The 139,540-nt window shown below is 53.0% G+C and overlaps 4 protein-coding genes, 2 long non-coding RNA genes and 1 pseudogene across 14 annotated transcripts; 3 read left to right on the forward strand and 4 right to left on the reverse strand.

The window, feature by feature from the left end:
• Positions 1–27,746: 27,746 nt before the first annotated feature.
• Positions 27,747–44,907, reverse strand: HPN (hepsin). The gene is made up of 13 exons (XM_042969058.1): positions 44,880–44,907; positions 44,258–44,327; positions 38,448–38,549; positions 38,314–38,355; positions 33,078–33,207; positions 32,882–33,004; positions 32,729–32,769; positions 32,306–32,471; positions 32,026–32,216; positions 28,919–29,014; positions 28,583–28,725; positions 28,236–28,400; positions 27,747–28,017 (listed from the first exon to the last, which is right to left on the reverse strand). Exons 2-13 carry the CDS (start codon positions 44,271–44,273, stop codon positions 27,979–27,981), a joined length of 1,254 nt encoding a protein of 417 aa, XP_042824992.1. The 5' UTR covers positions 44,274–44,327; positions 44,880–44,907; the 3' UTR covers positions 27,747–27,978.
• Positions 44,908–46,422: 1,515 nt separating this feature from the next.
• On the reverse strand, positions 46,423–55,098 carry SCN1B (sodium voltage-gated channel beta subunit 1). Of its 2 annotated transcripts, none has more exons than XM_042969092.1 (6): positions 54,946–55,098; positions 53,047–53,213; positions 52,026–52,266; positions 47,515–47,656; positions 47,106–47,177; positions 46,423–47,018 (listed from the first exon to the last, which is right to left on the reverse strand). In XM_042969092.1, the coding sequence occupies exons 1-5, from the start codon at positions 54,983–54,985 to the stop codon at positions 47,111–47,113; spliced, it is 657 nt and encodes a 218-aa protein (XP_042825026.1). In that variant the 5' UTR covers positions 54,986–55,098; the 3' UTR covers positions 46,423–47,018; positions 47,106–47,110. The 2 variants fall into 2 exon arrangements, with proteins under 2 accessions (XP_042825026.1, XP_042825027.1); XM_042969093.1 differs by having other exon boundaries at positions 47,101–47,177.
• Positions 55,099–58,197: 3,099 nt separating this feature from the next.
• On the reverse strand, positions 58,198–83,122 carry GRAMD1A (GRAM domain containing 1A). Of its 7 annotated transcripts, none has more exons than XM_042968899.1 (19): positions 82,334–83,122; positions 72,284–72,494; positions 72,175–72,195; positions 71,617–71,701; positions 71,375–71,478; positions 71,202–71,297; positions 70,374–70,454; positions 67,069–67,181; positions 66,748–66,898; positions 66,015–66,213; positions 64,991–65,134; positions 63,277–63,395; positions 63,053–63,195; positions 62,243–62,346; positions 61,984–62,157; positions 61,799–61,886; positions 60,560–60,667; positions 60,356–60,476; positions 58,198–58,655 (listed from the first exon to the last, which is right to left on the reverse strand). In XM_042968899.1, the coding sequence occupies exons 1-19, from the start codon at positions 82,603–82,605 to the stop codon at positions 58,563–58,565; spliced, it is 2,427 nt and encodes an 808-aa protein (XP_042824833.1). In that variant the 5' UTR covers positions 82,606–83,122; the 3' UTR covers positions 58,198–58,562. The 7 variants fall into 7 exon arrangements, with proteins under 7 accessions (XP_042824833.1, XP_042824827.1, XP_042824830.1 ...); XM_042968893.1 differs by lacking the exon at positions 82,334–83,122 and adding an exon at positions 79,564–79,814; XM_042968896.1 differs by lacking the exon at positions 82,334–83,122 and adding an exon at positions 78,886–79,022.
• On the forward strand, positions 79,332–88,902 carry LOC107181050. Its single transcript, XR_006211796.1, has 3 exons — positions 79,332–79,635; positions 79,772–80,139; positions 88,503–88,902. It is a non-coding gene; the product is annotated as an uncharacterized LOC107181050 (long non-coding RNA).
• On the reverse strand, positions 80,583–81,924 carry LOC122234076. The gene is made up of 3 exons (XR_006211801.1): positions 81,819–81,924; positions 81,641–81,671; positions 80,583–80,668 (listed from the first exon to the last, which is right to left on the reverse strand). It is a non-coding gene; the product is annotated as an uncharacterized LOC122234076 (long non-coding RNA).
• Positions 88,903–106,875: 17,973 nt separating the features above from the next.
• Positions 106,876–107,823, forward strand: LOC102952033 (annotated as a pseudogene).
• Positions 107,824–127,206: 19,383 nt separating this feature from the next.
• On the forward strand, positions 127,207–135,433 carry ZNF792 (zinc finger protein 792). 2 transcript variants are annotated; one of them, XM_042968959.1, is made up of 4 exons: positions 127,207–127,453; positions 130,408–130,492; positions 130,956–131,078; positions 131,962–135,433. In XM_042968959.1, the coding sequence occupies exons 1-4, from the start codon at positions 127,418–127,420 to the stop codon at positions 133,581–133,583; spliced, it is 1,866 nt and encodes a 621-aa protein (XP_042824893.1). In that variant the 5' UTR covers positions 127,207–127,417; the 3' UTR covers positions 133,584–135,433. The 2 variants fall into 2 exon arrangements, with proteins under 2 accessions (XP_042824893.1, XP_007096813.3); XM_007096751.3 differs by having other exon boundaries at positions 127,208–127,453; positions 130,366–130,492.
• Positions 135,434–139,540: the final 4,107 nt, after the last annotated feature.

The raw sequence follows: 139,540 nt of genomic DNA on the forward strand, positions 1-139,540 counted from the left end.
GTCCATCATGCCCGAGAGAGCCTGGGAACTGGTTTCTGAGCACCAAGCAGACCTTCCTAGCTCAGACCTTCCCAAGGGCGCAGGGAGTCAGATGCCCAGGTCTACGCAGTGGGTGTTGGGGTGGAGGCTGCCTCCCACTCCGGATAAGGCCATTGCACTGTGCAAGGCTTCCTTCCGCTCCCTCCTCCCTCTCCTGCCCCTCCTCCTCGTGGCATTCCTTCTGGCTGGGGTCTGTGTGGGCCCCCACACGGTCCTCGTTGGGGTGCCCCCTCCCCCCAATTCTCTGCCTTTTTAGACAGAGGGACTTTTGTCCGGGGGCTGGATGGAGAACAAGGCGCCTTTGAGTGGCTGGCGGAGGATTGGGGTCACGGGGAGGGGCAGGGCCAGGAAAGGGTGGCCCTGCACTGGCCACCAGCTGGACTCCGGGCGACCCCCAACACCATCTCGGGGGTGGAGAGGAGGGCTGCGGGAGCCAGGCCAGGGAGAGTGTGGAGCACAGTACGGGGAAAGGGGGCTTCCGAGGTCAAGGCTCTGCTGGGGGTTGTCTGCCCAGGCCAGGGAGAAAGGACCCCCCACTTCCTAACAGGGAGGCACGCCCAGACACATGCTTTCTTTATGTGGCTCCCTCAGGCCATTTTTCAACCCCAGGCCCTAGACCAGGACACGGCCTCCCCCGACTCCCGTTAAGAAGGGACCAGTCCCTTCAGGGAGTGGAGGAGGCACTCAGGGTGGATCTCGTTCAAGTGGGAAGTTCAGGGGGAGACAGAAGCAGTGTTAAGGGGGGCCTGCCGGGGAGGATCCCGGTCCAGCTAAGGGGGTCTTTGTCTGGGGGAAGATAGCATCTCTTGCTCAGACATTTCAAATTACGGTGTCCCCGGGAAGACCCCTTTGATGGTCTTGGGAGTTGAGTGGTGTCTCCCTCTGCTGGGAAGTCCAAGAACTGCAGGCATCCGAAGGCGAGAAGGGGCGAGCGCTCCGTGGTAGCTGGGGTGTCCTTCACCTGCGCCAGAGTCTGGACTCAGTTGCCAAAGGGACCCTGCAAGAATCGTGAACGAGTGAAGCAGGACAGGCAGGAGACCGTAAGGCACTCTGGCCACCCGGCAAATGGGAGAACTACTGTCCTGTTTAAAAGGCAGCCACATGGAGAGAGACAGAAGTGTCTCCCAGACCCCTCGCTGAGGGAAAAACAGCAGGATGTATAGAATATGCTACCATTTGTGAAGGAGGGAAGAATGCATACCCTTGTTCATGAATGAGGTATCTTTGGAGGCTGACACCCTTGGTTGCTCCTGGGGAGGAGGGGTGAGAGGCTAGGGGGTGGGGCGGAGGGAGACTCCCTCTTGTACCTTTGGAATTTTATATTCGTAAAATACCCTACTTCAAAAAAAGTCTAATTAAAAGTATTAAAGGATAGTGTCTACACAGTCCCAGCCAATTGCTGCTATATGTTCCATCAGTGTCAGAAGCCTGAATCTTTATACAGAATTCCCAATATTAAAAGTTGGCTCGGGGGCACCTAGCTGGCTCAGTGGGTAGAACAAGTGATTCTTGATCTTAGGGTCGTGGGTTCGAGCCCGACGCTGGGTGTAGAGATTACTTGCTAAAAAAAGTTGGGTCAGATTTTTTAAAAATTATGCAGGTTTAAGGGGCGCCTGGGTGGCTCAGTCGGTTGAGCGGCCGACTTCAGCTCGGGTCATGATCTCACGGTCCGTGAGTTCGAGCCCCGCGTCGGGCTCTGTGCTGACGGCTCAGAGCCTGGAGCCTGTTTCAGATTCTGTGTCTCCCTCTCTCTCTGACCCTCCCCCGTTCATGCTCTGTCTCTCTCTGTCTCAAAAATAAATAAACGTTAAAAAAGTAAATTTAAATAAAATAAAGAAAAAATTATGCAGGTTTAAAAAATTACAGAAGTCCAACAAAACACATCACGTCTAAGGACTGGCTTCTGCCTGGAGAATCAACTTCTGCCAGCTTTATTTCCTGAATCTTTCATCATGGTGGCCTTGCATTCAGATATACAGACGTTTATGGGGTTTTACCCAACCCAGGCCGACCATAACTTCCCCCTAGGGTTGGACCAGAACGTGCCATATCCATGCATGTGTTGGCCTGAGGCTGGGGCTTCTGACTTGAGGCCCCCATGTGGATGCGTGAAGGTGCACACACTGACACTCGCGGGGGTGGGGGGGTCAGTAGTGGGTGCAGCTCCTTGCATCCTATTGGGGGTTGGATCTCTTTTGGGGTGTCTTCTAGGCCAACTTGACTTCAATCATATCTAAAGTCTCTCTCTCTCTCTCTCATGTATGTATGTAATACATACATATAAATGTATGTTTATATAATCTTTTATAAGTAAATATGTGTTATATTTATTTTTATAGAGAGAAAAAAGTCATCTGAAACATTTCCCCTTCGTTTTGCTTTTGACATCACTTGGCCCTACAGAGTCTGCCGAAGCTGTGATTGGCTGTGATTTCTCAGTACCCTAGGAATCCTTGCAACATGAGAAAAATCAAACCTATACATAGCTTCTGAACATCACAAGGTTTTCAGGAATGCCGAATGAAAGTAAAAAATCAAAGCCACGGGGTGGTAAGCAGCTTTATTAATTTTGGTTTTGCCATTTGCTTTTGATGTTCAGGAGGGCCCGAGCCCAACGGTTGTACATGTTTCCTTTGGTTCCCAAAGTGTTGCAAAAACTAACAGTTGCCGACATTTAAAGATCCGGATGTTTCCAACACAATAAGCTGCATTTCCAGCTTCTCGTGGGAGACGTGGCCTAACTGGGCCCACATTCCCACTTGGCAGCCGGGGCTGGAGGGGCCGGTCCATCTCTCCGGGGTGACCCAGGCCCCATATCCCCCTGGTTTGAGGCTTCACGGGAAAGTATGTAGGAGAGGGACACCCACCTCCCATCTCAGACCTGCTTCCGCCTTCGGGGCCACCATTACAGCACAGACCCTGGACAGAGGCAGCCCAGGATGGATCAGGCGTGGTTCATGCAGGAAGGACCCCTGAATTGTCATCCCGAATCTGCCCAGGGCGAGGAGAAAAGGCAAAAGCAAAGAAGAGCTTGGCCGTGCTTTGTGACTTCCTCCTGGAAAGGCGTTGAGGAGTCTTTCACAAGCCGGCCTGCTCCAGGGGGGGCGGGAGAACGGGAGAAGAGGTCTGAGATGCAGGAGACGCAGAAAACAAACAACTAGGGTACCGACATACGGAGTGAAAGCAGATGAGGCAAAATATTTATTAACACTTGGTGGATCTCCACGAAGGGTACCTGGGTTTGTCGTACTCTCTCCGTAACACTCCTGTCGTTACAAACATTCAAAATAAAAGTTGGGGAAAATGAATAAAAATTGTAAACTTAGACACGAAAATTTTCTTTAACGTTTATTCGCTTGTTTTTGAAAGAGAGAATGAGAGAACGAGGCGGGGAGGGACACAGAGAGAGAGGGAGACACAGAACCCGAAGCAGGCTCCAGGCTCCGAGCTGTCAGCACAGAGCCCGACAAGGGGCTTAAACTCCCAAACCGGGAGATCATGACCCGAGCTGAAGTCGGCTTAACCACCTGATCCGCCCAGGCGCCCCTAAAGGAACAGAACTGAATCGGACTGAGAGGCTGTGCCTTCGTGCATATAGCACATAGTATATAGTGAATGTTATGTATAAACATTTGTTTCTTTGTGGATAAAAGCATGTGTGCTATTTGTGTCCTCCTGCAATGTCTTCCCTTTCCATAGCTTGGATGGTTTGCCTCGTCCCCGTCCCCTGCGTGCCCGGCTCTGTTCCTCCCTAACTGTGGGTGCCTTACCCTGTCCCGGCTGCCCGGCCCCACCCGCTGGGGTCCCTGAGGGCCCGCCTGGCTGCAGAGGCAGGGAAATGAGTCTGCGGTTCCCGGAGCTCGGATGGCTGGCACCAGTGGCCACGGGAAGGCGCTGACCCGGCAGCTGGCCACAGGGACCCTTGACATCTCAGTATTCCCATCCCCTCCCCCCGCCCCCGCACCTCGGTGTCTACAGAGGTGCTGCCGCACCCGGCGAGGACCACCTCCGCACCCCTGCATGTCCCCGTGTCAATTACCAACTGTTGCTAACTCTCTCCCTCTGTTTTCAGAGAACGTTCCAGACTCTGTTGCGGGACTGCTAGGCAGGCATTACTCTCCCAGTGGGAGGCAAGTGTGGCAACGAGGGGCTGTCACTCAGCCTCAAGGGACACAGTTAATTAAGGGACAAAGTCGGGATTCCAGGCCAGGTTGTCTGGTTCCACACCCGTGTGTATGTGTGTGTTGTGGGATGGGGGGAGGGAGGGGGTGGCAAAAAGACAACAGGGCCCCATGTAAATGTGAAGTTCCTAAGAGCAGACAGCAGGTTAGAAAAGAGAATTAGACCACAAAGAATATTTCCGGAACCAACCATTTCTCCCCCACTGTCCCTGCCCAGGCCCGGCCTCCATCCTCCCCGTTCTGGACACCACAGCAGCCCCTCCCTGGGTCCCCTGCTCTCTTGCCTACCCTCAGTCTGTTCCTCGCCCACAGCCAGAGGGAGCCTGCGAACCCCTGAGTCAGGTCAGGGCCCTCCCGGCTCAGAGCCCTCCCCTGGCCGCACCTCTCTCCTGGCGAAAGCAAAGTCCTCATCATGACCCACGACCCATACGTCACTCCCCTGTCTGGTCCCCTGGCATCTCCGACCTCACCATCTCCTCCCCCTCAACCCCTCCCTCCCTTGCTCACTGGGCTCCGGCCACACTGGCCTCCCCGCTGGTCCTCCAGCACACCGGGCACCTTCCCAGCCTCCAGACATTTGCATCCTGGGTTCCCACCAGCAGATTCACTGTTCCTGCCGATGTGCGCTTGGGTCCCTCCTTCATCTCCTTTCTTCAGGGCTTTGCTCAAACATCACATTCTTGATGAGGCTTTCCTTGGTCGCCAGAGTTACAACTACGACTGCCACCTGGAAACCGCTCGCTCCACCCTATTCTCTTTTTCCCCCCCCGAAGCATGAACACCTATCACCTCCTGACACAGAGTATAATTACACACTTACTGGTTATATTTATTGACTCTTTCCCCTCTGGACTGTCAGACCAGGAAAGAGGGACCTTAACTGTTCCATTCCCTCTGTGTCCCCAGAAGCACAGGGCCTGGCACATAGTAGGTGCCTGAGAAATATTTGTTGAGTGACTGAATGAGAACCATTCTTGGGAGTCACTGTATCCCAGGCCTCATAGCAGATGAATCAAGTGGCCTGCCTTCCTTAAGTAGATCACACTGTGGAGGCACACAGTAGGCCCACAGGTGGAGAGGGAAGGAACTTTGGGCCAGAGAGCCTCAGTTCACATCCTAGCTCCACCCCTTTCTCACCATGTGACATCAGGCAAGCGAGTCTCCCTCTCTGGGCCTCAGTTTCCCTCTCTGTAAATTAGGATAAGAATAGCACTCACACTGCAGGACTGCCCTTTGGATTCAATGGGGTTGTTGTGTGGGATGCTGGCAGCGTGACTAATTCTGAAAGCCGGTTCCCTTCCTGGAAGGGGGTGGGGTGGAAGGGGCAGGGCTGTGTGTTTTCCAACAGCCAACAATGGAACTCTTGTCGGCAGGGGCCCTCAGGCGTGGAAAACACATCCACCCCTGTGGGTTCCAGATAAAATTTTCAGGTCTCTGAGGGGAGATCTTCCAGGGCATTTACATTTTTTGGAGACCCTTGCAACAAGAAATACCGGTTTGAGGACGTGAGCCCCCTGGGATTGGGCTCGCATTTAGCCCTTCTCCCAGCAATGAGCAGCTGTGAGGGCTGGGGGTGGGGGTGGGGGGTCTCTCCCACCTACAGCTCCTGAGATAGGACCAGACAGGCTAAGGCAGTCTTTGGGCCACAAGGATTGCTTCAGTGGGGTCCAATCAAAGTGAAGCACAGAATTTTGTTTAGTAATTGAGGGATAAAGAGATTTGGGTTTTGCTTTGGATGGTGAGAAATGCACACCGGAGGCCTGGAAATTGCGGTCATTTTGCCACCACAAGAAAAGCCAACCGGAGGACAATGCTAGCACCGTAGAGGACCCACAAACTAGGAGAAATGCTGAGAAAACAATCTGCGCCCTGATCAAATCACGCCCGATCTCCCTCTGGAATTTTCAGTCGTGAATCTAAAAACCTGACTTGTTTGAGTTCATTTTAGCGACGTTTCCTGCTATTTGTGATTAATGACAATCAGACTAGTACACAGGGAAACTCCGTGGGCCCAGAATCACTGTGCTTCCACTGGGACATGTCACATGATTTTTACTTAGTTGGAGCCAAGCATTTCTCTTAGCTTCAATCGGTCCAAGTGTCTCTAGAAGCCATTAAGTGCTTACCTTGGACAGGTCAAGTATTTCTCTTGTGGACAAATCTCAGCCCCTGCACCTGCATAGACATCTGGAGAAGGACCTGTTTTCCTTCGCAAGTTCCACCTTGAAAAAGGGCAATGAGCCAGAGGAGCCACAGGACTTGGCAAAGACAGAAGAACAAGTGCCTGGGAGCTCACCGGTCCTCATATCGAAGGTGGCAGTGTGAGAGTGCCCACATGCCTGGCAGGTGCCAGGGAAGAGTGGGTGGCGCCCGAAGGCACCTCTCGGGGTCCCACGCTTCTGCCCAGGCCTGCAGGAGGAAGGGGAGGAGCACCTGGTGTGGGTGGGCAGTGGCAGAATTGCTCACAACGCTCCCCGGCCCAGAAGTCCTCCCTGGCCGGGTGGTACCTGCCTCCCATGGAACGGCCGCCCTGGATGGGGGCACGCAGTCAGTGCTGCTTGAGCACGAAGCCCGTATCACACTAGCAGCCCTCCTGGCATGGCATCAGGTAGCTGTCGGGCAGGGCAGGCCGAGTGCAAGAGCTGGGACACGTGAGGAACCGCAGAGCTCATAATGGATGGTGGGATGGCAGGCCAGATCTGGAAGAACACAGATGGGGGCTAATAATTAGCCAAGCATTACTGTTCTGGAATGTTTCCAACCAGAAGATGACTAAGGGAGCAGAGGGCAGGTTGAGGAGGCCAAGGACGGATCATCAGGGCAGAGTGGGGAATGTGGAGGTATCATCAGGAGGTGATGCTGTTGATGGTGATGATAACGGCAATGACGGTGATGAGGATTGTCTTATGTAACATTTCCTGAGCACTCACTGTATGCCCGGCCCTGCTCTATGCTCCTTCTAGGTATTATCTCTTCTAATCCTTAGTATTTTCTTCCTGAATTCACTGAAGAAAACTGAGTTAGCAAGAAACTGTGCAAGGCTATTATCATTCATCAATAAAAAGAACTACCTATAACTGAGCAGTTACCAGGAGCTTGTTTTTCATATACCGCCTTTTTTATCCGTCACAACAATCTCATGAGATAGAGACTTTCATCACCCCGTTTGCAGACAAGGAAACTGAGGTCCAGAGACGTTAAGCGACTTGCCCAAAGTCACGCAACTGCTGAGTGATTTGGAATAAGCTGTTGGGCTCCACTGAGCCCACGATCCCACTTGGCAAGAATTATCTGGAAAGCAATGCCAACCCCCCCAGGCAGGACACATCCCAGCCTCCCCCAGCCCATGTCAGCCATTTGCATGCCTGGCCCCACTGGCGTGTGGGTTTCTGGGACTTGAAGGAGCGACAAGCAGCAGGAAGTTGGCTGGAGAGGGTGGGAATTACACACACTTCAGGATCCCAGAGTGTAGGTGAGGAGCAGCTGACAGGGATCAGGAGTGGGCGCCAGTCTCCATGAGCCCTCAAGTGCTCAGCCAAGGGCTTGTGCTTCATCCTAAAGAATCAATGCAACGCACATCCTACTGACCCTCCAAGTGACCCTACACGAGTCCCCTAACGTTCTGGTACCTCAGTTTTCTCACCCATCAAACAAGTCCTAATAGCACTTCCCTTGGCAGGTGGTTACGGGGATTGAATGAGCTAATGCATACGGTAGAGTCACTTATAGCCACCAAATGCCCACGTGCTTTCCCGTCCCAGCCCCCTTACAGGTAGGTGGGACCATGACTAGCTGTGGCCAAAGTGCTACGAGCTGTGAATGTGACTTCCGCGGTGAAGGACTGAAGACCGGGGTGGCATCACAGGGTGGAAGTGAACTTGAACGGTGCCCTGAACACTGTGGAATCTGTAGGAGAGAGAACAATCTTTGGCCGTTTGGGGCCGTGGAGATGTCAGGTCGGTTTGTTACTGCAGCGTGACCTAGACCATCCTGGCTGACCCGATAGTGTCAGTGTCAGCTGTCATTATGACTGGAGCATTTTAAGGGGGGAGGGTCCTAAGGGGCACAGTGACCCAGAGGGCATGCAGTGACTCCACTTGGGTGGCACTGACCTAGGAAGACATCTTGGAGGTGGTATTGGGCCAGCCAGTGAGATCAGGCTCAGAAAGATCCCCGTGACGATACCACTCACCGCGGGCCACCAGGGGTCTTCAGGGAGGCACAGGGAGGCATTCCGGGGCGCAGCTCCCTAGCACGGCACACAAAGTCTCTTGCAAGCCCCCTGTGGCACAGAGGTCACGGACGCAGTTCTCCATGTGGACCAGAGGCTCCGTGTCCTCATGGCAGGCCCCGTAGGGCCCTTTGTGGGTGCCCAGTGGTCCGCAGGAGGGCCGGTGTTGGGTTGCCTTGTCCGGCGGGCACGGGGGGCCAGGCCAATGGTTGAGCTGTGGTCATCAGAGAAGCATATGCCCTTGAAGTCGCCAAAATCATCCAAGATACCCATGTGACGGTCCCCACTGAAGCCACAGACGGTGCTAGTGAAGATCTCCGGCACTGTCCCCCTGAGGACACGGGATTTGTGAAAGGCCACGGAGAGGCCACGGGTCACGTGGACCGCGGCGGCCGAGGATGTGGAGAAGGCCCGGAGCATGACCCCAGACAGAGGCAGGGGCAGGCTGGCCTGGGACCTGCTCACCTGGAAGACAGAACAGACACCGACGTGTGTCAGGCGGCCTTGCCCAGACACCAGCCCCTCGGGGTCGGGGCTTCTGCCCCCTGTGACCCACCCTCCTCATGACCTCCAACGAATCTTCTAACATCACAGATCACATCCTGTCCCTCCCTTGCTCAAGCCCTTCCATGGCTCCTTGGTCTCCTCAGATAAAATCCAAAGTCCTCACTGTGGCCCGTGTCACCTCTCTGTCCTCATCTCGGCCCACTCAGCCCCTTACTCTGCTCCAGCCACACACCAGGCCCCATTCCAACCTTCACACTGACTGTTCCCTCTTCCTGGACACTCTTCCCTCCTGTGTCTACACGACTCTCCCTCTCACCTCCTTCAGGTCTCTGTCCCAGTGCTTCCCTACCTCCCTGCCTCCACGGGCCTCTTTGGCCTCCTTCCGGGCCTTATTTTTCTCCAGAACAAATTGCATGCATCGCCTCTGACATCCTCAGGGTGCTCTCAGGGGGTTTGTGTCTATTTTTTTCACCAAAATAAACAAAGTCCCTGCGCTTGGAGAACTCCTATGCTGTCCAGAGGAAGGCGGACAGGAAACATAGTGACCCCCTAGCAGGTTTGCGACTGGCATCTGAAGGGGCGGGGGGGCAGTCCTGCGGGTCAGCCCTTAACCTGTGGGGTCTCATGTCATCTCCAGGTAGATGTGTCAGAGCTGAACTGAATTAGAGGACACTCGGCTGCTGCCCACAGAGAATTGGAGGATTGCTTGGTGTGGGAAACGCACACATCTGGTCACAGAAGGGCTCTGGGTGAGCAGAGAATATGCCACACGGTACTCACATTTCATAGATGGGGAAACCAAGCCACTAGGCCAAGGTCAATAGTTAACAAAGGGCACAGTGGGGCTGGAACCCAGGCCTCCAAGCCCAGCACCCCACGCTTTATTGCTTCCCCACATTGCCTGTTAGAGCATCGGCTGACACTCTTTGTGTGGGCCCAGTGACCATTTGCCCCACTCGTGGGGTCTGGAACAAGAGTGTGAATGGAGGCCCACATCTCATGTCTCTCAGCTGCCAAACTGTTAAATGAACTATGTTCTACCCTCAACACAGAGACCTTCCTAATTCCCCGGAGGCCAGGTGTGGCTTTAGAATTCTTGATTCCGCAGAGTTTCTGGACAGGACGTGGTGCCCAGGAGAGGCTGCCCAGGCCCACTTCCCGTCTTCCCAGCCCCGGCTGTGGCCCACGCGGCAGGAGGGAGGTCTTGCATAATGATACAACCCTGTAGCCTCGGCCCACCTTGGCCGCCCCCCCCTCCTGCAGTGGGGCTTGTTGTGTGCACCTTGCCCGCACGGTCCACCCCCTGAAGATGGACGTGGGATGAGGTCACTGAGAGCCCTGGCGTTGTGGCTCCCAGAGCAGATTCTGGAAAGGGGTCAGGAGGGGGTGCAGGATCCAAGGGCACTTCCCAGAGGTCCTTGGGCTCTGCAGCCTGTAGGGAGTAGCACAGCCAGAGCTGGCGGGACCCTGGAGTGCAAGGCTGGGGCAGGGACCCTCTGCCCAGTTCAAAGGGCGGCAAAGCCCTAGTGTCTCCTTCTCCAAAGTGGATACCCCTGTGTTACCATTTCATCAGCCTGTTGTTATTTACGCTCATTAGTCATCAGGGCTCCCTGAGACCAGGACTAGAGTTAGGTCATGCCTACCTGGATCACCCCAAACTGCCCCACTGGCAGTGACAGCTGCCTTTCTTCCATGTCCACGTGAACCTGTGGGCCCACGTAGCACCCCAGGGCTCCTGCTGCCTGACCTCCATCCAGACGGCCAAGGGTGCGGCCAGCATGTTCTGGCCAACACCTCCCGGCCAGGCCCTTGGAAGTGGTGCCGGGTCCCATTGAAGGTGTGCAGGCGGGGGTCTCCAGAGAGCCACAGTGTCCCCTAGTGCGCTGCTCTGCCAGGCTGTGGCACGACTCTCAGGGCCCACAGGCATGAGGGTGGCACCCGAACAGGTGTCCAGGCCTGTGGCACCGACACTTCTGCTCACGGGTGGCCGTGGACGGCACCTGGGTGCCCGAGATGTAGCGCCCCTGCAGGTGGCGGCCACGGCCGGTGTGCGACACTCACATGCCCGCCACCAGGGAGAACCCTTGTAGCAGAAGCAGCCGGCTGTGCGCCAGGGGGTACAGGGCCCTGAGGAGTTAAGGCAGGCACAGGTGGCCGGGCAGGGTGGCCCACAGAAGTCGTAGTCACTGTTGGTCGGACGTGCCACACCCGGGAGAGGGGACACATGGATCGGAGGCCACCAGCCCAAACCAGAGGGAGAAAAACCTGGGATGGTTGCAGGTCAGGGAGGAAGGCAGGGATGGACCACAGGGTGCTTCCCAAACTGCCGCTGTTCCTGGTTAATGCTTTCTCTCCATATGGCTTGTTAACATCATGTCCGCAGGCAACTTAAAAATTCTGGCATGTCAGGGGCACCTGGGTGGCTCAGTCCCTTAAACGTCTGACTCCTGATTTTGGCTCAGGTCATGATCCCACGGTTCGTGGGTTCCAGCCCCGCGTCCAGCTCTGTGCTGACAGCTCAGGGCCTGGAGTCCCCTTGGATTCTGTCTCCCTCTGTCTCTGCCACTCCCTAACTCGCACTCTCTCAAAAATAAACATTGAATTTTTTTTTTTTTTTAATGGTAGCATGTGATGAACAATTAGACAACTCAGGATCAAGTGCAGGAAATGTTTACAAGAGGCCTGTGAGGGACCCGGATTCTGGTTTGAGGTTTGGGTCCCCATCCCCGGGAGCAGGGCTCAGGGTCTCCCTGGGGATGAGGGGTTCCAATCGGCTGAGGAAGGTGGCATCCTAGCTGCCCAAGGCGTGAGGCCCTTCGCAGAAGGGGAAGGGGCACTGACGGCCCCCCTCAGGCTGGCTCACCACTCAGACAGGCGGATGTCACGCAGGGCGCAGAGCTGGACAGGGGCCTCCAGCACGGCACCCGGCGTGCGGTTGCCCAGGCCACACCGGTGGAGGTCGAAGGTGCAGCCTGCATTTAGGCCATGGGCTCATCGTGCCTGTGATGTTTGCAGAAGGGCCCGGGGCAGTTCCCCAGAACCCCGCTGAGCTGCTCTCCGGGGCCTGTCCTGCAGGGCTCGGGGTCCCCAGTGTCCCGCCGGCAGCTGAGGAGACCGCGGGGACTCAGCCGGGCCCCCCCAACCCATGTGTCCTGCCTCCCCCTCCTGGCCGACCCCACCAGCCCCCTCCTCCGGCCTCCGCCAGCCTCTCCTTTCCAGACCCTGCCAGCTCCTCGTGCAGTTTTAGAAACTTGAAAAAACCCAACCCGCAGTAACAAGTAATTTTCATACCACTGCTCCACACAAAGAAGCTGTTAGGACACGGGTTCTGGAATCGGCCTTGTTGCCTCCAAATCCCAGCTCTTCCGCTGGGATGAATTTCCAAATCTGTGCCACCCGATAAAGGAGTCACCAGCCCCCTGGGCCTGCTGAGCGCTTGAAATACGGCTAGTGTGACTGAGGAGCAAGATATTTAAGTTAAGCTAATTTACGCTTGAATTTAAATAACCGTCCAGGCTAGTGGCTGCCTCGTCGAACATCTCAGGACTAAGGTTTTGGGTATTTCCTGCCTCCTTTTCGGGAGTTGGTAGAGTGGAGTATTTAAGATCCAGGACTCTGGAGCCAGGCTGCCTGGGTTCCAGTCCCCATTTCCTACCGTGGGAAGTTGGACAAACACTCAATCCTTCTGTGCCTCAGTTTCCCCCTCCGTAAATGGGTGTAATAGTGGTTCCTGGTACCAAGGAGCACCACGTGCTTACTACTAGTGGCCTTTCAGCCTCTCTGTCCTTGAGAGACTACCGGCTTGCCTGCTGTTTGGCCCCAGCCCAGCATTTCCCCCAACCCAGGCCTCCCTGGCCCAGCGTGGCCACTCACCTAGGCTGTCTGTCCTGGGTCTGCCAGGCGTTGCTGACATTGGTATTTCTGGGGACAGGTGCCCCACTAGAGAGCGACTTGTCATCACTGTGGCCTCTGTGGAAATTGCCCCAGAGGCCACGGAGGCCGCCGTGGTATTTGGGCCCCACCCACACAAACAGTATGTTGCGGCCTTTGAACCAAACCTGTAGCTGGGTGCCCACCCACAGTAGCATCTGGTCTGCCTCCCACCACATTCAGGCCTCAGAGCACTGGGTGTCCTACCCCCAGGTCCTCCACCAGCGCACGCGGTCCGTCTCCTCCTGCCACGCCCTCCCCTGCCCAGTGCCATGCACACATCCCTTTGTAACCCCCACAATAGTCACAGGGGGACACAGAAGGCACTAAGGGACATCTCCAAGTGCACATGTCCAAGTCTGAGCTCCTCAAGCCCTGTCCCCTCACTTCCTCCATCACAGGCAGGGGCAGCTCTACCCTTCGGCCTGCAGAGGCCAGCACTCAAGTCCTCCTGGAACCCACTCTCTGTCACCCCACATCTGATTCTTTCAAAATATTTCCAGAATCCTACCACTCCTCCCCACCTTCTACTACCCTCTCCCCGATTCCAACCACGGCCACTTCCCGCCTGGACTGTGCATCAGCTGCCTCTCTGTCTACCTGCTCCCACCTGCCTCCAACAGTCTGTTCCCCACATGAAGCCACAGGGAACCTCACCCTATTTAAAATTATAACGCCCACCCTATACACGCACTCCCAATGTTCCTTTCATGTTTTATTTTTCTAGGACTTATTACCAGCTGATATGTATTTGCTTTTTCATGTTTGCCTTCCACTTTATAATCTGAGGGGACCTGTCTGCTTTGTTCTCTGCTGTGTCCTCAGAGCTTAGAACAGGATCTGACACAAAGTCAATGTTCAGTAAAGTCTTGTTGAAAGATGGATGGATGGATGGATGGACGGATGGATGGGCAGGTGGATGGATGGATGGATAGATAGATACGTGGATGGATGGATGGATTGATGCATGGATGGGTGCATGGATAGACGGATGGATGCATGGATGCATGGATGCATGGATGGATGGATGTAGAGATGAATGAATGGATAGATAAATGGAGGAGTGAATGGAAGAACGGAAAGCTGGATGGATCAATGGCACGCTACATCATTGGAGATGGTTTGATGCAGGGGAATTTCAATGAAGGGATGGATTGATGAAGGGGTGGGTCAACTGAGGCATGGAGGGATGAAGAGGTAGAGAGATGGAAGGATCAGTGAATGGGTGGAAAGGTGGATGGATGGATGCAGCATGGGCTTGACTGGATGAGGGCAAGAGTAGGGAGCGGCCTGGACAGAGCTGAGTGGGCTTGCCTTCTGCCCTCTCAGCTGGACTTGCAGCCCTTCGGGGCCACGTGCATCTTCGGTCCCGGGCTGCTGAGCTCCGCCTCCACGGTGTAAAGAGGAAGGACACACACGGGCTGCAGTAGCTGCTGTTGGAAGCATCCGCACTGAAGGAGAGGCCCCGGGGAAGGGACGTGGCCCACCGGGGTGGACCAGGTGGTAGGTGCAGGTGCTTCGGAAGTGGACCGCAGCCCCACAGAAGGTGAAGTGATGAGGGTCTCCGGTGACCATACAGGTGCCTAGAGGGCTCTGGCAGCCCCACCGGTCACCCCACAGCCCGCAGACATCCCCAACAGGGCAGCAAGCTGGGCTGTCGTGAAAACACTCTGCTCTGTCCCTGCTGCAGCAGTGGGGGTACCATTCTAGCCAGCCAAGTTCTCCCACCTGGAGAGAGAGAGGCCACATGAGCATCTCCTGCCCAGGCGGCCGGACCTGACCGGGCACAGTGGAGCCCTGGAGCAGGCAGAAGTGTGGGCCTGGCAGCTGGACCCGAAAGAGCAGAGACTGAAGAGCTGGCTCAGCATGAGGATGGTCAGGAAGGGAAGGTGATGCTCAGAGGCAACCACAAGGCAGGCCTGGCACCCGTGATCGGCCCAGGCAGCAGCAAACCGTGATACCTGCTTCCCTCCGCACAAAGCACAGCCCATCGGGAGAGCTGTTGGGAGTAGGATCTTGGCATCTCTGGGCATCTCAGGTCAGGCTCTCCAAGGGGGGGAAAGGACAGCCAGTCCCCTTGACAGGGAGGCAGGGAAGAACACAAGGAGTCATAGAGTCCGCCCAGAGGTGGGATTAAAACGTATGCCAGTCAGTAGAATGCCAGCTCCAAACCCATCAGCATGCATCCAGCTGGAGGCTGGAAAGAGGATCTGGAAGCCCCTGTGACGCCAGGAGGTGGGGGCAGTCAGGAGTACAGAAGCGTTTCTGTCTGCTAACAACGGGCTCGCAGATGAGTGCACACCCCGCTCAACCATGACTCACCACAGAGGGAAGGATTCTTCCAGAGCCCAGTGGTGAGCCCGACATGCGTCTGCGGGGCCAAGCAGAGGGTGCGGCCACCGCCCTCTGCGACACACAGATCCCTGACACAGCTGGACACTCACGGGTCCGGGGTGCGGGAACCAGTACCTCCTCCCCGCTGACGCCGTCTGCCCCCGGTCCCCCCACGCTGGACAGGCAGCCCACAGCCATCCCCATAAGCCTTGCTTGGCAACGTGGGTCCCGGTGTCAGCACTGGGGTCACGGTTGAAGCTCCCGCAGAGCCCACAGGGGTGACCCGCATGGGGCTGTGGCAGGAGGAGGGGAAGGGGGAGGCTGTAGGTGACATCGGGGCTGAGCCACTGGCCACAGTAGGACTGCAGCACGGGGCAGAGGTCGTTCCCGTACACAAGGCTGCCTCCATTCAGGCCCACGGGGAGGCTCACCGTCTCGCTGTTAGCCTGAGGGGCGGACAGAGGAAAGGAAGGTTCAGGACAACAGGGCCAAGTTCATTTGGGCCCAGTACCGCTTGGCACATGGTAGGTGTTCAAATGTTCAAATACATGTGAAGTATTCCTCAGTGAGGGGGGCAAAGACAAAAGTGTAATGGTGACCATCTCTCGTCCGGTCCTGCTCAGCCTTCTTTGCCCTTTCTCTGGGTTTCCTTGGGGAACCACCCCACCAATCCAGGCAGTGGGGAAGTTCACCCCCACCCCCCTAGCTTCCAGCACCCGACCCAGCCCCAGCAGTCAGCTAGTCCACGTGACTGGGCCGGTGATGGTCACATGACTCGAGCCGGGCCAATGAGCGACAAGCCCTGGGGCTTCAGAAAGCGGTCCCCTGTCCACCAGCACTTGCTAAACTGGCCACCCTCTTCGTGGGGCCGCATGCGCTGAAAATGAAGCCACCGCAGAGGAGAGTAGGGCCCAGAAGTGGGCCCAGATTCTGGACACATTGTTTGAGCACTTGAATCCAGCTGTGCCTGAAGCCAGAGACTTTTTGTTTTCAGTTATATAAACCAATAAATTCCTTTTTCGTTCTTACGCTGATTTGAGGTGTGTTTCTATTATTTTATTTTACTTATTTTAATTCTTTTAATGTCTATTTCTGAGACAGAGAGAGACAGAGCATGAGCAGGGAGGGGCAGAGAGAGAAGGAGACAGAACCTGAAGCAGGCTCCGGGCTCCGAGCTGTCAGCACAGAGCCCGCCACGGGGCTCAAACTCACAAACCGTGAGATCATGACCTGCATCGAAGTCAGACACTTAACCGACTAAGCCACCCAAGTGCCCCTGTTTCTGTTATTTTAAACTGACTGTGTTCTGATGGATATAGACAGAAGAGTAAGTATCATCAGAATAGAGGTAAAAATGAGGAAACATTGGAGGGAAAATTTTTTCCCAAGGGCCTGGGATTCCTAGAACCCACATGTCCCCAGCCAGGCCTGGGCTGTCCCTCTGGAGGTGGACCCCGTTCTCGTTAACCTGGATAGACACCTTTCAGATGAGCATGATGGGGCTCTGGACCTGCTCCTGCCCGCGCCCCCTCCCCCAACCCCAGTTCTACTCTGAAAAAGGGCAATGAGCCAGAGGAGCCACAGGACTCAGCAGATGGATACATGGGTGCCTGGGAACTCAATAGTCCCACCGTCGAAGATGGTGATGTGTGAGTGCCCAGATGCCAGAGGGGAGCAGGTGGCCCGTGAAGATGCCCCTCAGGGTCCCACACTTCTGCCCAGACCCACAGGAGGAGGGGGAGCCCATGGTGTGGTTGGGCAGTGGCAGAATCGCTCCCAGTGCTCCCCAGCCCAGATGGCCTCCCTGGCTACATGGTGCCTGTCCCTGTCTCCCATGGAGCAGCCACACTGGACAGGGGACACACACTCGGTGACATTGAGCCTGAAGCTCGTGTCACGCTGGCGCAGAGTCAGGCAGCTGTCGGGCAGGGCAGGCTTGGCGTACGAGCTGGGACATGTGAGAAGCCACAGACCTCGTCGTGGCTGTTGGGAGGGCAGGCCAGCTCTGGAGGGACACAAGTCACAAGGACACCGATTCACTGCCCCAAGATCAAATTCTGTTGCCTGCTGTCTCTCCAGCACCCAGCACAAGACAAACCTCCGTCAATATTTGTTGAGTCAATGAACGTATTGAGGCCCCTCTCTGTAGTATTTATTTGTTCAACTTCGAGTACCTACTATACGCCAGGTGCCAGCCTCTGCCCGAGCTTACCTGTACCTTCCCGGACTCTGAGCCTCCATCGTCACCTTTACCCAACCTGATCTACGGCGTCCCAGTCATACCAGCCGTGGGGCTTAGGTGCTCACTGTCCTCCCGCCCCGTAAACACCGGTGCCCCACCCACTCAACAGGTGCGGCCCAGCACATAGCAGCAGGACCCCCCCGGGTTGTGAGGTTTGCGCCATCAAAGGTGCGGTGGTGGCGGTCCCCTGACACCTGCCTCTTGGGACTCCACGGTGCCAGGCCCCAGCGTGCAAGGGGCATGGAGCTCCATCTCTGCCAGCTCGGGGGCGACAGTGACGTGGTCCCCTTTCCTTGTACTCACACAGCTGGCAGCAGAGGGGGCTCAGCTCTTAAGCCCCCACGGGCAAGACGCGGCCTTGCTGGGGACAGCCACAGAGAGCCCGGTACCCGCACAGAACAGGTAGCTGGTGTCATACATGCAGCCTCCACGACACAGGCTGTGGCGGGCCAGAGGCACCTCAGTACAGGGGCAGCTTGCCTCACAGACACCGACATGTGTCTGCCAGAGGCCGTTTTCAGGGCAGGATTGTTCTGCAGTAAGGAGAGATAGAAATCAGCATCAAGCGTTGGATTCAAAGCATTCTCCTCACCCCTCACTCTGACTCAGGTCAGGGTCAAGACCCCTCAGAGTCCCAGTACTGTGTTTTCCTCAGAACCACCCCAACATATACACCCCCACACACACGCACACGCACACGGAGTAGGGTTGTGTCCTCTCAGACCCCAAAGCAAGAACAGATGTTTCTGTGCAGTGCACAGCCTGTGCAACTGTACACAGTAGTTCTAGACACAGCGCCCACCCTCCTCTTCACTATCTCCCTCCAGCTCACCACCAAAGCCAGGACAACACCAGGCACCCACAGGGATGTCAGTAGTTTGACAGGCCCAGGCAAAGGCAGCCAGAGCCTGACAGCGAGGCTCCCGTTGGCTGCACAGTGCTTCTCCACACAGCTGTCCACGAATGGGCCCACAGAGGTCGAGGCACGGGCTGCAAAGGGGCCCGTCAGCTCTGAGAGCTGCCACAGGCCCTGGGGCCTGCATACGTAGCCTTCCTTTGGGCTGGGCGTCTGGACCATTCAGAGCTGCAGAGTCCCACCTCCTGTCAGCTGGCCTGGAACAACCCAGGCTCCAGCTGGGGTGTTTCCAGGGGGGGTCAAGGCCTTGGGCCCACACGAACCCCCCCCACCCCCCGCGACAGCGACCTCAGCTTCGGGTACCACAAGTTCCAGGCACACATCCTGGATCCACAGTTCAAGGCCGGTGCCCGTGGCCAGGTGGGTGACTGAGTACCGTGTGTGGACAGCATGCCCAGCCTCAGGGACAGAGGGGGCAGAGGAAGCAGACACCCTTCCAGCTGTGGGACAGGACACAGCCCGGGGTCAGGGGACCTCAGCAGGTTCACTTCTGGGGGAGGTGTGGGCGTTAACAGCAGACCATGTGAAAGCCCCGCTCTGGGGAGTAGGTGCAGGTGGGCAAGGAGGAGGCTGGGCTGAGTCCCGGGCAGGCACTCAGTGGGTGTCCGGTGTCCGGGTGGTGACTGCCAGAAGGTGGGAGGAGAACCAGGAGCTTGGGGTCCTGGACGCAGGGAGAAAGTGCTTCAGGGAGGAGGGAAGGGTTGGGGTGTCTCAAGCCACGGATGGCCAAGCAGGATGTGGGCTGAGGATGGGCCACTGGGGGGACGGGGTGGGGGGGGCTCATCAGGACTGGTCTGGCTGGTGTGAGCTTGAAGGCAGACAGAAGCCCGAGCAGAGAAGCGTCACAGAAGGGAAGGGGAGGGGTCGGAGGCACTGAGCACAGGTAACCCTGTGGGGGGTTTTGCTGTAAAGGGTTTCGAAGGCAGGGGGTAATCGCTGGACGGGGTGAGGGATCAAGGCAGGTTTGTTTGGGTTTTTTTTAACAAACGTAAAGAAAATGTTTAATGTTTATTTATTTTGGAGTGGGGAGAGGTAGGGGCAAAGAGAAAGGGAGAGAGAATCCCAAGCAGGCTCCACACCGTCAGCACAGAGCCTGACGCGGGGCTCGAACCCACGAACTGTGAGATAACGACCTGAGCTGAGGTCGGAGGCTCAACCGGCTGAGTCACCTAGGTGCCCCTAGGCAGGTGGGACAAATCGCAGCCTGTTGGAACAAGGTGAGAAGGATCCAGCAGAAAGGGGCAAACTGCGGGTGGACCCAGACCAGTGTGCATCAGAGTCCCCAAAGTCTGGCTGAAACAGACTGCTGGGCCCCACGGAGTGGTGGCCCGGGGTGGGACCCATTCAACAAGTCCCCAGGTGTTGCTCATGCTGCGGTCTGGGGACCCCACTTCGAGAACCATCGACGCAGAGGCGAGAGAACAGAAGGATCTCTGGGTGAGACCCGGGAACGGTCGCAGGGATGGAGCTTAGTCAGGGACCAAGGCCACCGTCACCACAGCTGCTGGGACTCAGAGGGGGCCCCAGAGGGTTCCCACTGTGTTTCCCAGCGAAACAGGAGGCGAGACTGTGGCAGCGCAGCTGAGAGTGGGGTTCGGGAAAGGAGGTGTGAGTGCTCATCCAGGAGAGGCAAGTGAGGGTAGCGGGGAGCTGGGCAGGTGGCCCCTCAAGTTCACGATCACAGATGTGAAGCCGGCCCAGGGGCGAGTGCAAGAGGACAGGGGAGCCGTCTGAAGTGGGGTTTGCCTGATGAGCGGGAGGGAGGGGAGGGTGCCGGCCGGCCAGAGTCACAGAGCCCGGAACTGGAGAAGGAAGGGCGCGGGGAAGCAGCAGTAGGGTCAGTGGGTCCGTGGGCTGGATGGCCAGTGAGGTCGGCCAGTGGCTAGAATCAGGGGCAGCCAGAGACTGGCTTGTGCCACAAGGAAAGCGGCGGTGAGTAGGGGTGAAGCTGAGGCTTTGGAGGGCTGCCCTTCGGGAGGGGCCGCGAGAGGCCTGTGGTGAGGACCCAACCCTGGGAGGCTCCACGTCTCCCGTGACCCTCTGTCTGCCTCGGGAGAGTCCGCCGTGCGATTCGCCATCCGCCCACCGTTCGTCCACCTGTCCGTCTGTCTCCCCGACTTCGTCTCACCACTGCTTCCTTCAGGCTCTTTGACAGTCCGTCCCTGTGATGCCCATTTTCCCACTGTGCCCGTGGCTCCCTGGGTGCCCCTCCTTGCTCCACTCCTTGCCCAGCCCCCAGCCTCACTCATTCACCAGCCCGTGTCCTGTTGGGCCTCGGGGTCTCACCACCACGTCCTGGCCGTGGACCACCCGCCCCACGAGGGTCTCTGGACCACCCGCCCCACTTCCACACGGACGCGGACGCCAGGAAAGCAGGGCCAGGACAGCCTGACAGGGCGGGAGCTCGGCCGCTTCTCAGCAGTATATGCAGACGTCCCGGTCGGGGGGGGGGGGGGGGGCGGAGGGCACCCGGTGGCGGGAGGGGCCGGCAAGGGAAGGGCTGTGCACATGCGCTTTGCCGACCTGCCCGCTTCAGCCAACAGTGCACCCGGCCTTCCCGCCCACGGTGGCACCGGTGGCTACAGGCATTACTGTTCCAGAAAGAGGCACAGAGAGGCAGGAACTGGACTGTGGAGAGAGAGGGGCTGGGGCCCGGACTCCAGGTCCTGAGAGAGGACAGGACAGGGGCACCCTGACTCCTGGATTGGAGAATGGAATGGGTGGGGGGTGTGGACCCCTGGTCCTGGAAGAGGAGAGGGCTGCGGCCTCGGGCTCCTGGTGCCCGTGGGCTTGGACCCGGGAGCAGGCAGGTCTGGGATAAGAGCCCCCACCGCCTCACCACTGTAGGCACAGCCATCGGGGACCACAGAGGTGTCGGTGCGGCAGGCCCAGTACCCGGGGAGGCCACATTGCTGCTGTCTGCCACCGACGGGACGTCGGGGGTCCCGGATCCTGGGATGGCGAAACAGTCCCTCTGCTGGCCACTGTCGAAGCCCACGTGGTGTGGGATTCAGGACAGGGTCAGCCAGGCCATTTCCTCACCCTGAGGACCCTGGGCAGCCGCTGTTGGTTCCCCACCCACGTGGGCAGCCATGCCCAACCCCCCCCGCCCCGGGCCATCGTGGGGCTCCCACCGCTGGCCACACCCACGGCCTACTGGATGTCCTTGTAGAGAAATAGCACCCGGGAGGCACCGCTGGCCATGGAGCACCACCTGGAAGGTGTTCACCTGCAGCGGGGAGTGTGGCCTACAGCCCCGCTCCTCAGCTGGGCCCCATCTGCCCCTCGGAGCTGGCTTCTTCCCGGCTCCCCCCTGTCCCAGTCCCCTGTCCACGTGGGCCTCCCTCTCGCCTGCCCTCCTTCTCTATTTTTCTCTCTCTCTTTTTGCCTCAACCCTCCCTTCCCCCAACCATCTATCCTATTCTTTCACCTTTTCTCACTCTCTGTCTCCCTGCTCTTGCTCTCTCTCTCCTTCCTTCTCTATCCCTCTCCCAGTCTGTGTCTTTCCATCTCTCTGCCACCCATTTTCTCTCTCTCACGGTGCCTCTGCTTCTCCTCTCTCTCTCCATCTCTCCCCATGTCCCTCTCACTTTTATCTCTTGCTCTTGCCCTCTGTCTGTGTCTCCCACTTGCCAGAAATCAGACTCTTTCCCCTGGGGGTGGGGCCAGAGAGCCCCAGCCTGGGCCCTTCTCCCCTCCCCCATCTTCACCTCCATCCATCCCCGGAAAAGGGAATCGGGTCCCAGGTGGCCACGAGCAGGGCTCCTGGGCTGGGAGACACGTTGGGGAAGGCGTAGGCCAGATCTTGGGGGCCTGCTATAGTAACTTTGCCTGTGATTCTGCAACATACACAGCCCTGACTCGACGTGGACCCATCTGCCCAAGACGGGGCCACAAAGGCCTGGCCCAACTCCCAGGGAAATGCCTCAGGTGGGAACAGGGCCACAGCCTCCCCAGAGGACACCAGCCCATCGAGGCAGACCTGGGGGAGGTGGGAAAGGAAGAGTTGGGCTGGGGATGGTCATCAGGTCAGGGACTGGAGGGACAGGGCCCAGGGCCCAGAAAGACAGAGGAAAGGAGCAGATACAGACAGGATCAGTCAAGGACCTGTGGTCAGGGGTCAGGGCACTCACACTGGCCGTCCCGTGCATGACCTCAGAGAAGCCATCATCTGTCCTCTGAAGGGAGGGCCTCATCTCCATGCTTCAGCCCATAAGGGCGCAGGGGCAAGGTTGGGGACATCGTGACCTCTCAGAACTCCCAGGGAAGGGTCATGTCCCCTCAGTCCCCAAGGGCAGGGCTCACCAGATTGGGAGCATGTCCCGCCTCACCTCTGATCGCCTCGCTCCAGGTCACCTGGCTCTGCGCGACCGAGGGGAAAGGGGGTTCGGCCAAAAGCTGGGGTCCACCTGCCACAGCTGACCTACCTCCAGAGCCCTCACTGCCCCCTGCCCACCAGCAGCAGCCAGAGCATCCCCATGGTGGCCTCGTGTACTGGGTGGCTGCAATGGCTTATCCCCAGGGCTGAGGTGGGGGCCCGGGAGGGGGCCGAGGTGGGGCTGGGGGGACTGTCAGTTCTGCTATCCATGGTTCGTGGATCCAGCAGGCCTAGGAAGCTCCCAGGGATCCTGGTCCTCATCGGGTCTGGCCGGGGCTGGGCCAGGCCTGTAGGTGGGGGTGGGGCAAGGAGAGCAGACAGATGGTTTCCAGGCCCTCCCAGGGAGCAGGGTTGCCCCAGGCCCCAGGGTGCAGGAGGAGCTCCCCACTCCATTAGCAGGCCTCGGCATGAGTCAAGCGATCCGCAGACAGAGAACTGGAGCTCTGCTGCCTGGGGAGCTGACGATGCAGGGGCTTCTCCTTCGCTGGACCCCGCCGGCAGTGGGTGACAGACCGTCTCGCAGCCTCCCGGGACCGGAGCCAGCAGGTGAGGACAGACGGTCAAGGTGTGCACCTGGGGAGATGGAGCGGCTGCAGGCCCGACACGGGGCCCACAGGGGGCGTCTGCAGAGAATGATGGGGGATTCTGTGGTAGAAAATCTCAGATGAGCATTTGGGAGCATGACTGGGGGACATACCGGCCGAAGGAGAGGTGCACCTGGAGGGTGAATGAGGAACCAGCAAAGGGGGCTCGTGCTGTGCACCTTGGAGACCGGTGGGGGCTGCCTGGCAGGGGAGGTTCTGAGTGAGGCAGTGGGGACCCCATTGTCAAAGTGGGGGGTCCCTGGGACACTGCTGTAACGCCCCAAATCGAAGCCAGCCTTCACCTGGTCAAACCAGGTGGGACAGAGGGGTGCTTATACCAGGCCCTGATCTGAGTGGACCCCTCACCTTCCCCCCCTCTCTGAGGAATCTCGGTTAAGGCCTCCCATCTATGTCCCCAGAACACCCCAGCATGGGGCCCCCGGGACCCCTTGGGAGCAGTGTCCAGGCCTGGTCAGCGGTGGGGGGTGGCTGGGAGTGGGGGCACTTCTGGTCACATTCCCAGCTTTGCCCCCTCAAATGCACCACCTAGAAGAATGTCAAACCCCACAGCCCCTGCCTCCTGGCTTGTACGAGGGTTAAGCCAGCATTTCCCAACGTGTGGCTCCTGGGCTGCAGTCCGTGCAGGAATTCTGGGAGTGCATAGGAGAAAGTGAGGAAGCATTGGTTATTAGTTTACTCATATTTTTCAATCTAATATTTTGTATTTATGTTGAAAAACATGCCACTGCCACACGAAACCTACAGTTTTAGAAATATCGCCACTAAAGTCAAGGCTAAGTTGGAAAAAGAGAAAGACAAAAAGAAGGAGAAGCAGAAAGACATGATCTAAATAAAATAATACAAGTGGGACCAGTGGTATTTGTTGCTGGCCTGCCTCCCCCAAGACACCCCCAGAAGAGCAGGGTTTTGTCTGGTCTCCAGTTGTGTCCTCAGTGCTTAGAACCGCGCTTGCTTGGCACGTAATACGTGCTCAATAAATACTAGTCGAAGGAAGGAAGGAAGGAAGGAAGGAAGGAAGGAAGGAAGGAATAATACAAATTAAGAGAACCACACTCAAATGTCTGACTTTGAGGAAATAATGAGAGAACATACATAAAACCCTTGGAAGCACCCAGACATAAGTGCTAAAAAATATTCATACATACACTTATTATTATAAAAAATTATTATTATGTACAAGTGCACCAAATAGACATTCTGGGCAAATGCTGACTGGCTGAGCATGAAAATCAAGATATGGCCAGGGCACCTGGGTGGCTTAGTCGGTTGAGCATCCGACTTCGTTCAGCTCAGGTCATGATCTCACAGTTTGTGAGTTCGAGCCCTGCATCAGGATCTGTGCTGTCAGCATGGAACCCACTTCAGATCCTTTGTCTCTCTCTCTCTCTCTCTCTCTCTCTCTGCACCTCCCCCACTCATGCTCTCTCTCTCAAAAATAAATAAACATTTTTAAAAAAACTTTTAAATAAACAAATCAACTCAAATCAAGGTATGCCCAAAGCTGAATACCACCATCCTAGGACAAACTTTTGAGATGTAAAAGCAAATCTGAAAATATATTAAACATTTCTTGCTGTCACAGCCTTATTTTCCACAATCACAACAGGCAAATCTTTCAGGCTGAACACTTCAGGGAGGGATAATTTCCCCACTTTGTCAACTGCCAACATGCTCGTCCGGTCAATAAGTTTCTGTGGCGGTTCTAGAATGCGGGTCCCGAATTCTATCAACGGACTGAGAGTTGGGGTCGGTCTCTCTCTGCTCTTCTGAGTCTGGATAGGTTTGTGATGCCTTCGACCAACTGAGTCGAGCAGAGGGGAGGCTGAGGTGTAAAAGGCAGTGTTTGTGGAAAGGCTCACTGTGGAGCCCGAGACACCTGGGAAGTCCAAGTGTCCTGGGGTGGCCATGCTCAGAGGCCAGCGAGCTGATAGCTGAGCCTAACCTCTGAGCTGTTCCAGCCCCGGCACCAGACATGGGAATAAAGCAGCTCTCCTAGTCCAGTTTCCGTCTACCGACTCCTTCCTTCCCATAGATCTTCCAGCTGAGGGTCTGGACGTCACGGAGCAGAAACAAGCTGTCCCTGCTGTTCCCGTTAGACCTTCTGAACCACGGACTCCATTAGCATGACGAGATGGTTGCTATTTTACCCCCCACGATGGTTGGGGTGTTTTGTTATGCAGCAAGAGGACTGGAACAGCTGCTCACTTAATAGCTGACGCATTTAAATAGTATTACTTCTTCTGCAGAAACTAAAATCCGCTCCCTACTCCCACCACGCCTTGAACGTTCACAGTGATTATTTCCGATCATCGCAATCATTGTTAATCAGGGTGGCATTTTCCTTGTAAGAGAGCTGTTGTGGAAGACTGTACGTTCCTCCTTCCGCTGGACGGGGAGGAAGCCAGCTTTACAAACCACACGCGGGGCTTTCCACCCCAAGTCATCCAGAAGGCTTTTCTATATTTGAAAGCGAATATTCAGATAAAAAGTCTATGAGTGCAAACCCCTGCTTGTGTCCCGGATAGGGTTACACCCGGTGGGCCGAATAGTTCTGGCTCCGAGATGCGTGCCAATCACACAGAAATAAGAGTGTTGATCTTCGACTTTTCTGAAGACCAAGACCTCAGCAGAACATCAGAACAGTCCTGTGTTGTCATTAGTTTTCTCATATCTGCGTGGCTCCTTGGGGAGGGGGCGAGGTGGGTGGGGACAAGAGGAGAAACTGAGGCTCACCGACCCTCAGCAAATAAAGGAAACTGGTAAATGGCTATTGAGTGGGCGCAATAATGGTCGCAGAAGCCAGCGCCGCCCCATGGCTGGCATGGTTTCAGTACATCTGCTATCGGCTTTTAATGCCCAGACGTCCACTAGATCCGCTAGAGCAGGGCTGTGTCCCCTCAGAGCCCCAGGGCAGGCCGTGCCCTCTTCAGTCCCTTGCAGAGCAAGGTCATGTCTGCTCTGCCCAGCCCCTTCTGCCAGGGTAAGCTCCTCCAGGACTTGGCTCCACCTGCTCAGGACCCCTACAGTGGGCCATGTTCTCTCAGAAGCCCTGAGCTTCATAAAACACACGTACGGGTCATTTTTCAGCTAATTGCAAAAGAAAATTTATGTTCACGATGTGCAAGTCGAGTCCCAGATGGGATGGGTAGGATGGTCCGTTCACATGCGGACATTTGGAAAACCTGCCTGGAGCTTGCGGATGAGACGGGAGGAGGGGGTCGGGCGGGGCTGAGGTGCTCCCAAAGGACAAAGCAAAGCGATGGTGAGGATCAACCACACTAAGGGTTTGGTATCCAGGGAGTGAGGCTCGGAGCATTTTCCAAACGCTCAGTTATCCAAAGGCACTTTCCTGTGTCTATTCATGTTTTAGGAAATTGCTCGGATGGACAACACATTATAATTTTTATCACCAAAAGTCATGGGAAGCAGGCACCCGTGAGCATTTTCCTGCAGACCAGCTGGTTGTCAGCAACACATGGATAAGACCAGGGCAGAAAACACTTGATTTCTCCCAGTTTAGGGGCAGCAGCACCCCCTGGTGGCCGGCAGGCCTCCAAGAGATCTGCAGATGCTCTAGGGAACCCGGGGAAGCTGGGACCCGACCTCCAGCCCAGACCAAGGAAGGGGTGGTTGTCTCAGGTTCTGCTCACAGGGCCTGGCACTCCTGTCTCCATCCTACAGGGACCCAGTTTCCTGTGTTGGCCTATGATGAACGTCTTTTTTCCCCCACTGGGTATCCACATCATATTTTTAGAAAAAGTGCCCCATTTTCCATTGGGGAACCCCCTATACTCAAGTCATACAGTTCTTGGGTGTCAACCTTCCTAACTCCATGCATTACGTGCACAGTGACTTGATGAGGGATGAGGATATGACCCGAATCTGTCCAGAGAGAGCCAGGCCTGGACCTTGCTGTAGCTACTGGTTAAGAATTCCCTTTCCACTGGGGCTGCTAAGTGGTCCGTGAAGATAAGCCTTGTATTTGGGTTGAGGGGGGGGACATCTCTGTCTCTGGTTGTAGTGGAGTCTTCTTGGAAATAAAGCTGGCATGGAGAAAAGTAGATCTGAGAGAAGAAATGAGGCACAGTCCCGATAAAAAGTATTTGAGCAGCTGGATCCAACAGTACCTGAAGCCGATTGCTCCAGGGCAGTTTCAGTTAAGTGAACCAATTATTTTTTTTTCTCTTAAGCCAGTGGGGACTGGAGGATAATGCTCCCTGCCTGATTTGTGCCAGTCCCTAACTTCTCTCTTCCCTCCCCCACAAATGTCCTCATTGCTGTTGCCATTTGCAAACTCAGAGGCCACGTTAATCAAAACGATCTTTATTATTTAAAGAGCATCCTGTCATCAGGGGCACCTAGATGGGGGTCCCCAGATGGCAGAACAATATTTACATGGGGGTCAGGAGGGTGAGGCTCGGGTGGTCCCAGGGCTGAGTGGGCCCGCCACTGTGGAAGAGAGGAGCCTGGAGGGAGGGTACCCTTGGACCTGTGGGCTCAGCCCAAGAAGAAAAATGTCCCATTCCAGGCCCAGGGTGAACCCCACCAGGTGGGGCTGGAGCCACCTAGGCGAACTTGGGCCCTGGAGGCGTGCACATCAAGGAGAAGCCGCAGGTCAGAGCTGGGTCACCATGCCACTGGCTTCGGAGTGAGTCTGGGGAAAGACAACTGGGGGCTTCTGAGGACTGAGAGGTTTCCCCAGTCCCACAGCTCCCCTCCCCTCCCCAGAAGCCCTCTGAAATCCAGCTGTTCCCTAGGCCGCCCTCTTCTAGGCCTGAGCACAGGTTTCCAGAAAACCCCGCCTTCTCCCTTTTCCCCATTAGAGTCCCAAACACTCCCGCCCTCTGGCTCCCATCTGGGCCCAACGTTCACCTTTATGGCCTGGAAGATCCACTCTCGGAAGTCACTGACTTTGGTGTAGACACCTGGCTTCTGGGCCAGGGCACAGCCGGTGCCCCAGCTCACGATGCCACACAGCCGCCAACGTGGCGTCCGAGAGATGCTATCCTCACACACGAAGGGGCCACCGCTGTCACCCTGGTGGGGGAAGGGGAGGCCTGGCTGGAGGCCGAGAGGGCATCCAGGAGGCCCTCTTGAATGGCCAGCGGCTGTGGCCACAGAGCCCCCTGGGCCTGAGATAGGGAGCCCGACCGCCCCCTGCCCTGGGTCTCCATCCCCGGAGTGGCAGGGGCTAGGGGCTACCCCACACAGTCCCTCACCTGGCAGGCGTCGATGCCACCCTCAGGGTAACCGGCACAGAACATCTTGGGCTTGATCTGGTTCGCGTAGAAATCGGGGCCGTTGCAGACATCGTTGCTGATTATGGGGACTCGGGCCTCCTGGAGTACCCCAGCCTGTTGGCCTGGGGGTGTGCGGGCAAGGCTGGCCAAGGCTGGGGAGCGTGCGCGGCCCCCTTCCCTCCTGGTGCCCCCCGCCCAGGCTCCTCAGCGTCCCTATGCCCCGGGGCCCAGAAGCATTCGACCAGCCGGACTGCTTTTCCCCAGCCCAGCTCAGTCTCCCTGACGGCGGCTCCACAGACAGAGGACGGGACTCACCGTAGTACTGTGTGTTGCCCCAGCCGGTTACGGTACAGATCTTGCCATCCACCAGGGCCTGGCCAGCAGCCGGGAGGCACACGGGCTGGATGTATTCTGTGAGAGAGACCACACGGTCCAGCCTCTGCCAGCCTGGCCCACCTTGTACCAAACCCCTGTCTGGCGGCCTCAAGCGCCCCGGTACACCCTTTCCTCGGTTCTTTTTTCTTTTTTTTTTTTTTTTTTAACATTTATTTATTTTTGAGACAGAGAGAGACAGAGCATGAACGGGGGAGGGGCAGAGAGAGAGGGAGACACAGAATCAGAAGCAGGCTCCAGGCTCTGAGCCATCAGCCCAGAGCCCGATGTGGGGCTCAAACTCACGGACCGTGAGATTGTGACCTGAGCTGAAGTCGGACACTTAACCAACTGAGCCACCCAGGCGCCCCTCCTCGGTTCTTTTAAAATAACCACGGGAAGAGTTGCCATCAACTGAGTTAACCGTGTATGAGGTATGAGGCGCTTTCCTGTATCCTCCAAACTCCCATCAGCCCGGGGGGGGGGGAGGGGAGGGGCACCGTTAGCCCATTTCCAGAGGAGGGACATGAAGCCAAGTCACTCGTCCAAAGTCTCATAACGACTCCGTGACAGAGCTAGAACTGGAACCCAGGTCGGCCTGATTCCGGAGCCGGTGTTCTTAACCCCGGCCCACAGGGCCAGCCCCTGCCGAGAGGGTGCCTTTGTGAGAAGTAGGAAAAGGCATCCCTATCTTTACATACGTGACTTCCAACTGCCAGAAAATCATCACAGTAGATACACAGGTCTATGCCCACAACAGTGAGAATGGTGCCCCTGGGATGCGATGTCCTCGTGCCGTGCACAACACACACAGAGGGTTTGTCTGCTCCCTGCTGGTGACTTCACGGGCCTGAGCCTCGGAGCTCTACGCTATAAAATGGACAGAATAATCTTTTCCCCCAGAGGGTGTGGTGAGAAACTGGCAAAGCACTGAGCAGCCCATCTGACACATAGGAAATGCTCACATGAATGAGTCACAGTAATAAACGACAAAAGCAGTGACTGCTCACACGAACTGGGTGCTCACTGTGTGCTGCCATCGCTCGAAGCTCTTTACTCACATTGCCCTTTTAATCGTCTCAAAAACCCTAGGCGGTCATTTAATGGATCAGGGAAACTGAGGCACAGACAGAGGTGAAGCCACACACTCAAGATCCCACAGACGGCAAGCCCCGGAATCTGATCCCAAATCCTATGCTGTTACCCCCTCGGCCTCGTGTCTCGAACCAAAGCCACTCCCACCCCCTCCTCCTGTGCTTCCACGGACACTTCTTTACTTCAGTATTTGTAACCCCCAAAGACAAGGCTTTGTTTAAAAAAAAAAAAAAGTGTATCTGGGGCGCCTGGGTGGCTCAGGTCACGATCTCATGGTTCGTGGGTTCAAGTCCCACATGCTCTGTGCTGTCAGCGTGGAGCCCAATTTGGATCTCTCCCTCTCTCTCTCCCCCACTGGTGCATGCGCGCTCTCTCTCTCTCTCTCTCTCTCTCGAAAATAAAAACAAAAGAAAAAAGCAAAATGTGCATCATCCCCTTCGATGGGAAAACCAATAACACGGACCATTCAAAAGAAAATAGGCATAAAAATAAGTATAATAGAAACCACAAAACAGTCCCAGCAGCACAGCCTGGGGGTTACACGCACAGATTCCCACGCCAGGCAGGCTTGGCTCAGATCTTTGCCATTTTCCAGCTGCGGGACTTTGGAGCAGAGTTCCCTTCTCTGTGTCGGGATCTTTCCCCATGTGGGAACGCAGGATTAGAGGAGGACCCACCCTCCCCAGGCTGCCGTGGGGGCTAATTGTACTATTTCATTATCATTGTACCGTTGCCTGATGGAGGCTCATCGTCGTCATTACTACGACTTCGTGGCCATTGTTTTTATGATTAGTGTCACCACACTGTGGCCTGCTGAAAGCGGAAGCCCAAGGTCTGCTCTCAATCCAGAGGCAGGCCCTGGAGAAGGGTCCTGGCCCCCAAGGGGAGTCTTGCCCCCTGACAGCAAGGAAATGCCCCAGAGAATTGCAGAGGGGCTAACTTCTGAGTCCCTCTCTGATTCATCTATTTTAAAAACCTTCTTCATTTCATCTTTTTCATTTTAATTTTTTTTTATGTTTATTTTTGAGAGAGAGGGAGAGACAGCCCATGAGCAGGGGAGGGGCAGAGAGAGAGGGAGACACAGAATCCGAAGCAGCCTCCAGGCTCTGAGCTCTCAGCACAAGAGCCCGATGCGGGGCTGGAACTCACGAACCACGAGATCATGACCTGAGCCGAAGTCGGACGCTCAACCGACTGAACCACCCGGGCGCCCCTCTTTATTTCATCTTAACTATATTTGTTGGTAACAGCTCTTTTGAGACGTAATGCACACACCATGCAGGTCGCCCTCTTCGAGTGTACGAGTCAATGGCTTTTTAGTGGGTTCACATAGAGTTGGGTGCCTGGCGATCCATTTTGGAACAAAAGAGGTCCTGTATTCTTGACTCATCCCCTCCCAATCTCCCCACCCCAGCCTCGCCCCTACCTCATACCTCCCTTACCCCCTGGTAACCAGTGATCTTTCTCTGTCCCCACACCTGCCCATTCTGGAATTTCATTTTAACGGGATCATAGAGCGGCCTTTTGTGTCTGACTTTGGTTTAGCAGTGTTTTCAAGGCTCATCTGAGTGTCTTATGTCGGTACCCTGTCACTCCTTTCGTGTGTGGATGGACCACGCTCTGTTCATCTGTTTGTCAGACGTGTGGGTTGTCATCTTTTGCTTGTCGTCAACCGAGCTGCCTTGAACATCTGTGCGTGAGATTCTGTGCGGACATGTGTTTCCGTTTCTACCGGGCGTGTACCCTGGGGTGGAATTTGCTGGGCCCAATGGTAACTCCATGCTTGACTTTTCGAGGAATTGCCGGGTGGTTTTTCAAAGTGGCTGCACCAGTCATCCCTGTTTGACGCATGCCCGTCAAGATCGTTTCCCTTGCCCCCGTGGATTCCTATGGCTCCGTCCTCTCTCCTCCCAGCCTCTGGAGTCCCCAAGGCCAAGGCTCATCTCCAGACTTACCCGTGAGGGGCAGGGGGCTGGACAGGTGGACCAGGGCAATGTCATTGCTGTTTTCCTCGCTGTTGGGGTCTCGAAAGGGGAGGTAGCCCCCGTGGTACACCACTGCCTGCACCCCCAGCTGCAGGCCATGGGGGGAGGCCTGGGCCACAGCTCCGGCAAACACCCGCCATCGGGACAGGACCCGGTTCCGCCTGCCAGGGGACAGGAGAGGAGGATGGCAGCTGCCTGGGCACGGCCCGTCCCACGTCGCCTCTCCCCCTCCGCGCTACGGGACGCTCACTCGGGGAAGCAGTGGGCAGCTGTCAGCACCCAGTCTCCAGAGAGCAGGGACCCTCCACAGAGGTGAGCTCCATCGTAGCGAAGACTGACTTGCCACGGCCACCTGCCCAGGCTGGTGTCTTGGCCTCCCACAATGCGATCCACAGGCAGCTTCCGACGGCCACAATCTGTGGGAGAGGCGGAGTCGTCACGAGGGCCCCGGGAGGGCCTGGAACCTCAGGACACAGCCCCATCCTTGGGGATCTATGGGGACAAGGCCCTGCCATCCTGGGGGAGTCTGAGAGGACACAGCTCCATCCTTGTAGGGTTGGATATGGCCAGTGGGGGGTGGGGGTGGGGTGGGGGGGTGCCTGATGGGACATGGCCCTGCTCTGGGTTTGGGGGGAGGGCCTAAGGGAGAGGGTTCTGAGTTTCAGGGTCTCACCTTGGCAGACGGTAGCCAGGAAACGGCCCCTGGGACAGTCACTGTGAGAGAAAGACAGGGGCAGAGGCAGAAATAAAAAGAGAGGCCAATTAAGACGGAAGAAAGGGCACCGACCGCGGGCGGGTGGGCGCCCCTGCCCGCTGCCCTCCTCACCACACGGAGATGACCTCGAGCAGCCTCCGGGCCAGCGGCAGCCTCCCCTCGTCCACGCAGAAGAAGCCCGACGTGCCGTTGGCGCCCGCCGTCCGCACGTCCAGCTCCGAGTGGCCCAGGGCCCTGGGCAGGCAGGGGTCAGGCCTGCTCCTCCCGCCCCGCGCCGCCCGCCCACCCCCCGAGGGCCGCCCGCTACCTGAGGAAGCCCATGTCCTCGCAGCCCAGGCCCGCCACCCCGGCGTTGGAGCGCGAGGAGCACAGCAGCCGCCACGTGCCCTCCGTGTCGTCGAACACCATGAGCCGGGCGTCGGCAGGGCTGACCTGCACTGCAGGGCGACAGGACGGCCGCCTGGGTCACCTCCCCACTGTGCCCACCCGCTTGCCCGCCCGACCCTGCGGGGCTCCAGGCCAGGGTCTCCGCGGAGCCAATAGGAGCTGGAGGGCCCCTATGGGCTGGGAACCCGGGGACCTTCCTGTGGCCACCGGGCTGCCTGAGCCGGCTGCACATGCACCGCTAGTCTGACCCTTTGCTTGGCCATTTGGGAAGAGGGAAGTGGTTTCCAGCGAGCTCCGGAGAGGATGGCGTGTGCGGCTGGATCTCCCGGGGCCATCTTAACCCCCAGGAGGGGAAAACTCAGCCAACGCGGAGGAAAGCCAAGATCTGCCCCTTGATGAAGCCAGGCTTGCAAGACCCCCAGAACTGTTGGAGAAGTAAGTTCATCATTTCCCTTTCTGTTTAACCAGTTTGTTTCTTTTTTCCTTTTGTCTTCTGCAGCCTGAAGACCCTTGACACATCAGATTGCCAAACTATCTAGATACCCTATAGTTTTTTTGAAAGAAAGAAAGAAAGAAAGAAAGAAAAGCTATCCTTTCTGCAAGACTTGTCCAAGCCTTGAATATACTAAAATGCATGGCACTTCTCCAAGTAGTATTCATTCATTCATTCATTCACCCACCAGATAAGTGTTAACTAGACATATACTCCGTACCCAGTCCTGTGTGGGGTGATGCTGGGGGCACAAAGATGACCTAGGCAGCCCTGGGTTGTGCCCTCACCAAGCCCAAGTCCAGGGGTGGGAAAGACAGACAGCAGAAAAAAAGTCACTCAACCAAACACCTCATCACAAGCTGTGAGAAGAGGTGGGGTGGAGACACAGTAAGGCTGGAGAGAGCCCATGGGGGGTTCCTCATGTCTGGGGCCGGTTGTGTTGAGAACTGAAGGCCCTCTTAGCCCCTCCTAGGCTGCTCCCCACATGGCCAGAGGACCCCTTTTCACACCTAAGCCAGGTCACAGGCCTCAGGCGTATGTATTTACATTTACCCCTCAGCACAGCCTGGCTCCGTTTTGGGCAGTGGACAAATTGCCAAAGCAATAAGCGAATCAGACAAAACCCCTGCTCTGTGGAACTCAAAGGCCAGTAGGTGAGACGGGGAATGAAAGGGACAAATGAGTAAAATAGATGGTGTGTCACAAAAGGAGCCGGGGAGACAAATCAAGCCTGACAGAGGCAGGGGCGTACTGGCGTGCGGGGTGAAGCTGCCATTTTCCATAGGCGGGCACAGAGAGAGCTTCGTTAAGGAGGCGCAGTGTGAATGTAGATCTGAAGGAGGGGAGAGAGTCGGGAAGGTAGGCGAGGGAACAGAGAACTAGGCCACAGGACCTGCGAGTACAGAGAACCCAAGGCTGGTGGGGGGTGCGGTGGGGGAGGACCAGCAAGGAGGCCGGAGCAGAGTGAGCGAGAGGCAGAGGAGCTGGGAGGTAGGCTGGGTCAACACCAGGACTTTGCTTCTCCCCGAAGAGAGGGGCAGCCAGGGGAGGCTGAGCCGGGAGGCCCTGACCCGACTCGGGGGTTCACAAGCTCCCTCTGCCTGTGGGCCGGGAGCAGAGCAGTGGGGAACCTGGGGAGGGGCTGCGGTGGTGTCCAGGAGGGGGTGGATGGAAGCTGGGCCAGGGGCAGGGACGGTGGGGGCGAAGGGTTTAGACTCTGGGTCGCAGGGACAGGGTTTGCTGGCAGAGTGGACGTGGCTGTGAAGGAAGGACAGGGGTCAAGGACAACTCCACGGTGTTCGGCCTGAGCCATAGAAGGATGGAGCTGCCATTGACCAGGATGGGGAAGGGGGCAGGGGGAGCAGGTCTGGGGAAGGACCAGCTGTGACCTCCTGGGTCCTTTTCTCCCGAGCTTCCTGCATTCTAAGGCCATAATTAAGGCAGAGCACATTCTAAGAAACCAAATCTGGGGCAAACTCAGTTTGCCAACCTCTCAGGAGGAAGCCGGCGAGGCCGTACCCAAGCCGAGTGGTCTTCCCATAGCCCCACGGATCTGGACAAGGGAGGCAGGGCTGCGTGCTGAGATCCTGCTAGGTGCCCAGCACTATGCCTCGTGCTCTCCCTGACCACCAACAGCAGGGCCTTGCCACACCACCCCAAAGCCACAGAGATCCCCATTTTGGTCAGAGGAGGGGCTCAAGTTCGGAGAGATGGGCTGACTTGTCCAACATCACCGGGTGAGTGAGAAGCAGAGAGGGTTCGCACCCAGGCTTCGCCACTCCAAACCCCAAGCTGTGAATGTTGCCCTAGGCGGCCTGTCCAGCCACTTCCCTTCTGAGGGCCAAACAGTGACAGCGGGGGGACGTCAGTGGGTTGGACCATGTTATGCTATGTCATATCTGGTGGGGGGGGTGGTGGCTTGTGAATCTCACAACCATCCTAGGGCATAGAGACCCCTTCTATGCCCATCTTGCAGATCGGGAAACTGAGCCTCAGAGAGGACATACTTGCCCAGGAACCTACCGCTAAGAACCAGCAAAGAATTTGAACCCAGGCCTGCCAGCCTACATACTCACTGCTGCTTCTGAGGGTCTCACCTGGACTTTCACCGGCCCCACCCTGGGCACACTTCCCCCAGCTAGCACTAAGAGCCTCCTGGCTGTCCTGCCTTAATTATGGCCTCCTGCTCTGAGGTGGGGGCAGGCGATGCCTGGTGCCTCTGCTGGATGGCGCCCACCACCCCGCATTCCAAGACCAAGACTTGGGGTTCAAACCATCAGCTGGGGGTGAAAAGTTTCCAAGTGTTCCAGATAGGGTGAGGCCTTAGGGAAAAAATGATCACTTTATGGATATGGGTTGGGGGAGATGCGGGGAGGGAATATCAAATGCCCCCTCCAATTATTTTTGAAGCCACGTTCTGTGCCACTGTTTCTCACTTTTCAACTCTTTATTCTTGTTTGAATTATTTGAAAGAAAAAAAAAAAATGTGTTCCGGGTCACCTGGCTGGCTTACTAAATTGTGTGATATAGTTAGAGGTGTGAAAATCCCAGGAAAATGAGGTGGGGATATAGTTTTGCGTCTGTTTTTCTTTGTTTGTTTGTTTTGTAATTTCCCAGCAGTTTTGGAAAACCCAAGTATAACTTGAGCAGTAGTGCTGACGTTGGCCGGAGCTCTGTCTGAATCACGGCTTAGTTACTTTCCAGCTGGAGGCCAAGAACAAGGTAGTTCATTGGCAACTTGTGTGTATTCATTTAAGCAAAGACTCCCTGAGCACCAACTTAGATGCAGGACACCGTCTAGGACAGCAAACAACGTGCCCCTGCCCTCCTAAAATGCACCAGAAGTACATAATTATCAGTGTGAGGAGAGTTTTACCGCGGCAACACGGATGGTGGTGGGGTCGGGGGGAGCATGAGGTCTGGGGTGCAGGAAGGCCTTGCTCAGGAACGTTAAAGCCTGAAGGTGAGACACAAAAGCAGTATTTACCAAGTGGCTGAGAACCAAGCACTGCACGGACCATCATCTCTCATTCTCCCCCGCGCCCCTCGCCGCTTACAGATGAGGCTATTGGGACTCAGGCGGGGCAGGACCGGTAGGAGGCCCCAGAGCTCAGCAGTGACGGTGCGGAACCTTGAAACTGCTTCTAGGTGTGAGCTGGAAAGAAGTGATAAGCAAAGACTGTGGGACCGGGAGGGTTCTTCAAGGGCATGAGAGTGGACCCTGGCGAGTGCCAGACGCAAGCGTGAGGTGCGGGCAGAAGAGGGGGATGGACCCTAGGAGCCTTGGAGCCGCAACGGGTTGAGATTTTAGCCCAGCGGCAGTGGGGAGCTATGGAGGGGTTTTCGGCAGGGGCACGACCCCTCTGTCCTGCCGCTTATTCAGTGTGTGGTCTTCACTTCACTGGGCCTCAGTTTCCCCCATCTGAAAAATGGGGATGATAACAGCTCCAAATTCACAGGGTATGGTGCAAAATTTACAGCCAGGGCCTGGCAGATGTTAGCCGTCACTATGGCGAGTTGCTTGGCTATTTCTCGAGAAACAACAGGTGTAGTTGTTCTGCACAAAAGCAGATCTAGGCTACCTGGGTTCAGATCCCAGACCCCGCCGCTTACTAGCTCTGAGACCTGCAGTAAATCACTGGGCCTTTCTGTGCCTCGGCCTCCCCACATTAAAATGAGCTTTAGGGGAGGGTTAATGAAGTGACAGCATAGAGCCCAGGGGCCTGCGCCCGGCACCTGTACATGCCAAGTGCTGAGATGATGACCAACATGGACGTAGGCTTCCCTTGTCTGGATTTTCATTTCTTCTCTTGACGTGAGCAGAGCCCTTTATGGAATTGATGAGGCTCACGGGAGTGAAAAATACATGCCGACACTTAAGTTCCCCTTTCTTCCTGCTGCTCTGGGCCACAGAACGGCAGCCCGGGGCTGGCATCTGGGAAAATTCATCCATTCATTCCACATTTAGTGTCTGTATCTATTATTAGTGTGGCCATTCATTCTCAGCTGCCTGCAGACACAGCTCTACCAGGCAAGTCTAACAGCTATTCCTGGCCTCATCATCTACCAGCTGTGTGTCTTCTCTGGTCTCATTTTCCACATCTGTAAATGGGGGTCATGACAGCAGCCGCCTCCCAGAAGAACTAGAATGGGTCGCCGAATTCATACGGCACCCCTCAGACAGGTTTTGACCTTGCCTCGCAGTAAGGAACACATTTTACATCACAGCGTAGCCCTGAACCTGTGCTTTCTGGGGCGAATCATTGCGTTGCTCCGAGCCTCAGTTTCCCCATCTGTAAAACGGACTGATAAACAGTACCACTCTCGTAAAACCGAAACAGAAGATTAACAAAACTTTTTCTTACGGAGAGAGGTACGCTGTGGTATTTTCTAATCTAATCTATTTTTAAAATGCGGTTTTCAACTCCCTAATTTAATTTCACGATGCACCAAGCGGGTCATGCACTTAGAGTCTAAGAGACACCAGACAAGTGAAGTGCTTAGAACAGTGCCTGGCCCAGAGCAGGCCCTCCACACGGCACAACATCGCCGCTAACTTCTCTGCACAGGCTCCCGCAGTCACTCAGGACCTTTTTTCTGGAGCTCCCACCAGGTACATGTGTCCTCCAGGGCTTCCCAAAGGGTCCCAGCCTGCTTTACTCACCCGGATACAGCGGCTCCTGATCACTCTTGAGTAGAAAGGTCACTGCAGAGAAGGTAGAGGTGAGGGCAGGCAGGCGGCGGGGGGGGGGGGCTGCAGGGGGCAGGGGAGGGTAGAGGCCCAGAGGCCACTCTCACCAATGGCCCAGGATGCTGCCCCGATGGCCGTCAGGAGCAGCAGTGTCCCCGCAGCGAGAGCTGCCACCTTGGGTCCGGAACAGCATGGCACAGTCCGGCCACCTGCAACAGACACCGTGCTGGAGCCACCGCCAGGCCTGTCCTCGTCACGGCAGGGTCTGGGCACGGAGCCAGCTCTTAGCCCCCAGGGCTAACTTAGCACGCCTGAGCCTGCCATGCCCTGGGCCCAGTTTCTTAGGGCCGTCCCTCCCCTACAGCGTGGACAACCAGGTGTCCAGCTCCACAAGGCTTCCCGCTGGGAAGGGGCGTGGCCGGGACAGCCGCACTCCTGCCCGGTAATGATCTCTCCTCCCCAGTGTCGGTGACACATGACAGGCGCTTCCGCACTTTGCTATCTCCTTCATCGTGTTGCACCCTTTTCTCGAAACTCTCACTTCTGATAACTCTCTCAGAGGTTCTTGTGACCCTTGACCTTTGCCCCCTTGGCAGCTCACTTCCCTCCTGTTTGGCATTTCCTCACCACCAGTCTGCTCCGGTCCCTCCGTCCTTGGGTATTCTCCCAAAGCCAGACCTCTCCCGCAGGACCCAGCTCCAAGGTCAAATGTGCCCCTGGAGGGTAAGAACCTAAGTTTGAAAATTCGCAAGCCCCACTTTGAAATATTGGTCTTACTCCGTGCTGGCAGCTCAGAATCTGGAGTCTGCTTCGGATTCTGGGTCTCCCTCTCTCTGCCCCTCCCCCGCTCATGCTCTGTCTCCCTCTGTCTGTCTGTCTCTCTCTCTCTCAAAAATAAATAAACATTGGGGCGCCTGGGTGGCTCAGTCGGTTAAGCGGCCGACTTCGGCTCAGGTCATGATCTTGCGGTCCGTGGGTTCGAGGCCCGCGTCGGGCTCTGTGCTGACTGCTCAGAGCCTGGAGCCTGTTTCAGATTCTGTGTCTCCCTCTTTCTCTGACCCTCCCCTGTTCATGCTCCCTCTCTGTCTCAAAAATAAATAAACGTTAAAAAAAAAAAAAGAGTTAAAGAATCCATGCTATAAATAAATAAATAAATAAATAAATAAATAAATAAATAAATAAATAAATATTAAAAAACATTTTAAATGTCGGCCTTACCCCTCCCTCCCTGGGACCTTGGACAGGTGGCATCACCTCTTTGAGCCTCAGCTTTCTCATCTATTTAATGGGCATCCTCCCAGCACTCACCTAAAAATAGTACTTTCAAGTTCTCTTAAATAATAGCCAAACTCTAATCACAGGCTTATTTTCTCAAGCACTGCTCTAAATGCATTCACTTACTCAGGCCTCATTTCAATTATGGTTCCCATTCTTCAAGCAGGAAGCACTACGGCTCAGAGAAGTGGAGTCACATGCTCAGGGTGACTCAGCCAGCAAGAGGCAGTGCTGAGTCCTGAACCCCGGGCACGTTTGGTGCTGGGGCCCAAGTGTAGAACCACTAAGCCATGCTACCTCTCCCCGTGCTATAATGCCCGGCATAGAACAAGTTCTCAATAAATGCTTTTACATCATTAGAGCCGTGTGGTCCTGGGCAATACCCTTCACCTCTCTGGGCCTCACTTTTCTCATTGGTAAATGGAGCTCTATTCATTCATTGTCCTGTTGGAACATCCACTGTACCTGGCCCCGTTCTAGGCTCAGGAGACACATCCCAAAACAAAACAGGTGAGATGCTCGCTCTCGTGGGGCTCACATTCTCATATGTGTAAGGTTGAGGGGAAAACATAAACAAGTAAGCAAACTCAATCATTTCCAGACCGTGGCGAAGTCTATGAAGGAAATAATGCAGGTCAGGGCAGCAGGTGGCCTCTGGAGGGTGCTGAGGGAAGGTCTCCCCAAGAGGGGACTTTTGAGCAGAGACCTGAAGGGTGACACCAGCCATGTAAAGATCTCAAGGAAGAGCGCTGTGGGTTGAGGGAACAGCACAGGCAAAATCCTTGAGGCAAAAATAAGCATATGATCTGTTTGAGAGAGGCCACTGATGTGGCCAGAATGGCATGAGCTTGGGGGAAGGCAGGCACTGAGGCTGGGACCAACCAGGGAGGCCAGTAGCCTGAGGAGAAGGGGGGTTTTATTCCCAGTGTGACAGAGGCCCTGGGGATTAAGAGCCAACCCCTTTGGCTAGGGATTGCGGGAGGGCCGAAGATGCAGGGCTGCTAAAAGCCTTTGGCAGGGCCTGGCGTGTGCCCAGCTGTCCCTGGCACCTGCAGGCCGTCCCCGGGGCAGCAGGAGCTCCCAGCTCTCCCCTCCATGTCGTGGTAGTACAGCTGGTGGGCACAGGGCCAGACCAGCACCCAGAACGGCGCAAGGCCTGGTCCAGGATCCTCCTGGGACGGCCGGCGTCTGGGTGTCTTAAGAATTTGAGAAGCCAGCAGTTCCCGTCAAGGCATGAGAAAACAAATACTCCCTCCCTCCAAAGAGGCCACAGTGGGCCAGGCCAACCCTGGCCTCCCGCCCACGCCGGCCCACCGGCGACTCTGCCCCCAACCATCTTCCTGGTTCCGGTGGGAGGTCTTGACTCCCTGCAGCCATGAGGCTGGTCCTGGTCCCTTTGTTTTCAGGTGCCTGTCAGGGCTTTGGGCCCGGCCCCGGAGGCTCTGGTGTGCCTGCCGGGGTGCCAAGCACTGCCACCCCGTGTCTCTTGGGGCGGGAAGAACCTCCTTCCACGCCTTCTGGATCTGGGGACTTTGAGTAACCCTAAAACAGGTGCCCGTGGGGGGACAGGAGGCGTCTTCACTCTGGGTCCGCCTGTGTGAGAGGCCTCCTCACGGCTCGTCTTTGCGGAGGCAGGAAGTGTCCTCCCTGTGGGCATGAGGCAGCCTCCTTGCCCTGATTCCCGGGAAGCAGGGGAGCCTCCGGGCCTGGGAGGCAGCCTGCCCAGCCTCTGCCACAGGCACTGCTCTCTGCCCCCCAAGGGCAGTAAGGCTGCCCTACCTCAGGTCTTCTGCCCCCACCATTTGGCTGCAAACCCTCACAAGTGACATCTTTGGTTCCTTGGCTTGAAACTCAGGCTCGTGGCTCAGCCCTCACCCTACCCAGCTCCCACTTCCTGAATGGAGGGCCCTCCTTTGGCCTCCGGGATACGGCACGTGCCCGATTTTCCTTCCATTTCTCCGATGGGGCCTTCCCCATCCCCTGACCCTCTTCTTACTCCCTGAAACCTGGAGTCCATAGGGTGGCACATGGCCTCCCCCCACTCAGGCCCCCTGCTCCCATATCTGTCTCACACACCTCCACAGCCTCAGTTTCCCTTTTCTGTCCTGCAGCCTCGTAGATGTCCCCGCCCACAGGACCCTCCTGGTCTGACACTGGCCTCAATGTCCTCCCAACCCCCAGGTCCCGTCAGAGGCTCTCATCCTTAGGACTGTCCCTCATCTGCAGGATGCTTCCCCCTGCCACACACACAGCTTGCCAGCTCACAGCCTGCAGGCCTCCTGAGCATCTCCTGTCCACCCTCTCCTTCCCTGCTCCCAGCCCCACCTGCGCTCAGCCTCCCTTCTGGTCCAGCCTCCACACAGAAGCCCGAAGATCTTCCTAAACACAAAATCCATCCTGTCCCTTCTTTACCTAGAACCCTCCATGGCTCCCCAGTGTCCCCAGGACAGAGTCTTAGACCTTCAGCCCTGCGGTGCCGCTGTTAGAGATTCGGGGATTGAACATGTTTCCCCAAATTCCCAGAGAGTCTTATGGGGCTTTCTTTATCAGACACCCAATAGTTTCCAAAGAGCAGTCAAAAGCCCCAGAACTTGTAAAACACAAGTCAGTAGAAGAGAAACGAAGACTAACCACCAGCGCCATCTTGCGGAGAGACCCAGCACTGCCAAGGCATCAGCCAGCCCTTCAGCAGAAATAGTCCTAAGAGACGTGGCTCCGGCTTGCTCACCTCACCGCTGCCCCAGCTCCACTTCCGGTATCACCTCCAGAAATAGCCGAATTACCCATGTGCCACTGCACACCCAGCGCCTTGTCAGCCCCTGCCTTTAGCCACTCTTCCCTCTGCCTGGCACACCCTACCTATTCCCCTACTCATCCTGAGTGTCGGCCCGGGTATCGCCTCCTCCAACTGATTCCCCGGGGAGCACCAAGAAGCCTGCCTTGGGCGCACTTCAAAGCAACACAGATGTAGCAGCCACAAGGCAGGGATGGCTCTCAGCCCTGTCCTAGCCCCGTCCTGCACTTCCCTTACATCCTTGCACCAGGTGTTAATAAGGACAGTATCATTATCCTCGTCCCCAGTGTACAGATGAGGAAAGGAGGCCCAGAGAGGCGCAGCCACCTACCCTGGGTCACCCAGCAAGTCGGCGCAGAACCAGAACCTCTCAGCATCTGTATCCAGGTTTGACTGCCGGCTCCAGCCCCGCCAGCAGGACGCCGCGACGGGACCGGCTTGAGCTGCCCGGGGGTGCACTGGAGCCCCACTCTGCCTTGCTTCTCTCTGTAGCCAGACCATCTCCGGCCACCCCTCTGGGCATGACCTGCTTTTCTCCCCGGTTCATTCACACAGGGGCCCCGGGCCCGGGGACCCCAGGAGACATGCCATCCCTGAGGTTCCAGGCTCCGTCACCCACCTGCTCAGCCAGGACGAGTGCCCCCTCCTGAGCCACTGCGAGCCTGGGCTCGCTCTGGGCCACAGCCGTGCGGCTTGGGGCTTGATCTGCCAACTGTGCTGAGACCCCACAAGGGCAGTGTCCACACTGATCGTCTCAGCCAACACAGCCAGCCCTTCCTGCCGTTCAGACCCTCATGCCACCCTGTGAGGTCTTCGTATCATCTCCATGCTACAGATGAAAGCTTGAGGACCAGAGAGGATAAATCCGGGACCTCCCAGCCAGAAAGTGCCACCACCTGGGACCAAACCCAGCTAGCCTGGTTGCAGGAGGAAGAGAGGGAGCCGGCCCCCACTGGAGAGGCAGGCAGGAAAGGCCGTCCCCTGATCGGGCCCCTCCAGCTGGCCCCCAAGCGTGGAAGAGGTTGAGGGAGAGGCGGGCTGTTTGGAGCCCCCACCGGGGCCTGCCAAGAGCCCTTCAGTGCCAGCCACTCGGGCGCGTGTTTTCCCCCATCGTTCCTGGAGTGCTTTCTCTGCGACCTCTCCCCTCTCCATCCATCCTGGCCGAGTCCAAAGTCCTCCCTCTGCTCTTTTGCCCACAGTGCGGGGAGGTGGGAGGAATGTCTGGAATCGGTGGGGGTCTCGGGTCCCGGGGACGCCAAGTCGGCCGACCTCTGTCATAACCGCTCCAGTTCATGGCATGTGTCTCACATGCTAAGCCCCACAGTGGTGCCTTGTGTGTGTTCCGAGCTCCCAACAACCCCTGTACGTAGGCAGGTAGGTAGGTTGGTAGCATTAGGATCCATGCTTGACCCAGGGGGAAAATGAAGCCCAGAGAAACGATGTCAGTTGTACAAGACCACACAGCAAAAAAGTGGCAGGTTCAAGTACAGGCCTGTGTGTTTAGCTCCAGAGTCGGTGTCCTTAACCATGATAGCTGGTCTTCCCACCTTAGCCCCAAGGAGAAGACGGTCCAGGGTTCGCTGAGAGATCACTGGGGTGTGAGGGGAAACTGAGGCATGGAGCCAGGCAGGTCATATGGGGTAGCAGGAAGGCGGGTGGTGGCACAGCCCCACAGAAAATTTGGTTAATAGTTAATCAGGTGGAAGAGACTTCACAAGGGGCTGGGGGTGGGCCCAGGAGGGGTGCCAGAGCAAGGGGGCTCTGAGGGGGTGGAGGGCTGGGAACAGAGCACAGAGGGAGGGGCGCCAGGCAGAGCCAAAGTTGGGACTCAAGGAAAAGGGGACTCACCCTCTTTCTCCGCCATGTCACGGCCTCTTGTTAATGATTCCCAGGCTGACTTCCTGGGCCGGGGAGGGACCTGTGGGGAGATGAACCGAGAGGCAGGGCCTGGGGGAGCCGAGCCCAGCCCCGGTGCCCCCAGTCCCAGGCGCCCATCCAGGGAGGCTGGAGGGACTGGGCCCTGGCCAGAGCACGCCGTGATCACAGACGCAGATCGGGCCGGGTTCAAGGATGGGGTCAGTGTCTGACCAGCAGCCAGGGGACGCCTGATTTGCAGGGTTGGGGTCCCCCCGTGCCTGGGCCTTGGTGAGGAGTGGGCTGAAGGTCTGAATTCCTGGGGCTGAGGGAGTAGATGAGAGCTGGGGACCTGAACTCCTGGGTCCTGGGGAAAAAGGCATTTGGGGGCTCTGAACTGCTGGGTATGTGGGAGGAGGGGCGTAGGAGCCCAGACTCCCGGGTCTGAGGGAGGCGGGGACTGGGGCCCCATCCCTGTGTCTGAGGGAGCCGGGGTTGGAGCTCCAAGGTCCTTGGAGAGACGTCTGGGAGCCCCTCTGCTGGGAGGTGGGCGCTAGGTAGGGCGAGGATGAGGCGACCCGTGTCCCGGCCTGGAACTGAGGGCCCCGGTCCTTACCCTGGGGTCCGGCAGGTGGGGGCGGAGCTGAGAGTGCCCTTGTCGGGTCAGTCTCCGGGCCTGGGCAGGAGCATGGTGGCCCCGCAGCAGCGGTGGCCCGGAGGCAGAGGCAGCGGGCGGCGTGGGGCCTGCTAGGCCTGGCTGCCTCACCTGAGGAGGAGGGGGGCTGGGCCAGAGGCGGGGGAAGGGGCGGGGAGGGGCAGGGCGGAGGGATCGGCAACGCTGGAGGCCACCTGGCTGGTGGGGCAGGGTTTGCAGGGGCTGGACCTGGCCGGCCTGCCCCCGCATCGCCTCCTTCCGGCCTGGAGGGGGCCCAGGTGTGCCAGTCTGAGGGGACATGGAAGGGGGGGGGTTGGGCAGACAGACAGAGCAGGCCGGGGGTGGGGGGTGGGGCTGAGGGGGTGCCTGCAAGGACTGAAGGATGGGCCTTTGAACTGGAGGCAACCAGACAGAGGGCCCCGGCTGCCCCAAGCCCACCCTGCCCCTGCCTCTGCCCCTGCCTCTGGCCCAGCCCCCGCCCTACCCGCCCCGCCCCCCCCCCCACCTTGCCCCAGCTCAGGCCTAACTCCCTCCCTGTCCTCCCCTGCTTCCTCTAGCACCTCCTGCCCAGCCCCAAGCCTGCCACTGCCCCTGCCATTTCCTGCCCCCCATGTGCAGCTCCTGAACAAGGCAGTCCGGGTCCCTGCCCCAGCCCTGGCCCCCGCCCCCTCCCCCCCAGCTGCCTTCCTACAAGTCACGGGGGCTGGTTTGCTTTGGCAGCTTCCCTGCTGCCTGCAGCAGTGACCTCTGGAACCTGGAAGTCCTACACAGGGGGGATGGGGGGCTTGGCCCGGAAAAGGCAGCACTGAGTGCTGAGGCCCAGGCCAAGCGGCCGGAAGTGTCCACAGGCAGATACACACTGTCCCGCCAGCAGCCAAGAGCGATCCACGTCAGACCCCAGGGCCAGATAAACACCCAGACACCCAAAGGTCACCATCAGACACCTGCTTGTGGACAGCCATGCACCCAAACACAGACCACAGCTGCTCACCCCACACACTGGCTCCACTCAGAGCCACAGCCTCTCACAGGGGGTCGTGCTGGCGGGGCCCCGCTGCTGCCCAGCCCCTCATCTCCCTCTCCCTCTCCCCAGCTCCCATCACAGCAGAGACCCACACTGCTGGGAAGAGACGGCTGCATTCCCTCTCTTCTCTCCAGAGCACCTTCCCTGCCCTGCTGCCCCCTGCCCTACCCAGGGCTCCCCTCTGCCCTCCCCCACCCTCCCATACCACTCACGGTCCCCATTGAGCTAGTGACCCCCCAACCCCAACTAGTCAAGTACTAAGTGGCTGTCCCCGGGGAGGGCGAGACCCACCCACCGGCTTCTTCCTCATCCTTACCCCTGAACATGCGCAGAGAGGTCCCACTGCCTTCCCCGGGAGGGCGGCTCCCCAGGAGAACTGAGGCTTTGGGATTTGAGGGGTGTAGAGGGTGATGGGGCTCACGAGAAAGACTATGAATCAAGTCCAAGAATCTTTATTTCATGAACAAAACTACTTGTGTGAAGAGAGACGAGGCTGAACGGGCCCCTTTCTAAGTGGCCGCGATCCAAGGCTGGTGAGAGAGGGCAGGGTTGGGCCGGGGCAAGAGTGCATCACAGGGAGAGGGGACCCCAGGTCCAGCCAGAGGAAGGAGGGGAAATGTTGCTGGGGGTCGGGGTGGGCCCCAGAACCCCCTGCCCCAAACCGTGCCAGCCCATCACGACCCCCCACCGGGTGGGGGCTGGGGCAGGGAGGGGCTGGGCCCCAGTAGTGTGCATCTGAAGCGGCCAGTGTGTGCAAATCAGCAAGAAGGAGGGGTGCGGAGCCGCTGCCCCCACCTCACCGCCCCCCCTCCCAAACAGGCAGCAGAAGCAGGGGTGGGGGCAGCGGCAGTATTGCTTTACCCATCATGCATGGCGTGGGTGGGCAATGGAGCAGGAGGAAGTAGGCTGGATTGGGGGTGTGAGCCAAGCCCCCTGCCCCCTCCCACCCTGGCGGCTCCGTTGGCAGGACTCTGAGGCTCGTGGAGGCCCGGGAATGGCCAGCCCCCACTGGGGGCAGGCTGTGCCCAGATGTTCCCCATTTAGGGCTGGCTCTTCCTTGAGGTGGAGCCCAGGGCCTAAAGGTGAGGGAGAGACAGGTATCAGGGACCTAGTGGGCGACACCCTCCCGGGCGCTGCGGTCCCTGCCCACCCACCTACCTTACCAGGGCTATTCGGCCACCTGGACGCCCGTACAGTTCTCTTTGCTTTCTGAGGTGATGGCCAGGTATTCCGAGCTGTGGGGGCAAAGGCCAGATGTACAGCGACCCCCATCATCAGTCTGGCCCACCCCCAGGAAACTGAGGCGGGTTGGGGTCTCCGCCCCAGGTGTACAGGGCTCTGGAGCTAGAGAGAGGAGGAGACTGCAGGCTGGGCTCCCAGGATCCACAAGAAGTCCAGGCTGGGGCCCGGAGTCCTGAGTCTGAGGGAGGAGGAGTCTGGGGGTCCAGACTCCCGGGTCCTGGGAGGGGAAGGGGCTGGGACCTGACCCTATCCATCTCTGACAACAAACATCCCTCTCGGGGAAGCCCGGGTCTGGGTCGCCTGACCCCCCTCCCTACCGACCCCACTCACGCATTCTCTTGTGCAGCAGCCTCCGTGGCCGCGGCGATCTTCTTGTAGCAATAAACCATCTCTGCCACGAGCCATATGGTCAACACCACGATGAGCACATACATCATGATCTCCGACACGATGGATGCCATGTCTCTGTTGGCTGCAAGTGCCAGGCAGGGTTAGGTGGCAGTCAAGGCTAGGCTCAGGAGGCATGACAGCCTGAGGCGCCCCAAGCCTGCTGTGTGAGCCTGAGCAAGTGGCTTGGCCTCTCTGGGCCTGGTCTGCAAATAGGACCATGTAGCTTCCCTAGAGTCGTCATCGTTACCGTGATTCTTAATAACCAGCCTCAGGTGGGCCTTGAGGTCCCCCTCACCCTGCCTCCCTGTGTGGCTTGAGGGGGCACCTGTGTCATTCAGGTGACCGTAGGTGCCCAAGAGCCGTGGCTTTGCAACCAGAAGGCTCAGGTTCAAGTCCCGGCTCTGCCACTTGCCAGCTGTGTAACCTTGGGCAAGTGACTCATCCTCTCTGGGTGTGAGTTTCTCCATCTGTGAGAAGCTGATAATGACAATAGCTCCTTCTTGGGAGTGCTGTAAAAATAAGTCCGCTTCAAAAATCCTTAGAACAGTGCTTAACCTATAGATAGCATTCAATAAATGCTTACTATTATTAATACTATTACTACTAAGAGTGGGGGCTCTGGGGGCAGACTGCCAGGGTTCAGATCCTGCCTCTGCCTCTTATTAGCTGTGTGACCTTAGGTAAATGACTCCACCTCTCTGGGCCTCAATTCCCCCTCTGTGAAACGGAGATGATGAGACTCATGCCTTCCCTCAGGGTGGCTGGGAAGAGAAAACAAGTTAATATCTGTATTAAGTACACGCTTAAAATCCAAGCACACGCTTGGATGTGCTCCCAGTCAGCACTGCCTAAATGTTGGCTATTCACTGACATTTTCCGGAAACCTTCTATCCTTTCCACGGCACTGCCTCTTGCCATTGCCAGCTTCCTTTCATTGAGCCTAAATTTAAACTATGAGGGGGATGCGTTCAGCCAGGGAACTAGAGGTGGAGGCCACTGTGGCGTCATCGGCCGGATTTCACGGGTGTCCAGTCCGTATCCCCGGGCCTTTCCTTCCTGATGGCCGGGACCTCATTTCCCCCCTGTCCTCACATGGTCTTTCCTCCCCTGTCCGTGGGCACTTTCTGCTGCTCCAACCGGTGCAGATGGCACCGATGCTTTCTGGGCCAGAGTGAGGGAGGGTGCGGGCTGGATGCTTCTCCCCTGCCTCTCTGCCGGAAGGAGCTGGGGAAAGGGTTCCACCCATCATTCGTTCGTTGGTCCTTTCGTTCATTCATTCATTCATTCAAAAGATACGAGTGTATCTCATATGGTGAATGCACACTTTCAGCCAGGCTCTGTGCTAAGTTCCTTATCTGGGCATCTCTCTGAGTCTTTGAAACACCCTAAGGATAGAGAGAGTTCTGGCTTCCCATGTCAGCTGACCTCAGGAAGCACACTGAGTTGGATATATGTTGGATAAAGCTTACACCATCGGGTTCTCATCCCTGCTCCTGGAACTCAGTGCCCAAACGGATTTAGGTAATCTGGTGTCTCCTGCCCTCCCAATCAGATTAGGACAGCGACAGGCACGGCTCTGTAACCCATTTTCCAGACAAGGACACTGAGGCTCAGAAAGTGGACGGTGCTAGGCAAGGAGGCACAGCCAGGGTTGGACTCGGAGCCAGGATTCAACCCCAAGCGTTAGCAGCTGCAGGGTCTGGGCTCTTATCTGCCCTGGGAACTACTACAGCCGAAGAAAGACTTGGTAAAGGCTGCTGTATATCAAGTGCAGTTCCCATCAAGCCGTATAGACATCCCAGGAGGTAGGACTGTGGTTCCCCCACTTCACAGATGAGGAACTGGGGCAGAGGGTAATAGGCACCTTGCCTGGGGAGAACTCCGATTTCTTCAAAACCCCCCAAGTCTTCTAAAAGCTTCACCTGCCTGCCCCCAGTAGAAGCCCCCAGGTCTGAGGCCCCCGCCCGCATCTGTGCATGCCGGGTTTCTCCCTCGCCTCAGACGCTGCTCTACCTCAAGACATTCTCCACCCGTGCTGGGTATGTCCAAAATAGAATTAGCCCTCTGGTCCCTGTTTGCTGGCTCCACTCCTGGTGGGGGGATTCCCGGGTGCTTCTCTGGTCTCCTGCAGCTCTGCCAGCTCGGCAAAGGTCCCACCACCAGCACCCACGGGCCCTCCTCTGGAAATGACCCCTTGGAAAACCCTCCTTGGGGCTATTACCAGGAGGCGGTATTGGCTGATGGGTCATGTTGAGAATGCAGTACGATTGTGGATTATAACAAAAAAAGAATATGGTAGGTGCCTGGGTGGCCCAGTCGGTTGAGCCTCCGACTCCTGATTTTAGCTCAGGTTATGATCTCGAGGTTTGTGAGTTCGAGCCCTGCATTGGGCTCTGCACTGATGGTGTGGAGCCTGCTTGGGATTCTCTCTCTCCCTCTCTCTTTGTCCCTCCCTTATGTGCTCTCTCTCTCTCTCAATAAATAAACTTTAAAAATTTTTTAAAAATTAAAAAAGAAAAAAAAGAAAAAATATGGTATGGCCAGCAATACTAACAATGCAATATAATGGGTAATGAAAGACATACTGTGGTGGGATGAGTAGTGTTAAAAATACTACAGTATGCTGGGTAATGCCGACTCTATTATAGCATAACGAGTAAAATTTTAAAATACTACAATATGATTAATTTAAAGTACTACAGCATGGTGGGTAATGTTAAAAATACTCTTGTATGATGGATTATGATGAAAACATTGTTGTATGTTTGGTAATGTTAAAGAGTATAGTATATAGTAATACGAAATACTTTAATACGGTGGATAAAAAACACTAGAGCCTGTTGGATAATGAAGAAACCACAGACTCTGGGAAAACAGCATAGCTCTGCCTATGGTAATTGTTAAGAACACCGGCTCTGGTGGGGAGGAGAATATGGTACATAATGTTTAAAAGAGGCTCTGCTGGGACGTGGGCGCACCTGACCCCCGCCTCCCCCTCGCAGGTGCGGACAGCATCCCGAGCAAGGGCCAAGCCACAGGATGGAAGAAACCCGGCTGCCTGAACGGTATCATGGAGCCTCCCTGCCCTCCTGACCCCTGGCCTCGGCGCTGATTCAGGAGACAAGACTGACACAGATTTTGTTCAGCTACAGTGTTTGGGGGCGTTCTTGCTACAGCCACTCCCTCGGGCGGGGCTCCATCTTCTACATCCGTGGGTGGCCACCCACCCAGCATCGTGACCTACACCAGCGAGTAGCTCCGACACGTCTCCTGTGTTGAATCCTGCGGGATCGCTTTGATAACAAGCGTAAAAATGCTAATTATCAAAAGAAACCCACAGGCTCTGGCTGACAGCAGAGTGTAATGAATCATGCCAAGAACAGAAACGGCAGTCACACACGCTTAGTTGGGTTCAAATCCGGGTCCCAGCTCTGTGATCTCGACCTCCCTGAGCCCGGGGTTTCCCATCTGTAAAGTGGGGGGAGTAGTAAGAGCCCCTAGCAAGGAGGGTGGGTGGGAGGGTTCAATGAGGGACTGCACGTAGGCTCTGAGGCTGGCACCCCCCTGGGGGAAAGGAAGGACGATGCACGGTCCCCGTGACAATGCGCGTGCGCCGTGGGCCCCACGGGACGTACTTGCCATGGCTCTCGGGTGGCTCAAGTTCTGGGATATCTTCCTGACTCTAAGCCAATGGGCCACTGTGCCCTGGAAAATTCCAGTTTACACCCATCAGAAGATGGTTCAGAGAAGGGATCCAAGGCAGCTGGAGCCAAAATGATGAAATGTTCAAAAACACCTTGCATCCTTGCTGTTCAGTGTGGCCCCAGACCTGCAGCGTCGGCTTTGCTGAGAGCTCGTTAGACATGTGGCCTGAGCCCCCACCCCAGGCCTGCTGGGTCGGAGTCTACACATTAGCAAGACTCCCAGCAGGTCCACGTACACAGCAGAATTTAAGGAGCTCTGCTCCAAGGGACACACTCTTATCTCTTCCCTCACGGTCACAAAGGGAGGAGGGGCTGAGGCTCTCCGACAGTCAGAACCTCCACTGTCATCCCCACTGCTGAGGCCCCGCTGCGGGCCAGGCACGGGGGCAGCTGACACCCAGCACACCTCCCCATAGAACAGTTCAGACAACGCCCTGGGAGGTGGATACCATTATCGACCTGCATCCTACAGGACAACCCTTCCTCAGAGAGGGGAAGGCACAGCACAGGTGGCAGAGTTTGGCACCCGGAACGTCCAGAGGAGGGGCCTGCCGTGGCCCTTGCCTGGGGTTGAAAGGAAATGGAAGCCAGAGCTGGGGCTGGGGAAGGAGGTGCGGCTCCCCCCGCCGCCGTGGGCGTTTGCCTGGCCCAGGCGTGGAGCCAGCCTGTCCCCTACCTGCCATCTGTCCCGCCATCTGGCTGCCAGTGGGCAACAGGGGTGAGGGGGGGAGGCAGGGTCTGACTCACCTTTGTCCACCACCTCAAGGTGGATCTTTTTGACGACGCTGGTGTTGTGCTCGTAGTTCTCAAAGAAGAGCAGCCGGTAGACGTGGCACTCGTAGTCGCCCGAGTGGTTGTAGGTGACGTTGGTGATGAAGATGGACAGGTCCTGCAGGTCCTTGGTGCCCCGGCTGCCGTTCCACACCACGCGGCCCTCGAAACGCTCGTCCTCCTCCAGCTGCAGCACCTCGTTCTCATAGCGCAGGATCTGGGGGCGGCAGGGCCGGTCACTGCCTGCGCCCGGCCCCCTACCCAGACTATTCTGTCCCTTGCCCTGACACTCAGACAGTCAGTGGACACACACGCGGGCACCGTGACCTCAGGCAGGGAGGGCGCAGGGGAGGCTAGGATCAGGCCCCGGCCCGCCCCCAACGCCGAGTGTGGCCCTGGAGCTGACACGCACACACACGCACACACACATATTCCTCAGGCGTCCTCCGGAGTACCCCCCACCCCCCCTTCCGCCTTCCTGGCCTTCATTCTCTAAAGTTCTTCCCGGCCACCAGGCACACTCCTCAGGCAGGGACAGAGGGGTCCCATCTCAGCTGCTGCAGACCCCAGCTCTCCAGCAGGCGCCCCGTCGTTTGTCATTCAAAATACGTGTAACACAAAGGAGGCCAAAAAAGTTCTGCTTCTCTTCCATAATGACTGCCTGAGACATTCTTGCTGGCACTAAATAGTTCCAACGACACTCACTCTGTGCCACCCGTGTCCCAGGAGCAACAGCCACGCGGACCCTCACACAAACCTCGGAGCTAGAGACCATCACCCTCCCATCTTTCCAGAGGAGGGAACTGAGGCTCAGAGAAGCTCAGCGCCTTGCCCAAGGTCACCAGCTGGTCACTGGGGGAGCCGGAGTTCGAATCCAGGCCACCGATAGTGGCACGTTATTGAAAACAGACAAGCCACCCCCTCCTGGCCCCTGGCCCCTGCCCGCCACCAACCCCCACACAAATGCCCACCCTCCCGCAGCCGTGCGCCCGCACACCTTGACAAACTCCTCCGTGCCCTTCTGGCGGAAGGTCCACTCGGTGAAGGTCTCGGCGGTGGTCTCGCTACGGCGCTTGCAGGAGATGCACAGGATTTTGAAGGTCATCCCGTACACGGCCTCCGTCTCCGAGTCCACCTCCACACAGCCCCCCCAGGCTGAGGACACTGCGGGGACAGCAGGCTCAGGTCGCGCAGGGCCACCCATCGCCCTAGGCAGTGCCAGGCTCACTGGTTGTTGGCTCTCGGAGACCATCTGTTTCCCCTCAATAACATTATGAATGGACAGACCCAGACACTAAGCCTGGCCCTGCCACTTGCCGTGTCCCCTTGGCGAGTCTCTCAGGATCTGTGGCCTCAGTTTCCCTCTGTGAGGGGAGGGAAACCATCGTCTCTGCTTCTGGGCGTTGCTGGGCCGATTCCGTGAGTTAGGTAAGGCCCCAGCAGGGGGCCTGCCACACAGGAAGCTCCCCCCCCCCAACCCCTTAGCAAAATAGGGCTGTCACTGTGGTCAGGAACTTCGAGTCTTTGCTCTCTAACCCAAGTAGCCACCCAAGTAGCCCTTCTTAAGAAATCCACTTGCCCAGGGTGCTGCAGCGTTTAGGTGGTGGGACTAGAATTCCAGATGGGTTAGAAGTTCAAGGTGGCAGAGTCTTTTCTACAATTCCTCCTCTGCAAAACCAGTCAGCCCCAGACAGGGAGCCAGGAGAAGGCAAGGCCTCGGGGGGCTAGGTGGGCACTGGAAGCAGGGCCGACCTGCGCTCCAGCCCTGTTCCCCAGGTCCCCAAGTTCTGGTGTCATCCACTCCCTACCCAACTTCCGTCTCCTGGCCCCTCTGCCCCCAAGGCTCCTCACCTCCCGACTCCTGTCCCACCTCCTGTCAGCTTCTCAAAACTCACTGAGCTCTTTGCAGCCTCAGGGACTTTGCGTCCGCACTGGATTCCAGTCCCTTTGGGTGCCTCCTCCACATTCTTACCTGCCACCCCCTTCCCAAGGCCCAACACTCATCAGCGAATGCTATGCCTCTCCAGCTCTAGCTCTGGGTGTTCTGTTGTTTGTTCGTTTGTTTTCCCCCTGAGTGTCTTCGTCTAGGAATCCTGGGAACTTCTTGTCCTCCTCCTCTTCCGTCTCTCTCCAACTCCTTACGCACCTCTGTGTCTGTCTCCCCTACTTCATATCTCTTAGGGAGTCTCTCTGGAGGGCCCACGGCTTTGTGTCCTCTTTCCAGACTCAGACAGCCTCTTCCGGTCGGTCTCTCCACCTTTCCCTGCCTCTTTTACACCCCGTCTCTTCCTGTGTCTACCTGTGTCTCCGTCTGGCCCTGCCTCTCTCAAGTTTCTCTCTCCAGCGCTCCGATTTCTAACTCGCTTCTCGGCCTCTCTCTGGCACCCTCTACATCCCTCTCGGGCTCCGTCTCCCCCCTTACTCCCGATCCCCAGTCTCCGCGGAGCAAGCCCGAGTACTCCGAGTGGCTGTGTCTCTCGCGCCTTTCCTTCCGTCCCCATCTCTCCCTGTGTCTCGGTCTCCCCCGTCCCAGTCTCCGGGCGCCGCCTTCCCCCACCCCCTCCCGCGGCTGTGGGTGTCACATTGCAGCCTGCGGGGCTCCGAGAGCAGCTGACTCCGCGTTTCCTCGCCCCCGGCTGGGCGCCCGCAGCCGCCGAGCTGTGCCAGCCCGGCCCCCGCCCTCTCTCGCCCACCCGCACCTCCACCGCCCTCCCCCGCCCCGCGCCCGGCGCTCGGCGCTCACAACTTCGGAAGCGGACTTAGCCGCGCCGGGGAATGGGCCGGGGGCGGCCCTCGCCCCGCCGTCCCGGGTCCCGCGCGCGAACACCGCCGCCGGGCCGCTGCCCGGGCTGTGCCCTCCGCCGCCCCCCCCCCCCCCAAGCCACCGCGCACTCACCCAGCGCCGCGCCGACCACCAAGGCCAACAGTGTCCCCATGGCTGCGCTGCGCGCGCTGCGCCCCCCTCCCGGGCCGCCGGTATTAATAGCGGGGCAAGAGGCAGCGGGCCCGGGCGGCGGTTAGAATGTCCCCGGGAGCGCGCGGGCGCAGCAGCTGCGGCTCTGGGACCGGCAAGGGGGGGGGGGGGGCGGAGGGGGGGCGCGGCCCCCCCGCTCCGGTTACCGCCGGGGGCCCAGCCCCGGGGCCCGGCGTCCGGGCATCCCCGCCGCGCGGGCGGCGGCCGCTCCTCGGGCTCCTGCGCTGGCGCGCGCGGCCGGGCGCATTCGCCAGGTGCACCGACCCCGGCCCGGCTCCGGCTCGGGCGCGCTGAGGCGCGGGCCGCGGTCTCCTGCGCACTGCAGCGGCGGCGGCGGCGGCGGCGGCGGCCTGGGGAGGGAGGAGGGAGCGGGAGGGGGCGGGATGAATCACCGCGGGGGGAGGGCGCGGCCGCCCAGCCTTTGCCGCAGCGGCCCGGGAGGCGCCCGCCGCACCGGCCTCTCCCGGTGGCGCAGGGACCGCGGCTTCTGGGCATGGGCGGATGGCCCGGGTGTCCCCTACCCTTCCCGACGCTGGGGACCCCCGGCTTCGGAGTCTGGAAAAGGTCACCCCCAGAGTCCCAGGAGGGCTTAGAGGGCGTTTGAGGGGCAAGGCTTCCGACTTCAATTTATGGAGGTCATCCTCCTGGGACGGAGGGGGACTTGGCTGGGACCTCCAAGTGACCTCCCTCTCAGATCCCTGGCATCTGGACCTGAGGGGTCACTGTGCAGGAACCCAAGTGGGTGTGAGGTGGGGGGTGTCATGCTAGGGCCACGAGAATACTTCAGACTCCACCCAAGCAGGAGGGAGGGAGGGAGGGCCATGCCGGATCTACACCACAGAGGCTTCTCTGGGGGTTTGGGGGTACAGTGTTACAGGGGGTACCTTGGTCTCTGATGTCATTCACCCACACGCGCCTCCCGCGGCTCAGTCCCCTGCCCAGGCCCCTGCTGCTGTTCCCAACACAACAAACTTATTCCTGCCTCAGGGCCTTTGCCCTCTTTGCTCTTCCCTCTGTCTGCTCTGCCTCTGCTCTTCCCCCTGGTAACCAAAAGGCTCACTCCCTCTTCTCCAGCAGCTCCTGGCTCCAACGTCACCTTCCTCAGGTCTTCTGTCCATTCCCAGGAAACTGCCTCCCCTGTCCCTTACTTGACCGCAGTTGTCACTACCTGACATTTTTCTCTTCCTTTATTTAGATCTTCCTTTCACCCCCTTCAACCCTGGGATACAAGATCCCCCCCAGGTGAGGGCACTGTCCTGGGCACCACTGTATTTCCAGCACCAGAACTGTGCCTGGCACATTATAGGTGCTCAATAAATATTCATCAAATGAAGAAATATATGCCAAAGCTCTAGCCCTTCGCGTATGCTGGACCCATTTCTACCTCCCAACATTGGCAGTAAGTTCTACTATTATCCCCATTTTACGGAAGAAATGGAGGCTGAGAGTGGCTCACACCCTTGCCTAGGGTCATGTAGCTAGCCTCAAGTGGAAGGATCTGGAATCCTGCCCCAGCAATGGTGGGTGGTTTGTCCTTTTAGTAGGTTCTGCCAAATGGAGAGGTTGGGGGTGGGAGCTCTGGGCTGTCAGGACCAGGGTGGGAGTGAGACTTTTGGCTGGCTGCTCAGGTCCTGGCCTCTGGTTTTGGGTGGGGTGAAGTTCCAGAATCCCCCTGACCCAGTCCTGCAGAGGAAGAGGAACAAGGATATGGGGCAGGCTCAGGGCAGAGGAACAGGAAGCCAGGGACACTGGGCACCTTTGTGGTCTGGGCCTCTGTGCCAACGCCTCCTGGGCTGTGAGATTCCTCTGCAGAAAATAACTCTCTTGCCGTTCCGAGCCCTCCCTCTGGCAGCCCGTGACAGGCAGAGAGGCAGTGAGGACAGGCCTTAGGCACTGGGCAGGGTCATCTACTCACAGCCCTATAAGCCGGTGTCCACTGAGCACCTACTATGGGCTTGGTGCTATTCTAAGCACTTTACTAATAGGAACTGAAATTCTTCCCACATGATGGGTATTACCATTATTCCTAATTAACAGGTATGGTAAACTGAGGCCCACAGTGGGTGGGTAACCTGCCACGATCACATAGTTAGAGGAGAGCCTGGCTCTGCCCTTTGCCACTTACGGCCCCTCCTGCCTCCATCCAACCCTTCCTCCAGTCCTCTCCCTCAAGCCCTCCATCAAGAACTTTCTTACAGGCTGTGTGTGACATGTCAAAGGTCTCTCCTTACCCCTCACTATGGAACCAGAACAGGGCTGTGTGAGACAGGCCTGGGTTCTACCTGGACCAGAGACTTTGCCTCTAAGCCCATTTCTTCATTGGTAGGTTAGAGGTCCAGATAGCCTCAACCTGGACAGGCTGTTGTGGGGTCCCGCAGGGGTAGGACCTTGCATCTAAATGTGGAGACACCATGGACTGGGCCTGCAGCCCTCGTCTTCTGCAGAGTGGCCTCAGTCATGTAACTATCCGTCTGTGTCTCATATGGAGTCGCCGGGAGACTTAAAGGAACACCAGACCCTGGCATGGAGCCTGGTGCACACTTGGTGCTTCCTACAGGACTTACTTTTTTCTCCCCCCAATTCTTCCACGATGAGTAACATTATTGGAAACTTCCTGAGCCAGGCCCTGTTGTAAGCGGCCACGTTTATGAACTCGACTATTGTAGTAGTTGTGGCTCGCAAAGCAAAGTCCCTGAACAAGCACCATGAGCATCCCTGGGAACTTGCTGGCAGTGCAGACCCTCAGCTCACCCCAGATCTGCGGGCTCAGAAACTGCGCGTGGGCTCTGGCACTCTTTCAATAAGCCTCCAGGAGATTCTGGTGCAGCTCAAGTTGGAGAACTAGTCACTTCCAAGAACGCTGGGAGACAGGTGCCACTCTTATGCCCATTGCACAAAAGGGGAGACCAAAGCTCAGAGGGCTTGACCCCGCTCCATGTTACATGACTGCTAAAAATTAGGAGTAGAACTTGAACTCGGGCCTCCAGGCGCCTGACTCTGTCCTCACAGCCTGGCACTGGACTCTGATGACACAAGGCTTGTGGAAGATGCTAGAGAATCCCAGATCGTGTCGGTGACTTAGGCCCCAGAAAATGGACCAACCCCCGCCCCCCGCCCTTCTAGTGCAATGGGAGGCTCCCACCCGCTCCCAGGGACCTCACAGGCACAGCCACAGCCATTTCCAACCCTTTATTGGGGCTCTGTCAGCCCCAAATAAATATAATACATTAAACCCAGAGCTGAGGGCATCGTGCACCCCAGAGGCACCCCCCACAACCCCAGCTGGGCAAAATAAGTTAGCGGGGGGCCTGCCGAAGGCCAGGCCAGCTCCCTGGCTAGGCAGGCGATGGCAGCTGGACTCGCACACGCTGATCTAAAGTGCATCTCGGTTCTGTGGTCCCCATGTCTGTGTGGCCCCCGGCTGGGCCACTGGGAGGGGCGGGCGGGAGGCTCCCGGTGCTCACACCGTGCCAGCAGTGGCCACCGAGGCTCTGTGTCCATCTGTCCGTTAGGGGGGTCGGCCACATGGCTGGGTGTCCTCAGGAGAAGCTGTCGTCGGGCCGTGGCTGGGAGTCGAAGGGCGGGTCTGAGACCGTGATGCCTTGATGCAGCTTCTCCAGAGAGAACTTCATCTGGGAGGAGGAAGTGGGCAGGGCAGGGGGTGAGTACCGGCAGGGGTGACGTTCCTCCCCTTCACGCAGTTGAGGGACTGGGCAGGGTCCAGAGAGGCCACATCCCCTGCCAAGGTCACCCTGTGACAATAGTGGAGCCACACTGCACCCAGTTTAACTTCCAAGGTGCTGGAGATGGAAGGGGCCCAGGTGGCCCAGGTTCAAGTTGCAGCTCTGCTACGTACCGGGTAGCCTCGGGCAAGCCCCTTAACGGTCCCAAGGTCCCTCCGCTGAAAGACGGGTCAGTCACAAACCTGCTTCACAGGATTATTTCAGGGATCCGATGGGCAAACACCTGGCACTTGGCATACAGGAAGCGCCTGATACACATCGGCTACTCTTATTCTCCGCTGTGTGACCTTGAGCAAGTCCGAACTTCTCAGACCTTAGCACCCCCATCTAATAGATGGGGAATAACAAGAGCATCCCTCTCATAGGCTGGCCACAAAGAGCAAATCAGTGGGTCACAGCAGCACATGGAACAGCCCAAATCAATCTGTGGCTGCTGCTAACAAGTCTATGAAGTTGACCCTGTGCCCTCGGCAGTTAAGGGAGGAAAATAATGGGAATTTAACTCAGGATGGGGAGGCCCTGCCATCCCTCTCTGTGAGCGATGTGACCCCAGCCTCAATGCCTTTCCACCCTGTTCTGCACGGCCCTTCCTAGCACGAGCGTCTCCCTGCAAGTATGACCTCAGGGTGCAACGAGGCCCTAGACGCGACTCCATATCACGGTCTACGGTGACCACACGTGATTTCACCATTACCCGCCAACTTGGGCTCTGATACCCTTGGGCGTCCAGCCAATACCAGCCAACTCTCAGCTTCCCACACACCCCCCTCCCACCTAAGGCACTAATCCAGGACCTGACATTTATGCTGACCCACCACCACATGAATTGGGCACCTACTGTGCGCAGGCACTGGGCTCACACTAATGACAGCAAACACGTGTACGCTGTTCACTCTGAGCTTGACGTTGTTCGTACGTGAACTCACTTGATTTTCACAACAGTCTTTGAGGGAACAGCAACCATCGTCCCGCTCGCAGAGGAGGAAGCCAAGGCTGGCAACGGTGAAGTCACTCGCCCAAGGTCACACACCAGAATCTGAACCTCAACATCTGAATAGATGCTGCCACCGTACTACAGACAGCGTCTGGAGCAACCCCTTCTGGAGATCTGACCCCAGCATCCTCTGGAGAAACTCTTTCCCACCTTCACGTGACCCTAGTCACCCCACAGCGGCCGTGGGGTTCAAGGACCAAGCCTCGCCTACCCCCGGCCTCTGTGACTGGCTCAGGGACGGGCCTGTGACCCTAGCAGCCAGTGAGAATGAACGCTTTCCTTTACATGTCAGCCTAGAGCTGCAGGTACCACCCTGGTCAAGGGTGGGAGGGGAGGATGCCCAAAACAAAGCCAGCCCTGGGGGTGAACAGAGTCAAGAGATGGAATGAGGGTGGCTGGATCCAGCCATGCCTGAGGTCAGACACCCGTGGATATTTTTCCTAGGACGAGGGCCAATTCTTCGATTTGTCCAGCAACCCTGGGAGCTGGGGACTATGAATGGCTTCCTCATTTTACGGAGGAAGAAACTGAGGCCCAGATGTGTCTGCCACATGGTGGGATCTGACCACAGGGCCCTTCGGCCCCAAAGCCGCACCTCGTCTAGGAGCTCCACGGAAGCCCTCAGGATCTGCCTCCACTTGTGCACCTCGACGCTGTGGAACTGCTTCTGCAGGGCTAGGATCTCCGCCCACTCCGTGGCCGTCTGGGGGAATTTGCTGTAGGGGATGCAGGGCTTGAGTGGGGCGGTTGCCTTTCCCAACCTACCCAAGTTCCCAACCCCCTCAGGCCACCCACTCACCCCTTGGCCAGGGCCAGACTGTGCCAGGACTCGAAGGTATGGGCCGTCCTTTCCAGAGACCAGAGGCGGTAAAAGAGGAGGACATTGAGGGCGATGAGGACGATGAGGCTGAGGGCAGGGGTCAGAGGTCAGAGGTCAGAACCAGCACGCAGACACTCCCATAAGTCAGCACCCACACAACCCCACCTCGAAGAGCACCACAATTACCCCCTTCTCAGAGGAGAAAGTGAAGGTTCAGAGAGGGTGAGAGACACGCCTAGGGTCACACAGTCCACAAGCAGCAAAGTCAGGGTTCATATCCGGGCCTGACACCCACACCCCCTAACTTGCACAGCAGGCTGCCTCACTGGGAGAGCTGGGGGCACTGAGTGGGGAGAAGGGGCTGCGGCTGGGACTGAGGCGAGGGGTGCCAGGGATGCGGGATGCGGGGCCCTACCTCACACAGATCCTGAGGCGGCAGCAAGGGGGAGACAAAGAGGTGAGAGCCGCCCAGCCCTGAGAGCCGCCCCGCCCCTCCGGAAGCATGCTGCACTGCCCCGCTCTGGACTGCCCGTGCTGGGAAACTGAGGCCCAGAGTGTGTGACCAAGCTGACTGTCACTCCCCAGGGTCTGCTGGGAGCTCAGACCTCACTTCCAGGTCCTCGGAGTGCCCTGCCCCCCACGTCCCCTACCGCCCCCCAGGCCTTTGTGCACATTAGCGTCTCAGCTCAGGAATCCTCTACTGTCCCAGGAAGCCTTCCCCTGCCTCCCACAGCTTTCCCGTCCCGGCCCTGTCCCCCAGCACTCTGGCCTGGTGTTAGGTCCGTTAGTCACTACAGTGTCCCCAGTGTCACCCAGGTTAGGGTTGGGTACAGAAAGTAGGAATGAGATGTGTCAGTGACAGTGCTCCTTTTCCGTATCTCTCCTGGAGCACCTCATTCCACCTCCTTTGGGTGCCTGCTCCCCCAGAATGCCCTCCCTGCCCCCTGGGCGAGGGCAGGCCCTTCCGACCTCCCAGAGCCCCCAGGGCTTCCCTCTTCCAGCAGGACACGCTTCTCCATGACCCACTGAGCAGCACACTGTGTAAGGAGCTCTGGGCACCTTCCAAACATCCTCTCCTTTCGTCTTTGCCGGGCTAGGAGGTGTGCCCATGCTCCCGCTTCAGGAGAGGCCCAGAGAGGCCAGGCACCTGCCCGATGTCACACAGCCAGAATACAGATCCAGGCCTGGGTGACCCCAAAGCCCGAGCCCCTTACTCACACGACGCTGATGAGAACAAGGGCGCTGGGGATGCCTGCCCCGGGGCCCTGGTCCACGGACGGTTCCGAGAAGCGCGAGCTGAGGGAGCCTGAGGAGAGCACCACGGAGTCAGACAGACCCATCTCGGCATGACCCCCCCGAGCCCCGCTCCTCCGCCTGCCCTGCCCAGGCCTGAGGGGACACACCCGAGGTGTGCATGCCAGCCCGGGCACAGGGGTCAGGGTCCGGGTGCTGGGGCCCATCGCCGTGACCCCTCCAGCTCAGGGGCCGCTTCCGCCTCCGCAGGCCTGACAGCAATCCCCGGGCATCCTTCCCGCCTTCCTCCAGGGACAGCTTCTCGGCTTTGGCAAGCTCTCGCTCTGTGGACACAGGAGAGGCCTCTGCACGGCTGCCCCTCGCCAGGCTCCGAGCCCGTCCCTGCCCTGGCCAACCTCCGGCCCCTACCCAGGTGGTGGAAGTAATCTTCGATGCCACTCCACGAGTTCTTCTCGATGAGTGACTTCACAAGGCTCCAGGGCTGTTTCCGGTAGCGGATCTCAGAGGACACTCTGGGGTTGGGGAACAGGGCGAGGGGGCCGGGGTCTGACTCCAACCTCGCAGCCCCACTCCCCAGGGGGAGCTCTCCTTCCACCAATTCAGAGAGGGCCCGTCGTCACCCATAGACACACACCTTGACAAGTCTCCCGACCTTCGCAGCGCCCACCCACGCCGGCAGCTGACCCCGCACCTCCTTCCCGACTCTTCCATCCTGCCGCTGTGCCCCAGCTCCACACGGAGTCTGAGACAGCTCAGCACATCCCACTCCTGATCTTCCCCCGAAACCTATTCCTCCCCACCTTCCCCATCGCAGTCAATGGCAGCTTCATCTTTCTATTGGCTCAGGCTGGACACCCCCAGGTGCTCCTGACACGTCTCCCCGGGAGAAGGGATTGTCTGGTTTGCTGCACCCCCACCGCCTGGAACAGTGCTGGGCACAGAGCACATAACCCACAGCCAGCAAACAACTAAACCGATCATCGTGCACTCAGCCACTCACTCGCCTCCGGCTCAAACCCCTTCCACGGATGGGGGAGAGGTCCCCGGGGCTGCCCTCGTCTACCCTCCGCTGTTCAGGGTTCAGAGGACTCAGGGACCCAGAACGTCTGCTCCTCTGCGGTGGTAACCCACGTCGTGCTGCGGGCTCGGGGTGGAGACAGAAGGGCGGGGACCCCGGGAGCAGCAGGGTGGCCGGTGAGGGGCCAGGCCGCTGCTTACCGGAGTCGGGCCTTGTTCCGGGCAAGGCCCAGGATGCAGTAGCGGTGCGCAGTGTAGAAGTAGTCCTGGTAAGGGATGCCCTGCGTCAGCACCTCGGAGTCCACCACACATGCGCCTGCCTGCGGGCCGCGCCGGAACAGCGTCTGCGGGGACGAGGAAGGAGGAAGCGGTCAGGGGCACGCCACCCGGCCACGCCACCCAGCCCGCCGCTCTGCCTGGCCCACCTGTGTCTCCACCACGGAGGCGCTCTTGGGGCCCAGCGGGTTGCTGATGGGAATGGTGTAGGTCAGCACTCGGCGCTGGTGGCACTTGCTGTCCCCGCTCCAGGGACTCAAGGTCACATCTGGGGGAGGGAGGAACAGGATGAGGAGACCATTCTCCAGTTTCTGCCCACAGGCCATAGGAGAAAGCCTTTTCGGGTAGTTCCGGTTCTCTCGGGACTTGCCCCCAAACCCACCCCACCTCCAGGCCCCCCACCTTGGTGTCTGCCCCACCTTCCTTCTAGACACCTAAAACTTCAGGTGTCGGTAATTCAGGGCTGGGACTTCTCCCTACACTTCTCACCCATGCTGGGGCCTTCTTGTCCACTCTTGCAGCCTCAGCTTCCCTCTCTGTACCAGTCCAGGCTTCTCCCCTGAGCCTCAGACCTAGGGTCCTGTGACCTCCTGAACACCTTCTCTTGGAAGTTCTCCAGATACCTCACACCCACCAGGTCCCACGCTGGCTTCCGCACCCCCCTCAGCCTCCCCTCCTCTCGGGGTGCCATCGCAGGGGCAGCCCCATCATCCCCCAGGTTCCCCCCGGAGGCCTGGGCCTGCCCTGGACACTCCCTCCCCTGGGTATCCACTTGACCTCCTGAGCATTGCTCCTGCTTCGGCCCACCCCTGCCCACCCAGGGTCCCACTGCAGCCCCCGGGAATTTCTGGCCTCTGTCTCCACCTCTGAGGTCCAGGGGGTAGCTTCTTAAAGCCAAGCGTGTGCCCTGCCCCTAACCTGCCTAGAATACTCCCTGGCTCTCCAGGGCCTCTGGACAGAATCGGAGTTCGTCAGTCTGATGTCAGTCTCTCCGGGACATAAGCATAGTTTTGAAGACCGTGGGGCCCCAACTCAAGGCACAGTCTTACTCATTCTGCAGGGGATTTACATGGTTCATTTCCATGGACAGAGGAAAAAGAAACAGAGAGAAACTACCTTCTGACTAGCCCCTCCCCGGCCTGAATCTTTCAACTGGTCCCACAGGCAACCCTTCCACGTCACCTGGCGCTGGGGCTCCACCTCGCCACACCTGGCCACAGAGGCCCGGCCTCAAGGGACTCTCCCAGCGCCTGCCTCTGGTCTCAGGACCTCTGCAGATGCCTTGCTGGCCTCCTGGGTTTCTCCTCCATCTGCTCCCCCTTCCCCAGAAGAGTTCCTCCTTCAGGCCTTGGTCTCAATTTCACATCCTTCCAGCTGCTTCTCTGGATACCCCTCAGATCACAGCTACCCCTCTGACACTCACAGTCTCGGCACATCTGTGACTTATTTGTGTACCTATTTACCTTCGTTCTCACGAGATTCTCGAGTTCATCTGGCCTGGCCTCTGCACAAACCTGACAGACCGGGCACTAAAGGTGTGATCGTGAACTTGTATTTATTAAGCGCTTACTATATACTACCGTTCTAAGGCACTTTTCTAGCATTAACTCACGTAGTTCTTAGGAGACCTGGATACAACAGGTACTATTATCACACCCCCAACGTACACAAGAAGAAACTGAGGCAGAGAGGCTCGAAACCCGGCGCAAGGCCACTCAGCTAGTTAAGAGGCAGAGCCAGTCCGGTCTCACAGAATCTGCTTCTAAGCCCGCAAGGGCACCACATCTGCACAGCAGCCACCGCTGTCTCCTGCTTCCTCCTCCCCACCCACGCCCCGTGCCTGCACAACCTCAGCCCCCTGACCTGTGAACTTGCACTGCTGCAGGAAGCCCTGCAGGAAGGGCGAGTCCGAGAAGAGCATCTGCTGGAGCCGCTCGGCACCCACGTGGAAGACTGAGTTGATGAGCAGACGGCCAGAGAGGTCAGGAAGCAGGGCGGCCAGGTCAGCTGGGTGACGGAGAAGGGCAGTGGATGATGCATTCCTCCCACCTCGGAGCGGCTCTGGGTGGCTGCCCCCTTCCACTCCCAGGCCTCGTACGGCGGACGGGCAGACCCACCCTCCAGGGCTGAACGCAAGTGGAGCGCCCACTGCTCGGCCCCTTTCAGCCACAGGCTGGCTTTAGGGTGTGCATGTGCCCCAGGGTCAGCCAGTCAGAGCCACCAGGATTGGTTCAGGGGTGGGCCTGGGCTCTCAGCCACAGTGATTGGCTCCGGGCTGGGCTTGTTGCCCAAGTTGGACCAAACAGACCAACCCTAGAGGTTCTGGTGCAGCCCCTGGGAAAAGCGTGCTTTTTCTCAACTAGGCTTGTCTGGGGCGGGGCTGGGGCTCTCTGTGCCCCCACAAACACAGAAGCTACCTGTGAACGAAGCTGGCACAGAGAAAATGGAAATAGTCATAATAATAACAACAGCAGCAGCCAACACTAACGGGCCTGAGCTCTTTACGGATGTTAACTCATTTTAGCATCCTTAACACCAACCCTATGAAGTAGGTATTATTACTGCCAACCCCATTTTTCAGGTAAGTAAAATAAGTCTTGAAAGAGATTAAACAATTCGCCCAAGTTACACAGCTAGGAAGCCGTGTGGCCAGAAATTGGACCTCGGCAATCTGGCTTCAGAGTCTGTGTTCTTATCTGCTCTGCTCTGCTGCCTTCAAAGCACCGCTAAAGACACACAGATTTCTAACACCGCCATCTGTATGCCTTACCTGCCTGCCCACCCCCTGGATTTCAGTCCCATGAGCCAGCAAATCCCTTGCTAACGCCAGCCTGTGTAAGGTTTATCACACATAACCAAAGAGAAGGACTCGGGCCACCTGTCTCACCTTCCTCCCCTGTGGATGAGGAGGAGTTACTCGTGTCTGTCAACAGTTCCTCACTGGGAAGCAGGTCCAAGGGGCCCAGGGAGGTGGGCCCATCAGGCGGGGTAGGCTCTGTGCTCGGGGGTTCAGCCACCGGCGTCACTGTCTGGCTGGAGGAGGCGTCGGGCTGGCTGTCTGTCTGCTCCTCCTTGTCCTCCTCTGCCTGCAGAGAAAGGGCTTAATCCAGCTTTGTCCCACCGCCATTCCAGCCCGAGGGCCCCCGTGTACCCACATTGGCCATAAGGACTCAGCGCTGTAGGGAAACCAACGCTGGAGGGTCACGTGGGCATGTAAAGCTTCCAGCTGAGCATGTCACAAGGGGCCCTGGGGCTGCCCGGAGAAGGGCCCCTCTCAGTCCCTACCAGGCCCATCTTGGGTGCCTGGGCCATAAGCCTTCTGATGCCCCTCCTGCCCACTGGTCCACCCTGTCCATGCCTTGTCTCCTACTTCATCTGTCCATCTGTACGTCCATCTGTCCATCCGTTCCTTGCTTCTTCTCTTAGCTTTTCCCTGTCTGTCTGCCCTTGAGCTGATCGCTCTCATTCCCCGTTTTCTTTGCCATCTTTTCAGGTCCATCCCATCCCTCCATCCACCCCCTCCCCACTGTCCCCCTCAGTCCGTCCCTCTCCCTGACACCACCACCCGCTTTCCCCTCTCTCGCCATCAGCATCCTCTCTGTCCCCCATCCTCCGCTCACCCCGTGGTCTGCATCGCTGCTGGCCCGGGAAAGGTTGGGGGTGACGCGGCCACGGCGCGAACCCACCGGGCTCGGCTCCTGGCTATTGTCAGCTGCCCCAGAGGGGGTGATGTCACTCAGGGCGATCACATCTCCCACTTCCTTGGGGTTCCTGTGGGGTAAAGGAGGATGTGAGATGTCTATATCTCTGAGACCCCCCACACCCTCCTGGTCGCCCGGACCGTACACCCACCTCAGTCCAGCCAGGACTCCCAGGAGCTCTGCACACAGCCCCTTCTGTCTCCCCCCACCCCAGGAGCCAGCCACCAGCCTCTGACTCACCCCAGACCGTTCAGCTGCAAGGGGCAGACGTAGTCCTCATCCTCGCTGGTGAGGCCCAGCTCTGAGCCGTAGCACTGATGCACCAAGTGCCAGAGCTCGCGGGGACTCAGCGTCTGGGCAGGCAGGACATGGGGTTGGCCTGAGTTTCCCTGGGCCCAGAACCCTTGTTACCCCAGTCCCCACCAGCCCCCCGACGCGGCGCTCCCCCGGCGTCCACAAGGGGGCAGCCCTCACCCAATCTGGCTCCAAAAGGTCTGGCACCAGGAGCCAGGGCCATCTGGACTTTCCCCCTGGGTCCTCACGATACTCCCGCGTCTACAGGTTAGCATCCCCAGACTTACAGAGGAGAATATGGGGGCCCAGGGAGGGGAAACCACGCGCTGAGGTCACACAACTGACTGGGGGCGACCCAGGGATTCAAACCCAGCCGGACCCCAGAGCCAACGCACCCTCCGCCAGGCCATCCTGCCCCTATCTTCCTTAGTGCTCCTGGCCAGAGCGGCAAGGCCGACGATGAAATGGTAGTAAAAAGTTAAGAGCAGCGGCAGCAGGGGCGGCCATCCACTGAGTTGTTACCAGGCGCCAGGCACTCTTCCAACCCCCTCCCGCGCACTCACTGAATCTTTAAAAACAATTCTGTGAAGCGCTAACGCCGTCAGTTTAAGGCAATGACGCTGAGGCGCAGAGGTGCTCAAGGGGCGGGGCTGAGATGGGTCCCGGGGAGGGGCCGGTCTGGCACCCTGGAGCTAACCATTGGACGGGTCTGCCCCACAAGAGCTGACCCGACTGAGCACGGATTCTGGGCTCAGCCCTGGAGCTCTGAAGTAGGGACTGTCCCTATCTGAAGGGATTCAGCGACCTGCTGGTCACTCAGCTCCTCAGGGATGGGGCTGGAATCCCAGCGCTGGCAGGCTGGCTCCAGGCCCTGAGCTTTGAAGCCTCCTCTGCCCCCACCCTCCCTGGAGACCCTGCCGCTGCACTGTCCCTCCCCAGGCTCCTACTCCAGCACCCTGGCCCCTGAGGACGGGTGTGGCTGGAGCCGCCCCAAGGGGACAGGACAGGAGTGCAGCCAGAGAAGCAGGCTTGGCCTTCTGGGGTGCCGCAGGCCAGCAGGAGCAACCTACTCGACACCTATCCACCCTCCCTCCCTGCCAGCAGAACCCCAATGTGTTTGGGGTGAGAATCTTCCCCACCCCTAGGGATAAATTATAACTGGCTTACATCAAGTTTTCCATCTTTCCTTTGCAACTGAGGGTGGTCATGCCACCCAGTTCTAGCCAAAGAAGTGCAGAGCCCCCCTTTAAAGGGGGTTTTCCCTCCCTGATAAAGGAAAGTCCCCTTTCTATCCACCTGTTTCTCCTTCACATCTGGGACACTCACGTGAGGGCATGATGCCTATAGCTGTAGCAGCCATCTTGCAACCACGAGGCAAAAAGCATGTGGACAAAACATCAATATGCAGAGGGTGATAGTACGGAGGAACAAACAAGAGCTTGGGTCCCTGATGACATGGGGGAGCCCTCAAATCCACCCTGGACTGCCTGCCTCCAGACCTCTAGTTACATGAGCGTCAGCTGGATATAGAACCTAACCGCAACAGGTCAGAACCCCAGCTCTGCCACACAAAAACCCTTGTGGCCATGGGCAAGTCTATCGCTCCATGCTTCGCTGGTGAAACAGGTAATAACCACGCTGCCTCGTAGGGTGGTTGTGAAGATAAGGTGAATTAATTCATGTAATGCTCAGATCAGCGCCTGGCACCCAGTAGCACCATAAGTATTAGCTGTTATTATTACTTTATGAACTCAGTATCTGTTTGCTTAAAGCATGTTTGGTTGAGTTTTCAGTTACTTGCAGTCGACTATATCCTACGTAAACTCATGCAACCACGGTAGGCACTGTGGGAGGGTCTGCTCAGGCTGGCGCACAGCAGACCACCAGAAGGCGGGAAGTCCAGGGGCACCTGGGAGGCTCGGTCGGTGAGGCGTCTGACTCCTGATTTTGGCTCAGGTCATGATCTCACGGTTCGTGGATTCGAGCCCCGCATCAGGCTCTGTGCTGACAGCTCAGATTGGGATTCTCTCTCTCCCTCTCTCTCTGCCCCTACACCACTCTTATGTGCTCACTCTCTCTCTCAAAAATAAACTTTAAAAAAAAAAAGAGAGATGGGGTAAGTCTAAAAGCCCTTACTCAAAACCTGTGGGGCAAGATGTAATTCAAAATTAAGCAGTTTGGGGGTTTAAAAAAGCTAATACAGTGCCTATACTGTATATAGCAATACGGTACCGATAACAATAACTGTATTATGCTTAGTATTCAGTACGGTATATACCAAAGGTTCTCAAAGTGTGGTCCAAGGATTTCTGGGGGTCCCCAAACCCTTCCAGGAGATCCATGACACCAAAATTATTTTCGTAAGTATGTTAAGTGTTACTAGCAATATGAGATGTTACTCGCTTTTGTCACTGTTATTCTCATACTGGTACACGGTGGAATTTTCCAGAGGCTACATGACATGGGATGCTGCCTTTTTCCAGGGGCCAATGCAATATGTGCTCCTGTATTCTTGTGTTTGAGAATTCCCCAGTTTCAATTTCTAATACAGTAAATATTGGTAGACATAGCCCACCTAAACAAAAGCTCTTTGGCGTCCACAATTATTTTAAAAGAGTATAAAAGGTTCCTGAAGCCCTACAGTTTGAGAATCACTGGTATATTCTATATTGGATAGATATTATAACTTTATATTGAATTCCAATTATACCTAAGGTGCACCCCAGTCATGCACATTAATATTTTTTGTCCTGAAACACATGAACAGTCACACTGAGATAAATGGAGGCCTGAGCTATACAAGAAGCACATGCGGCCATTTAAGTATAAATGAATTACAACTTAAAATGCATACATTCAGCTACACTATCCACTTTTCAAGAGTTCAATAGGCACATGTGGCCAGTGGCTACCATATTTTGACAGCATGGATGGAGAATACTTTCATCTTAGCAGAAACTTCTATCAGTGCTGATACAGACTACAAATAACCATGCTAGCTCAAGTGAGGTTTTGCAGCCACACATGCAAAGATACCTCCCTCAGCTGAGAGCAGTTTTGATTTGTGGACAGAATAAAAGGCCATGGATACGCGTACACGTGGGCAGGCCTGGCACTAGGGCCCGTGGTGGCCCCCTGGTGGAGTCCATAGATGCTGCAGGTACGGCAGGCCTGTGCCCATTCCCCAAGTTCTGGCCCTCCCGGCTCCATGATATCCCCTAATCCCCCATCCAGGTCCCGTCCAGACCCACCTTTTCAAGCAGCGCATTCTGCCAGAGGCGGAAGATAAGGAGGAAGCAGCGGTCCCGGGCCCCAAAGGAGGTGAAGAAATGCTGCAGGAGAGAGAGGGGTGTGATGGGGTGGGGGACAGACATGGCCTGGATCTCCATCCTGATGCATCCGTTCATTCACCCCTTCATTCACTCCACAGAATGTTTATCCTATGCCCAGCTTGGCTGTGGACGATGCTGGAGTCACTGTGTTGAGGACACCGCCCCCGGCCCTGCCCCCGGAACTCACAGTCCAGGGCGAGAGACAGGTATGGCCCAAAGTGGTTGGGCTGTGATGGGGTGAAGCCCAGGGCACCTTCCCAGTCTCCTTCGGCTAGTAGGGGTGGTCACCCAATCCATGTTTGACCAACAAAACACAAAGGGGAGTCGGCTGTGAAGTCTTCCCACCGTTCCCTTCTCCCTTTCTGAGTCATTAGTGGGAGGCAGCCATCTTGGGACCATGAGGCAACAATCATCAGGACAGAATGGAGTGTCAGGGGAGGCTTCCAAGGAGAGGGGGCATCTGAGTTGACAGATATGGGAACTCACGAGGGAAGAATTTTACTAATAATATTATCTCCGAGCAGCTGTGTGAAAGGACAGACTGACTATAGGGACTGAGACGAGGGGCTGGTGTGGGGGTTCCAGGTCGGTGGTGATAGGAGCCCAGGCCAGGCCGGTGGAATGGCAAGGGGGTAAAGAGAAAGCAAGGGATCTGAGAGTTCAGGGTGCAGAATAAGCAGGGCTTGGGGCGGGAGGGGCTGGCTAAGACCAGTGACCACAGCCCCCCGAGCAGGTGGTCAGGCTCACCTTCTCGCTCTCAGTGCAGATCTGGATGGCATTGGGGATCAGCTTAGCTGTCTTTTCCTTCTTCAGACACGTCACTTCCTTCAGCTGGATGGAAATCTGAAGACGAAAGGCCAGTCAGAAGAGGCCAGGGCCCAGACCGCCCGGAGCCCCTCCTTGACCCTGAGTCGGCTCACTGTTGTTTCCCAGCGGAAGATGTTGCTGTAGAAGCAGATCCAGTTCTCAGAGAGGTAGAGGCGGCCCTGGAGGAGGATCTCGCGCTGCAAGGCACAGGAGTAATCTGAGGCGGCCGGGGGGAGAGACGGCAGACACCCGAGTCACACACGCTGTGCTGGCCAGCGAGGGCGGGGAGAGGCGCGAGGGCAGAGCTGGGAACCCAGGGCCCGGCCCAGCACTGGGTCTGGGCGTCAGGACTCACCCACAATGAGGCGTTCAGCCTCAGGGAGTTTGCTAAACAGTTTCCGGAAGTCCTCGTTCCGCTGTTTGTATGTGGGGCTCAGCATCTGGGGGAGTTTGGAAGGTGAGTACCCGGATGTGGGTTCACACCCCTACTTCTGCCCCACAAAGCCCCCAGAAGCCCCTGAGTCTCCTCATCCCCAGACAAGCTCTCTGCGGTTTCAAGTCTAGCTCACGTCTGGCCTCCACTGCCCATAACCCAAAACTAACCATGACGAGAGCTGTCATTCGTGGATTTCCACATAAGCCAGGCCCTGCGCCAAGTACCCACCAGCACCACGGACTCTTAGGGAGTGTTCCCTCCAGCCTTGAAAGGTTGGGACAGTTTCTCAGGAAACAGGCCCGGAGAAGTTAAACAGCTCGCTCAAGGTCACGCAGGAAGTAAGGAGCAGCACAGAATGTGACCCTGGGTCAGCTGGCCCCCGCACCCACTCCTTGACTGCTACAGCCTGGGGTTCCCGGCCCAGCACCTGCCCCCCTCCCTCACTCCCCTCCAGCAAGCCCCCTGCCCAGCACTTACACTGTACCAGCTCTGCATCTTCTGTAAGAGAAAGGAGCAGAGTCAGAATGAGCCCCTAACTCCCCCACCCTTCCACTTCTCTCCCCACCCGACCTGGGCTTGCACCAACCTTGCTATTGCGGATGAAGTTCCTGCTGCCCAGGCTCTGGGTGCTGGGGGTCCCAGGCACGCCACCCTTCTCTGAGGAGCTGTCTGACCCCTTCTCCACCATGGTGCCTGCTTCAGGCTCGGGTGGGGGCCGGCTTGAGGGCAAGAGCTGCAGCCGCTTACGGAGAGACGGGGAGCTGCTCGGCGTGCTCCGGCCGGAGTGGGGGGTGGTGCTGGGGGAGGAAAAGAGGGGCATCAGGGGGAAAAACAGGCTAGGTGCGGGCACAGGCTTATTTTAGGAGGCCACACACGAGCCCGCTGATCCCCACCCACAAATTTCTCTCCCCTTCTCGCAGGGTGACCGAGCAGTTTCCTAACTCTGCACCTCGGTGACTTCATCCGTGATCCAGGGGAGATAATACTTGTCCTCATCTGCTTGTTTGGACAGTCAAGTCAATCAACACGTATAAAGTGCTTTTAGTAGAGTCTGGCATATAGGGAGGTCTATTTTTAAAATTAACTTATCAATTCATTTGTAGGAACATTTATGGAGTAGCCACTTTCCAGTCTGTTGCTTCAGCTAAAAAGCCTAAGCGTCTTATTTTTCCTGTTCACTCTTCATTTCTCATCTATTAGCAAGTCCCACCTGCTCTACCTCCAAAATCTACTTCCGTTATTTCTATTATGCCCATTTCCCCTGCTCTAGCCCCCTAGCCCAGCCTCCACCCTCCCCCTCCCAGACACCACAGCAGCCCCCTGTCCCCATCCCCACCCCCCTGCAGAGGGTGAACCCGAGTCAGGTCAGGGACCTCCTTGTAAAGGCCGAGCCCCCCACCCCCTTGGCACCCAAGGCCCTGCTGTGGCCTGTCACACCCTCCACTCCAGCCACCCCAGCCTCCTTTTTTCCCTAAGCATCACCGACAGCATTCCCACATCAAGGCCCCTGCACTTCCGTTCCCTCTGCCCAGAACATCATTCCACAGCCCAGCCTAACAGACTCTGTCTTATTTGGCTCAAATGCTCCTCCTCCCCTGGGGGCCCAGCCCCCCGAAGCCCACCTCACACTACCTCAACTCTTCCTGTTGGCTTATTCGGTTTGCCTATTGTTGCCTCCAACTGTGTGGATTAAGGAGGTCTTGGTTGCCGCTGTGTCCCTGGCACCCAAAACTGTACCCAGCACGCAGTGAACTCCCAACAAACAATGGTGACTACCCGAACGATCTGTGCACCGGCTGGAGCGGGAGCAGCAGAGGGACACTTGGCTCTGTACCAAGACTCCGGCAAGCTCTCTGTATCATTACTTATTCCTCCGGCAACCCTGTGCACGTGACACTATCACCATCCCTGCTTTACAGAGGAAGAAGCTGAGGCATAAAGCAGCAAACCACTTGTCCAAGGAAACACGGCTGCTTCTTTAAAAAAAAAATTTGGCGGGGGTGGGGGGAGTGGCGGGGGGGGGGGGCGGGCAGGGAGAGAGAGAATCCCAAGCAGGCTCCACACTGTCTGTGCAGAGCCCAGTACGGGGCTCGACCCCACCAACTAGGAGATCATGACCTGAGCTGAAATCAAGAGTCGGACACTTAACCGGCTGAACCACCCAGGGGCCCCTTGCACAGTTGCTTTAAGTCAGGGCAGGGTTCTACCTTGGGGCCTTCTATCTACTCCATCCCGAGTCCCTGGACCACTCGGGGCTCCTCAGACTTCCCTCTCTTGCCTCCAAGCCTCGGCACACGCTGTTCTCTCAGTGGAGACTGCCCTTTGCCTTCTTCGCCTAGTGAATTCAAGTGCATCTTCCAGGATTCTTGCTCACCACCCCTCCCTCCTGGACAGAGCCTCCCTGCTGTGCGTCCCCATTCCCACAGATCCCTGGCAGCTCCCATCCTTTCCCGAACCACCGCCCCACCGCCACTCTGCCTCTGCTTCCCCCATCCCAGCCCTGACTACTCCTGGACTGTCACTGCCTGGTGACAGCTCCATTTCCCCCACAGGTCCGTGAGCTCCCTGGTGGCCAGCCTGTTGTCCCGGTCACTGCTCTGTCCCCAGGATTGCTTGGACCAGGACCCAGGGTAGGCATTCATGTCACACTTGTGAATTTGTGGAAGAAAATTGTAAGTAAATAAATGAGATAGGTGGTGACCCAAGTGACTGCCGTTCCCCCTGGACTACTGGAGCTGGCTTCTCCCAGACCTCCCTGACCCCTACCCCCTTCCCGTGCCAGAGGGGGGCCTGTGAACACCTGAGTCAGGTGGGGACCCCCCGACCCCCCCGCCGTACCTGACTCCAGCTAAAAGCCCAGGGCTGGACCTTGTCATCAACCCGTTGCTCACGCTTCCCCAGCTCCTGCCTTGGCTGTTCCCTCTGCCCAAACGCCCTTCCTCCCAGATGTCTGGAGGGCTCCTGAGCCTCCTCAGGTGTCTGCTCAGTGGATGCTTCTCCAAGTCTCAACTCTCTATTGAAATCACACTCCCCGCCTCTCCATCCTCCTCCTCCCTCTTCCTCTTTCTCCCCAGCCCTTCCCCCACTTGAACTTCTGGAATCTCTCTCTCCATGCTCCACAGGGGAAGGGGGTTTGTTTCCAGCTGCATCCCTACTGCCTAGAACTAGGCACAGTAGGTGCTCAAAAAGCATCTGCTCCCTGTGGACTGAATGAATGACTGACCCTCTCCCGCCCCTCAGGGAACCCAGATTCAAGCCAGTGTGAGACTTGCCCAACCCCTCAGCGACCCCCAGCCACTTGCTCCCTGTGTGACTTTGGGCAAGTGTCTGCACCTTCCTGTACTTCAGCTCCTTCCTGAATACAATGGGAGTAATAATAGCGTCCACCTCACAGGGTTGTCTGGGGGAGAAAGTGAGGTAATATACAGTTGACCCTTGAACAGCATGGGATTGAACTGCACGGGGTCACTTCTATGGGAAGTTCATTCAACAGATACAGTACACTCTTGTACATGTATTTTCTTTATGTTTTTTTTTTTTTCTTTTTAAGTAGGCTCCATGCCCAGGCTGGAGCCCAAGGTGGGGCTTGAACTCACAACCCCGAGATCAAGACCTGAGCTGAGACCAAGAGTCGGTTAAGACTGAGCCACCCAAGCGCCCCATTTTATGATTTTCTTAATACCATTTTTTCTAGGTTACTTTATTGTAATAATACAATATCGTAATAATATAATACAGTATATAATATACACAGTAAACAGAATAACGTGTTAATCGACGGTTTATGTTATCAGTAAGGCTTCAGATCAACAGGAAACTAAGTAGCTACGTTTTGGGGGAGTCAAAAGTTACACACCAATTTTCCACCGCGCGGCAGATCAGCCCTCCCTAACTTCTGTGTTGTTCAAGGGTCAAGCGCACACGATGCCCAGCGCGTGGAAGGCACTCCGCTCTGATCAGTAGGGACTAGGACTAAAATGGAGGACAAGGACCGGCCATCGCCCCAGCGCACCTGTGTCCAAGATGCAAACGCTGACCCCGACAGGCACCATATAAACACCTCAGCCTGGGGCTCAGAGCCCAAACTGACCCCCAAGCTCCACCATTCACTAAGCATGCACTGAGCACATGCCCTGTGCCAGGCACTGGGGACACAGAAGTGAGCAAAACGGATACCTTCCCTGCCTGCAGGGACCTGACATTCGGTTGGGGAACAGAGATGACCGACAAGAAAACGTGTAAACGAAGACGCTGATCTCAGACGCTGGTCTGTGCTATAAAGCAGCACAGCTCGCAGCACCGGCAGAGCAGGAAATTGTGAGAAATGCAGATTCGGGGACCCAGGACCCACCTCCAGGTGGGGCCCAGGAGACTGGTGCATGTTCAAGTTTGAGGACCACAGAAATAAATGAGGGCTAAGTGGGCAGGTGGGTGGAGTGCGGGGCACACTTGAGCTGAGCCTGAGGACAAAGGGCAGCTCTGGCAGGGGAAGACTGTTTTAGGGACAGAAGCATGGAGTTCAGGGACAGGACTGAGCCTGGCAGGTCTGAGGAGGACTGAGGTAGCCAGCGGGGCTGGGGAAGGAGGACAGGAGGGTACAGGCCCACCTGCAGGACGCGAACCTTGGTCAGGAGCTCGGGCTTCACCCTGAGGGCACTGGTGAGCTATGCAAGGGTTCTGAAGGAGGGGGTGACCGCATTCCTCCCCTGCCTCATTTTCTCACCTCTCTACCCTAAAATGCAGACCCTCTCCCCTTGTCCTACCCTCCCACAGCCCCAGGTCTAGGGGGCTGGTCCTTAGGACTAGGCCAGTAACAGGTCCAATAACACACAGACGGGGAAGGTCTCTCACCCCCAGATGTGGCTCTTCGTAGGAGGAAGAGGAAGTGCTTGAGGGCAGGCACAGCCCTGAGGCTGCCCAACCAGACAGGCTGCAGCAGAGGGAAGGGAAGAGCCCGTCGTGGCTGAAGGACCGTTGGCGGGGGGAGGGGGCAGGGACTCGGAAGAGAACCGGGTTTTGCCCCTGCAGATACGGACTTCCTGGACCTAAACAGCCCTGAGCTCTCGTCACAGAGGAACAGACGCACACGCAGGTGTGCATAAAAGGGAAACCTGGTGTGGGTCCCACACAGCCAGCATCACAGGCAACCGTACTTCCCCACGGTGCAAGAAGTCTCCCCCACCCCACACCATCCCAGACACGTATGCACACACACCACGGAGTCACAACCGGACACACAGGCAACTTACAGTGACACCTGGAGCCCACACACGGCAGCGGTATCAGGGTGTGTTACCCTCACGCAGGACCACAGTGTGCCAGCACTGACACACGCAGCTGCAGCATGACAAGCGCGCTACGGTCACAAAGTCCCAGACGTCACACACACACACATGCATGTGCGTGATGCATACATGCAGCTGCAGAGGGTCACAGAAACCATAGAAAGTCCCGGATAAATTACAGGCACACATACAGCCACGAGAAAGTCTCAAAGAGGTGAAAGCAACAGCCGCAGAGGAACAACGTCAGTAAATTTAAGTCACAGGCTCAGCTCGACTCTCCTGATGTTCACCAACTGGTGGGGAAGACAAAGGGAAGGCCTGCTCTAACGTGGCAAGGGATGGAAGTGCCAGCTATGTCACCGCCAGAGAACCCAGACACTCACAAAGCCATGAAGGACCCAGGAGGTCATGGCCACATCTTAATAGCACAGTGGCCAGGTATTGAAATAACGTGTGGGATGTGCTTTCTCAACTGCAACGGGGGAACAATGCCAGGTCTCACTGCTCCAGAGGGTCAAGGGTACACCCCAGGTCTCAGGAAAGAGGGTCCCAGGCCCACTAAAAGCCACAAGGGATTTCTTCCTCTTGCTCTTCACACACATAAAGCCCCAGAGTGTCTCAGCTGGACACACAAAGCCTAGGCACACGCAAAACTGTCACATATGAATACACTCTGGAACCTTCACACAAAGATGGAATTAGAGGTAAGTTACAGGCACAACCCCCCAACCCCAGGGGGAGCCAGCCACACATGCCAGGCCCCAGACACACAATGTCACATCTGGACACACACAGGTAACTTACATTTGTACAAAGAGCTAATGCATTCAGAGATGAATTACAGGCACACAGACAGAAAGTGACAGCTGGAAGCACCGTCCCAGACACGTACGCACACACACCACAGAGTCCCAACTGGACACACAGGCAACTTACCGTGACACCTGGAGCCACAGATGAAATGAGAGGAGAATTTCACAGACACACACACTCAACCAGGGAGGAGCACAGCTGTCTGCACACGAGGAGACCCAGACACGCGTACACACACTCCAAAGTCACAACCAGATATGCACAGGTCCGACGGGATGTGATAATACTTCACACCCACACGACCACGGAAGGTCACAGGCACACACGCAGAGCCCCCCGACACACACTAGAGTCACTATCAGACATCCTCAGGGAACTTACAGTAACACATGGAGCCACAGATGGAGTTTGACGTAAATTACACACACAGTCAAAGAGGATGCACAGTAGGGATACAGGCACGCGCACACACATTTCCAAGACACCTACGATTCATACTGGAAAACATACCGGGCCCAGGGAGTAGGAGGTCAATTCTGGGCCCGCAATCCCAGAGAATTTCAGGCACGAGGCCCCCACCATCGACAGTCCGAGGCTCACGGAGCCCCGCGACAGACAAGGGCGGTGGGAGGGAGCCCAGACCGGGAGGGCCTGCTCACGGGCTCGGTGGGCCAGCGGGGGGCTAGAGTCCGCCCAGCCTCCACCCCAGGCCCAAAGCCCGGGGTCGGCCTTGAGCTCACCCCTCACCTCCCGCGCCGCGGCCAGTTAGGCCGGGGCCCTCCCCGCAGGCCACGCTCCCCGCGGGATGAGCCCGGGACCCCCACCAAAGCCCCGCCACCCCGGCGCGTCGCGCCCCGTCGGTGACGAGCCAGCCCTGGAGCCTCCCCGCCTTCAGCGCCCTGCCCCCAGGGCGGCCCCGGCCCCCTCCCCGCCCCCACCCGGTCGCCCGCCACCCCCCACCTCGCCGACCCCGCGAGCCCCAACCCCCAGCCTCGCCTCCGACCGCGCTACCCGCAAGCCGAGCGCGCGGAGCCGCCGGCCGGCCGGCCGGCCCGGTCCTCCCGCCCGCCCGCCGCGCCCCGGTCCTTACTCAAACATGGATGCGGCGCGGCGGGCGCGCCCGGCCGCAGGGCACGGCCGGCCGAGCGGGGATGGGCTGAGCTGGGCGTCCCCGCGGGGCACCTGCCTCGCCTTCCGCGGCCGCCGCCCCCACCCGACCGCGCCGCCCGCCGCCCGCCGCCCGCGGCCCGCACAAAGGCCGGAGCCCCGGAGCAGCGGGAGCCGCCGCAGCGTCAGCTCACCCCTCCCTCCCCCGCCCCCGCCCCGTCGCGTCACCGCGCCGCCCCCGCCTGCGCGGGAAGGGGGGCGGTGCGGCCCAGAGGGAGGGCCCTCGGACCCGGGCGGGGGAGGGGCGGGGGGAGGGGCGCGGGCCGGCACCCGGCGGCGGGGGCTGGCCTAGGCCCGGGAGGCCCGGCGGGCGCCGCCAGGCCCGGAGCGGGAGGCCCGCGGCCAGAGTTGGAGATGCTGGGACGCGGAGGGGAGGGGGGTGCACCGGGGGAGGGAGGGCGACGCGGGGAACCGAGAGGAGCAGCTGGGACGCCGGAGATACCGAAACAGGAGAGAGGAAGAGAAAAGATAGAGACTGAGAATCGGAGGAGGCAGAGAAACGAACAGAGGAGAGAGGAGGATAGAAAGAGGAACAGTTGATTCAAAGGAAACCCCGCCATGGCAGTGCCTTGGCACCGGCTGCGACCCTCTCCTCTGGTACCCGGAAAGGGTCTTCGGCTCCAATTCTGCCCCCGGCCGGGAGCTGCCGGCCGCCCGGGGCGGAACCTGAGAGGTGGGACGAAGTTTCTGGGAAGCGGAGGGGTGGGGGCTGCGAGCACCGAGGAACGGCCTCTGGCGGGAACGGGGTGGGGCCCGTAGGCCGCCTCCCTCTTCCCATCCGTTTCCGCCCCCCCCCCCTCGCCCCCCAGTGTTGGCCCAGGAGGTCCTCGACATCTGGGGACCCCTCTCCATCCCAGTCCCCGTCAGCAGACCAAGTTAGAATCCAGCCTGCCTGGCTCTTAGCTGTGTCGTGACCTTGGGCAAGTCACCCCAGTCCTGGAGATCCCACGAACTGTGTGGTAAGGGGCTTTCCCACGGGGCAGCGCTGGGGTGGGGGACAGCAGCCCTTTCACGGATGGGGAAGCCCCTCCTCAAAGACGGGAAGTGGCTTGGCCCAGGTCACGCAGCGGGTAGGCTGCAGAGTTGGCCACAGCCCTGCTGTGACGCGGTAACCTGCGTCCATCCCTGTGGGGCTGTCTGTTGGTGTCCCGGGCTCCTTGCAGGAAGACACGGAAACGTGAGTCCCACCTCACAGCTCCTGGCCGGAGGCACCTCAGCACTCCCCACCCTTCCCTATGACATTCTGTTCCTAGTCTTGAAAAAATTCCATTCCCATCTCTCTCCGCACCTTTGCAGCATCTCCCCGCACCACCCCCCCCCCCCCCCCGCCGCCCCAAAAGCCACTCCACTTCTCCATTTTGGTGGATGGCCGGCCCAAAACTTCCATCTTCCCTGACCCCTCTGTCTCCCTCACACCTACATGCAATCTCTCAGCAATCCCTGTCCACTCCACCCACAGAATCTCTCCAGAATCTAAGGACCTGGTGGCCCTTGTCACCATTCTGACTTCACCTCCGCCTCCTCCTTTTTTTGCATTCCCTCCCACCACCCATTTTTCCTCTAGCTCACCAGACACTTCCCCCACCCCCCACCCCTTCCCCCGGCCTTTGCACTTGCTGTTTCCTCTGCATTCTTCTCTCGGATCTTAGGCGCTCCTTCCACCATCCTCCTCTGTTTCATTGCTGTCATTCTCTATACAGGTGATCCTTGAACAACATGGGTTTGAATTATGTGAATCCATTTACACATGGATATTTTTACAGTATAGTACTGCACCTGTATTTTGTCTGCTTTATGATTTTCTTAGAACATTTTCTTTCCTCTAGCTTACTTTATTGTAAGAATACAGTATATGATACAGGTAACATACAAAATACGTGTTAATTTATTGTTATGTTATAGGGAAGGCTTCTGGCCAACAGGAGGTTATTAGTGGCTAAATTTTTGAGGAGTCAAAAGTTACACTTGGATTTTTGACTGAATGGTGGGCCAGTGCCTCCTAACCCCCCCATTGTTCAAAGGTCAACTGTACTTCTCTTTACCTGTTTCTTCTTTTGAAATACTTTTAAATTTTTGATTAGGGAATATTTATTTCAAACTGGAAAAAAAATAAAGCAATCATCCCCACCATCCATAGACGATAGATGTGGATATTTTGCCATTTTCATTTCAGATCTTATTTTCTTTTTTAAAAGAAATAAACTGTTACAGGCACAGCCAAAGGCCCAGTTGCCCATCCCTCCGTTCTCTGGTCTTACCCCCAAGGTACCCACCTCCCTGAAGCTGTGTTCCTCCTGTGCCCTTTCTCATCCTTTTTTTGACATCAGGATGCATCTATCAACAATATAGCCTATTGTTCAGTGTCTTTTGAAAGATACACACGATTAGTCTCCTACTGTATCATTTTGCAACTTGTTTTCTCCATCATCGTTGTTTCTGAGTTTTCTCCACACTGATACACAGAGCTCTGTTTCATAAACCTTAACTCTTATCTAGCATCCATTGTTAGAAGAAACCACAGTGGATATTTCTACTCAGAGCCAATATAGTTCTTTCTTCTTTTCCCCTTGCAGCCTTGAACTTTCAGTTCTTGTCTCCCTGTGCCAGAGGCAACGTTTATTCACAGAAGTTTTAAGTTTCTTTTTTCTTTTTTTCCCATGAGCTACAGCAAGACATACCTTTTACACTGGTCTCCAGTACAAGAAGTACCTGTAATATGTATATAATATACATATATAAATATATGTAATGTCACAAAAGTTGCAGGAAACCCCACTTATTCACTATGCCTCATACATTGTATTTTAAATTCTACCCTATTTCTGCTTGGAAAAAGTTCTGTTCGCAACACACTACCTTGGTTTCACGGCCCTTAAATGGTCATGATCCACAGTTTGAAAAACACCAGAGGGGCACCTGGGTGGCTTAGTTGGTTAAGCTTCCGACTCCTGATTTTGGCTCAGGTCACGATCTCAGTTTGTGAGTTCGAGCCCCATGTCCGGCTCCACACCGTCAGCAGGAAGCCTGCTTGGGATTCTGTGTCTCCTTCTCTTTCTGCCTCTCTCTCTCTCTCTCTGTCTCTCAAAAAGAAATAAACATTTTTAAAAATTAAAAAAAAAAAAAAGGAAGGAGAAACACTGGGTGTGTCGAAAGGGGTGTCCCCTTAATAGGCGGTGCTCTGCTGAGAGCAGAGAGCTCAGAATCAGTTGTCTCAACACATAGTCCCAGTTGCCTGGTTTTATTTGTGTACCTATTTCACAACTTCAGTCCAACTGACCTTCAGCTCCTGCACCTGGACAGTGTCAGCCACCCTCGAGCACGAGTCCCTAGAGAGAGAGCACCTCTCTTTTGTCCCAACACCGGGGTCTGACCTGTCCTGGGGTAGACTCTCCAGGTCTGGGGTCCTCGGCAGCCGTAGGCGCTGGGGGGTCGGGGTGCAAGGGGGTGACTCTCCATCACTGGATGGTGTTATGTGAATGGAAGGCACCTCCGGGAGCCTCCAGGTCTCAGGGGATGGGCCCTCTGCCCTGCCATCTCGTGGCTGCTGGTTCTGCCACTCGGCTGCAGGGACTGATGAGTCTGAGTCCTGGACACCACCCTCCACCGATGGGGGCCAAGGCAGCTGGGGCAGGAGCTCAGCCATGGGAAGGGCTCCACCTGCCGGCTCTGGAGCCTTGGATAACTGCACAGTCTCTGGGGGAGAAAAAAGAGAGGTGAAGGGAAGGGCCCCTGTTGAAGCCTTGCCTCTCACCACCCCGCACTGCTCCACAGCCGAACTGAGGTTCAGAGCACAGTGTAGGGGTCAGAGAGGTCTGAGTGGGAATCCCACCTCTGTCAGTGTCCTCTCTTCCTGACCCCGAGCCTCAGTTTCCTCTTCTGGAAACTGGAGATCCTGATGCCCACCTCCTATGGTGGCTGGGTTGCATCAGAGAGCTCTGACATGTGGGGTGCCCAGCCCAGGGCCTGGCACACAGTAAGTGCTCAGTGAACTTCTGTTTGTGCTCCTGAGTTGGGGTTTATTTTGTCTGAATATTCACCAAGGCCAAGCCCTGGGTTTTCTATACACCAGTCACCCTAGCTCCTTTCCACACACACCAGGCCAGGAAGGAGCCGGGCCTGAGGGGGCCCCAGAGGCCTCTGGGCCTAGGTAACGGCTGATCAAGCTGAGGAGACAGAATCCAGGATTTCCCTTCCCTGTTTGCTCAGCAATTGCCCCTCCCAAGACAAACAAAGGGAGGGTGGCCGGCTGTGGCCTCCTCAGCTGGGAGGAAGCCAGGCCAGTTCTTGCACCGCAGCTGTGACATTACAGGCCACCTGGGTCTGCGGAGATCAAATCAGTGTCTGTCCACATGGCAGAACACAGCAAGGGCTGCTTGGTGTCCAGCTGCCCAGGGAGTAGGGAAGGGAGACCTGTGAGACCCAGAGAGGGTGGCCCCTGGCTTGGGGAAGAGACCCTGACCCTTACAGGCCAGGCCCGGACCCCAGGGTCCTTCCCAGGCACCCCAATACCCTTACCTTCTGGTTTCCTCCTCCTTCTGTCCCCACGGGGTTCGGACTTCCAGGATAAAGACAGGAGACCAGGCCCTTCCCTCCCCCCAGGAGTCCTGGCTGTACCGAAGAGTCACAACCTTGCGGCCAGAATAGCATGTCCAGCTGGAGTCGTGTTCCCCTCTGACCAGCTGTTCCTGGGAGAAGGGACAGAGTGGGGGTGGGGGCGCCCGTACAGAGGAGGGTGAAGTTAGCCGCCTTGTCTTGCCCTTGTGACTGCCCCACTGAGGAAGGGGCTGTCTTCCCTAGGCCTCTGCTGGTCCTTCTCTCCACAGTGTGGCTCCTGCCTGTCCCCCATTATTCCCCCAGAACTGCTCCTCCAAGCCCAGGGGTCACCCCTGGGTGACCAAATCTGGGACACTTTCCAGTCCTCATCTTCCCGCCCTGCTTTTAGAAGCCACAACCTGGGACCGCCCTCTTCCTTCTGGGAGCTTCTCTTTGCCTCTGAGATGCTGCAGTTTCTGGCTCTCCTCCTACCTCACTGACAGCACCCCCTCACACTTTTGTGCACACCCCTCTGCGCTACCCTATCTGGAGAAGCTAGTATTCCCCACGGCTCAGGTCTAGGCGCTTTTCTCTTGCTTTTCCATTATTATTGCATAATAATTGACACATACTAACGAGTGTCTGCATCATAGACGTGAGTTATAAATTATAACAGTAAATGGGCCCTTTAGCCCCCCCCCCCCCCAATTCGAGAACCAGCACATCACTGGTGATTGCCTTAGGCTCCTCCCCCAGCCCACCCAGCTTCCCTTCCAGAATTCTCCATCACCCCTCCTGGACGGTCATCAACCCTTCACATTTTTAATAGTTTAAAATTATTTTTTTTAATTTTCGTTTTATTTATTTATTTATTTATTTTGAGTAGCCTTCATGCCCAGCTCAGAGCTCAGTGTGGGGCTTGAACTCATGACCCTCATGATCAAGACCTGAACTGAGATCAAGAGTCAGACGCTTAATTGACTGAGCCACCCAGGCACCCCTTTAATAGTTTTTTTTTAATAGTTTTTTTTTTTTTTAATTTTTTTTTTTCAATGTTTTTTTTTTTTTTTTTTTTTTAATTTATTTTTGGGACAGAGAGAGACAGAGCATGAACGGGGGAGGGGCAGAGAGAGAGGGAGACACAGAATCGGAAACAGGCTCCAGGCTCTGAGCCATCAGCCCAGAGCCCGACGCGGGGCTCGAACTCACGGACCGCGAGATCGTGACCTGGCTGAAGTCGGAGGCTTAACCGACTGCGGCACCCAGGCGCCCCTTTAATAGTTTTTTTTTAGTCACATTGCTATACAACCCTAAACAATATATTTTTTTAGTTTTTCTTGCGTCTGAGCTCTTGAACCATACCTTGTGTCATCTGTGACTTGCTTTCCTCACTCAACGTGAGTTCTAAGATTCAGCCATAGGGGTAGCCCCACTTATTCTGTTTTTGCTACTATGCTACCTTCCATTGTCAGAATATACCACACTTTCTTTATCTTACCTGCTCATGGACGGCAGGTTGTTTCTGGTTTTCTGCTCTGATGAATGACACCGTCCTGACATTCTCCGCATGTGTTCCTTGCGTAACTCCCTGGTAAACCAGCATCCCAGTGATCGTCCGGCCACCAGCGTGCCTCCCCTGTGCGTGAGTGCTCAGGGTGTTTCTGTGGATCTTCTATCCCGCCTTTATTACTTAATTTTTTACTTTATTTTATTACTTTACTTATTATTTTAAGACACTGACTTTATTACTTTAGTGTTAAGGTAAGTCTTGATGTCTGGTGAGCAAATCTTCCTATCTTGTTCCTCTTCTCCCAGAGTCAGCTTGTCAAGTTCCAAGGGGGAAAAATCAGTAAGAATTCCATGGTTATGCTATAACCAACAATTGATATCTTTACTGACTTCTCCAAAATGTCCACATGGGGTCACTCTCCTAGTACTTAGGTCACTCTCAGGGCGTTTAGGAATTTTTCTTAATTGTGGCAAAATACACATAAAAGTCCCCATCTTAACTTTTTTTTAAAGTAGGCTCCAAGCCCGACGCAGGGTAAAAGATCATGACCCAGACACTCCACTGACTGAGCCACCCAGGCACCCCCCATCTTAACCATTTCTAAGTGTAGAGTTCCATAGTGACAACAATACTCAACATTATGCAGCCATAATCACCATGTGTTTAGGTACTTTTGAAAAATAATTGTTCTTTTAAAGTTCTTCCGTACCTTTTTTTCCCCAGTTTTATTGAGAAATAGTTGACATACCTCACTGTATGGCTTAAGAGGTACATACAGCATGATGGTTTGACACATATATTGTGAAACGATCACAGTAGAGTTCAGCTAACATCCATCTTCTCAAATAAATACAATAAAAAGAAAAGCAGGAAGAAAAGAAAAAAGAAAAATAATTTTCTCCTGGCGGTGGGAACGCTTAGGATCTACTCTCTTGAGAACCTTCCTGTCTGTCACACAGTGGCATTGACTATGGTTGTCATGTTGTACATTGCATCTCTAGGAGGTCAGTACCTTATAACTGGGATTTTGTGCCTTTTGACCCTTTCCTCCAATTCTCCTTCCTCCCACTTTCGTATCTTTTGTTAGATTTTTTTCCTTTGGTATTTCATGTTTACAGAAGTTCTTTTGTGACAGATAATACACACACGAAAGGGCATAAAATATAAATGTATGGCTTAATATATAATTATGAAGGAAGAACACATGACCCACTACCCAGGCCAAGAAAAAATATGCCAGCATCCCCAGAAGCCACAAATGCCTTCCCAGCCAAACCCCTCTCCCTCCACCCAGTCATCCATCCATCCATCCGTCCATCATCCATCTGTCCACCCATCCACCCACCCATTGAGCCATCCGCCCATCCATCCATCCATCCATCCATCCATCCATCCATCCATCTCTGGGTATTTCAGAGCTTCCTTGGTCTATTTGTCTATCCCTGTGCAAAACCCACACTATCTTAATTATACACACATTGACTTCTTTGAAAATTCCTTCCTTTGCTTTTCTTTAGTTTTACCACTTCAGCACATATTCCCCAAAACCCTAGTTTAGTTTCTGAACTTTGTACAAATAGAATAACACCCTCTGAATTCTTTGGTATTTGGCTTTTGTTATTTAACATTATGCTTCTAAATTATTCACCTTATTGTGAATAGCTGTAATGTGTTCGTTTTTAATATTGTATAGTATTGATATAGTATCAATGAAATAAGTTGTGGATAAATACCATTACTTGCCAATTATACTGATGGACAGTTGAGGGCTTCCCAGTTTGGGCTATTAAAAATAGTACTGCTGTGAACTTTCTTTTACATGTCTCGTTGCATTCCTCTTTGTCAGGCATCAGGTATCTATCCATCCATCCATCCACCCATTTATCCTTCCATTTATCCATCCACCCATTCATCTACTCACCTGTCCGTCCATCCGTTCATCCATCCATCCTCTCATCCATTCATCCAGCCATCTCGGGGTGTTTCAGAGCTTCCTTGGTCTATTTGTCTATCCTTGTGCAAAACTCACACTTTCTTAATTATATATGCCTAATTATCCTAATTATATGTATAGTTTTATAATTAGTCTCGATATCCTCCCACCTTGCTCTTCTTTAAGAGTCTCTTGGCTTTTCATGTTCGATGCTTACCTCAGCTGTGCATGATCCTCGCCTATCAGTTCACGTATAGGAGTGGGGCCCTGTGTGAGGCTCAGCCTGTAGTGTGAAACTGAAAGCGTAGTGGAAGATTGAAATAAGAAAATGTTTTGCTGAAACACATCAAGAGTCCTATGGAAAACTTGTTGGAGATGTGCCTACAGAACCCCTAGATGGACAGGTTCAGTCGGCAGCTGGACAAATAAAGATCAGCGCTGGTCTGGGCGTTCCCCAGCGTGTTGGCGGAGGTCACTCACCCCAAGAAATCTAGCTATCAAATGTCCCTCACCTCACCTGGCACATCTCTTTCCAGAACCCACCCTTCTCTCCCTGCACAGGATTATTGTCTTCAAGAAACATCAAGGTTGGCATAAGATTCTTTCTTAGGGGTTGAGGTTACAGGGGGGAATTGGGCTTGTGGTCAGTGTTGTTTTTACCTTTCCTGACCTCTGCCTTTGCAGACAGATTTCTCAGTCAAGTTCATGGCTGGTGGAGAGAAGGAAACTCATTAGAACCTAATGTCCTTGGAAACATGGGAAGGGCTGGTATGTGGCAATGAAATCGCAAACAGAGCAAGGCTACAGAAGAACACCCCATGTGCTCTCCATCCTAGAAGCTCTGTGGCCGAAAACCGCCTGCTTCTTGTCCATTATTTCTGCCTTCCCCTCATCCAGGGGAGCACCGCCCACGGGAGTCTCTTCCCAACTGGAATGAGGAGTCTGGGCTGAGGAGTCCAGACTCTGTGCTGTTTCTGTAGTATTTTTCCACATGGAGATTTGGTGTACAGATAAAATCTATGCTCACTGTTCCATTTTCTACCCCTACGTGGGTGCTCCAGAGAGTGTGGGCTTATGTATCTCTGACGAATAATAAGCAATAATGTGATGTTTGCACTCCCCAGATACTTCAAGATTTCCTGACTGTATCTATCTGTTTCCAGTGAACTGTGACTTCTGGTTTCCTCTCTGACTGTGCCCACATGGGCCTGGTAAAATTTGACTCCTTACCAAATCTCTCCCACACTCTCTGTATACGTAAGGTTTCTTCCCTAGTGTGTCTGATTTTAGCAAATTCCTTCCCACACTCTCCACCCTGGAAAGTCCCAAATTCTCTGATGTCCTCCCTTTCAATGCCTTGTTTGCATCCTGAGACTTCCCCCTTTGGGCCAGACTGAGTTCCATTTCTACAACACAGATGTGCACCAGGTGGTGACCCGCCACTGCGGGGTGGGGGTGGGGGGGGCAAGTTGGACAGTTCCCTGCCCGCCGCCCTCTGCCTTGACCTCCCAGTCAGTGCTGTTGGGGCCTCTGTTTCTCATGAACTTCTGCTTTGTCTTTCCAGCATCTTGGATGGAAGTGTCGTGCTGCTCCCCTCAGGCAAAGACACCCAGGCCAAGACCATTTCCTGCCCTGAAACTTGGGGCTCTCTGAGGAGAAAGCTTGGTGTACCTCGAGTTGTCCGAGGATGGGCACCTTGACAAGACTAGGGACGAGTGATGAAGGTGGATTTTTGCCATCCAGAAACTCCCAAGGGTTTCTTCCTTCTCCCAGCTTCCTTCCCAGCACCTAGTTTTCCATTTTGCCTTCTGATTTTGTATATTTTACTCCCACCCAAAAAAACCAAAAGGAAGGGCCCAAAACACGGTCTAAGAAAAAGTGGCCTGTTCTCCTTCTCAAAGCCTGAAAAATCACATTTTTCTGACCATTTGGATTCATTTCCGCAAGGACTTGTTGGGACCAAATACAACATTTCCTGTAGAAAATACCTGCTTCGGGAGGGATCTGTTATGCCCGGTGGCCCTTCCATCTCTGTCTCACCTGGACTGGGAACTCTTCAAGGAAACGTCCAGATTGGGGGCTTCCTTTCAGCAGGGATGATGGGAAGTCTTTTGATAAACTGCAATGATTTCCAGGCTGCCCCCCACCCGCTGATGTACACACTGTTGGCTGCTCTCCTGGAAAATGGGGATTAAGCTACGGACAGAGACACAATCCCTGTGGTCAGTGAGTTTCCAGCCTTCCTCTGGGAAGTGTGGGAAATGCTGATGCCCACCTCAAGGGGTTCTGAGAGATTCTGATGAGATAATACAAGTAAAATGCTTAGGCTGGGCTCGAGCACACAGCGAATGCCCGATCAGTGTTTTAGTTGCTATTATATGTCCGGGGGTGGGGGGCGGTGTTTGAAAGAGCATCTGTGGCTCAGGATTTCGACAACCACACTGCCAAGATGCTGGAAAGCAGGTGCTGGGGGGAAATAGGGCGAGGAGGAATGCAAGAATTCTAGAATGCTGGTCATGTCCCCAGGTAGGTTTGGTTTAGCTCAGGGTGTTTTTCCACATCACTTATTAGGCAAACTTTTAAAACGAGAAACTGACATTCCCTTGCAGAGGCCGAGGGAGGAACTAGAAAGATTTCATTCCGCTCCACAGTGAGGCCTGTGAGGCGGAGAGCCCTCCAAATATGGCAGCTTTGGTATGGTTCATTTTTTTTTTTTTCTGTTTTATGTATTGGAATTGTGTATAATATGTAAATATAAAATTATGTATAAAACCTTTTTTGGTTTTATTTAAAAATGTTTTTTAGGGGCACCTGGGTAGCTCAGTCAGTAGAGTGTCTGACTCTTCATTTTGGCTCAGGTCATGACCCCAGGGTCACGGGATCGAGCCCCCACTTCGGGCTCCGTGCTGAGCATGGAGCCTGCTTAAGGGTCAGTCTCTCTCTCTCTCTCTCTCTCTCTCTCCCCCTCTGGCCCTCTCCCCCACTCACATGTTCTGTCTCTCTCTCTCTTTCTCTCTCTAACAAAAAAGATAATAAATAAAGATTTAAAAATAAAAATATTTTTTAAAAGTTAGGTATAGCTAATTTAAATTTTTTTAAATGTTTATTTATTTTTGAGAGAGAGAGAGAGAAAGACCGCAAGCAGGGGAGGGGCAGAGAGAGAGAGGGAGACACAGAATGTGAAGCAGGCTCCAGGCTCTGAGCTTTCAGCACAGAGTCAGATGCGGGGCTCAAATCCACGAACTGTGAGATCATGACCTGAGCCAAAGTTGGATGCTTAACCAACTGAGCCACCCAGGTGCCCCAAGTCTAGCTAATTAAATGGGAAACAACTCACTTTGCCCCCGGAAGCCTGCGGAAAGGAAGGATAGGAAGAGGGAACTGGCTGCACGAGGGAGGCCCAGGCCACTGTGGGGATGGCTCTCAGAGTGGCCCCGCTGAGACCGAGGAGGTTCGCAGATCCACTCCACAAGCCTGTCAGGGCCACTCTCAGCTCTTTCGAACACTGAGCAAAACACTACCTGTTCTCAGAAATGGGAGAAAAAAATCGGTCTGACTTGGGAAAGTCTGCACGCAAAACATTTCTAAAAATTTCAGTTGGAATGTTGCACACATTACAAGCAAGTTTAAATAGGTGTCAATAAAGCTGAATTTTAAACGACACCTGTATGCGTTTCCTGGAGCTGCCAGAACAACTTCCCATGAACTTGGGGGCTTCTAACCACAGAAACTCATGGTCTCCGAGTTCTGAAGTTTGGAAGCCTGACGTCGAGGGGTTCCGGAGGCTCCAGGGCAGGATCCCTCCTTGCCTCTCCCGGTGGCCTTGCGTTGTTCAAGGGGAATAAAGGTACTGATAAGAAACTTCGAAACAGTAAGCATGCATCTAAAATAAGAGAATGTCTACCATCTAAACTAGTAGAAGGAAGAAAACGGAAAAGAAAAACCTTCGATCCAAAACGTGAAAGAAGCATGGGAAAAGTGGAATAAAGAGAAAGTGCACGCGATATTATGGCTGATATCTAACAAGCATATCAATTATGATAATACAAGTTAAAAGACTACTCCTGTCAAAGCACAAACACTGCCAGATGAGACCAAGAAAAACACGTAGTTACATGCTCTTTACAAGACAAATAACTGACAAATGAGGATAAAGAAAGGTTGGAAGTAAAGGGATAGACAAAGATTTGAATTTTTTGGAATACGTTTTTTTTTTTTTGCAGTATCAGGAAAATACTAACTGGAGGAAAGGTAGTGTAGCTGTAATATCAGACAACAAAGATGTATAGAAAAAAACACTTTTAAATTTTTTTTTTTTAACGTTTATTTATTTTTGGGACAGAGAGAGACAGAGCATGAACGGGGGAGGGGCAGAGAGAGAGGGAGACACAGAATCGGAAGCAGGCTCCAGGCTCCGAGCCATCAGCCCAGAGCCTGACGCGGGGCTCAAACTCACGGACTGTGAGATCATGACCTGAGCTGAAGTCGGATGTTTAACCGACTGAGCCACCCAGGCGCCCCGAAAAAAACACTTTTAAAGGTAAAGACAGCTACAACCTGACAGTATAAAAGTTCGACTCACCAGGAAAATATAACAGTTCCAAGCTTGGGTGCACTAACAAATTGTATTCAGTAAGGAAAGAATAAACATTTTTAAAACTTGAAGTATTTTTGACACACATTAAATCAGTTTCGGGTGTACAACATAGTGATTCGACAAGAATATACATTCTTTTTTTTAATATCTATTTATTTTTTGAGAGAGAGACAGACAGAGCATGAGCAGGGGAGGGGGCGGAGAGAGAGGGAGACACAGAATCCCAGCAGGCTCCAGGCTCCGAGCTATCAGCACAGAGCCCGACGTAGGGGCTTGAACTCACGAACCGCGAGGTCATGACCTGAGCCAAAGTCGGATGCATAACCGACTGAGCCACCCAGGCGCCCCTGGCGCCCCTAGGATATACATTCTTTATTTTTTTTTTCAATATATGAAATTTATTGTCAAATTGGTTTCCATAGGATACACATTCTTTTTTTTTTTAATTTTTTTTTTAACGTTTATTTATTTCTGAGACAGAGAGAGAGACAGAGCATGAGCAGGGGAGGGGCAGAGAGAGAGGGAGACACAGAATCTGAAATAGGCTCCAGGCTCTGGGCTGTCTGCACAGAGCCCGACGTGGGGCTCGAACTCACGGACCGCAAGATCATGACCTGAGCTGAAGTCAGACGCTTAACCAACTGAGCCACCCAGGTGCCCCGGATATACATTCTTTAAAGCACACATGGAATATTTACAAAATTTCATCACAGTCTGACATAAAAAAAAAAAGTGCCAATGCACTGTTAAAGTTTTTAATGGCAAACAAATTCATTCTTTGATCAAAATAAAATTGTCAGAAATTAATAACTAAAATATTACTAGGAAACTCACCTGTTTGGAAATTAAAGACACTTCTCAATAATTCACAAGTCAAATAAGAAACCATAAGAGAGGGGCGCCTGGGTGGCTTGGTCGGTTGAGCGTCCGACTTCGGCTCAGGTCATGATCTCACGGTCTGTGAGTTCGAGCCCTGCGTCGGGCTCTGGGCTGACAGCTCAGAGCCTGGAGCCTGTTTCAGATTCTGTGTCTCCCTCTCTCTCTGCCCCTCCCCTGTTCATGCTCTGTCTCTCTCTGTCTCAAAAATAAATAAACGTTAAAAAAAAAATTTTTTTTTAAAAAGAAACCATAAGAGAAATTAGAAAATATACAGAACTAACAATAATGAAAATGCCATGTATAAAAACTTGAAAAACAAGAAAAACTACAGTCTTAAATGCTATTTAATGAAGTGAGCAATCAAATTAGGAAGATGGAAAAGAGAGGGGAATAAATCCTAAGAACACATGAGGAAGGAAACAATAAAGGTAAGAGCAGAAAATAAAATAGAAAACTAGGATACAATAGAGAAGATTGGAAGTCACAAGTTGGTTCTTGAAAAAGATAAAAAAATGGGGCACCTGGGTGGCTCAGTCGGTTGAGGGTCTGACGTTGGTTCAAGTCATGATCTCATGGTTTGTGAGTTCAAGCCCCACATCAGGCTCTGTGCTGACAGCTCACAGCCTGGAGCCTGCTTCGGTTTCTGTGTCTCCCTCTCCCCCCACCACCCCCCCCCCCGCCCCCAATGCTCTCTGTCTCTGTCTCTCTCTCAAAATAAATAAACATTAAAAAAAAAGAAAAAGATAAAATGACAAAACTTTGGAAAGACAGATTAGGGAGAAAGCAAAGTGAGAAGGAGCAAACATCCCAAATTAAAAATGAGTAAAAGGGACAAAGATACTGATATTAGATATTAAAGGGATTAGATACCAATACAGATATTAAAATGACAGGGTATATTATGATGAAGTTTTTGTCAATATATTTGAAAACTTAGATGCAATGGACCAATTCCCGGGAAAAAAACTAATTCACCAAAATGGATTCGAGAAGAAATACAAAATATAAATGGTCCTATAACAAGTAAATGAAATAACTTCAGTTACTGCTTAAAAAATTCTGCTCCCTGAACTCCCCCATTAGACCACATACACGCAAAAACACAGAGCCAATGGCTTTTAATGGGGGTTCTGCCCAACATACAAGAAAAAAGTCATTCCAATCTTAAACTATTTTCCAGAAAGAAAAGGGAAGAGAGATCTTCCAACTCATAAGGCTAGCATTACCTTGATATCGAAATATGCCATCTCATTATGAGAAAGGAAAATTATACTCATAAGCATAGATGCAAAAAAATCCCAAACAAAATACTAGCAGACTGAATCCTACAGTTGGGTTCATGCCAGGAATGTAAGGATGATTTAACAAAGAAAATCAATAAATGTAATTTAACATATTAAGAGATCAAAAGATGCAAAAAAAAAATATTCCAAAAAATTCAACATCGATTCATAATTGAAAACCCCTAGCAAGCTGGGGACGCCTGGGTGGCTAAGTCGGTTCTCGCTTTCGGCTCAGGTCATGATCTCACGGTTTCGTGAGTTCTAGCCCCATATCGGGTTCTGTGCTGATGGTGCAGAGACTGCTTGGGATTCTCTCTCTCTCTCTCTCTCTCTCTCTCTTTCTCTGCCCCTCCGGTACTCACACTGTCTCGGTCTCTCTCAAAATAAATAAACTTAAAAAAAAAAAAAACTCCTAGCAAGCTTGAAATAGAAAAGCACTTCCTTTAACTGATAAATGGCATATACAGTAAAAGTGTTAAACCCAAAGAAAAGCTCCTAGAAAGGAGAATACAAGACAAAATGGATAGTAAGAGAAAAGATAAGAAAATTAGAGGATAAATCCAGAAATTCAAAAAAAAAAAAAAGCAGAAAACACAATAGTGAAGAAAGTATTAAAGAAATATTACAAGAAAAAATCCCACAACAGAAAATTGGAAGGGGCCTACAGAGTATGGAGCACAATTGTTAAAATACAATAATGATACTTCAGAACATCAGTTCTAAAAGTTTCCAGAAAGAAAAAAAAAAATCACAGTTAAAGCATGATAGGGGGAAGGACCTCTAACTATCAATCAACGGGAAACAGGATTAGAAATTCTCAGACACATAATGTCTCAAAAAATTGCCTCCCAAGCTCTTTTTCTCAAGAAGCTTCTAGAAGATATTTCCACCAAAAACAAAGAAGTGAACCAGGAGGGAGAAAATGGGGGAATCAACCTGGCAAGATGGCAAAGGAAAGTCCCAGGGAGAGAATTCTGCACTCTGTTAAAGAGCATCCATCTCCAGACTGGAGCAGAACAGTGATGTTGGAGGTTAAATTATTCTAAGTCGGGGGAGGAGAAGGCAATGTTAACTCCAGTTGTAAAGAAAAACCAAAACCTTGACTGGAGACGCTGTGCTGTGAATCCCAGCACACTACATAGCTCAGCTCTGACTAACATTTTACTAACCATAATCATAGAATCACTGAATGTTCATTTCATAAAAATCATCAAAGAACAACCTTGGGAGGATGGACAGAAGGGAAGGAAAGAGGTGTGTGGGAAAGGGTGTGTGTAATAGGTAAATATGTGTATAAGAGCTAATTTATCGTCATCCAGTAAAAAGTCCGTGGGTAATATATACAATGAAAAAATCAAGACTGTGTATAAACTTGCTATTTGTAAACATGAAGATTGTCTAAATCTTCCGGCGAAAGGGAGTGGTTGATTCTGGAGAGTGGAATCAAGGGTGAGAAGGCATGGAGTGGAGGAGACAAAGGCACGTTGAAACATTTTACCTTTCCTACTATGTGTGCGTGTAACTGATCAGCATGAGAATTTAAGAAGCCTGCCTTTGTTAGGCCCAAGAACTTTAATTCTAAGAATCCAAGTGATAGAACTACTAATAATGAACATAATAAACATCGTTATGCATTTTTCAACTTCCCCAGTCGGAACACTCTGTCTTTTCATCCACGCACTCACGGAAGCTTCCTCCCTGTGATCTGTGAACGGAGACACAAAGCTTTTCTCTCCTGCTGGGATGCCCTTCCCCGTGTGCTCCCACCAGCTGCCCCCACGCTTCCCTTGGCTCCCGTCGCCAGTCCTGGGTGTGGCTGGTGCCAGCCTCTTCACCTGCCATCGCTCTCCCCTCATGAGGCCCAGAGCAAGAGTCAACAGAAGGCCTCCTGCACCGTGGATGCTGGATCCTGAGTCTCAGTGCCAGGGGCCGAGTGGGGCTGAGCCCAAGCCATGCCTCGGGCCGCAGCACCGCCCTGGACAGGCCCTGCAGCCCCTTGGAGAACTCAAGGAAGAAAGTGGGAGATGGTGGGAGGGAAGCAGTGGGAGAAGGGCGAGTGTAGCTGGTGTGTGTGTGGCGGGGGGGAGCCCGGGGTGGGGCCTCAGGGCAAAAACACGGGGTGAAGGCAGAGCACACCATTCCCCATCCCTCCTCAAACATCAGGGGGTGGAGAGGGTGCCTGGAGCCCTGGGGAAGGAGAAGGGTTTCTACCCAAGAGGAGTAAGGCACTTGACAGAGGAGAGCTGGAGGGCCCTCATGGTAGGAGTCAACATCTGGAGGTTCGCTGAACTCTTCAAAGAACTTCATAGCATTTCGCTTGAGCAGGAAATCCATCCAGACTTAAACTTCCTTTTTCTGCACCATAGAGAAGAACAGGAAAAGGGCGTAGGATGCAGAGCGTCGGCCATGATTGGAGAGGATGAACCCAGCTCGCTCCCCGCGGTGTCTACACTGCACCATCCTTCACGGCTCTGGGGTCCGAGGTTGGCCCGCGCGCCACAGCACTTGCACGCCCCCGACTGGGTTGGTTTTCTCTATCGGCTTCCTCTCTCCCTCCCATTTCACTTGGCAAATCCCTCCACTTCATCCGTGATTCATTCATTCCACAAATATTTTGCGAAAGTGCTGGGGATACAACAGGAAATCAGTCCTTTGCATTCAAGAAAGCGATCATGAAATCGTTGTCGTTGTTGTTAGTCTGTGTTGAGACTTCGCTGCCCCCCCCCCCCGCCCCGGGAAATCTTCTATCGAGCATGAGAAATCGTAGGAGTCAGTGGACATTTTTAATAGGAGATTGAGAATTCTAGAATGAAAAAACAAACCCTCCGTTGCGGGGAGGGGAACGGAGAAGGAAGAACAATGATAAAATACCCAGAAATGCCCCCAAACGGTGAGGAAAGGACAGTCAGAAGTCGGATATTGCCACATCCCGGAAATAGCACTTAGCAAATGAGGAAATTTCGTAAGGCGATTTCTTGTCCTAGTTCGGCCTGTCTCATCCTGCGAACTTCAGCATACCCATTCACCCCTCGGTCACCCCGTTTCCCACATCTGCACCGTTAACCCGGTCTAAGCTAACTGGGTGGGTGTAGGTAGAGTACAGTGAAAATGAGGCGCTGTGCATAAAAGTGCACCGGGACTGGGAAACGCCATATAAATGGTGAGGAGAGAGGTTTTTAAAAGTCCCTCCTAACACTGCTGAGCTCCTCCGCCCTCCAGGTACCGTCTTTCTTGAAGTCAGCTCCCCGGGTCCACCATCAGCGGAGGGGGGGGGGGGCGGGGAGGGCCAAGGCGGGGGTGGGGGTGGGGGGTGGCTGCTCAGGTCAAGGTAGGGCTGTGGATGGTGCTTGGTGGAGCAAACATTTCCTGTTCTCAAGGTGGCCACCAGGAGGCAGCATCATGATCAGAGGGCACCCGTCAAGAAGTGTTCTCACCAAGCACCAGGCAGAGGAACTAGAGTTTCGTCGGAGGAATTGGTGTTTGAACCGGGTTTCAGACGCACTTTGAGTATGAGAGAACACTTCCTCAGCGTTTCACACTTCCACATTTGTCCCGACTTGGTCTTGCATCCCAGGAGACCCCTGACCATGGGGCTTTGCGTCCTTCTCCTGTGTCTACACCCAAGGTGGTGAACCCCGGTTCTGGCCCAGCTCGGTTCCTACACCAGGTGCTTAAAGCCAGGAATGAGCCAGACTTGCAGAGAATCTCATCCTCGGAAGCGCGTTACAATTTTCAGGGCGCCCTTTAACAATCTGGCCTCAGGGCGGTTAAAATCAGAATCTGTGGGGGGAGGGAAGCCCTTGCCCCAGGAGTTTTCAAAGCTCCCGAGGTGATTCTAACCATGCAGCCGAGGGTGAGAACTCCTGAGCTGCAGTGCCCATCCAGCTTTCATGTGCACACAAATTGCCTGGGGGTCTTGACAAAACCTAGATTTTGACTCAACAGCTCTGGGTTTGGGGCCCGAGATTCCACTTTTCTAACAAGTTCCTGAGCGTTGCTGCCGGTAAGTGGGCCAAGACCGGAGCTGGAACCCAGGCGACAGGGATTAAGGTTCTTGCGCCCTCTGGTGGTCAAAAATCTCCCTAGCGTCACCCAGCGGAGAATGATGCGAGACGCCTTCTCCAATAGATTCAATTTCTAGAATGTTTGCAGATTCTTCCCCAGAGACTGGCCACTGGCATCTTCATGTCAGAGCTGCGATAACCTGAATGCAAACCTGCCTGGACTCCTCACCTACGAAACCGTGAAGTAATAAATGGGTATCGTTCAAGCTGCTGAATTTGTGGTACTGTGTTCCGCTGCAACCGAAAACTAACACAGGGAGTTTTACAGGCTTTACGATAAAAGGCCAAGTGAAACTCTCAAGCCCACGGGCTTGGCTCAGTGGCCCTGCACGATTGTCTCTGATGGATCTGTTCCCAACCTCCCACTCAATGGGAGAAGAGGCAGAAAGGATTGTATTTCTTATTTATCAGCATTACGCCTGCTGTCTTATTTCCCATGACCACACACCTCCTTTCACCCTGTGAGGTCTGTTGTCACTGACACTCGTGAAAGCTCAAGGACGGGGTGGCGGCTGGTCTGCTCTCGGTGGCGGATTGTATTTTCCAAAGATGAATCCCATCCTATGTGCCCTTCTCACAATAGGACCTTCTTACAGTGGAGACACTCCTCCGTCAAGATGTGGGTTCTATTAAAAAGGGGGGAGGGGCTCCTGGGTGGTTCAGTGGGTTAAGCTTTGGACTCGATGTCAGCTCAGGTCTTGATCTGAGGGTCACGAGTTCAAGCCCCATGTTGCGCTCCACGCTGGACGTGAAGCTTACTTTAAAAAAAAAAAAAAAAAAGATGTGGGATCTGCATTCTGTCCCCTTGAGCCCAGCAGACGCAAGACCATGGTGGGGGTGACAGTAGGTGTCTTTCAAGGCTAAGTCGTAAAAGGCGGTACACGCTGCCTCAGTTTCTCTCAGGACACTCATCCTTGGAGCCCAGGCCCCATGCTGCGAGGACACCCTAGCAGCCACATAGAAGGGCCACCTGTAGGTGTCCTGGCCAGAGCCCCCCATCCACTGCAGCGTCAACTGCAGACATGTGAGTGAGAGAGCCTTGAGAAGATTCCAGGTCCGCCTTCAGGCCGCCCCAGCTGATGCTGAGTACAACAGACCCAAGCTGCAGGCACCGAGCCCTGTCCAGATTGCAGATCTGTGAGCAATATAAACGTTGTTTAAAGCTACTAAACTTTGGCTTATTTTTATGGGGCAAGAGGTAACTGGAACCCTCTCAGACTCTCCCAGGGACAAGACTCTGAATTTGGCCAGGTGTGGGGGGTGGCGGTGAGGAAACTCTGGTTTCAATTAATTACAGGTGAGTTACCTATTTTTCATTATTTACTATTTTTACAAGGCCATCTCCTTAGAAATTCAGTGCTTATAAACTGTTAGGAAATCAGCCCCTCGCGTGTGTTAGAAAGCCTGGCATTTTGTGTAACGTTTCTTCTTTGCCATTTAATTCACTTAAAAGTTTGTCTCCTTAAATACTTCTCAAGAGTATTTTTCTGCAGATTCTTCCCCACCTGCCGGAGGCCAACTTCTAAGGGGGCCTGCGGTGCCCCTCCCCCATCTGTCATTGGTGCCCTTGTGTAACTCCCTTCCTTGAGTGTGGGGCCTGACCTTGTGACTTGCTTCTAATGGATAGAATATGGTAAAGGTAATGGGCTGTCGTTCCCATGACTAGATGACAGACGTTGTGACTTCTGTCTTGCTAGCCAACTCCCTCAATTGCCTTCTTGGCTCATACACTTTGACATCACAGCTTCCACGTTGGGGAAAAGCACCCGATGGCGGCCTCCGGCCAACAGCCAGTGAGGAACGGAGGCCCCCGGTCCAAGAGCTCGTGAGAAAGGAATGAACTAGAAAGCGGCTCCTTCCTGGCTGAGCCAGGCGATGAGACACCAGCCCTGGCCGGCATCTCGATGGCAGCAACAGGAGAGACCCCGAGGAGGGGACCCCAGCTACACTGTGCCCGGACTCCTGACCCACAGAAACTGGGGGATAATAAATGTGTGTTGTTCTAAGCCACTAAGTCTTGGGATAATTTGTTACGCGGCGACAGATAACGAACGTACCACCCCTCCTCTGGCTGCCCGAGCGTCACTTCTTTATCAGAATCCCCAATCACTCTCAGGCTAACAACATGTGTCTACACTCACGGCACACGACCAGGGTTCTCACCCAAGCGTGCTGACCTGCATCGAAGTGAAGGAAGTGTTTCAGGTCCCCCCGGCCAGGTGCCTTCTTTCCTGTGTGTCTGTACCTGTGTTTGCTGAGCCTGTCTTAGAACACTGACCGTCTTCCTCACCCCTGTAAATCTTCTCCCCTGGAGCCTGGGTGGATCCTGTCTGAATAAGGCAGAGCCTCAGATACATGTTCCATCCCTGAGTACTGCAAATTCACGTTCTCTCCCCCTGGGCCAGGCTGAGCTCAGACTCTGCAAATATGTGGCTTCCTCAGGATGTACTGGCTCTTCCTGTGACAGGAAGAATCATTTCCTCCAAGTCAAGGGCTTTCTTTCATTTGAGCTCCTGCCTCTCCTCTGGCATTTCTGGCCCGGGATCCTCAGATCCGAAGCTGTTTATGCTCCTTAGCGTTGGAACCTGAGAAGTCTTGCCCCGTACTGATTGATTGGAGCAGCCGGAGGGCAGGAGGAGAGGAAGTGGATTTCTGGGCTGAGTTTTGTTGGAAAAAGAATATTTTAAGGCAGAACAGTGGAAGTTGGGGCCACTTGGGTGTTTCTGCCTGGCCTCTCTGCCTCCCCTCCCTGCCCCCACATCCACGCCCTTATATCATGTAACAACATAAGCTGTTTTCCCCACAAAGGTGGCCTTCGTACCCCTGATATTTCCTTCTGTCTTCACACATTGCATTTTATTTATTTTTCTAAAGTTTTCTTTTTTTTTTCCTTAATGTTTACTATTTTTGAGAACGAGAGAAAGTGGGGGAGGGGCAGAGAGAGAGGGAGGCACAGAATCCGAAGCAGGCTCCAGGCTCTGAGCTGTCAGCGCAGAGCCCGACGCGGGGCTCGAACGCACGGGGCCGCGAGATCATGACCTGAGCCGCAGGCCGACACTCAACCGACTGAGCCACCCAGGCGCCCCCACCCATTACATTTTATTTATTTATTTATTTATTTATTTTTATTATTATTTTTTTTAACGTTTATTTATTTTTGAGACAGAGAGAGACAGAGCATGAATGGGGGAGGGTCAGAGAGAGGGAGACACAGAATCCGAAACAGGCTCCAGGCTCTGAGCTGTCAGCACAGAGCCCGACGCGGGGCTCGAACTCACGGACTGCGAGATCATGACCTGAGCCGAAGTTAGCCGCTTAACCGACTGAGCCACCCAGGCGCCCCAGCCACCCATTACATTTTAAATTTGCATTCTATAAACAGGAACCAAACACTGCACACGGAGAAAAAAAAGACCTGTTCTGGTTCTCGAACACCAGCCTTTTCCCAGGACTTTTGGGTTCACGTCTTCAGTGGTTTTCAGGGCCAGACCTAGAAGAAGAGGTGTTCCATGCTCTGGAACCAGGCATATTTTAACTCCCGCCCCACATTACAAAAAGGAATTCAGCCAGGCTGGTTAGGTAACCACCACGGAGACAGCAGTAGTGTGGACAGCCACAATCGGAGCCTGAGGAGAGACTGCAGACAAGTCTCCAAATGTCCGTGCACGTTGCTCTACGAGGAAATGCTCTGAGTTCTCCTGGGAGAAATAAGGGAAATGGGAGGCGTGCCCTTGTGTAATTTTCTTCTTTCGAATGCGGGCCTGACTTCGTGACTTGCTTCTGACCCATGGAATAAGCGAGTACGAAGGGACTCGCTTCTGACCCATGGAATATGCGAGTACGAAGGGACGTCACTTCCGTGATTAGGTTACAAGAGATTGTGACTTCTGTCTTACCAGCAGCCTCTTTCAGTACCTGGCTCCCACACTTTGATGACGCAGGCCGCCATGTTGGACCACACAGTGTGGAAGGTGTCTGAGATGCCACAAAGCACCACAGGCAGCAGACAATAATGGTTTCTGGAGAGGGTGGATTGGCAGACCTGAGTGTTAATTTGCTCATCTGCTCAATAAATATTCCTTGAGTCGGGGCGCCTGGGTGGCTCAGTCGGTCAAGCGTCAGACTTCGGCTCAGGGCATGATCTCATTGTTGGTGGGTTCGAGCCCCGCGTCGGGCTCTGTGCTGACAGCTCGGAGCCTGGAGCCTGCTTCGGATTCTGTGTCTCCCTCTCTCTCTCTGCTCCTCCCCCGCTCACGCTCTGTCTCTCTCTCTCTCAAAAATGAGTAAACATTAAAAAAAATGTTTTTAATAAAAATAAAGAAAAACATTCCCACATTTAAAAGTGCCATAAATAAAACACAAGTGCTAAAAATAGGGGTTCCTGGGTGGTTCAGTCACTTAAGTGTCCAACTCTTGATTTCTGCTCAGGTCACGATCTCAAGGTTCGTGAGATCCAGCCCCACATTGGGTTCTGCATTGACTGCACAGAGCCTGCTTGGGATTCTCTCTCCCTCTCTCTCTGCCCCTGTCCCACTCGCACATGTACCTACCCTATGTCTCTCAAAATAAATAGACACTTAAAAAATGCTAAAAATGCTTGCTCTTCCCATAACAAAGGGTTACATATATATAAAGAGCTCCTAAAAATCAATAAGAAAAAAAGCAACCATCTAGTTTAAAAATGGGCAAAGAATATGAAGAGGTAGTTCATAGAAAAGAAAAAGGGAAATCTAAGGTCCCTTAAACATAAGAAGACTCACTCAGCCTCCCTTATCTTGAGAGAAATGCCAATGGCCTTCTACACACATGTAATGTTTTCCACAACAACTTGTGGTTTGGAGAAGCCAGGACACCGCAACTCACCAACTGCACACCCAAACCCAGATGACATTTGCACTTTTGTCTCCTTCCAGTATCACAGTTAGCCTCGTGACTTCTTTAATTACTATAGCATCCATTCATTTATTCATTCAGAAGATTTTTCTTGTGGCCATATTGTGTCTTGTCCTTGAGCCAAGATCTGGGGTTACGTCGATGAATAAGATGTGTTCCTTATGCTGAATGAGCTAATATAATGAAATACTTCTGACCACAGATAGCATTCACTGAGCACCCATCATGAGTCAAAACTTTTAGATTTAAGTATACGTTTTCACAAATGCTGTAAATTACCCTCCACCTTCCCGTCACCCCATGTTGTAGTTAGCAATCCGAAGCACAGAGAAATTGGGGGACCTGGCCATTTCACAGTTTTTATGGGGATTCGAATCAGACCTACGAGACCCCAAACCCCTTATTCTTCGGTGTTTGCCAATAATGGATTAAAATTTGGCCCTGACTCACTCTGGACAATCCATGCACCCCCAGGGCTGGACCCAAGCCTGGACAGAAGCCATCTCACACAGGGAGCCTAAACCGGGCAGCCAGGGAGAATTATTCCCTGGTGTTTTCTCTTGCCCACTTTCTACCCAGCCTGCTGTCCGCCCATGATCCTTTGTAGGCATAACTTCCTCTGGGTCTGCTCTGGGTTGATCGCACTCAAGGAATCTGTTGCTCCCGCCAATAAACTCGAGCAATGTTTTTTATTTGGTGGACATTTGGCATCGACTTTTTAATTTGAGAATCACATAAGAGATGATAACAATTAACGGCATTTCTCTAGTGCTTTAGAATTTGCAAAGTGGTCTCACCAATAGGATCCCAGTCGACCCACACCCGAAACATGAGGAGCCTGAAGCTTGGAGGGAAGAGTCATGGCCCGCGTGAAAGTGGAATCCAGAGTTAGAACTCAAATCTTGAGGCTTTTCTGTAACAAAAGTTACAGGTTTCCATGGAAGAGGTTCTGTAGGAGAGAGAAGGTTTGGGAACGATGTTGGGGGATCAGCAAGGTGTGTGAAAAGAGGGGTGAGGGGGTCTGTAGAAAAGGGGGAATCTTATAAGTTAGTAGACATTTTATGGGAGAGAGAATGAAAAAGTAAGTACAGAGGGAGGCACTATCAAGACATATCTATGAAATGATGGGAGGGAGCGATGAGATTGAAATTGTAAAAGAGAGAGTTAAGACAAAGTCCTCAGAGACTCATCTATACTGATAAGGAAGGGAGGCCAGGAGTGCTCACTGCCCAGAAAAGAACATAGCGTTTGGAAGCAGGTGAGCTAGACCTCGGACCAATTCCACCTTATGAACTAAGCGCCATCGGGCAACTCTCTTAATTTATCACGTAGTCTCTTGGACTATAAAATGGACATAATTCTGAAGGTGAGTGGGAAGATCAAGTTCTGTAACATCCTTTAAAATACGTTGTGGGCGGGGCACCTGGGTGGCTCAGTGGGTTAAGCATCTGACTTCAGCTCAGGTCACAAGCCCCGAGTCAGGCTCTGTGCTGACAGCTCAGAGCCTGGAGCCTGCTTCGGATTCTGTGTCTCCCCCTCTCTCTGCCCCTCCCCTGCACTCTCTCTCTCTCTCTCTCAAAAATAAATAAAATTGGGGCACCTGGGTGGCTCAGTCGGTTGAGCGTCCGACTTCAGCTCAGGTCACCATCTCGCGGTCTGTGAGTTCGAGCCCCGTGTCGGGCTCTGTGCTGACCACTCAGAGCCTGGAGCCTCCTTCCGATTCTGTCTCCCTCTCTCTCTGCCCCTCCCCCGCTCATGCTCGCTCTCTCTCTCTCTCTCTCTCTCTGTCAAAAATAAATAAACGTTAAAAAAAAATTAAAATAAAAAAATAAAATCCACTGCCTGGATATCGTTGTGGTTTCTACCATGTCGCTCCGATTACACTCAAGCCATCTTCCTCAGAAGCCCTTGCCCTGCATGCTTCTGGGTTACAGCTGGCCAGGAAAGCACTTTTATGAGATTTGGTTGGTGAAAGTGAAGCAGTTGTATAAGGTCTACTTTTCCTTTTTTTTTTTTTTTAATGTTTATTTATGTATTTTGAGAGAGACCGGGGGGGGGGAGGGGGCAGAGAGAGAGGGAGAGAGAGAGCATCCCAAGCAGGCTCCACACCATTAGCGCAGAGCCCAACGTGGGGCTCGATCTCGTGAACCGTGAGATCACGGAAGGTCCAGTTCTCACAAGCAATCCCTTACCCCAGAATCCCCGGAGAAGTTCTGCCTCCCTGGCTGAATGCAGACGGGTGGACAGCGATGGTGCTGTGAGCGGTTCCAGGGAACAGAAACTCGAGGCTAGGAATCTGGACCGGGTTCTCTGGCCAGACTCCACCGGATTCATGACCCCGTTTCTGATGGTAAAGGAGACGCTGGTTGTCTGTGGCGTGCAACAGTAGCAGAATCGTGACAACGACCGCCTGTCGTGGTGGAAGGAAGTGTCGTGGTGTAATGCCTGAATTAAGCATTGATTGGCAAGGCATCCATTTCAAAAGCCGTCTGCTCCAGATCGGCACAACCAGATAAGGCAGTAGGCACCCCCACGCCCACGAAGTTGTCCTTTCAGAAAACCCTGGACGACCATGAAAACGGACACGCCTTGAGTGGCCCTGCCTTCGGTCTCCCGTGCCCTGAATCCCACTCTCAGGCTTCAAATTAGTCAATACAGAGTGACCTCATGAGCCCCCAGGAACCCCCCCCTCTCAGACGCTAATGAAGGCAGAGCCCCAGGTCTGCATTCTGTCTGCCTGTGACCTCACTCGGTGGCCCCGGCATGCCAGGACTTGGGAGTAATTAGTCTTGTTCGTCAAAGTTCCCTGATGGTTTTCACTGACGCACATCCTGCAGTCGTAACAGGAGCCACGAGATCCAGTCCAGTCACAACACGGGCCCTGCTGGGGGGAACGTCTGTGATATGGGTCTGGCGAGTGCCTCAGGTATTCCCAGCTGGGAATATCACCTTCGAAATCAAGAGTCGGGTGCTTGGGGCGCCTGGGTGGTTCAGTCGGTTAAGCGTCCAACTTCAGCTCAGGTCATGATCTCAAGATTCATGAGTTGGAGCCTCGCGTCAGGCTCTGTGCTGACAGCTCAGAGCCCGGAGCCTGCTTTGGATTCTGTGCCTCCCTCTCTCTCTGCCCCTCCCCCACTCGTGCTCTCTCTCTTTCTCTCTCTCTATCTCAAAAATAAACACATTAAAAAAAAACAATTAAAAAAAAGAGATGTTTAACCGACTGAGCCACCCAGGTGCCCCCGGTTGGTTGCTTTTAAGTGTAGAAAGAAAATGAGCTCAGGGCTTTAAATTCTCAGCTCAAAGTCAAGGTAAGGGATAGAAAGCTATTAATGACCATCCTAAGAGAAATCCTTATCTCCCTTAGCTCCCGAGTTGAGATTTCTGAAAACTAAACCCACAGTCTAATCCTTTGGATGGCTGAATTGCAATACAAATCGAATCCCCAGCTTTGCATGGTGTCACGTTAAGGGAAAGGCGTCTCAGAGGTTATAAGAAAACAGTTGACTCCGGGGATATGCATGTGCTGTGGCTGAGTTGTACGAGAGGGAACAGTAAGATACAGAATATTGGTGAATAGCTTGGTGGCTCCATTTAATCCTCGGTGGCTGGAACCCAGAAGAGCAGTCCTGGTGATGGTGGGATGGCTTGGCTGAGCTTCTGGAGAGGACAGCAAGAAGCCACACGATGCTTGTATGTCCCTTGGGGTTTTCAAGCCTGGGGCACCTGTCATACGTGTAGAGTCAGAACTGATGCGGCTGTCATTTGAGGGAGTTGTGGTCGAGAGCACTTGTAAAGGAGGGATCCGTATTTTGAAAGGACCAACATCAGAAACACTCCTCGCCTAAAACAGACAACTGGATTACTAGTCACTTGATGGCTTTATATACATTTTCTTCTTAAAGCTCACCTGTAGGCTGTTTGTGGGAGAGGCCTGCAGAGGCTGAGATAAGCCAACAACCAGCTGAGCCAGGAATCCAACTGGTGCCTGAGTTCAGACACCTCGATATTTAAAAAAAAAAATTTTTTTTAATGTTCACTTTTGAGACAGAGAATGAGTGAGGGAGGGGCCGAGAGAGAGGGAGACACAGAATCCAAAGCAGGCTCCGGGCTCTGAGCTGTCAGCACAGAGCCCGACGCGGGGCTCGAACTCACAAACCGTGAGATCATGACCCGAGCCGAAGTTGGTCCCCCAACTAACTGAGGCACCCAGGTGCCCCGAGAATGGTTTTAAAATAGAGGAACAATTCAGATAGTCTTAGACATAAAACACAGGCAGCTCCCGTGGAAGAAAATGTAACTCAGAAACTCAATCACCTGCAGATCTGTGCTGATGACTTCTCTGGCTTCTCAGCCAGCTCCCGAACACTCGAGGTCGGTTGTGGCGTGAGAGACACAGTCTTTCTGATTTTACAGACTGACCGGGATCCGGGACTCTGTTTACTGCTGTGAGTTTTCCTCCACGGCTGTAGAACTGGTTCAGACAAATTTAGCACAGGATCCTTGCCGGTGTTTTCCCTTTGTTCACAATCCATGTGATGAAGATCAGAGTTACCCAGCGCCCACGGCTAGTCTCGAGATTGTCACCCTCAAGACAAGATGCAGGAGGCTCTCAACAGGCTGAGCAGGCTTCTGGAGCCCGGAGGGATGATGCCTCTTCGAGATTATGGCCGCTATGACACGGCTTAGCTTGGGTTTAAAAAAGGTCAGTGTCGGGGCACCCGGGTGGCTCGGTCGGTTGAGCGACCGACTTCGGCTCAGGTCACGATCTCACAGCTCGTGAGTTCAAGCCCCGCGTCGGGCTCTGTGCTGACAGCTCAGAGCCTGGAGCCTGCTTCGGCTTCTTTGTCTCCCTCTCTCTGTCCCTCCCCTTGCTCACACTCTGTCTCTCTCTCTCTCTAAAGTAAACATTAAAAATAAACAAATAAATAAATAAACATTAAAAAGAAACGATCAGTGTCTGTCTGAAATTTCCATGTGACAGGCGATCATACTAGAGTTTAGTTCTTCACACAAGGTGAACTGGATACACTTTTCACTACTGCCGGACCGGAGAAGGTTCAGAACATGGTGGATTGCCGATTATAAGCGACCCGACAGGAAGAGCCAACAATGTACTGAGTTTGGATTCGGTGGAAGCATCACAAGCCTCTTCTGTCCAGCGCTGGCTGAGAGGCACCTGTTCCTGACACGGGAGCTCACTGGAGCTTTCCGAAAAGAACATTCACAAATGGTGTCTTGATGGTGGGAAGTTTAAGGATTCAGACTTGAGCCTTGGAAAAATTGCCTTTTATTGTGCTTCATATTTGTGACGCCCTTTACCATATCCTTTCCTCAAGTTTTTAATTTTTTTTTAACTTTTTAAAATGTTTTATTCATTTTTGAGAGAGAGAGACAGAGAGAGAGAGAGACAGAGCGTGAGTGGGGGAGGGGCAGAGAGAGAGAAGGAGACACAGAATCCGAAGCAGGCTCCAGGCTCCGAGCTGTCAGCACAGAGCCTGACGCGGGGCTCAGATTCACGAACCACGAGATCACGACCTGAGCCGAAGTTGGACGCTTAACCGACTAAGCCACCCAGGCGCCCCACCTCAAGTTTTTTCTTACTTCAAGATCTCCAAGAACTTTTCTTGCCATCCTGTAATTTACCATAACTGAAATGTTCCTGGGAATCACGAATGTACAAGGCATGAAGAACTTATTTCCAGGTGAGGGTATTATGTATGATAAAGTATCATTTGTGAGTTGCATTGAGATATTTCAGAGTTCGAGTACTTGCGCTAGACAGTTGATACATACAAGGGTGAATAAAGGTGTTGTTCAGCGAGAAGCACATCAGGAAGAATCATCTTTCTCTGGATACTTTCCCGACTCAAAAGTACTGCTTTAAAGAGCATAAAACATGTCTTGGTTACACATTTATTTGGTCATGGCCTCCACTTAACCTTAGTGCTATAGAATTTCAAGCACTCTTCCCCCTCTTGGTAACCCCTTCCTAAAGAATTTAAAGGATCTTCCCTTTTAGCAAAATTGCCTTATTTTTTTTTTTAGTGTGCCCTTAAATGTTTGACACAAAAGGAACCAGAAGAACTTTACTTTAGCCACATGACGGCACAACTGAATGTGAGCATCATCAGTATTACTTCATGTTCTGTTTTTTTTTTTTTCCAGTTACCACTTTCACATGTTTCCCTCTTGGTGGTCCATGAGTTATACAACGTATTCTTAATTTTACCAAATAAAGAATTTTCTTTCTTTTTTTTAAAGTTTATTTATTTATGTTGAGACAGAGTGTTGGCGGGGGGGGGTGTGTGCAGGGGAGGGGCAGAGAAAGAAGGAGAGAGAGAGCATCCCAAAGAGGCTCCACACTGCCAGCACTGAGCCCGATGCGGGGCTCAAACCCACGAACTGTGAGATCATGACCTGAGCTGAAACCAAAAGTCAGACGCATAACTGACTGAGCCACCCAGGTGCCCCCCAAATAAAGAATTTTCAATTCTTCTTACGTTTTGGATTTTCAACTAAAAAAAATGTGGTATTTATTTAAAAAATAATTTTTTTAGAGAAAGAAAGAGAGCATGTACAAACAGGGGAGGGGCAGAAGAAGGAGAGAGACTCTTAAGCAGGCTCCGCTAACCGCACAGAGCTCAGCTCAGGGCTTGATCCCACGACTGTGAGATCACGACCTCAGTCAAAATCAAGTCAGACTCTTAACCGACTGAGCCACCCAGGCACCCTGAAGATGTGGTACTTATATACAAGAATGAAATCTTGCCATTTGCAACATGATGGATCTAGAGAGTATAATGTTGAGCAAAGTAAGTCAGTTAGAGAAAGAGAAATACCATATGATTTCATTCATATGTGGAATCGTTTTTAATGTTTATTTATTTTGAGAGAGAGAGAGAGAGAGGGCAATCAGGTGAGGGGCAGAGAGAGAGGGAGAGAGAGAATCCCAAGCAGGCTCCAGGCTGTCAGTGCAGAGCCCTATGTAGGGCTTAATCCCATGAGCTGTGAGGACATAACCTGAGCTGAAACCGAGAGTCGGACGCTCACCTGACTGAGACATCCAGGACCACTCCTCGTACGTGGAATTTGAGAAACAAAACAAATGAACAAAGATAAAAAAGAGACAAACCAAGAAATAGACTCTCTACTATAGAGAACAAACTGACGATTCCCAAAGGGAAGGCGGGTGGGGGGGATGGGTGAAACAGGTGATGGGGATTAAGGAGAGCACTTATCTTTTTTTTTTCAAATTTTTTTTTTAACGTTTATTTATTTTTGAGACAGAGAGAGACAGAGCATGAACGGGGGAGGGTCAGAGAGAGAGGGAGACACACAGAATCTGAAACAGGCTCCAGGCTCTGAGCTGTCAGCACAGAGCCCGATGCGGGGCTCGAACTCACGGACCGCGAGATCATGACCTGAGCCAAAGTCGGACGCCCAACCGACTGAGCCACCCAGGCGCCCCAGGAGAGCACTTATCTTGATGAGCGCTAAGGAATGCCCAGAATTGTTGAATCACTATATTGGGCACCTGAAACTAATATAACACTATACGTGAACTACACTGGAATTAAAATAAAATAATGACAACAATAATAATAAAGTAATGAAGAGGTGCTTACTGTTCCTAGCATATAAATTAGGAAGCTATGGTAATTTGAAAAGAATGGACTTGCATTATATATGAATATGCAATTCAAAGAAATAAAGCATTCAAGTATTAGAAGAAAATCCAAAGAACATCCATTTATTTATTCTCTGGTTGGGGACAGGGATGACTTTTGGAAGACTGGCAGAGATTCCATCTAATTAAAGATCCAGGAACAAAGGGGGCACCCGGGGGGCTCACCCGGTTGAGCGTCCAACTCTTGATTTCCGCTCAGGTCATGATCTCACGGTTCTCGGGTTCGAGCCCCACATCAGGCTCTGCGCTCACAGTGAGGAGCCTGTTTGGGATTCTCCCTCCCTCTCTCACCCCCTCCCCCAGTCACGCCGTCTCTCTCTGTCTCTCTCAAAATAAATATATAAACTTAAAAAAAATAAAATATATTTAAAAAATTAAAGATCCAGGAACAAAGAAGAACGTATGTAGGAGAGGAAAGTTTTTCCAAAAACCTATTTTCTAGATTGAACAATGATCCAAATTCTCAGCTTGAAAGCATCTGCTGACTCCTGGCTGGCTCAGTAGGAAGAGTGTGCGACTCTTGATCTCAGGGGTCATGAGTTCGAGCCCCACGCTGGGCGAAGAGACTACTAAAAAAATCAATAAGTAAAACTTAAAAAAAAAGAAACAGAAAGGATCTGCTAAACTCAAATACTAAACAAACACATGACTCCTCTGGAGGAAGGCGCCTTCACCATAGGTCCCAGAGCGTTCCCATAAATATTTTAAAAGTAGAATGAGGGTCTGCCATCAAAACAACCAAGTCGACTTGCACTTCCCACGGTGGTTGACTGGGTCACTTCAGATCAACCTTTCCACAGAAGAGCACTCGGAAAGCTGGACAAAATATGAAAAGTTGAAGGTAGTTCAGAGGGTCACCGAGGCGGTACAAATCTCAATTATACTGAGAAGCCAGGGTGCCTACCGTACGATTCCGTCTATTTACAATTTTCGTAAATGCAAATGACCAATCTGGACAAAATCCCTGCTAACTCGTTCTGACCAAACTGGTCAGGCTTCTCTCCTCTCCACAGGCCCTTGAACTTCAGCCCACCCTTGAGCTGAAGCGAGCATTAGAAGGCAGGACAACCTCAACGGCACCTCCCGAGGATCGAGGATCGGCTGACGGCAGAGAAAGACATTTCCTGTTCGGGTGCTTGACGACACCACTTGCTTACCTCCCTACCCCACACCTGGCTCTTTCCAGCCTCGTCTGTGCCTCCCTGTAAAAGAAATGCCATTTCCCCACAGCCTCCTCAGGTGCTTACAGATCTGATGGTCTGTCCAGACTTCTGGATAGTCTTTCTCTAGGCAAGTTTGGATTTTTTTTTTTTTTTTTTTTGACAGTGTTCTGGTGCCGTGACTCGGAGGGAGTGCTGGCTCAGGTCCTTCTACCGTCACCCAGGTGTTCGTGTCAGCCTCTCGTACCCCTTGTGTCCTTTCCACATTGGGGAGATCTGGCTCCACACTGTCAATCACAACCCCTAATCCAGTGCTCCAGACATGTGCCGTTGTAGCACAAGCAAGGAGTTACTTTGATTCTCTTTGAATGAAAACTTTTTTCTTTGGCTCTTGAGTGGGCATCCGATCTGCCCGTTGAACAGGAATCTTGCAAGTTTTGGGACGGGTGAGAATCTTCCCAGCTCTTGGGGGAAACCTCTTTTGTTTATTTGAATACGTGTCTAATCCCATGGGAAATTCTCGCTCCCCTGGATCCCCCCTTTCCTCCTCTGTTCTTGATTACACGCTCTGCCTCGATAGCACTAACTCAGTCCGACATTCCAGAAAAAGGTAGAATTTCACTAAGGATAATTTGGAACTACAATCATCTCTCTGGAGTTCTTGGGGTCTCCCCAAATTGGTTTATCTCCAGGGGACCTTGAATCCTCAGGATCCCAAATCCCCTCTAGAAAATGGTCCTCGGGGGCGCCTGTGTGGCTCAGTTGGTTAAGTGTCCAACTCTTGATTTTGGCTCGGGTCATGATCTTATGGTTCATGAGTTCAAGCCCCACGTCGGGCCCTGCACTGATAGCATGGAGCCTGCTTGGGATCCTGTTTCTTTCTGTCTCTCTCCCTCTCTCTCAAAAATAAATAAACGTTTTTCAAAAGTGGTCTGCTAGTTTCTCCTAGTATGAAATTGAAAAATGGCCGTTTTAGGGGCACCTGGGTGGCTCCGTTGATTAAGCGTCCAACTTCAGCTCAGGTCATGATCTCGCGGTTTGTGGATTTGAGCCCCGCATCGGGGCTCTGTGCTGGCAGCTCAGAGCCTGGAACCTGCTTCACATTCTGTGTCCTACCCTGCTCACACTCTCTCTCTCCCTCTCTCCAAAATAAACATTAAAAATTTTTAAAAAGAAAAGTAAAATGGCCTTTTTAGTACAACCCTCATCCGGTCGTTCAACAGTCTCTTCGTACCTTACCTGAGGCCATGTAACCTCTCAGAGTTCACCTCCCCTCTGTAATTGTTACTCCCAATGACTTCCCTTTAAGGAATCTGTTCCTGTCTTTCCCCAGACACCCTTGAATACACAGGGTGAGATGATCACCTCAGTCAATGGGGACACTGCCACCTTTCTGGTGGGGTCACATACTCTACCCTCAACACCTCAGATGGCCCTACTATAATTCCTCAGGGTACACAACTCACCTCTGTAGTGAGGTTAGATAATCCCTCACATGATTGGATAATCAGTCACATGATCCATCCCTTAAAAAAACAAACAAATAAACAAACAAAAATATCCTTTCTTTGTCTCTTGGACCCCATGATGCCCAACAAAGCTTTTCTCTTAAGCCCCCCAACCTCTTTTAAGCTATGAGGCAGAGACTTGATTTCTCATTGTAATGTTAATATTTAACGTTCATCCAAGGGACTCACCTTTGAAGTTCCAGACTCCAACCTCAGGCACTGTGCCCTCTGACAGCTCTGATAGATCCTAAGGTTTTCTTGACCCCTCAGAGCTCCCCAAGCCCTTGATAAGGGCTGCATGCAGGGACACGCTCATTCACCTTCCTGACTCACTGTCGCCTAAAGGAATGGCAGGTGTAGGACGCCGCTGAGAGGTAAGAGCCTTTAAAGGTGGATGCAGACCTCGCTATGCCTCTCTCTCAATTAACTCAATACGATACCTTAAAAATGAGGTAATTTATGGTCTCAGACCTATTACTCATATATTACTTGACAAAGGGCTTCTGATCTCCACATGGAGCCCCTGCAGCACATCTATTCTACCCATAAAGAAACCTAACGGAAGGGGTTACCAGCTTGTCCAAGAGCTGTGAGCCACAAATAAAATTGTAAAATGCATATTGTTTTTTCCCAAATCGCAACACTATCTTTGCTCCTATACCCTCTGACCCTACTTATTTCGTCATTGTTGATACGCTCTGCTTTCTTCAGCAGACCCCTTTATCTAACTCCCAAATACCTCTTCACCTCGCATGCGAAAACCAACAGCATACCTGGATCGTCGTGCTCCAGGGATGTTCCAAAGTCCCCGCTTATTTTTGCCTGAATATTAAGTGTAAATCCAAAGAATCTAGGCTCCTTTTATAATTCAATCCTCAGTCAATATCCGGATGAGCTTCTTTGTTTTACTAGGTTCAGTAACTCACAGACACTTAATATTTATTAGAAGCTCCGGCTTGTGTTAACCTTAAAAATAAAACTGTTAATTATTTTGCCAGAAAAACTGATTTATTTGGGAGCAGCAGAGAATTACAATTCAAGCCACGCAAGCCACAGCAAAACCACAAACAAGTCCAAAGCACAAAGGAGAAGTTGGCTCTTTCATAGAGAAAAGGGGGGTGGGGGACTTGGGAGGAGCTGTTGTAAACAAAAAGTCCATTGGAGTAAACCGGGAGTCGGAAGTGTAGTGGCTTTTCATTGGTTGAGTTGTGTGTGACAGTCTCTCATTGGCTAGGCTGTTGCTGGGCTGGGAGAAAAATCTTTCTTCCTCTGCTGGGATTGTAAAGCAGGCTCCTTCTCCTTGGCAGTGCAGGTCTGTCTCTGTTTGCTCTGCAAAGGGCTGTGAGGAATGGTACAGCGTGAGAGCTCCCCCTTCTGGCCTTCCAACTCCACTTTAAATGAGACTTTCTTATAAAAAAAGATAACTGACATTTTCCTTATTCAGTTTCACATTTAGGAGGAGCATAAGATTTCAAGGGGCAAAATACAACTTTGCGGTCCAGGTGCAATATTTAGAACATGGTATCTAACCCTGAGGGAAAACCCTTGTCCTCAGAACTAGCAAGACCATCCTTCATTACCTTCAGCCTGAAACCAAAAGACAGCTCTGGGGCTTTCTAGGATTACCTGGATGTTGTAGGAAGTGGATTCCAAGTTTTTCCAACGCAGCGTCCCCTTTATATGGCATAATTTAGGAAACTATGCCTCACCTTCTACAATGGGACTCACTTTCCATGATGTATTCAAATCCTTAAAAACTTCCCTTTCCTGTGCTTCCACCTTGAGGCTCCCAAAGCGTCCTTTGCCCTTCTCACTAGTCATTCATTCATGAGTGAGAAGGACATGCTTTAGGTGCTTTTTCAAGCAGAGGCCCACTGGGTATTTTAGTCTCGCTCTGGACTGTGTGGCTGAAGCCATTTCTTGTTGTAGAGCAGTCATGGCAAGAGCAAAGTTGGTTCAAGGGACAATGGATCTTGTGTTAGGTATGTACCCCGTGTGCCCAAATCCTTCTCCTAACTGAAACACCGCATTTTTTTTTTCGCCTCTCATCTTGCCTCTCTTGAGATCCTTTTGCTCGCTCCTTCTCACATTACCACCCCCCGTTGTTCGAAATCTTAGCGTTGCTGGTCTTCTTCCTTTCCTGACTGGAGGGGACCCACGTGACTGCAAGGCAGCCACCTGAACTTAACCCTTCTGCACTCCGGCCTTTCAGAGCTTCCCCTAACAGACCCAGACCTCACCTTCTCTGTTGATGGCTACTAGCTCCTCACTTCACAAGGAACATTTCAGGCAGGATCTGCCTGAATCCGTAGGTTTCCAGAACCCCATGAATATGAGTGTCACCCTCACACCCAATCATCCCAGATAACAGAACTCATTCCAGTTGGTGGAACTTCTGGTTCTCACGCGGGCCTGCGTGTTAGTTAAGGATAGGAGAATTAGTATCTGCACAGATAGCAGATACCTTTTGAGTTGGAACTATGGAACTGAATAAAGGGAATGTCGTTTTAAATGGAGTTGGGAGGTCCCTGGGTGGCTCAGTCAGTTGAGCAGCTCACTCGTGATTTCAGCCCAGGTCAAGATCTCAAGGTTTACGGGTTGGAGTCCTGAGTTGGGCTCCACACCGTCAGCATGCAGCCTGCTTGGGATTCTCTCTCTCATCTCTCTCTCTCTCTGCCCCTCCCCTGCTCTCTCTCTCTCTCTCTCTCTCTCTCTCTCTCTCTCAAAAATTAATAAACTTAAATAAACTAAACAAAACTAAAATGGAATTGGGAGGGGGTACCTGGTTGACTCAGTTGGAAGAACATGCAACCCTCAGTCTTGGGGTCATAGGTTGGAGTCCCACCTGGGATACAAAGAAATTAAAAAAACCCTTCAATTTAAAAAAAAGGGGGGCCCTGGGTGGCTCAGTCGGTTAAGCATCCAACTCTTGATTTCAGCTCAGGTCATGATCTCACGGTTGGTGAGTCTGAGCCCCACACGGGGCTCTGAGCGCTGACGCTGTGGAGCCTGCTTGGGATGCTCCCTCTGCCCCTCCCCCACTTGCGCATGCACACTCTCTCTCTCTCTTTCAAAATAAATAAATATTTCTAAAAAGCAAGGTTCCCTATAAATGAATAAACAAATAAGGCCGGAAGGGGGAGCGCTCACGCTGTAGCACTCCTCACAGCCCTTTGCAGACCCCACAAGAGACCTTCCTTGCGTTTTCCCACAGGAAGAAGCCTATTTTTACAACGCCAGCAGGCGGAAGGAGGATTTTCTCCCTGCCCGCCAACAGGGTCGCCTATGGTTTTGCTGTAGCTTGCGTGTCTTGAGTTGCAGTTCTCTGCTATTCCTGAACAAGCCCGTTTTTCTGGCAAAATAGTCAACAGTTTTATTTTTAAGGTTAGCGATACTTGATCGGTATTTATGACTGCACGTGGCACAGCAACTCAAAACGGGAAATGCGTGGCTGATCACTTCGAGGATTTATCGGTACCAAAAGAAGTGGACATATTTAAAACAGAAACTCATATGGGCGATAAGATCCATAAGCAAAGGGGGAACTTGCTAAAGCCAACAGCTCAGAAACCTGCCCCCATTCTACAGCAGACAGAATGTTAAATCTCCTCTGCCTACGCCCTGACCCTCTAACAGAAGAAATGAAAAGCTCTCGGTCCAAAGTCCCTAAGATTAAAAGGTCAATTAGAAATAAGCTGGACGTCCTTTGCATGCGGATAAACTCTCGAGACATCCAGATGGCCGTCTGGAGTCTCCTCAATCCCCTGCCTGAAATTTAGGCCATGACTTTCCCACAAGGGGAAAGAAAATCTAGAGCAGCTCCTCCACTGGTAGTGGTGGGAAAATTTTGCTCTTTACCTGGCACAACCGGTATCCTTTTGTCCCATCTGCTGAGAACATAATCCTGGTGGAGCTGTAATGGCGGGGCAAGCGAGAAAGCCACCTCGAGCTTCCTCTGTGGGCAATTACATATCACGCAGTTGCCTGTATGTCATGGTTATGAATATGTCCTTGTCATTATTCACGTGTTCTCTCATTGGATCAAAGCTTCCCCGTGTAAGAGGGCTACTGCTTAACCACTGTTGCTAAATGTCTGCTGGAACAATTTTTCTCTCTCTGGGATGTTGCTTTTGCCCTGTCTTGACTGAGCGCATGAATGGATTATTAAATCTAAAATTGCAAAACTCTCAGAGAAACTTGGCCTTCCATGATCCGAGGTTTTATCTTCGGCTTTGATGACCTTCGAATCTCCACCCACATCAACTCTTCTTCTATGAGACACTTACTGGAGCATCTGTGAGAATTCCACACATGGCATGGGCTACAGAAGACTCTGGTCTGGTCATTTCAGACCTTCCCAAATATTGCAATGGACTGACTGACTATGCCCATGCCTTATCAACAGGTTAACACTGTTTTTCCTCCAGTCTTCCCATCTAAACTAGTCCACATATAAAACTTGGAGATTTGGCTCTCTGGAAACCTCACTATCAAAAGATTAACCTTGAACTTCGTCCGAAGGGTTCAAATATGCAAGTCTCGGTTTTCCTACCTGCACCCAAGAGCGCTGTAGATCTGATTCTCCATCCCACACGTTTCTTGGCATATCCTCTGTCCACAATCACACCTGTAAGCTCTAAATATCCCAGAGTTTTTAAACTTAATAATAGACTTTATGTTTTTGAAGAATAGTTTTAGATTTACAGGGGAAAAAATGAGCAGGTAAGTACAGAAGGCTTCTATATACCTCTCCCATATGCACATAACATCTTACATTATATGATACGTTTGTTACAATGAATGAATCAATGTTGATACATTATTATTAGATGAAGCCCATAGTTTATCCAGACTTCCCAAGCTCTTAACCTAATGCCCTTTTCATGTATCAGACTCCCATCCAGGATGCTGCATTCAGTTGTCCTGTCATTGCAGGCTCTGCTTGCCCGTGATAGTTTGTCAGACGTTCCTTGTTTTTGATGAACTTGGCAGTTCTGAGTAGTACTGGTCAGGTATACTGTAGGATGTGCCTCCATGGGAATTTATCTCATGATTTTCTCATAATTAGACTGTGGTTATAGGACTTGGGTAAGAAGATCATAGAGGTAAAGTGTCATTTTCCCCACATAATATCAAAGGTACTGTGCTGTAATAGGATAGACCAATAGACCGATATATTTGGTCTTTGTCTCTGGTCACTGAAAAAACTCCTAGAACCCACGAATTCCCTGAGTGATAAGAGTGTCTCTGTTATTTATAAGGAGCCCCTTTTGAGTACACCCGAGTTTATGCTAGTAAGCTGACTTAGAAGGGATCCCTAGACAACCTCGGGTTGGGGCTGATCACCAGACAGATCAAGTGATTTAAGGTTGAAATTTTCAGCTCCAGCCATTGATCTCTGGGAAGAAAGGGGGGAGGGGGAGTATCACAGATTAAATTCTATAAAAACTCTTGAACAACAAGATTTGATGAGCTTCCAGGTTGGTGAACTCATCCATATGTCCGGAGGGTAGTGCACCTCAGTTTCATGGGGACAGAAACTCCTGCACGTGGGACTCTACCAAACCTGGCCCTACGTACCTCTTCATCTGGCTGTTCATCAGTATCCTTTATAATATCCTTTATAATAAGTACTTACTTATATAATTTATAATAAGTACTCACTGGTAAGTGTAAGTCAGTGTTTCCCTGAGCTTTGTGAGCCATTCTAACAAATGATCAAATCCAAGGAGGAGGTTGTGGGAACCTCTGATTTATAGTCAGTCAGTCAGTGGCACAGGTAACAATCTGGACTTGGAATTGGCATCTGAAGTGGGGACAGTCTTGTGAGACTGAACCTTTAACCTTTAGGATATTGATGAGGGAGCATGAGGCAAGCTGAGACCCCGCAAACGCCCTCCAGCCTCCCGCCTCCGGTGGGATACATGTGACAATCCTCAAGCACTCCTGGCTGCCTTAAAGCTAAGAGAAGGAGAAAACAAAGGGCTGACTGATAGAGATCACAGTCCTGCAGGACAAGAGTCTCAGTAAATTACAAGAAAAAGGCAATCTTATCAATAGCCTAACCTCCAGAAACCCATAGACTCAATTTCCTGGAGCCCTAACATCACCTTCCCCTCCATGGTGATGTAGGGAACAAAGGCAAGACAAAAATGTAATACAATTAAATTTCTTTGTAACCTGCAGCCCACTGACAAATATTTGAGATAGGCAGAGTAAAACATTCCTCCAATAAACTCCCAACTGTCTTGTCTTAAAGTTAATGCCTTACTAGAGGGAAAACAACCTTAGCTTGACAATAGCAAGACCTCTGGTATCTTCTGAGTCCTCTTTAGCATATAAAGTCCTTCTGGAAGCCTCCCTTTTTGCCTTTACCTCCCTCACTCCATAGTATATACCCAGTCACTCTTCACAACCCCAGTGCAGCTCTTTCTGCCCACGGGTCCTGTCCCCATGCTTTAATAAAATCACCTTTTTGCACCAAAGACATCTCAAGAATTCTTTCTTGGCCATCAGTTCCGGACCCCCACCACCACTCTAAAACCGCATCAGATATGATGCTAACTCCAGGTAAAGAGGGTCAGAATGGAGTCCAATTTGGAGGACACCCAATCAGTGTCTGCTGAGACTTGAAGAATTGCATGGTGGTCTTGGAGAGCTCAGAAATGAATATATATACAATGTATCCAAAGTTGGATGCTTAACCGACTGGACCACCCAGGCGCCCCTGGCTGTGCTTTTTATATACAGCACCAAAAAACAACCTGTGAAAGAAAAAAACTGATTACTGGACTTCATTAAGATTAAAAACTTCTGCTCTGTGAAAGACATCGTCAATAGAATAAGAAGACAGGCTTCAGATTGGGAGGAACTTTTTTGCAAAAGGTGTATCTGATAGGGGTGCCTGGGTGGCTCAAGTCGGTTGAGTGTCCGACTTCGGCTCAGGTCATGATCTCACAGTTCGTGGGTTCGAGCCCCACATCCGGCTCTGTGCTGACCGCTTGCTCAGAGCCTGGAGCCTGCTTCCGATTCTGTGTCTCCTACTCTCTCTGCCCCTCCCCACTCACGCTTTGTCTCACTCTGTTTCTCAAAAATAAATAAATGTTTCTCAAAAATAAATAAATGTAAAAAAAATAATTTTAAAAAAAAAGGTGTATCTGATAAAGCACTGTGAGCTAAAACAAAGGACTATTAACCGAGAAAGTAAACAACCCAAATCCAATAAAAAATGGGCAAAAGATGGAACAGATACCTCACCAAAGAAGATATCCAGAGGGCAAACAAGAATATGAAGATGCACACGAGATATCATTAGGGAAACGCAAATTAACACAACAATGACGTACCACTACACACCTATTAGAATTGCCAAAATCCAAAACACTGACAACACTGAATGTTGATGAGTTTGTGCAGCAACAGAAACTCTCATTCCTGGCCGATGGGAATGCAAAACGGTCCGTTTGCTTCGTAAGACAATTTGGCAATTTCTTCCGAAACGAAACTGACTCTTAGCCTACAAGCCAGCAAATGCATTCCTTGGTATTTCCTTGAAAGAAGTGACAACTCGTGTCCACACAAAAATTGAACATGGATTTTTATAGCAGCTTTATTCATAATTGCCGGAAACTGCAAGTCATCAAGATGTCCTCCAGTAGGTGAATGCACAAACTGTGGTACGTCCAGACGGTGGAATATTATGCAGTGCTATAAAGAAACGAGCTCTCAAGCTATTGAAAGGCTGAGAGGGAACTTGAATGTATATTCCTAAGTGAAAGAAGCCAATCTGAAAAGACTACATAGGATTCCAACTATATGACATTCTGGAAAAGGCAAAATTATGGAGGCAATAAAAAGTTCAGTGGTTACCAGGAGCTCGTGGGGGCCGAGAGGGATGGATGGATGAATAGATGCAACACGGGATTTTTTTTTTTAGGGCCGTGAAAGTATTTTGTATGAAACTATAATGGTGGACACATGACATCATACATTTGTTAAAGCCCAGAGAAAGTGATGCAGGCAGGGCAGGTGCGATGACCCAGAGGGGGTCCCATAGGTCCAGCCAAGAGGGTGTTTGGCATTGAGCAGGATGGAAATCAAAGTGAGATTTGAGTTTATTGAAGATGTAGTGAGAACAGACACAGACAGAGCATCTGGAAGAGACTCAGGAAGGAAAAGAATAATGACTCTCCTGTCTGTTTGGGGTCTGGAGTTTTTACTGAAGAGTGTGGTCTGGTATACATGCCCTCTTGGGCATCCAGGACCTAGTCGGATAAGGACGAGTACCTGGGTGTCCTCCATAAGTCACTTATGCCCTGGTCTCGGTGTCTGGAGTCAGTTGTCTTGGAAACCTACGTGAAACCCCACCTGGTCACCCCTTTAGATGTTAGCTATTTGCTAAAAGACTCCAAAGAAATCATTAACTCCTTGCCCTCTACAAGGAGGACATACAATAGGCATATATAAGCTGGGGGTGGGGGGTGGTCCTCACAAGAATAGAAGCAGGAAAAGGAGTTTTTTAACAGGGTCCTTTCAGTTTCCCTGTCTCAAAAGTACAACACAGTGAACTCAAATGTAAACTGAAGGTTAATTTTGTTTGATAATGATGTGTCAATGTTAGCTCATAGATTATAACAAATGCACAACACTCTGCAGATGTTGAGGGAGGAGAACCTAAGTGTACATGTGTGGGAAGAGGTATATGGGAACCCTATACATTCTGTTCAATTTTGCTGTACCTAAAACTGCTCTAAATATACTGTCTATTAATTTTCAAAATTTAATCCTTTACCTTATGCCTGTTTGATAGTCTAAAATGAAAAAAGACAGGGGCACCTGGGTGGCTCAGTCGGTTAAGCAACTGACTTGGGCTCAGGTCATGAAGTCATGGTTCATGGGTTTGAGCCCCACATCGGGCTCTGTGCTGACAGCTCAGAGCCTGGAGCCTGCTTTGGATTCTGTGTCTCCCTCTCTCTCTGTCCCTCCCCCATTTGTGCTCTGTCTCTCTGTGTCTCAAAAATAAATAAAATGTAAAAAAATTAAATTAAATTAAATTAAAAAAGACAGGAAATAACAAAGTGTTGGCAAGGACGTGGAGAACAAGGAACACTTGTGCACTGTTGGTAGGCATGGAAATTGACATGGCCACTGTGGAAACAGTATGCGGGCTCCTCAAAAAAATAGAAATACCGTATGATGCAATAATTCCATTAACTGGGTATTTACCCAAAGAAAAAGAAAACACTAATTTGAAAAAGATATAGGCACCCCTATGTTTATTGCAGCATTATATACAATAGCCAACATATGGAAGCAACCTAGAAGTCCACCAATAGATGAATGGATAAGGAAGATGTGGACGGAATATTATGCAGCCATAAAAAAGGATGAGTGTGTGCCATTTGTGACAACACGAATGGACCTAGAAGGTACTAAGCCAAGTGAAATAAGTCAATTGAGAAAGACAAATACCATACGATTTCATTCATACGTGGAATCTAAAAAAAAAAATCCCAAATGGATAAACAAAAAGCAGAATCAGATCTATAAATACAGAGAACAAACTGACAGTTGCCATAGGGAAGGGAGATGGGCAAAATGAGTAAAGGAGAGTGGGAGATAAAAGGTTTCCAGTTATAGAATGATTAGGTCACAGGAATGAGGGTCGTAGCATGGGAAGTACAGTCGATATTGTGGTCACATTGTATGGGGACAGAAGGTAGCTTCCTTGTGGTGAGCACAATGCATAAACTTGTATAATCACTACACTATACACCCGAAACTAGTGTGTCAGCTACACTCAAATAAAAAAAAATAATGAAGACGAATCCTTCAGGGACATATTGAGCCACTAAAAATCTCTGACTGCTGGGGCGCCTGGGTGGCTCAGTCAGTTGAGCGTCCAACTTTGGCTCGGGTTATGATCTCGCGGTTTGTGGGTTCGAGTCCCACATTGGTCTCTGTGCTGACAGCTCAGAGCCTGGAGCCTGCTTCGGATTCTAGGTCTCCTCCTCTCTCTGCCCCTCCCATGCTCATGCTTTGTCGCTCTCTGTCTCTCAATGATAAAAAAACGTTAAGGAAAAAAAAAGAAAAAGAAAAAAATCTCTGATTGCTAAACTGAATATTTATTCGATAGCAACTTGGTGTAAAAGTTGATGCATTTGGGTTCTCTGCTTTTCTTTGCCTCCCTTCTTCTTTACCCACTACTCTAAAAGTACTGTCTACTCATTTACAACCCCCAAATTTTTCTACTTTGGAAAGTATTTTCTTTGATTTTACTTATTTTATTTAAGCAAAAAATTACAAATACTTATTTTAATCCATTAGCACAGAGTTATAAATACCTTTACCTTCCTTCTAGACAACATAGGGAACTCGGAATATCCATCACTTTGTCCCATTTCGATTACTATGATTTTTATGGCATGCATGGCAATGCCATCATTCTAACCCCACAGGAGATAATATTTCTGTTTTACACAGAGAATGAACAGTTGCAGGAGCCCATAAACACACCCCTCTCTCAGATCTTCATTCCTTTTTTTTTTTTTTAATTTTTTTTTTAACATTTATTTATTTTTGAGACAGAGAGAGACACAGCATGAATGGGGGAGGGGCAGAGAGAGAGGGAGACACAGAATCAGAAGCAGGCTCCAGGCTCTGAGCCATCAGCCCAGAGCCGGACGCGGGGCTCGAACTCGCGGACCACGAGATCGTGACCTGAGCTGAAGTCGGTAGCTCAACCGACTGAGCCACCCAGGCGCCCCACTCAGATCTTCATTCCTATCACCCTGAGGATTTCACCTGGAATCACTTTTCCTTGTTCTTAATTATAATCATTAGCATTGAGTTTTATGTAGGTCAATTTCCCATTACACTTTTCTTTTTTGGCTTGAAGTAATCTTTTTTAAGATATCTTTTTTCTTGAGAGACACTTTTGCTATGTATAGAAATCTAGGTTGGTGGTAATTTCTTCAGCAGTTTGAAAACATCCTTTCACCGTGTCCCTGAACCACAGCTATCTAGCGGGAGGGAGAAGTGATAAGTAACCTATTTTGCTGTAGTCTCCTGGCATGAGGTTAGGTTCGGAGTGTAAATACTAAGATTGAGATTGAGGTGGTGATGGGATGGGGTTTTGGGTTGTCAGAGAAAAGAGGGGCAGCAAGTGTTCATGCGTAGGAGAAATACAAAATGAGTATTTGGTTACCAAACTGATGGATTGTTTATGAAGCCAGTTACATTTGCTCACCGATCTCTTTTTCTCTTTCTGTACACCCAGCTTCCCTGACATTTAATTTGGACCGTTGCAAATTAGTTTGGGGCAATGAAAAATGGACAGATGTAACCGTGAAATTGCATCTTCATTATGTCTTCATTTTGTGCCCCTTCCTGGTATGGCCTCCTTGGACCTCAGTTTTCACCTCTCCAGGATTTAGTGCTCCCTGGTGGGCTACGGGCCCAGGCGGTGGTGGGCTGATTCTGTCTTGATGAGGACAAGGGCCTCCAGCCAATGGACATCAAGCTGGGATGTCTTGCGATTGTATATTTGTACCTGGATCTGGCTGCTCTGAATACGACAGGGTAGTCAGGAGAGGGGCAAGTTTTGGTTCCTGTGACAGTGATATTCTCTTTGACCAGCCTCTACTTAGACACTTCTGAATTCTCTTCTCAACTAGGCCCTGGCTTTCAGACTTCCATGTTTCTCTCTGCATTGTCTAATTGTAGCAAGAACCCTAAAGTCAGTTTGACCAGAACTACCCTCCATATCGGATCACGGGTGATATCTGACCCAGTCCCTCATTCCTCAACACCCCCCAGGTCTGATCATCCTGACCTGCCTTCAGCAAGAATCTTGTTAAGTCGGTTCAGTTGGAACCCCTCTTATCCCCTGATGTATCCTCTTAGTAATTTCCCATCCCCTCCCTCCCACCTGCGCCTATAAATTCCTACTTTTCCTTGTTCTCCCTGGAGAACAAGGAAACTCTTGTTCTCAAACTCTTTCTCACTACAAACTCCTACTGCAGTGGTCCCTATACTTAACACTATAGGGCCCGTGAAGAAAGTCCGCCTTATCATTCTCAACAAGTGTCTTGAATAACTTTTTCTTTAATGCCTGAGAACCAGAGATGAGTAATGGTATCTCATCTTATGTAACAAACGTGAAACCATGTGAGTTCCATTGTCCACTTAGGCCTGAGGGTATCTAACCCTGCTGTTCTCAAATGTTGAGTCATGTGGCCTGTAAGAATCTGTCCCTTGTGCAGTAGGCCTGCCTGTAGTTGATGAAACTCTCCTGCATGATGTATTTCAAAGAATACAAAAAAATAACCAAATGGTAAAACGTGTGCTCTCATGTAAGCATTATCATCATTACCTCTGCTGCTACTTGCTGAATGAGACTCATTATTTTGACAAATAAGTTACCGTGCAGAGAACGGTCTCTGAGTTGCCCTCTCACAGCAGGGTTTGTGACTTGTGATAACAATGATGATGATGAATCTTTTTAAAAACATTATTATTTTGAGAGAGAGAGAGAGCGACTGGGAAAAGGGCAGAGAGAGGGAGACATGATCTGAGCCAAAACCAGGAGTCAGACGCTTAACCGACTCAACCATCCACGCACCCCCATAACGACTCTTAAGTATCCAGCAGTAAGCACACCCTGGGCCCTGTTACTTACCAAGACTCCTTTTTCTCAAATTGGAGTCCCCTGGACGGCTTGTTCACATGCAGAACGTTGGGCCCCACCCGCAAAATTTCTCAGTACCTAGGTTTAGGCTGTTGCCCCCCAAACGAGGATTTCTAACAAATTCCCAGATGATGCTGAGAAACACTGAATTAGAGCTACATTCCATGTTAGCACACAGACCCCGCAGATCAGGTGTTACCTTCAATTGTCAGTGTGAACCTGGGCCCCCCGAAAGGTCTGAGAATTGCAGGACCAGCCTCTGTCCCCGCACGCAGAAATGGGTATCCCGTGATACACACCTGACGGCGACTGGGACTTGGTTCCAGAAAGAGAAGTCTGGAGACAGCCCCGTTAGGAGGAAAAGCTCGCGCTCCGCTGTCACAGAGAACCAGCAGGAACCAGCGAGAAGCAGGTAACCGAGCGCGTGCCAACATCCCCCCCCCACCCGGCACCGCCCCCTCGCACCGATACCCCCACCCAGAGTCACCCTCTCGCACTACCCCCCCAGACTCCCCCAAGTGCCACCCCCAGCACGGCCCCTGCGCTCCGCCCTCCAGTTCCATACCACCACCCCTCACCGCCCCTAAGCCCCACCCCCTCGCACTGCCCCCCGCGCCACTCCCAAGCACCGCCCCCAGAATCCCCCCCCCCCAGCACTCCACCCCTCGCTTCACCGCCCACAATGCCGCCCTCTCCCCAATTGCCGCCCCCTCTCACCACACCCCGAGCACCGCCCCCTCGCCCCTCCCAAGCAGCGGCCCCCAGCACCGTCCGCAGAACCACCGCCCAGCACTCCCTCCTCGCTCCGCCTTCAACACCGCCCCCCTATCATCACCCACCCGCGCGCTCTCCCCAGTGCCACCACCTCTCATCGCCCCCAGCACCGCCCCAGCTCCGCCCCCTCGCACCGCCCCCAGCACCACCTCCTCGCACCGCCCCCAGCACCGCCCCAGCACTGCCTCCTCGCACCGCCCCCAGCACCGCCCCGGATCCGCCTCCTCGCACAGCCCCCAGCACCGCCCCAGATCCGCCTCCTCGCACCGCCCCGGATCCGCCTCCTCGCACAGCCCCCAGCACCACCCCAGCTCCACCTCCTCGCACCGCCCCCAGCACCGCCCCAGATCCGCCTCCTCGCACCGCCCCAGATCCGCCTCCTCGCTGAGCCCTCCAGCACCGCCCCAGATCCACCTCCTCGCACCGCCCCCAGCACCGCCCCAGCTCTGCCTCCTCGCACCGCCCCCAACACCGCCCCAGCTCCGCCCCTTCGCACCGCCCCAGCTCCACCTCCTCGCACCGCCCCCAGCACCGCCCCGGGGCCGCCCCCTCGCTCAGCCCTCCGGCGGGGCCGAGCGTGGGCGGGACGAGAAACGCAGGTCCTTGGAGGCTGAACCAGGAGTCCGCGCCTGGCGCCGGGCCAATGACAGCCCTTGAGCTCGGCGCCGCTTCGGGCCGGAACTTCCTGCGTTCCAGGCCAGCCAGTCCTAGCCCGGGCCGGGTGTGCGCGCCGGCGTCACTCGCGGCTTTTCCGGAGCCGGGGGCCGGGACCCTGCTCCGTGCCGCGCCCCAGAGACGCGGGTCCGCCCGGTCCGGCTGTGCCCCGCGTCCCGCGCGCCTGCACTAGCCGAGAGCCCGAGGGCCCGCCGCACCTGGGGCCCGGCGAGGGAGGGGGGCACTGGGGGCCCACTCGTCTCTGGCGGCTGCTCTGCGAGACCGGGTCCCGATGGCGGCGGCTGCGGCGCTCAGGGACCCGGCGCAGGTGAGTGCCCAGGTGTATGCCGCCCTACGTTCGCGTGCCCCGCACCTGGACCGCGGAGGTGGGCCTTGTCTGTCTTCTGTCGTCTCCCACCTCTCCGGGTTTTGAGTCTGGGAGCGCTGGAGGGGAGCCACGCCCGGTCCGGGGTGCTGAAGCCAGGCCGGCGATTATACAGAGCGCTTCCCATTTCCGAAATCTTAGGACGCGAGGAAGGGTTTTCTAGGCACGGGAATCGGCGTGCACAAATGCCTGGAGGTGAGATTGACCTGAGTGTTCGGAGAGCAGTTGGGAGACAGTGAGCCCCGGAATGGCGGGCTGAGGAGCTTGATCTCTATTCTGACTGTGTTGGGAGCCATAGATGGGTTAGAGTAAAAGAGGAAACACCTGACTCGGGTCTTGACAGGCTCCCTGTGGATGCAGAGTGGAAAATTGACTTGGGGTAAGGGTGGAGGCAGGAAGACCAAGGAGTCCGCTATTGCAGTAGTTCGGATGAGTAGTGCAGGTGGCTGGAGGTAGAAATGATTGGGTTCTAGATCCGCCTTTTAAGTCAGGCTGAGCAGATTTTCTGATGTGGAAGGTGAGAAGGAAAAGGGGTGGTTTTTGGCTTCAGCAGCTGGAAGGATGGATTGCCATCAACGGAGATGGGGAGGTTGGGTGTAGAAGGAATATTCAATATAAAAGTAGAAGTTAGGCTTTGGCCCTTTTGAGCTCTGATGTTCTAGAGACGCCTGAATGGAGTTGAGTGGGCAGGTAGACACCAATTTTGGTGTTTTGGTGAGGTATAGTTAGGGTTATGAGAGACCGAATACACAAGAGGACAAAGGCTAGACCATACATAAAAATAGAATTCTGACCCACAACCTGCAGGGACCTGCCCAGGAAACCAACCTCTTTATCTACAATAAACAACCCAGGAAGCAGCCTGCTTAAATTAGAGTTCAGGAAGCCAGATTGCTATCTCTAGTGACAATCCAGGAACAATAGCTTCTGTAACAACTGCCCCCAAATGACCAGGGCTTAATTAATAACTGACAGTTTCTGTAATTTTTGTCCCCGCTTCCACCTTGGGACCAAGGAGAGAAAGCCAAGTATGCACCCTTAACCCATCACATAGGACGCCCCATTTCTAGTTAGCCTGCCTACCGCTTCCCCGTGCCCACAGCCCCCAGTCAGGGCACATCTGAAGCCTTCCCGTTTCCTCTATAAAGCTTTCCCACGCCTCTGCCTGCCTTCGAGGTGGCCAAACATAAGTGATGGTAGCTTGCTATAGCAAGCTCAGTATAAATACCTTTGCTTTTCTTAGTTGGTTGCTCTTTATTTCCACAGTTAAAATATCTAAAATGTGGCATCTGGTATGTGGACGAGGGTGTGGCTGTGTGTCCAGTTCAGGAGGGTGAACTTTCAGGTCATGGTGGTAGTGACACTAGAGGGAAAGGGGAAGGTGGGGCCTGAGAACTGAGAACAGGGGACTATGATTGGCTTGTTTGGCATTATAAAGACAGACATGGGGGGCACCTGGGTGGCTCAGTCAGTTGAGCATCCAACTTCAGCTCAGGTCATGATCTTGTGATTCGTGAGTTCAAGCCCCACAGGGGTTCGCTTCTGTCAGCCTGTCGGCACAGAGCCTGCTTGGGATCCTCTGTCCCCCTCTCTCTGCCCCTCCCCCACTTGCGCTCTCCCCCAAATAAATATTTTTTAAAAAAGACAAACATGAAGAGTAGCGCTCGTGGTGGTGGGGGACAGCTGGTGGGCTGTGTAAGGAGGGAGGAGTCTGGCAGGTGGTGTGGATGTGGGTGGGGTGGGGAGGCTCAGTAGTAATGGAGCTATTGTTACACTGAGCCCTGGGCTGTGCTTATTCACCCCTTTGCGTTCCCAGCAGGCCTTTGTAGTGACCCTTGATGGGGCCTTGAGGTTTTCAGTTGGGCTGGGGAATTAGCTCAGGGGCAAATGGGGTCAGCTGGGAGAGCCACTAGACCCTGAGTGGGTGAGAACCAGAGTCACAGAGTGTGACTGATGAAGGGACAGGATGTGCCACACCGAAGTGGAGGAGGCCCAAGGGTATCTGATGTCTGTGTGGTTCTGCATGGCTTCGATTGAAGCCAGAAAAGGGCCGGGCGGGGAGACCTTCAAATCAATGGTCTGTGTTGCCCTTGGCAGTGGGAGCCACCCAAGGGTCTGGGTTGTATTTGCTAAGAATTTCTGGATGCCATGTGCAGAGTGACATGTGAGGGTCCTTGGAGGTGGCTACGATGTGGGCTTGGATGGGGGAGGGTACAGTGACAATGGGGATACAAGGTGCAGTCCAGGACGTGTTATGTGTATAGGAGTGTGAGGGGCACCTGGGTGGCTCAAACGTCTGACTTCGGCTCAGGTCATGATCTCACAGTTTGTGGGTTCGAGCCCCACGTCGGGCTCTGTGCTGACAGCTCAGAGCCTGGAGCCTGCTTTGGATTCTGGATTCTGTGTCTCCCTCTCTCTCTGCCCCTTCCCCGCTCACACCGTCTCTCTCTCTCTCTCTCAAAAATAAATGGACATTAAAAAAAAATTAAAAAAATTTAAAAAAGGAGTGAGTGTGAGCCGTCGGCCCCAGGGGCCTGGTACTGGGGATTAAGGGAGAAGACTGAGTCCATGTTTGTATGTGCAAAGCCTGAAGTTGGTGGCATGGGAGGGGGCCCACAGAAGAGGGTGGGGCCCTGCACTTCAGGCCCGGAGCTTAGCTGGTGTCTCGCTGCTCACCCGCCTGTGGGGGGACTGACACGGGTCAGGTGAGGCATGAGAAAAGAGCTGACATCCGTGGAACCAGGGCCTGGGATCTCCTCTGAGTTGGGAAGCTGGGGAGGTGGGGGAGCAGGGGACAGACAGGGAGTCCTGAGGAGAGAAGCTGATCATGGAATGGACTGTCCCCATCATGGCAGGGCTGTGTGACCTTTGAGGACGTGACCATTTACTTCTCCCAGGAGGAGTGGGGGCTCCTTGATGAGGCTCAGAGACTCCTGTACTGCGACGTGATGCTGGAGAACTTTGCACTTATAGCCTCGTTGGGTAAGGCCTTCGCACCCACCCGGTGTCCCGGGCTCATTTCCGCCTGTCCCCTTTTCCTTCCCGTGGCCAAACCATGGGCAATGCTTCCTTCCCCACTCTCCCGGCATACGTGCTGCAATTTTCAGGGCTAAGCTGTGTGCAGTGTCCCCCCACCCCCCACTCCCTGAGCAGCCCCAATACCTGCTGCCCCAAAACCTTGTGGGGAAGGGGCTGGAATGAGGAATCTTGTAGGCAGCCCAGTGGATCCCGTCCGTGTCCACCTGGGTGACCATTTCCTTCGGCTGACGTTTCCTAGGGCCCGACTGCTAGGAATTCGAGGCCCTGCTGTGACCACTGGGATTTTCCGGCCATACCTCCCCAGTGTGTTCTTTTTTGTAATATTTCACTTTCTTTCCTGTGGTCCGTCAGCAGGTAGTTCACCTGGCCAAGTGCTAGCCACTCACCTGCCCCGTCTTTCCCGTAGGACTTACGTCTTTCAGGTCTCACATAGTTGCCCGGCTGGAGATGGGAGCAGAGCCGTGGGTGCCTGACAGAGTGGACATGACTTCCGCCATGGCAAGAGGGGCATACAGTGGGCCCGGCTCTGGTGAGTCGGGGATGGGAGAGCGTGTGACGACGTCAGTGCTGTCTGCAAATCATAACTGCAGTCTTTCTCGCGTTCGTCATTGTTTGGGTGCCAAAGCCAACGGGCACATCTCTCTTCGACCTTTCGTTTCCCATTCTTGACGCATCGCCCCCCCTGTCATTTCTGCTGACTTGGGGCCCCTGGCTGGGCCCCACCTGTCCGGCCTTCCCATCTCACTCTTGCCACAGCTCCCTCTGTGACAGTCTCCCGCATGGACCTACACTCCTTATGTCATGATATGTGTATATTCCCTTCAGTAGTCCTTAAACACCAGCTACTTACTTGCAGTCAGATTTTCCTGGGCCTGGACACACCTTCTGCACAGGGCTCGTGTGTTACCAACAGCCAAGGCCCTGCCGAAAAGCCTTTATGGAGGAGTTGGAGGGGCGCCTGGGTGACTCAGTTGGTTGAGCATCCGACTTTGGCTCAGGCCACGATCTCCCAGTTTGTGAGTTCGAGCTCCACGTTGGGCTCCGTGCTGACAGCTCAGAGCCTGGAGCCTGCTTCGGAATCTGTGTCTCCCTCTCTCTCTGCCCCTCCCCTGCTTGCACTCTCTCAAAAATAAATAAACATTAAAAAAAAATTTTAGAGGAGTTGGAGACCCCACCTTTAGGCTCAATACGTGTGCCCCATCATTGTGTCTTTCGTCCTGGTAAGACCCCCCTGTTTTGTGACCTTGCCAGACACAGTACTGCCGAACAGAACCTTCCTCACCCTGACCTCGGGTTTCTTATCTTGCCAGCAATCCCGTGGACTCATTCCTGGGTCAGGCATGCGTTTGTCACGGGGCCGTTTCCTTCCAGCAGAGTTCTTGTTAACTTCACCAGCATTTCTCTGCTTTCAGATTTTTGCTCTGGAACAGAGGGTGAGCATAGTGCGTCTGTGGAAGGAGTGCCACGTGACCGGAATCTCAAGGCAGCTCCGCCTGGCCGGAAGGACTACTCCTGCGACATGTGTGGCCTACACTTGAAAGACATTTTGGCCCTGGCTGAACACCGGGCAGCACATCCCAGGCAGAAGCCCTACGTGTGCCAGGCATATGGGAGAGAGTTCAAGTCCAGTGCGTACCATAACCAGCATCAGATGCAGCAGGGTGTAGACAAGCCTATCAGAAGGGATGAGGACAGGGCCTCCTCCCTCATGAAGAGCTGCAGAGATGATGCATCAAAGAAACCTTTCACAGTCAGGGAGGGTGGGAAGGACTTTGCGGATGGGAAGGCCGGATCCGGCTTTCTGCCGCATCAGGTCCCTCACAGAGTGGAGGAGCCACCCCGGGACACTGGTGTCGGGGATCGTCACACCGTCCAAAGCCATAACAAGTGCAGCGAGTCTGGGAACGCCTTCAGTGACAAACGCGCACTCGTTCAGCACCAGAGAACCCACGCTGGAGAAAGGCCTTATGAGTGCAACAAATGTGGGATATTCTTTAGCCATGCCTCCGGCCTCCTTCAACACCAGAGAGACCACAACAGAGGAAAGCCTTATGAGTGCCGGGAATGTGGGAAGTTCTTCAGCCAGCACTCCAGTCTCGTTAAGCATCAGAGAGTTCACACCGGGGAAAGCCCCCACGTGTGCAGCGAATGTGGGAAGTTCTTCAGCCGGAACTCCAACCTCATTCAACATAAGAGAGTTCACACTGGAGAGAAGCCTTATGAGTGCAGCGAATGCGGGAAATTCTTCAGCCAGCGCTCCAACCTCATTCATCATAAGAGGGTTCATACCGGCAGAAGCGCTCACGAGTGCAGCGAGTGTGGGAAATCTTTCAACTGCAACTCCAGTCTCATCAAACATTGGAGGGTTCACACTGGAGAAAGACCTTACAAGTGCAACGAGTGCGGGAAATTCTTCAGCCACATCGCCAGTCTTATCCAACATCAGATAGTCCACACTGGCGAACGGCCTTACGGGTGCAGCGAATGTGGGAAAGCCTTCAGCCGGAGCTCTGACCTCATGAAGCATCAGAGAGTCCACACTGGGGAACGGCCTTATGAGTGCATCGAATGTGGGAAATTGTTTAGCCAGAGCTCCAGCCTCAATAGCCATCGGAGACTTCACACTGGCGAACGGCCTTATCAGTGCCCCGAATGTGGGAAATTCTTTAACCAGAGCTCCAGCCTCAATAACCATCGGAGGCTTCACACCGGGGAGCGGCCTTATGAGTGCCTCGAATGTGGGAAAACCTTCAGGCAAAGGTCTAATCTGAGGCAGCACCAGAAGGTTCACAAACCAGACAGGCCGTATAAGTGCAGTGAATGTGGAAAAGCCTTCAGCCAGAGGCCTACCCTTGTCCGGCATCAGAAAATTCACATCAGAGAAAGGAGTGCAGAGAATGTGCTTCCTCCTCCAGCACAACCGTGTGCAGTGGAGATAAGCTCTGAGGGCAGACTTTATGAGGGGGCCATCAGCCAGAGGTTGAACCTTGTTCATCCCAATGTCCACACTGGGAAGATTCCCTATGAATGCTAGTTATGTTGAAAGCTGTCTGGAACAAAGTTGCATTTTTCTCACCACGGACTTTACCAGACCTTTGTCACTGCGAGTGTTTGTGGTAGGAGCCCTTTCAGCGTTCCCAAGGACAGCGGGTCTCCAAGAGTGTGTCTCAGCCAGTCCCTGTGTTCAGACCTCTTCTTGTTTCAAGAGGGAATCCTGTGGAGCCTGAGGCCAAAGGAAGATGTCATTCCCTCCCTCTGTGACCAGTGTAGCTGTGGACATGACCCATCTTTGACCATGAAGACCTGAGCTGGATTCTGCTGGCAGCTTGCAGAAAAGGTTTCCCTTTTGTCAGGGATGGTGGATCTCCTGTGGTGCTCGTGATGGATTTATCCAGACTCCACATTACCTATCCCAGCAACTACCTAGTTCATATTGCCTTATTGTAAAGCCACCTTTAGTATGTTTTGATCATTGTGAAGTGGGTTGAGGACACGGTTAAGGTCTACCAAACTAAAAGGGTCTCCAAACATTGCCTCAGAGGGGACGTTGCCACAGGATGGTGGAGAACCCCTCTCGGTCCAGATTTGGCCTCCTTTGTAAGTTGCTATACGAGGCCTCCTGGGGAAGATTGTAGGACTCTGTGGGACTAATGTGATCCGAACGGCACGAATTTTTGTGACCCAGAGATTACCCTGAGGACGGGGCAGTTGTGACAACCTCCACTGCATCTGGGAGCTGCATGAATAGGGCCCCATGTTTCCAGGGGATGCCTCACTTTCCCTAGCACTGTTAAGCAGGCACCATTTACCTGGCACCTGTCAAGGAGCCATACGCCTTGAAGTCTAGCATCTGGTATACTGGTGTCCTAACTAAGCCTTATTGGGCCCAGTTGAGAGCATAATTTGTACGGAAGCACTTGGGGTGACAACGGAGTAGGTGAGGCTGCAGCAAACTAGAGGGAATGTACCTATTCTAAAAGTGCATCCACAGTTGTCTCCTTGAATGTGACTGCAGGATTCAGGCTTTGCAGAAATTCTCAGGACCTCCAGACCTCTGTCCTATGACTTAGGCCACTGGCAGAGCAAAACGCTAAAGGTTTTGTGGCCACTAAGGCTCTCTGCACCATTCATGCCACAGCCATTGCTGCCTTGGCAGGAAAATGGGGGCTGAGCGAAGGTAGGTCTTGTATTCCAGGGATGTAGCATTTGTGACATAGCCAGCCATTTTTGCTGCCAAGGCATGAGAGAGCGAGAATAGAGTCAACATAGGGTTACCAAATCTAATTTTCTAAAATGAATGTGCAACAATTTCTTTAAATGCTCTGATGAGATAGGATTGTCATGCAACAGTTGTACATGTTTGATGTGCACAATTTCATAAGTTTTTCAGTACGTGTACACTCAGGGAACCAACACCATCATGATAACGAACGTACCCGTCACCTGCAAAGCTACCTCGTGCCTTTTACCGGCCCTCCTTGCCTTCCCAGAAAACCATAAATTTACCTTTTCTTTTTTCACCATGGATTTGTTGGCCTTCTTAGAATTTTGTACAACTGGAGTTATTAAGTACTTATACCCTATATTTGGTCTGTTTTCCTTCACAGCGTAATTTTCTTGAGAATTATCCATGCTGTGTGTAGGAATAGTTCATTCCTTTTGCCACTGAGTAGTGTTCTATTGAGTGAATCCATCATAATTTTTCATGCCTTATTTTTTTAATCAAAAAATACCTGGTAAAATACACTTAACAAAATTTGCCATGGTAACTATCTCTAAGTGCACAGTTCAGGGGTATTAAGAACATTCATATTGTGCAGCCATCACCACCATTCACATCCCGAGCCCTTTTCGTCTTGTAAAACAAAGTCTGTACCCATTAAACAATAACTCCAATGTCCCCCCTCTGCTGAGCCCCTGGAAACTTCCATTCTACTTTCTGTCTCTGTGAATTTGACTACTCCAGATACCTCATATGAGTGAAGTCGTACAGTATTTGTCTATTTGTGACTGGTTTATTTCACTTAGCATAATGTCCTCAAGGTTCATCCATGTTTTATAGCATGTGTCAGAATTTCCTTTTTTTTTTTAAGGCTGAATAATATGCCGTTGAATTTCTATGTCCTATTTTGCTTATTCATTAATCTTTCGATGGATATTTGGTTTACTTCCACCTTTTGGCTATTGTGAATCATGCAGCTATGAATAGGTGTACAAATATCTCTTTGAGACCTTTCTTTCTGTTCTTTTGGATATATACCTGTTAGTGGAATTACTGGATCATATGGTAATTATATGTTTAATTTTTTGAAGAGCCTGCATACTGTTTTTCACAGTTGCTCTATCATTTTACATTCCTACCAACCGTATACATGGGTTCTAATTTTTCTACATCCTCACCAACACCTGTTTTTTCTGAAAAAAACATTTTTAAATTTTTGAGTAGCATCTATCCTGATAGATATGAAGTGGTTTCGTGTTTTTATCATGAAAGGGTGTTGGATTTTGTCAAATTCTTTTTTGTATCAATTGAGAGGGTCATATGTTCTTTGTTCCGTTAATGTGGTGCATTACACTGATTGATTTTCATATGTCAAACTATCCTTGCATTCCAGGAATAAACCCCACTCCCACATGGTGTATAATCCTTTCAGTATGCTGCTAAACTCTGTTTGCTAGTATTTTGTTAAAGATATTTACATCAGTGTTCATAAGGGATACTGGTCTGTACATTTCTTATAGTATCATTTTCTGGCTTTGGCATCAGGACAACTAAGTTAGGAATTGTTCTCTCCAAGTTTTTGAAATTTTCTTAACAAAGATCACTGCTGCTTCTTTAATGTGCAAAATTCACCAATAAAGTCATTGGGTCCAGAGGTTTGTTTGTTGTGGGGAGGTTTTAGTTGTGTATACATTATACTCACTACTTACACGTTTATTGAGATATTCTCTTCATGATTCAGTCTCAATAGGTTTTGTGTTTTTAGGGAGTAGTCTATTTCATCTCAGTTCCATTTTTGTGTGTGTGCACGCTTGTTCTTGGTACTCTTGTAATCCTTTTTATTTCTGTAGAATTGGTAGTAATGTCCCCGCTTTTATTTCTGATTTTAGTAATTTGAGTCATCTCTCTTTTTTAGTCACTCTAACTAAAGGTTTGTCAATTTTGTTAATCTTTTTAAAGAACCTTCTTCTGGTTTTGTTGAATTTTCCCTATTGTATTTCTATTCTCTTTAATCTCTAACCCTTATTTCTTTCTTTTGTCTAGCTCTTGGTTTAGTTTGTTCTTTTTCAAGTTCTTTAAATTGTAAAGTTGTTGATTTGAGATCTTTCTTTTTTAATGTAAGCTTCCTCCTTCATACTGCTTTTGCTGCCTTTCATGAATTTTGGTATGTTGTGTTTTTGTTTTCTTTCATCTCCAAGTATTTTCTAATATTCCTTGAGATTTCTCCTTTGTTCCATTGATTAAATATGGGTTAATTTCCACAAATTTGTGAATTTTCTAGTTTGCCTTTTATCAATTTCTAACTTCGTCCTATTGAGTTTGGACAAGATACTTTGCATAATATCTACCTTTTAAAATCTATTAAGCCTTAATTTGTGGCCTAACATGGTCTATCATAGAAATATCCCATGTGCACTTGAGAACAGTGTGTTCTCTATTGTTGTTGGTTAGAATATTATGTAAATTTCCATTAGTCTGATTGGCTTATGTGTTGTTCAAGACCTTTATTTCCTTATTGACTTTTTGTTTATTATTGAGAGTGGTCTCCAACTATTGTAAAACTGTCCATTTCTTCCTATCAATTTTTGCTTTTTATGTTTTCTTGGTCTGTTACTAGTTTCATAAATGTCTATAATTGTATATGCCTTCTTACTGGACATTTTATTACAATATAAAAATGTCCAAATTTGTCTCGTAACTTTTTAAAATTTAAAGTCTATTTTGTCTGATATTAATATAGCCACCCTTACTGTAATTGCTTATTATTTATATGGAATATGTTTTTCCATCCTTTCACTTTCAACCTACTTTTGTCTTTGGCTATAAAGTTAGTCTCTGTGTGGGGCGCCTGGGTGGGTGGCTCAGTCGGTTGAGCGTCCGACTTCGGCTCAGGTCATGATCTCACAGCTCGTGAGTTCGAGCCCCGCGTCAGGCTCTGTGCTGACAGCTCGGAGCCTGGAGCCTGCTTCCAATTCTGTGTCTCCCCCTCCCTCTGCCCCTAACCCACTCACTTTCTGTCTCTGTCTCTCTGAAAAGTAAATAAACATTAAAAATTAAAAAAAAAAAAAAAGTCTCTGTGGACAACATATGGTTGGATCTTTTTTTTTTATTATTATTTTTTAATGTTTACTTTTGAGAGAGAGACAGAGAGTGGGGAGGGGCAGAGAGAGAGGGGGACAGAGGATCTGAAGTGGGCTCTGTACTGACAGCAGAGGGCCTGGTGTGGGGCTTGAACTCACAAACTGTGAGATCACGACCTGAGCTGAAGCCTGACGCTTAACTGACTGCCTGAGTCACCCGGGTACCCCTAGTTGGGTCATTTTTAAACATCCATTCTGTCAGTTTCTGTATTTTGATTGGAGAGTTTAATCCACTTACATTTAAAGTAATTACTGATAAGGAAGGACTTCTGTCATTTTGCTATTTGTTTTCTATATGGCTTTTGGGTCCCCATTTCCTATAGTACTGTCTTCTTTTGTTTTTGATTGTTTTAATGTAAAATGTTTTAACGCCCTTCTCATTTCCTTTTGTGTGTATTCTATAGCTATTTTCTTTGTGGGTACCGTGGAGATTATGTTGAACATCCTCAAACTATAACACTCTAGTTTGAATTTATATCAGCCTAATTTCCATACCATACAAAAACTCTGCTCCTATGCAGTTCCACCTCCAACCCTTTCAGTTATTGATGTCACAGAATTACATCTTTATCCATTTTAGGTCCAAAATATATGCTAATAATTGTTTTTTAAAAATGCATTATCTTTTTAAATCATGTGGAAATTAACGAAGTTATAGACCAAAGTTACAATAATGGTGGTTTTAAAAATTGCACTTGTATTTACCTTTACAGGTGATCTGTATTCCTTCACACGGCTTAGAGTTAGTCTAATGTCCTTTGACTTCGAATGGAAGGACTCCCTTTAGCACTTCTTGCTAGGCAGGTCTAGTGATTGTAAACTTCCTCGGATTTCGTTTATCTGAGAATTAATTTCCCCCTAACTTTTGAAAGACAATTTTGTCAGATACATGATTCTCGGTTACCATTTTTCTTTGCTTTCAGCACTTTGAACATACCAGCCCACTGTTTTCTGGCTTCTAAGGATTTTTTTTTTTAAGTTTGTATTTATTGTGTGAGAGAGAGAGAGCTAGTGGGGGAGGGGCAGAGAGAGAGGGAGAGAGAGAGTCCCAAGCAGGCTCTGCACGGACAATGCAAGCCCGATGGATGCAGGCTTGAACTCACAACCCTGGGATCATGACCGGAGTCAAAACCAAGAGTCAGACACTTAACCCACTGAGCCATCCAGGCGACCCTCTGGCTTCTAAAGGATCTGATGAAGAATCTGTGGACAATCTTACTGAGGATCCCTTGTGTTGACAGGTCACCTCCCTTGTTCCTGTCAAATTTCTCTGTCTTTTGACAGATTGTAGTTTGTCTTGATTTCGGTCTCTTTGAATTCATCGTTTTGGAGTTCATTGAGCTTCTTGGGTGCTTATATTTATGTATTTCATCAATCCGGGGGAGTTTTCAGCCATTAAATCTTCAAGTTATCTCTCCTTTGTCTCATGTCCTGGGACTCCGACAAAGTGTGTGTTGTTCCTCTTGAAGGTGTTCCCAAGGTGCCTTATATTCTGTTTACTTTTCTTCACTCCTTTCTCTTTTGATTTTCCTGTCTTGAAGTTCACTGATTCTTCCATGTTCTCAAATCTGCTTTTGAATCCCTCTAGCGAATTTTTCATTTCAGTTGTGGTAATTTTAGCACTAGAAT

This window comes from Panthera tigris, chromosome E2, assembly GCF_018350195.1.
Source record: "Panthera tigris isolate Pti1 chromosome E2, P.tigris_Pti1_mat1.1, whole genome shotgun sequence".
Taxonomy (NCBI): domain Eukaryota; kingdom Metazoa; phylum Chordata; class Mammalia; order Carnivora; family Felidae; genus Panthera; species Panthera tigris.

What these genes read in the sequence shown, in the direction of transcription:
- ZNF792 (XM_007096751.3), top strand. Translation starts at nt 127,418, where the DNA reads ATGGCGGCGGCTGCGGCGCTCAGGGACCCGGCGCAG. An exon ending in TGCACTTATAGCCTCGTTGG is followed by an intron (nt 130,493 to 130,955) that starts GTAAGGCCTTCG and finishes TCTTTCCCGTAG; the next exon opens with GACTTACGTCTTTCAGGTCT. An exon ending in ATACAGTGGGCCCGGCTCTG is followed by an intron (nt 131,079 to 131,961) that starts GTGAGTCGGGGA and finishes CTCTGCTTTCAG; the next exon opens with ATTTTTGCTCTGGAACAGAG.
- HPN (XM_042969058.1), bottom strand. An exon ending in GAGGACATGGGCTTCCTCAG is followed by an intron (nt 33,005 to 33,077) that starts GTAGCGGGCGGC and finishes CTGCCTGCCCAG; the next exon opens with GGCCCTGGGCCACTCGGAGC. An exon ending in CAGCCCCCTGCCCCTCACGG is followed by an intron (nt 29,015 to 32,025) that starts GTAAGTCTGGAG and finishes TCTCTCTCACAG; the next exon opens with AATACATCCAGCCCGTGTGC.
- SCN1B (XM_042969092.1), bottom strand. Translation starts at nt 54,985, where the DNA reads ATGGGGACACTGTTGGCCTTGGTGGTCGGCGCGGCGCTGG. An exon ending in CCTTGAGGTGGTGGACAAAG is followed by an intron (nt 47,657 to 52,025) that starts GTGAGTCAGACC and finishes TGGCACTTGCAG; the next exon opens with CCAACAGAGACATGGCATCC. An exon ending in GCTGCTGCACAAGAGAATGC is followed by an intron (nt 47,178 to 47,514) that starts GTGAGTGGGGTC and finishes TTGCCCCCACAG; the next exon opens with CTCGGAATACCTGGCCATCA.
- GRAMD1A (XM_042968899.1), bottom strand. Translation starts at nt 82,605, where the DNA reads ATGGCTGAGCTCCTGCCCCAGCTGCCTTGGCCCCCATCGGTGGAGGGT. An exon ending in AGATGCAGAGCTGGTACAGT is followed by an intron (nt 71,702 to 72,174) that starts GTAAGTGCTGGG and finishes AAACTCCCCCAG; the next exon opens with ATGCTGAGCCCCACATACAA. An exon ending in CCGTGGAGCTCCTAGACGAG is followed by an intron (nt 58,656 to 60,355) that starts GTGCGGCTTTGG and finishes TCCTCCTCCCAG; the next exon opens with ATGAAGTTCTCTCTGGAGAA.